The sequence below is a fragment of the Ostrea edulis genome, chromosome 3 (genome assembly GCF_947568905.1).
Source record: "Ostrea edulis chromosome 3, xbOstEdul1.1, whole genome shotgun sequence".
NCBI lineage: Eukaryota > Metazoa > Mollusca > Bivalvia > Ostreida > Ostreidae > Ostrea > Ostrea edulis.
Genome location: NC_079166.1, coordinates 19,367,479 through 19,490,591, shown reverse-complemented (window position 1 = coordinate 19,490,591; position 123,113 = coordinate 19,367,479). Strand labels below are relative to the sequence as shown.

Sequence of the window (123,113 nt, the reverse complement as noted above, 5' to 3'; positions counted from 1 at the left end):
TTTTTTCCCACGGTATTTCAAACTTTAAATCCCCGATATTTTCAACAAGTTTGAGACCTTCAATGATATGGGAAAGGGGATAAAGAACTTTTTGAAAGAAACTGGTCAACACAACTTGCCACAATCAAACAAAATGTTACTTTATCAGTGCAGACACTTTTAAAAAGAGTTGGATATCGTGAATATGTCTGGATCTCAACCTCAGGACGGATATCCAGATGTCAGATCAACTTATTTGCAAATTAAGATTGCAGTGAAAAGAAGAAAAAATAAAGGAACAATAAAGCTCATGCCTTCGATTTGTCTTCACAGAAATAATTGACACTACTAGAAAAAAGGTTTCAATGCGCCCCTCCCCTTCTTCACAAAAGCTTTCCGAGGCCCGTGTTTTGAACACATATTCTCTCATTGAATATAACAAACAAACAAAATATTGGTAAGTAACTGTACGGTATAACACACACTTTACAAAGTTATTATGCAACATATCGATTTTTAGAACCTGCAGGTTTCTATAAACTTATGAACAAATAAGTAAAAAAAAAAAAGAATGTGGTTGTGAACCACTGATGTCCCAGTATGGCCTAACTCCAAGGTCAATAGGTTAAAAATCATTGTTTCGAAAAGGAAAATAAAAAGAAATATCTTGAATCAATGAATGCACATGTGAAATATGAAAGTCCATGCCCAGTCACCATCCATTCAAAAGATATGGCAAATGTTAAAGTTTCTGCGAACAAACACACAATCAGACTGCATGACTGACAGGCCAAAATCTATATCCCCCCCCCCCCCGAATCTCTTATTACGGGGGCATAATATCACATGTACCCAAAGCAACATGCGTCTTTAAGTAATTGAAGATATCTTTAACTATTTGAAGTTGTCATCAATTCACTTCAAGCGCGCGACAATTCAATTAAAGGTCCCTTCAAATAATTAATGATATCTTTAATTCGGAATTATTTCTTGCATTAATTGAATTGGTAATAGCATTAATTATTCTGCTTAATTGGTGCGCCTTATAATTGAAGTGTTGTTTTATTTAAATGAATTGATGTGCGCTACAATTAGATGGAAAATAGCATCACTTGAATTAATGCGCGCAATAATTGAATTGTTAATAGATTTTATAATACATGTATCATCAATTCAATTACCTACTTTTAGGGAGAACAACTATCAAATGCAGATATATCTTCAATTCAACATACCCACTGTTGAATTAACGATCTCTTTAATTGAATTGTTGCTCTCTTTAAAAGAATCGATGCGCACATTAACTCCCAATACAAAATCGTTGTAAATAATCAAAAATCATCAAATCGTTTATATACCGAGCTCCAAATCAAATTTTGCGAGCAATGATTCCACAACATTGATGCGCTCATCGATTGAATTGATGAAAACGATAATTGAATTGATGAGAACAATAATTGAATTGATGAGAGCAATAATTGAATTGATGAGAACAACAATTGGATTGATGAGAACAATAATTGGATTAATGTCCGCATCAAATTAATTATTGTTCCTATATTAATTGAACTAATGCGCGCATGAAAACATTTATTGCTTTATCAATTCAATTGATGAGAGCAATAATTAATTTAATGCGCACGTAATAACTGCAATGATGATATCTTCAAATGATTAAAGATATATCTTTAATTGTTTGAGTTTATATATGTTAATTTGGAGCTCCACCCCTTAAGATATGCATCATCATGTTTTCCACTCTTATTTTTCACAAGAACAAAGCTAGGGGGTTATCGTAGATATAAAGCCTGGATAGATCGCGATTAAGGATAGGGTTGTGTCGTAGTTTAGTGTGAATTATGCTTTATTGTCGTTATGCTTCCCCGAAATTCATTGAATGGGGGGATTCTCTTTCTTCTGCATTTAATAGATATGGACAGCATACATATGAATCTATTTCTAAAATCCTTCCAAACTGCATCGGATGGGATGGGGGTGGGGGTATTATACTGCCTTTTGTTATAGTAGTATTCTGTTGTTGTCGATATATTTCAAATAAAGTAGTCCAACCCAATCAGAGCAGCTTGATTTGAATAACACGGTGTAGTGAGGTCATTTTGAACATTCATGTGTTGCAATATCAAATACTTCTGTCAAGGTGTATTTATGAGTTATTTTGAACATGTCCTTGGTTAAACTCGGCAGTAAAAGAAAACTAGCTGTGACACTCTACTTGGATTGAGTATAGATGCAAGGGGGAGGGGGTGCGCGTATCTTCTGAGGGTCTGAACCATTTGCATAAATTCTTGAATGTACAGTATATGGATAAAATTTGCTATAGAAAATAATATACAAAATCTTGAATAACTTAGATTTTGACTAAAATCATTAGGTAAAGTCGCTATTTTGAATAACAATTCGGAGTCTAAAATTTGCTGTTCGTTTTTCGTCAGGGGTATTTGCCCCTGGGTCTGTCACTTCCCCTTATTCATTTCTTTCTTCATGCTTCCAATGTTTTTATAATCCCATAAGACAAACAGCGTAGACTTCTCCTCTACAACTATGAAACAAGTTCTGGTAAATTACAAGGGGTTTTTCCCCCCAAATGTAGAAATTCTTAATTTTCAGGTACCCATATTCTCACGCACAATAGAAAATTAGACACATCTTTCTATGGTTTCGCCTTCTTGATACAATAAGATTTAAATTTTTAAAAAGTCAGCATTCAATTATATAGACCCATACTAACCGCTCGATGGTATGTAGAATTAATAAAATGGATCTAACTGAATGAAATAGATAGGCACGTAGTACGTTTGACCAGGCCCCAGGGGTGTATAGATCAGTGGCGGATTTAAGGGAGCCCCCCCCCCCCCATAAATTTTCAAATTTAAGGTAAATCGTGGTATTTTGTTTAGAAAAATGTACTAAACGATAAAAGAAGCTATACTTTCTTCCACTACCAGAGAAATAAATGACAATTTTTTTTTTTATATTTTGAATTATACTTTGTTGGGACAATTGAAAATTTTTCGAAAAACCCTTAAAATTTGCTTCATTTGATTAATTTCACCTTATAAAAAATGATAGAAAATATTACAAATGACTAAATAGGAGACATATTTCAAGCCCTATAAAATCTGTAAAATCCAGGAGCTTCGCCCCCATGGCCCCCATGGCCCCACCTGGGCTTTGCCCAGGACCCCCTGCCTCATAAAGTGGCGCCCCATAACTGCAATTCCTGGATCCGCCCTGTAGATCCACTCCTCTCGCCCATCTGGATCCGCGCGCTTGCTTTGAAATGATTTTTCCCAGATCGTACTTGGGAACGCATCTTCCCATTTCACGGTCTCAGTATTTACAGGTCTATTTCTGTTTTAGAGTAGCCTCCCTTTGATAGGTATCTAGAGAGTTTACGGATTTGTTACCATTTATTCTTTCTTTCTTTTCGTTTTTAAAATTTCAACTGTAAACAATTAAAAGAGGTTCATTTTTTGTGATTTTTTTTTTTGGTCTTCTGTTTTTGGACGGAAAAGGTATTTATGATTTTTTTTCTAGATTCGCACCTTGGCTTGATTCCCACCCTCTACGACATGTCCGTATCACATGCTATAGAAATGTTTACCCTCTATCCTTTCAACAGCTGAAAAACAGCTCCTAATTTTCTTAAGCCCTTTAGAGTAAAGTTCAGATCGACCTGATTATTTTTAAAACACTGAATTAAAGTCAATTTAGACTCACAACTTGAACATTCTACCAGTCCGGATTCCTTCAGTTTTTCAATTTTATAACAATTATTTAGTATTTATGCCTCAGGAGCTCTTCAAATTTTAACTATTTTGGTCATTATACCTATTTCTATTTAAAACAAACCATAGTACATTGTAATGACAATTCTAATAATTATATTATAGGAGTTCTTCAATGTACATGTATACAGTAATTCTAGTAATTATATCATTGTTCTAGTTCTTCAATTTATAACAATATTCTAGCAATTGTACCATTGGAGTTCTCCTAATGAACATAAAAGGTTGTTGTTGCCATTTCGCCCCACCCCCACCCGCCCCCTTGGGAGACGTAAAAGATACAAAGTTGGTTACCACCCCCTTTGAATCAACACTATGGACATTTTATACATTTACAGGCACGGGACGGATATTTTCATTTTATGAAGGTCATGGTACACATATTTTTTTTCATCAGAATTTCTTTTCTCGATATTTTTTTTTGGAGGGGGGGGGGGGGTATTTTTGCCTGGCCTGGAGTGGTCCCATCACAAGATATGCGTGTAAACTATATGTACAATATGCATTTGTAAACACGCACGTGCATCCTGCATAAACAGTATATCTAAGTCATGTTGAATTACAACGAAACATTGGTGCCTGGGTCAATGCATTATACAAGGACACTGTACTACACAAGTAAACAATGAAGGAAATTCCACAGGCACCTGAAGTATGAATACTACTACCCCCCCCCCCCCCCTTTATGTAATCATTTAACGCTTTTTGTAAGCTTTAGGGATTGGCTTACAAAAAGCGTGAAACGATTACATAAATCGAAAGAGGGATGAGATAGACAGGAAATTAACACATTTCAGAGAAATCATTGCCAAAAAAATTATCAAAAAAAAGGGGGGGGGGGGATAGTAATATCCATACTTCAGGTGCCCGTGGGAAATTCTAACTTCTCTCCGATCAGCTTAGTTTTACGTACGGTACATATTACAGAATTAATATTTGAAATTCACCCACGGTTTAAAAATAAATGTCTTATCCCACTACTTTATATATAGTATAATCTGTGTGCTGTGTAAAGCTAAATTAAGAGCATAATGCTGTACACGCCTTCGTTCATTGTTATGAAAATCATAAGAATTTATAGAAACATGACGTCACAATGCCTTTGGGGAAACACCTTTTGTGACGCACATTGCTATGAATCCTTTACATAGTATACAAAGCAAGACCAGAATATATTACCAATTTTATGGTGTAGAACGTGCTGGATTTAGTCACCGTATGCATTTAAGTGATTTATATGACAATTAAGTTATCCCCTGTGTCGGCATTGCGTTAAAAGTAAATAGACGTTTTATTGGTTGAACATGGCGGATGATGCCAAAGAACGGGTTGATGATCTGCCCTCATGCCAGCGAGCTGACACTGTCCCTACCACACAGAGACAACCAGACAAAATCTATTTTCAGGATTTACCCGATGCTCTTATTGTCACTAATCTCGATGAGTGTGTTTTCGATGATGTGAATTGCAAGGTAGGCATTGCCCAATTTAATCTTAGATGTGTATGAAGAACATTTTGCTTATAACTATAAGAAAGAAGAGAGAGAGAGAAAAAAACCTCATCTTAATTGTAATTGTGATACGCTTTGTTTTTAGATTTATATAGATTTGTGTTTATTGTCAAATGTCAATGACATCACATTTCTTTGTAAGTGGTCTATATTTAGATCCATTTAGATCTGGGGTGTGTGAGTTTGATGTCGCTCAATCATATGTAGTCTGTCGTTAGAAAGATCAATATAGGCTCCTTATTTCATGTCAGAAATACAAATGAATGGATGCACGAAATAGTAAACAGTCTCTTCGTGCAACTTTTGTAGCCTTGAACTTTGTTATAAACAAGTTTGCAGCTTTAGTAATGGTGCACAGAATTTGCAGAAACCGGTAATTTTATCTGTAACAATAATAGTAGGTGTCTATATACCATTCCACCCTTGTTTTGTTTTTTATTAGGGGTTGGTATGGTTTAGACCCCTACTGTCATTATCACAGACAAAATTACCCGTTCCTGTGCATAGTGTTGATCTTGGCTGTTTATAGCATGTTACAAATTTTTGTGGTTTGAGAAAAAGAAGAATTTTGTTGTCGTCTTATTAGTATCCAAGTCTGTTTTAGAACTCTGGTTTTACACTCGTTATATTTGATGGGATTCTGAAAATAAAAAAAGCCAGTCATTAGAGCTCTATGTCTTGGGTTCGTCAAGGCCATGACATGAATTGGGCTTGAACTATTATGACCTCCCAAATACAAACGGGAATGCTTTAACCACTGAGCTACCATATGACCCAGCTGCACATTGTGTAAAGCAGTCACAGTTGGTTTTAAATGTTGGAAACATGATTAGAAGAATATGATCAACAGTTTATACTTGTCTACAGTCAAAAGTTTAAATGTTAAGAGATATTTTTACGAGTAGTAGGTGTTGAATTACATTGTTGCATGACCATGTTTTTGATTTTTACTCCATGTGCATTAAAATAACCATTAAATTAATGCATCTCAACATATGTATTGTATTGTGAAGGGTACTATAACAATTATTGACTTTTGATGAGGTCTACATGTGACTACACGGACCTGACCAGGTCTATATATAAATTATGAGAACTCCTCAAAAGTCAATAACTGCTATAATATCAAATGATCAGGAATTTGCACAAATTTTCACAGGTATTTTTATTCCCACCAAAAAAAGGGGGGAAAAAAACCCCATGCAAATTATAACACATACCGTATAGTAACGGTATTTCAAAATCTAGCAACTGTAACAGGTGTAATTATAGTAATATGTTTTCTCAATTTTTTTTTTACATTGTAGTTGATAGTGATTTGACTATATATGTGATTAGTAATGTTTGGTAAAGTCATTAACAGCATCACATTTGACTTACCGGTACATGCTTTGAAATGTGCAGTTTGATTGGTCAATGAAAATGTTAGCACATCTATGGTCAAGAAGGAAATCCCGAATAAACCTCCCAAAGGTAATATTAAGGTGAACTCTGAGGTACACACCAGAAAAGATTGCCTGGACGAATCAGAGAACATCGAACTTCCTGATTGTTTCAGTCCTATTGAAGTGATTTGTATGCAGTGTCACTGTTAGGTTATTCTATTTTCCAGGCAGAGTTTGAGTCATTATTCAGAAAATACAACGAGAGGGCATCATTTCTATACCTCAGATCTTTTCGACGTGCAAGAGTAAATTTTTCCACACCAGAAATGGCAGCCACAGCAAGGATTCATCTCCACGAAGTAGAATTTCGTGGAAAGAGAGTCAAGTGTTATTTTGCCCAGGTATGCTCTTTTTTTTTTTTGAAAATTAAAAGCAGGGGTGAATCTATAAAATTTTTAAAGAGGTAGGAGGGGGAGGGGGGTGCAACCCATTTCAGATGATACCTTTTCAACCAAGAGCACATAAAGAAAGGGGGATAGCAGATTTCCAAAATATGACACAAAATATCACTTTCTGTAAAAAATATTCAGCTAAAGGTGTGTGTGTGTGTGTGTGTGTGTGTGTGTGTGTGTGTGTGTGTGTTGCAGTCCTCGCCCCTTTTCAATCCATATTCACCACTGAGTTGCTGAACAGAAATTATTTTGATGTTCGGAATTAAACACTGAATGAGAAAGAGGATATTTTTTTGTGATCCTTTTTTTTTGCAGAGTCTTTGGCATTTGATGTGAATATCATGTATTTTTATAAATGAAATTGATTTCTTTAGAATAGATGAATGCTGTATCACACATTGTTAGTACCAATTTTTAACTTTTTACTTGTATCTCACAGCCCAAAGATGAGGAAGATGAAAACAAAGACCCTCACTTACACCCCCCGCCCCTGGAAAAACAGTTCCTGATCTCCCCACCAGCCTCACCCCCCATAGGATGGGAACAGACACACGAGGCAAATCCAATCATTAACTATGATCTCATCTCTGCTGTAGCAAACCTGGCTCCAGGTAAGGAAGATTTTAAATAATGTTTTAGAGGAAACAGATGTGTTCTAGAAATATAGTTTCTTTTAATAAGGCCAAAAATAAGATATATGTGTGTGTTTTCTTATTTCACTCTCCCAAAAAATTAGGTAGGGTAGGTATGTAAAACATTTTATTTTAATTAAAACATTTTATTTGAAATCTTAGTTTATGATACACTTTTAGTGCAGGTCTATATACCGGTACATTACAAATATTTTTTACACATTTTGAAGATCATTAGTAGTTAAAATGTAAATCAAAAAAACTGCAGGAATGCCCCCCCCAAAATTTTTTTTGGTTTGAAATTTTGGATTTTAATTTTATTTATATATATCATCAATGTTTAGGATGGGCAGCAAAAAGGTAGGTAGGGTCAGGAAACCAGAAACACACATATTTCGGCCAAAAATAGCAGAAGTGTTTTTATGCCCCCAAGATCGAAGATCGGGGGGGCATATTGTTTTTGTCCTGTCTGTCATTCTGTAATTCTGTATTCTGTAATTTTGTCATTCTGTCATTCTGTCTGAAACTTTAACCTTGCTAATAACTTTTGAACAGTAAGTGATAGAGCTTTGATATTTCGCATGAGTATTCCTTGTGACAAGACCTTTCCGTGGGTACCAACATTTTTGACCCCGTGACTTTGACCTTGGAGTTTGACCTACTTTTTGAAAACTTTAACCTTGCTGATAACTTTTGAACAGTAAGTGATAGAGTTTTGATATTTCACATGAGTATTCCTTGTGACAAGACCTTTCCGTGGGTATTGAACCTTTTGACCTTGATATTTGACCTACTTTTAATTTTTTTTTTTTACATTGGTCATAACTTCTAAATGGTAAATATTAGAGTTTTCATATTGTACATGATCATTTCTTTTGACAAGATCTTTCTACTGGTACCAAGATATTTGCCCTTGTGACCTTGGCCATCTTCGGAATTGGCCATTATCGGGGCATTTGTGTTTCACAAACACATCTTGTTTACTTTTATGTGACATTGTGCAGCTGACATTGTTTAAGGATATGTAGGGTCGTAATGGAACACCCCCTCCACTCTCAATGATTGAATTTATTCACTACTATCCCCACTCCCCATTATTGAAAAGTTTTATTCGCTATGACACCTCTCTCCTCTCTTCATTGAATGATTTCATTCACTATGATATTATTCCCGGCTTCTCTGACTTATTGAATGATTTTATTCCCTCTGTCAATAAATATGCTATTGAAAACCTACAGAAAAAACACATGTATTAGAAATGTTCAGAAATAAAACTAAATAATGAATTACAAAATAAATTCTTGTAATTCTTCATAAGTGGAATTAGGAAATAACCTTATTAACCAAAATATCAACTCTTTTCTATTCTTATCATTTAAGCTGATCAATGCTGTGTGCTAATTAATCATGACATAACAGTAGTCGTAAGCCAGTGTAACATGTTATTTTTATGAAATCAGCTGCGCCAACTAACGTCATTAAAGTCCTACTGTATTGCAAAACTGTTGGAGATTAACTCTAATCTTAGTTTGTCTTAGTCAGTGGTAGGAGATTAACTCTAATCCAAGTTTGTTTTAGTCAACGGTACAGGCAACCCTCCTCATGCTAGGTAAACATTCTGCTTGGAGGTTCATATCTATCTGCTGAAAGAAATGAATTTGAGATGTAACTCCATTTTATGCCCCCCCCCCCCCTTTGAAAAAGAGGGGGCATATTGTTTTGGCACCTGTCTGTCAGTTAGCTGCGGAACTGTAGCTTCCTGAAAAAATATTGTGACGGAACAGAGACTGTCGGTCAGTTGGTCTGTCGATTGGTCTGTAGACTAAGTCTTGTCCACTCAATATCCCTTGCTTGACAGATATCAAAGTTCATACACTGGTACATCTTAAGGAGTTGATGACTTCTATTGATTTTGAGGTCACATGGTCAAAGGTCAAGGGTCAATCCACTCTGGACTTAGGAAGATGTTGTCTGCTCCATATCTTGAGAACCCTTTCCTTGACAGACAATGGTACATCATCAGGAGTATATGAACCCTTTTGATTTTTGATTCACATGGTCAAAGATCAAGGGTCAAACTGGACATAAAGTGATATGTTGTCTCCTCAATATTTTGAGAATCAGAACCCTTTGCATGACAGACATGAAAATCTAAGGCTATATGTAAGAACTGCATACAGTTTATCCAATGTAAGCCAATAAAATTGGCTAATTAAAACTTTAAGGATTGTTTACAGTAAGTCAGGAAATAGTCCCGTGGGGATCCGGGTTAGAATATTAAGCTCCTCAGTACCTCTTGCTTGTCGTAAGAGGCGACTAAATGCAATTTAATAGGATGGTTCTTCAAATGAAATCACAAAAACCGAGGTCCCGTGTCACAGCAGGTGTGGCATGATAAAGATCCCTCCTTACTCAATGGCCACAAGCGCCGAGCGTAGGCTCAAATTTTGCAGTCCTTCACCGGCAGTGGTGATGTCTCTATGTGATTGAGTGAAAAATTCTTGAGAGGGACGTTGAACATATACGATCAATCAATCAATGCAATTAACTTGAAATAGAATAGGATTTCTCCTAGATTAAGGGAGGGGGGTGGATGGAAATAAATTATGTAGTTTACATCAATTTGATTTCCTTTGAAGTTGAGCAAGACAGTCTAAATAATAAATAACATTACAAATACTTGGATGAGTTGGGAATAAAAACATTTCTACTCATTCATTATGAAGGAAATTGGGTCAGTTTATGCATTGATGACCATAATGAATGGTTTATGAGAGAAATTAAACTATTCTAACATACTTTATATCATATAAAATGAGTAGTCCTTGTATTTTAATTTGTGAAATAAGTCTGCCTTACTTTTATATAAGAAATTATTATAGTGAAAAAGTGAGACTAAATCAAACTTGTGTGTGTCTTGAAGTTCGCTTTATGTACCCAGAGTCTGGTACATGTTTATCAATAGGCCACAAAGACAACCATCACTACAAAAACAGAAAATTATACAAATAGTCCATTTTGGCTGTAAAATGTTAGATTTACTATTTGTTTTTATATTATTAGCAAGCATAGTGAAAAAAAAACCTACGGTATGTAAGGTAGACATAAACTTTCTTGAGACTTATAGATTGTTTGATTTATAATGTAAAATACAACATCATCATAATTTTAAGGATCGACTTACGTCACAAATCAACAGAATGTCAGCTAATATTGTCCCTTGTGAAGTTAGATCTGTCTTATCTGGACAGATACGTAAATCATGACAAGGTAAAGTGTCTGTCAGTCTATGGTATTGAGGAGTCTCACGGAGGTTTATTCATTTTTATTTCCCAGAAGTCACTTTATGTACACTAAAACTGTAATTATTTCCTCTACTAATGGAGATTAATTTTCAATTTGACATTTCCAGTATTGAAAATTAATTATTTATTCTCCTTCTATTTTTAGTCCCCAGGTGTGTCATACATATCTTTGATTAATCATGGGGATAAGAACAATCCTAAAATGTATTTTTAGCGCACCTGAGCTTTTCTGAACAATAACAGGGCAAAGGTGACTCATGTGAGCGTTGTGGACCATTGTACATACTAGGGACTTGTTTTAGACTTGAATAGTGATTGTACTTACTAGGAACTTGTTTTAGACTTAAATAGTGATTGTAACTTACTAGGAACTTGTTTTAGACTTCAATAATGATTATACATACTAGGAACTTGTTTTAGACTTAGATAGTGATTGTACTTACTAGGAACTTGTTTTAGACTTAAATAGTGATTGTACTTACTAGGAACTTGTTTTAGACTTAAATAGTGATTGTACAGTACATACTAGGAACTTGTTATGCCCCCTTTCAAAGAAGAGGGGCATATTGGTTTGCTCCTGTCGGTTGGTCGGTAGACCATGTGTTGTCCACTCAATATCTTAAGAACCAATTACTTGATCGTAATCATATTTCATATGTGGGTTGGTTATAAGTAGACGAGGACCCCTATTGTTTTTCAGGTCAAAGGTCAAGGGTCAATCTACTATGGACATAGAAAGGCCTTGTCCGCTTAATATCTTGAGAATCCTTTGCTTGACAGACATCAAACTTGGTACACTGGTACATCCCAAGGAGTAGATGACCTCTATTGATTTTGAGGTCACATGGTCAAAGGTCAATGGTTAAAGTGGACATAGTAATATATTGTCTCCTATATTTTAAGAATTCTTTGCTTGATTGACACCAAATCTGGTACACTGGTACAGCATAAGGAGTAGATGACCCCCATTGATTTTTAGGTCACTTGGTCAATCCACTCCTGACATTAAAAGATATTGTCTGCTCAATATTTCAAATTGTTGATACTACTATCAATCAAATTAGGCATGTGTATAACCCTTTTCAATTTTGCACCCAGGGTGGGTGGGGTGGGGGGCATATATTTACAAACATCTCTTGTTTTAGACTTAAATAGTAATTGTTTTAGACTTAAATAGTGATTGTACAGTACATACTAGGAACTTGTTTATTAGAAATGTAGAATCACGGAAATCCACATCGTGAGTTGTTTCGGCACTGGTTACTATCAGTTAGGTAACTGTATTAACCCTTTTAAATTTTGCTTCAAGGGGGGCATATATGTTTTACAAACGTTTCTTGATATTTTATAAGCCCACACATCACACACTTGATATTTTATAAGCCCACGCATCACACACTTGATATTTTATAAGCCCACGCATCACACACTTGATATTTTATAAGCCTGCGCATCACACACTTGATATTTTATAAGCCCACGCATCACACACTTGATATTTTATAAGCCCACGCATCACACACTTGATATTTTATAAGCCCACGCATCACACACTTGATATTTTATAAGCCCATGCATCACACACTTGATATTTTATAAGCCCTGATATATTCACATTTATCCTGTATCTTTTGATTTTGTGGAGGAAATTCATTTCTGTGAAGGAAAACAAAATCTTTCATTCCACATTAACCTTTCTGTTAATGATCTATGAAGATTTGAAATCAATACATTTAATGATTTTACACTTTGTGTGTGTTCTATATAATCAATTTTGATGCACCTTTCAGCTTACTGCCATAAGTATTGTAGAAAGTTAATCATGCATACAATATATAGAAAAAAATTAATTTGAGATATTTTGTAAAATCTTACAGTCTTAACTTTATCAATTTAAGATATCATTTTATCAATACATACATACATGTAATTTGAGAGAGAGAGAGAGAGAGAGAGAGAGAGAGAGAGAGAGAGAGAGAGAGAGAGAGAGAGAGAGAGAGAGATTATGTACAATCCTGTGTCTCATTGCTCCAGAAAGTTGTGAATTGTTTGATATATAAGTGCTTAGTAACCATAGAACTCATTCACTGCAGGAGGTATAAGATTTGAAATTTAGGCAAATGATAATAAATCTATCCCTTTTGATGCGAGATACAGAAATTGACAGATCATGCATTATATTATTTGCTTAATTGGCATTATATAATTTCTTCCAATACACTCTTCACTGAAATTAATGTATTTAAATGTACATTGTTAATACTATATCAATGAAGACTGACGTAAAAGTTAAAATTCTTTTATCTATGTCGTGGTTTGTTGAGTACAGACAGCACCTGCAGCTTACGGACACCTTATTATAAGGGAAAAAGTGGATCTTTGAAAGAACATTTCATTTCATTTTTATTTTGAATGTTTTCCCTTTTATACACCCTGTTCATAAATCAGAGGGTGTTCAAATGTTTTCTTGCACCAAAACAGGATTAGTGTGACGTCTACCTACGTCAGTTTATCTTTCTGGGGGATCCAATCCATAGCTAAAAAAAACCTCCCTGAAGGTGAAAAATAGACAAGACCTTTCTTCTGACGCGTTTCTGGAGGTGTTTTCTGATGTTGGAGATGATTAGTATTGATTGGTGCCAGGGATAAGATCGGACTTTCTGGTTTGACAAACTGCAGTTGATCGTGTTTACATATGACACTGTTTGGGAGAAAATTACACTGCATATGCTACTCAGTACAGAAGTACTCTATCTGGCCTGGTAGGAAAGGGTGGGGCCCTCTTACTATTCTGAAACAGTTGGTCTGGGACTGAGATAGGATTCATTTATTTTTATTTTATGAAACCCAATTGTACAAGTGCATTGTGTTGTCTGTCTTGGTGATTTTATATTAAGAATACAAAAATCAATATTTAACAAGAAACAATGACATCCAGGACTGCAATGAAGGTCACAATTGAGATTGGATGCATGGATACATCAAGGAACTCGAGGGGGAATAAAGTATAATGTCACAATTTTGCACTTGGAATTATACCATTGATGCAAAAATAATATTAGAAATATATTCTTTGTCCCTTTTGTAATGGTTCATAATCTGTCTGGCTTTGCTTAGTAAGTGGAGTCACAGCAACAAGCGGGCCATCTGTAGGTCATATGTTCAACACCTAGGGACTTTTAATTTGGTCAGGATGATGAGGCAAAATATTGAAATGTCTAACACCACTGTGACACCTTAATGATACATGCCAGTGGCTGCTGTATCTTTCATTCCTGACAATTATGTGTGTTAAGTCCTCCTTAATATCACAGGAAAGTTACTCCTCCTTAATATCACAGGAAAATTACTCTTCCTTAATATCACAGGAAAGTTACTCCTCCTTAATTAATATCACAGGAAAGTTACACCTTAATATTATAGGAAAGTTACTCCTCAATATCACAGGAAAGTTACTCCTCCTTAATATCACAGGAAAGTTACTCCTCCTTAATATCACAGGAAAGTTACTCCTCCTTAATATCACAGGAAAGTTACTCCTCCTTAATATCACAGGAAAGTTACTCCTCTTTAATATCACAGGAAAGTTACTCCTCCTTAATATCACAGGAAAGTTACTCCTCCTTAATATCACAGGAAATTTACTCCTCCTTAATTAATATCACAGGAAAGTTACCCCTTAATATTATAGGAAAGTTACTCCTCAATATCACAGGAAAGTTACTCATCCTTAATATCACAGGAAAGTTACTCCTCCTTAATATCACAGGAAATTTACTCCTCCTTAATAAATATCACAGGAAAGTTACTCCTCCTTAATATCACAGGAAAGTTACTCCTCCTTAATATCACAGGAAAGTTACTCCTCTTTAATATCACAGGAAAGTTACTCCTCCTTAATATCACAGGAAAGTTACTCCTCCTTAATATCACAGGAAATTTACTCCTCCTTAATTAATATCACAGGAAAGTTACCCCTTAATATTATAGGAAAGTTACTCCTCAATATCACAGGAAAGTTACTCATCCTTAATATCACAGGAAAGTTACTCCTCCTTAATATCACAGGAAATTTACTCCTCCTTAATAAATATCACAGGAAAGTTACCCCTTAATATTATAGGAAAGTTACTCCTCCTTAATAAATATCACAGGAAAGCTACCCCTTAATATTATAGGAAAGTTACTCCTCAATATCACAGGAAAGTTACTCCTCCTTAATATCACAGGAAAGTTACTCCTCCTTAATATCACAGGAAATTTACTCCTCCTTAATTAATATCACAGGAAAGTTACCCCTTAATATTATAGGAAAGTTACTCTTCCTTAATATCACAGGAAAGCCATTCCTCATTGATATCACAAAATGTTATTCTTCCTTAATATCACAGGAAAGTTATGTCATTTCTTTCTTTTGTAGGCATGTCACATGAGCTTCACCCCCCATCAGACAAACACCCAGCCATAGTTGTCCATATATGTGAAGATCCACCAATCAGACTTGGGGGAGAAAAACCCAAAATCATCCAAACGCGACGACCTGATTCAGACCAGAGAGCAACGTGATGATGCATTTCTTGTGAAAGTCCATCGCTTCACCATCTGTATCTAATTTATTGTCATTATTTCTACATGTATGTTCTTCTACATTTTGCAGCATGATTGATTTTTCATTTTGTTTTTATTAAACTGTATTAAAAAAAAAGAATGGGTTTTATTTTGCATATATTACAGTAAAACACGCTTATAATGAACACGCTTATAACAAAATCACGCTTGTTGCAAAGTGATATCCATTCCCTATGAGAAGAAAATAACAAAAGTTGTATTTGATATAACGAAGTGCAGAAAATTATAGTGAAGTGTTTTTTCGCTGGCCCTGGAGGTTCACTATAACCGTGTTTTACTGTGTAAGGTATTCAACCCATGATGGCCTCAAAATCTGACAATTTCCAAATTACTGAGATAAGATACATTAAAGAATCAATGCATTTTCTTATTTGAGTTTAATATACGGGGGCATGGAATCCAGTCCACTTTGCAAACTGAGTTATCCCCCTTGTTTTTAGATTAGAATTAAAAGTAAGAATAGCAGTGACCTGACCTTTATTAACAAAAGAGCTTTTGTGGATATTTATCTTTACTACATTTTTATTGGTTATGTTACATTTATAGACATCAGTGCAATGGTAAAAATTTGATTAAAGAATATCTGTGATTCTGGTTAATTTTGCTGTAGACAATGTTTTGAGGGTCTAGAAAATCATGAAAAAAAAGTCGGATGTTAAATTGTCTTTTAGTGGTGAAACTAATTTGCAGATTTAAAGTACACAAAAATCTACACAACAGTTTCCAAATTGATGGTATCTACTTTGAAAGAGTCCATCAGTAAATCATTATACACATATTATGTCCAGCTGAATGATACCAGACTTTTGAGTGATCTACTGATTCAGGCTGGATACTGGGTGTACAGACATAAACAGCACTCTGAAATATACATGGCTGTTTACTTGTTAAAAGTCAGTGTCATTGAACACATAACTTAAAGTCAAGAATTCATCATATTGATATTTTTTGTTTTTAGATCTTTTATATGAACTAGATTTAATCATCAAATGAGCTGAATATTGTGTTTCTATCACAGAATAACATTGGGTATGGAATGTTTTATTTCAAGTTTAACAATCAGCTGTGTATCTTGTAGTCTTCAATGGGGATGTGATCCGGGGGCGGTGTGTGTGTCCAGCCTTAATTGTTGACTGCACGGTCACTGGGGGTGGATTGTTACAATGTAATTATGGCCAGTATAATTAAACTAATCATTGTAGAAAGAATAAACGTGGTGAAGACAATCTGTAAAATCTTAAGCTTGAATTTCGTAAACATATTTTTGTAAACAACAGAAGCATGCAAGGAGGAACTCGTCTCGGTTTAAAGGTAAAAAACCCACAAACCAAGTCATAAATACAAGGCTGAATTAGTAGTTCATATTAAAGGGGAGGGGGACTGGGGACATCATAAATATAGGGGTGGGGGTGTCTCATTTGGAACAGTAGTAGCAGAGCATTGTAAAATCACAAATATAGTGGGAAGGGGGGGGAGTGTTCTCATTCAGCACTGTTAAGTGAGTAACGGGGCATCATTTATAGTAAAATCACAATTTTAAAATAAGGGAGAGGGGGTGTCTCGTCACGGTAACCGGGGGCTTCGTCAAAATCACATATGGGGGTAGAGTATGAACTAGTCAGAGTAAGGGGACCTTCATCATTATGGTGGAATCGCATGCATTGTATATACAGGGGTGAAAGGTCATTACATACAAGAGGAAGGGGGACCCATCATGGTAAGATAACAATCTTGTGCAGTGGGATGTTGTACAATCATCATGGTAAAATATACATAGGGGGGTGGGGGTGTCTAATTTTTATTTTAGATTTTATTCTCCACATGAATTGAACTACAATATAGAACATTTAAAGCACACAAACAAAATCTTCTGACCCATATCACGGAAATCTTAAGAGATTATAATTTGTGCTGGTCAACGCCCGGCCATGTGTCCTTTACTCATATGTCAGTCTTTCTCGACAATAACATAACTTTAAATCCAAGCCGCTTATCAGCGTAGGATATTTATAGATCACCTCCACTATGCCCTGGACTAGACTCTATTCAATTTTTTTATGACCACATAATTGGAGATTTGGGGGCATATAGTTTTTGGTTTGTCAATTCGTTTACACATCTGTCTGTTTGTCCATAAAAACTTGATCGTTGGCCATAACTTTTTATTTAGATGGAGATAGGGCTTTCATATTTCACATGTGTATTCCTTGTGACAATTAATTAAGACATTTCCTTTCAGTACCAAATTGTTTGAGCTTGTGATCTTTAATTACCTTGGGGTTTGACCTTCTTTAGAAAAACTTTTACCTAGGCCATACATTTTGAGTGGTTAGTGCTAGGGCTGTCATATTTCTCATGAGTATTCCTTGTGACAAGACCTTTCTTTGGGTATCAAACCTTTTGATTTTGTGACCTTGACCTTGGGGTTTGACCCACTTTTGAAAAACTTTAACTGTAGCCATTATCAACTTTGCATCAGTGTTTCACGAACACTACTTGTATATATTGAATATATCATTTCTATCAAGAATGTGGGCTAAAAATTTCAACCTGATGCAAAAAATTATCACGGTCATCAAGTATGACAGAATAAGGAACAGATTGTCTACAGACTTTGTTGTTGGATTCTTGACTATTTTTTGCTGCTAATTAACCATTTTTTACTGTGTAATGAAGTTTGATCATAATAACAAACTTTTTCGCCAGCCGTAGAGGTTCGCTTAATAGCCATGTTTTGCTGTAGTCCTACCTGGTTTGGGGAGTGCTTTGGAAATGAAATGTCCCGAGTTTGATCTTCGGTGGAAGCTAGCAACTCGAGGTATTTAGAACAGGTGGGGATGATGTCTTTCCCCAGTACCAAGGTCAAAGGATATTCCAGATTTTGGATGCATCAAATATAGTAGACAGAGTGTATAAAATTTTGCCGTGTTTACGTGGGAATTTCTATTACTTGATTAATTAACAAATTGGTCATTAATACACGAAATGGACCAATAAAAAGACGTGTGAGATTTTTTAGTTATTTTTTTAATATTACAGTCATGGACACGTAAATGATGGATTAATTTTCTCACATTTTATCTTCTAACAGTTTAGTGCATGCATTAATTCAGGAGCATTGAGGATATTTAAAAATTGTCAAAATCCTCATTTTTAAAATCATCAAGATCCTCATTCGAACTTAAATGCAAAAATGATAGTATGAAAAAGCATATCTAACAAAGGTTTACACTTGCAGAGTAAACTAAAAAACCCAAGACAGTCTGCAGAAAACCACTTGAAATGAAAACATTCATATTTTGCTTTGCCATGTAATATAAATCATAGAAAATGTACGTAATAATCCATGATGTGGCAGCAGTGCAAGATAGAGAAATCCTACTTGGTTGTCTGATACACCGGAAAACACTGTCTTACACTGAGAACAATAGTTAGAACTCCACTTTTCCTACAATATTCATTTTGTATGGTCAAGGGAGACAACTCCCATCTCAACAACATAAAACTCTCATATTTAATAATTTATTCAATCAAGTTTGTCGTCAGAATAATTTAATAACAGATACTCAGAGAATGTATCACAGAGAGAAACTGATTTACCAATAACACAGAAGCTCTTCATCAACGTATGCACAATACAAGCAGCATTCATCAGACACACCCCTCAGAAAATAAAATTTACAATTCACAAGAAATTTTTGGCAAGCTGACAGTGCTGTATTTAACATTCTCAGCATAAATCATACAAGTATGTACACACAATCTGTGATGTAATAAACAGGAACAAAAGATACTAATTAATAAAATAAATCATTTACAGAGGTATACATGTGTTAAAACATTAGAGCTGGTGGGTTTGACATTTTTTTGCTTATTTCAATTTTTTACAAATCCGTACTTAAACATTGCTAACCTACCGTCACATTAATCTAATATTATGTAAAACCTACCAAAAACTAACCTCAAATGAAATGGAAAATGAAACATTACAAATTTAGTTTGATTAGAATTTTTTTTATAATACATGTATAGTACGTTTGCTTTGACCCTTGTATGCCTTAGTAATTCTCAGAAACCCATGTGAATACAAAATATTCCATCAGATAATTCTTTAAAAATTTGTCATTCTGCAAAATTGCACTAAAACCATTGACTTTTAATATGACCTTCAACTGACTAGATCAATGCAAAATCTGTTAACAGTTCCCATACAAACTGAATGAGAATATCCGGAGAATTCTTTTTCTCCAAAGAATACCTGCACATGCAAAATATCCCAAAATTTAAAGCATATTTTTGTGTCTCTTACTAGGTTTTGTGTTGTGTCAAATAATCAAATGTGAAGGTTTCTTTATGTGAAAAAAGAGGCATGACGAGTGAGAATGAAAGACTCGTTAAGGGCTTCTGGAGTTTAGTGAAAATTCTGGAGTTTATCTTGTGAAAATTCTGGAGTTTATCTTGTGAAAATTCTGGAGTTTATCTAGTGAAAATTCTACACTTTAAGGACATAAACTTTAAGGACATAAAGTCAAAGTATATAGACACATGACACACATGTATCTATAAAAATACTGCTCAATAGTGAGGTGTGAAAAAAAATCACTGTTTTTTAAAAATTTTTAAACCCAACTTTGTAACTTTTTTCGGCCAAAATGGGAGGGGGAAGTGAGGGTGGTTGAAGACCCCATAATCGCAAAAATGACCTTTTCTTGTTAAAAATTGTTCAACCAAAGGGTGAAACAGGTTGTGACCCCCGTAACTTCTCCTCCGATTCCACCATTAATGAACGTTTAAATCCAATTCAACAGAAATGAAATACTATATCATCTGGACGATAAAATATGTTTAAATCAAATCAGATGCTATCAAGCAAGATATATCTAAAAATTAAAGCAGAACAACATCTAAATTACAACCTAGAAATGGTTGTATAATATCATGGAATGGTTTTGATCATGATTAGATTATACACAAAACAGCGGCTGATGCAGGGGGCATTCAAATTATTTTCATTGCATTTCACGCAATAGAAACAGTTTTGAATCATATGGAAGAATATAAATGTAAATTATGAGTTTAAAATCAAATCCCATTATTTTCTGATAGGATCTACATAAATCAAATACAATGATTCCAAAGCAAACACATTTCATCTAGCCCTGCAGGTACTTGCAACATGACATGTACCTGTGAATACATGTAATTACACCATTACAAACACACACATTGGATTATTTAATGCTGGTCTTAAAACTGACAAACAAATGAATATAACAATACAATATATAATGTTTTACACATATTAACGAGTTCAAGAGATACATTATTGGGAAAGGTGACCTCTACCCCACAAAACCCAAAATGTCTTTACTTTGGCCAAAGAATTACAAATGCATGGCAAAACTAGCCAACATCCTGGTAAAAAATTTGCAACTATATTGACTTAGGATTCACAATTAAACACCAACAATCACGTGGGAAAAACAAATTCTTGCACCAAATACAAATTAACATTGATTGAAAATATATCAAGAAAAACCAAATACCTGAAAATAAAGTACCCCCGAGCAAATAAAGAAAACCAAATACCTGAATATACTCCTACCCCACCCATTTGAGTAAACTATTGCTTTGCGGAGGTCTTGATTTGAAAAATGAAATATATATATATAGAGTTGTTTGTTTATACAGCATTTCAAGGAGGATAAAAATTTTTGTCTCTGTATCATAATATTTACATTTCCAATGCTTTTATCTTTGATAGCTTTACCAGTATATGTATCAACACTTTGTCACGAGTTACATCCCTCTGGAGGTTCAGCAAAAGATCAATCGGTGAAAAACCAAGTTTTCCTTCTTTACCCTACCAAATATAACTGAATTTCAGCTAATTACCAAGTTTTCATACAAGTTAATGGGTTGCCCCATTTTGGTGCATTATTGTAGTTGACTGCATTTGATGAAAGATAACAAATGTCAAAGTAAAGATCAGAAAATTACAAAGCCCAACGGAGGGAAATAAGATTTTTTCACCACAATTGGTGGACAAGGGAAGTAACCTGCACAATGTGTTGCTATGTGTATTGAAATGATAGCCATTTTCTCATGAATGTGAATGAAGTGTGTGTACACAATACCATCAAATGAAACACAAGATTACATCAGTTCTATAAGATAAGCATTCACTTATTAATTTCAATAGTTCATGTACTAATTTGTTTATTGTATATCATTGTCTGGTGATGATATTCCAAGGTTTTGGTTGCCGAAAAAAAAAAAAAAAATTGAACAAAGCTATAAAAATATATTTACATTGTACCTCTCACAAGATTCACACCAACATATACCATACTGAAGAATGTCGTAAAATAAACACAGTAATTACACGTACTAATAACTAAAATCGTCAGCAGGCTTTAAAAACGTCAATGCATGTGTACCTGTGTTTGGAGCAATAAAAAACACAATCGGCGTGCCTTCACAGGGACACATATACAGCGTAACTTCAGCTAAACAACAAACTAATCAAATTACATCGATAATGCACATGTACAAATATGGTCAGGCAATCGTCAAACTGGAGTAAATTTTTGGATGTCTTTACTGCTCAACACACACATGTAATAATTGATCCCAGTTGACCCTGGCAACATTTCCTCCATATGATTTTAAACACGGTACATTCATCTGTGCCAATGTCAGAAGGACGTCCGCCCCCGAGATCTGGCACACACACACATATCAAAGTTCTGTGTGGCTAAACTTTGAGTCAGAGCCCCCAAAATGACAATCAGTTGTAAAAGTTATTCACCCCCATCTCTCCATTTTCTGTTAAAATTTCAATACTACTGTCATCGGGCGTATTTCCCGTGGTGCCTGACCCGGAATTCGGTGTGTGGAGTCCGTTTTCTCTCAGATTTAGGTCTAAATGCGGTGACTTTTCCCTCGACGCCACACTGCCATCATCACTTGGCGATGCAATGTCCAGACCTATTATCTCGGCTACGGCACTTGACAAGTTTTTACTGTCCTTCATTTGAAGATATATACCCTCGGCTTTTTTGAGAGTGTCTTCTAGATGAATGGCACCAGTCATATCATTGATGTGCTGGTAAAAACAAAGTTTCTAGGTAAGCATCTTTTTTGGTAAAAATTATTCATATCTGCTGTAACAAGTATGACATGAATATTTAAAATAGTTTTCTTTATATGCGTATTTTTCACACATACAAGCAAGATGCTATATCCTGCGTAATTTTGCTGTGAGGGGACGATGATAGTCCAAATAATGATTGGCAGACACAGAATTTCAAATGTTATTTCATTTTTCAAAATTAGCCAATAAAAGACCAAATCCTGTAAAATTGGGGTTGGGCTTGTTAAATTATTACACATACAACAAGACCATCAGGCCTGTGCTTTTCATCAATGTCATGTTAAAATGATTCAGAATCAGCAGTAAACATGGTGTTAACAATCTAATTAAATTTAGATTCTATGATCTGCTCATCTAATTTTGATTAGATTGTCACACTTAAAATCTTATCAGTAATCTACAGGGGGTAGTAAAGGACATTTTGTTCAAATTTTTAAAAAGAATTATGAGGTCATTTTGTTCAATTTTTAAAAAATAATCAACATGAGTCTAATTGTCTTGAACAAATCATTTCCTGTAAATAATACCAATTTTCTTTTTATATGCATTTACTTTCCTGTTTAAAACAATTATAATCTTCAAATTATGTCCCCTGAATATTTCTGCTTCCTGGACAAAATATTCAATCTGATATATTAGTTGGTTCCCAGTTTAAAGTTTGACGAACAAACAACCATTTAAAATTAGATAAATATCATTGATAATTAATATCAGCTGTGAAAAACTTACCTTGAGTATTTCTGTGAAGCCAAATTTGTTTTCCATCAGGGTTGCCTTTTCTGTGTCTAGCACTGCCAGACAAATTAACAGGTGGAAGTTTTTACAAGGTCTGTCAGTCCATAATACCTGGACAAAGAGTGAGATAATGTATTAGAACATGAGATAATGTATTAGAACATGAATGAGACAGATTAACAGGTGGAAGTTTTTACAAGGTCTGTCAGTCCATAATACCTGGACAAAGAGTGAGATAATGTATTAGAACATGAGATAATGTATTAGAACATGAGATAATGTATTAGAACATGAATGAGACAGATTAACAGGTGGAAGTTTTTACAAGGTCTGTCAGTCCATAATACCTGGACAAAGAGTGAGATAATGTGTAAGAACATGAGATAATGTGTAAGAACATGAGATAATGTATTAGAACATGAGATAATGTATTACAACATGAGATAAAGTATTAGAACATGAGATAATGTATTAGAACATGAGGTAATGTATTACAACATGAGATAAAGTATTAGAACATGAGATAATATATTAGAACATGAATGAGATAATGTATTACATGTACAACATGAGATAATGTATTACAACATGAGATAATGTATTAGAACATGAGATAATGTATTAGAACATGAATGAGATAATGTATTACAACATGAGATAATGTATTAGAACATGTGATAATGTATTAGAACATGAGATAATATATTAGAACAAGAGATAATATATTAGAACATGAGATAATATATTAGAACAAGAGATAATATATTAGAACATGAATGAGATAATGTATTAGAACATGAGATAATATATTAGAACATGAATGAGATAATGTATTAGAACATGAGATAATGTATTAGAACATGAGATAATGTATTAGAACATGAATGAGATAATGTATTAGAACATGAGATAATGTATTAGAACATGAGATAATGTATTAGAACATGAGATAATATATCAGAACAAGGGATAATATATTAGAACATGAGATAATATATTAGAACATGAGATAATGTATTAGAACATGAGATAATGTATTAGAACATGAGATAATGTATTAGAACATGAATGAGATAATGTATTAGAACATGAGATAATGTATTAGAACATGAGATAATATATTAGAACATGAGATAATGTATTAGAACAAGAGATAATATATTAGAACATGAATGAGATAATGTATTAGAACATGAGATAATGTATTAGAACATGAATGAGATAATGTATTAGAACATGAGATAATGTATTAGAACATGAATGAGATAATGTATTAGAACATGAGATAATATATTAGAACATGAGATAATATATTAGAACAAGAGATAATATATTAGAACATGTGATAATGTATTAGAACATGAGATAATATATTAGAACAAGAGATAATAAATTAGAACATGAGATAATATATTAGAACAAGAGATAATATATTAGAACATGAATGAGATAATGTATTAGAACATGAGATAATGTATTAGAACATGAGATAATGTATTAGAACATGAATGAGATAATGTATTAGAACATGAGATAATGTATTAGAACATGAGATAATATATTAGAACATGAGATAATGTATTAGAACATGAGGTAATGTATTACATGTACAACATGAGATAATGTATTAGAACATGAGATAATGTATTAGAACATGAGATAATGTATTAGAACATGAATGAGATAATGTATTAGAACATGAGATAATGTATTAGAACATGAGATAATGTATTAGAACATGAGATAATATATTAGAACAAGAGATAATATATTAGAACATGAATGAGATAATGTATTAGAACATGAGATAATGTATTAGAACATGAATGAGATAATGTATTAGAACATGAGATAATGTATTAGAACATGAGATAATATATTAGAACATGAGATAATATATTAGAACATGAGATAATGTATTACAACATGAGTGAGACAGGTTAACAGGTGTCCTGGAAACACATATTGAATTAGAAAAATCATTGCAGTTTATTCACGTTAAGAAATGAATGATACACACTGGCGTGTGATGTACTACAGGTTTAAACATTAAACAGGATGTGCAAATCGTAACAACACAGATGACACTTATTACAATATCAACAAATTCCTTTCACCAAACAAACCTAAGAAAATAAAAGGTTTCCACTACACTTCCAAATGAGGTCAATTTTTCTTAGGACGAATCTGACCTTCACCCTGACGAGGAATTCAGCATGTGACCCTGACCTTTTTGTTCTACAAACAGGAACACTCTATCTTGCATAGTTCATAGGTTATGACCAAACTAAACCTAGAGTCGTGAAGAAAAGCATGATAAACCATATGCCCCCCACATTGAAGATTTGATCTTGGGGCCCTTAACATTTGTTCTTGGAGCCCCTACATTTGATCTAGGGCTGGACATGACCTTGGGCCTCTGACATTTAATCAAGCCCCCCCCCCCCCTATGAAATATTGGTCCTCTAACAGATGATCTTGGCCCTGATATTTGATCTCTGGCCTCTAACACTTGATCCAGCAGCATACCATTTTATTTAACACAAATGAATCTGCATTCTCTAGAGATTGTCATGTATCACATTTTATAATCATAACTAAACCTAAATTCTAACTCACAAAAATGGCAAACATTCTAACACTCAAAGTGAATATAAATATAACAGATATACATGTATATGTCGGTGTGTTTTACCTCCCAAAGTCTCATCACGTCATTAAAGGAAAATTCTCTCTTGAACAAAATCAGCAGCCATCGAAAACAGAAGTAGAAATTTCCTGAGTCATGACTCTCTGAGAAAAAAAATTAATACTTTAAATACGTTTGTACAGCTACATAAGAAATAAGCTCATCAGACATTTTGCAAAATCTACTTGGTGCAATAAAATTTCGAAAACACAAAATTTAGTTAAAATATAACATAAAACAAACAGAGAAATACTTTTTCTCAAAATTTTGTTACTGAACACACAGATCACAGCATCATAATTCTGAAACATTCTGCATTTCTTCTTGTGACAGGTCACACTCCAATTACCGAGATAACTTCATAAATCTGATGACACTCACAATCTACATACCGAGATAACTACCTAATTCTGATGACACTCACAATCTACATACCGAGATAACTACATAAATCTGATGACATGTCTCACTCTACGTACCAAGATACCTACATAATTCTGGCTACGTACTGAGATAGCTACATAAATCTGATGACACTCACAATCAAAGTACCAAGATAGCTACATAATTCTGGTGACACTTCACACTCTACGTACCGAGATAGCTACATAATTCTGGATCCACAAACTGCATCAGTTTATGTATCTGAGACAACTGGATCTTCATTCCGGCCTGGTCCATTTCGAAGTTATCACACTATAACACAGAAATAATCCTGATTTTTAAATCTGTTAATTATATCAATGATACTTTTCAGTGAATACCCAACCACTTAAAAGATTTAAGCACAGGGTATCTGCTGCTTACTATCGTGATTACGAGCATGGTGAATACCCAACCACTTAAAAGATTTAAGCACAGGGTATCTGCTGCTTACTATCGTGATTACGAGCATGGTGAATACCCATCCACTTAAAAGATTTAAGCACAGGGTATCTGCTGCTTACTATCGTGATTACGAGCATGGCAAAATACAAAGTCCCATTATGAAAAATTTGACCTTGATAAATGACCTTGACTTTTACCAGACTCATAACTTCACCGTGACCTCGCATTTCACAAAAAATGGAGTCTTTATCTACATAAATCTGCATTCCTAGAGACATATGACAAATAACGTGCCTCCAGATCATCGATTTGTATGAGAGTAGATCAGCATGAAGTTTGTGTAAAAAACATGCCAGACATTGTCATACATACAATACAGTAAAACACTATCAAACCGAATTCACGTGTTACGAACACGCTTTTTACGAATTTCATTTTATATGAGGTATACTGGACAGATTAGTGAAATGCTTGGCAGACTAATGGACATTAATAGTCACCAGTTTGTATGGACTAGTAGACTGATGGACATCGATAGTCACCGGTTTGTACGGACTAGTAGACTAATGGACATCGATAGTCACCGGTTTGTATGGACTAGTAGACTAATGGACATCGATAGTCACCAGTTTGTATGGACTAGTAGACTAATGGACATCGATAGTCACCAGTTTGTATGGACTAGTAGACTAATGGACATCGATAGTCACCAGTTTGTATGGACTAGTAAACTAATGGACATCGATAGTCACCAGTTTGTATGGACTAGTAGACTAATGGACATCGATAGTCACCAGTTTGTATGGACTAGTAGACTAATGGACATCGATAGTCACTAGTTTGTATGGACTAGTAGACTAATGGACATCGATAGTCACTAGTTTGTATGGACTAGTAGACTAATGGACATCGATAGTCACTAGTTTGTATGGACTAGTAGACTAATGGACATCGATAGTCACTAGTTTGTATGGACTAGTAGACTAATGGACATCGATAGTCACTAGTTTGTATGGACTAGTAGACTAATGGACATCGATAGTCACTAGTTTGTATGGACTAGTAGACTAATGGACATCAATAGTCACTAGTTTGTATGGACTAGTAGACTAATGGACATCAATAGTCACTAGTTTGTATGGACTAGTAGACTAATGGACATTGATAGTCACTAGTTTGTATGGACTAGTGCCTGAAAAAGTTAATTTCAAACTCTGTATTTGCAATACATGTAAATATTATATATATATAAAGCAACCCCTACAGTAACTCGTGAGTATCAAACAGTACTAACACAAAACTGATACTCACAACTCGCTCCATGAGGCCGGCAAAACACCAGAATGCGTCCACTTCATTTTCCATGACAACCAGCACTGGGGACAAGAGGTCACTCATCCCTTGGACATAACCTGCATAAAATAACAGCAAGGTCAAACATGCCTTCATTACTTACAGTTTTCCAATAGGTATGGTAGCAACACAATGTGAAGCTACTGAGAAAGAGAGAAGGTGTGTGTGTGCATGTGCATACAACATTGTTGTACTAACATACACATAAAAAATATCTATATAGAAAAACCTCCAATACACAACATGAATACTGTAGACTCCTTATTTTACGCGAGTATTTAATATCGTGAAAAGCCTCATGGGCTTCAAATCACGTGATCATGAATTTGTGAGTGGTCTATTATTGATCAAGAGTTTTAAACATATATTTCAGCAATTTAAAAATAAAAGCGGGTAATTTGAATTTCCGTGGTGCTTCTCGTGAAATTATGCGATAATAAATTCCTCATGCATATTTCGGAATTTACAATATATATATTTTTATTTTACAGTGAAGATATTTTCAAAATAAATGGTGTCACATGAGGTCATTTGAATTTCTAGACATACTTCAATGGTTAATTTATTTTCTCATTATCTAATATCTTTTTAAGGAGACTGGATATGTTGCATAAAATCTTTTTAAGGAGGCCGAGTATGTTGCTGTTAATCTTTTTAAGGAGGCCGAGTATGTTGCTGTTAATCTTTTTAAGGAGGCCGAGTATGTTGCTGTTAATCTTTTTAAGGAGGCTGAGTATGTTGCTGTTAATTTTTTTAAGGAAGCTGAGTATGTTGCTGTTAATCTTTTTAAGGAGGCTGAGTATGTTGCTGTTAATCCTTCTCCATCTTACCCAGATCAAAGTTATACATGCAGTAGGTCATCAGACAATCGTTTAACACTTGTAAGTTAGGGTTGCACTCCCCCTCAAAGAACTTGTGGGTCCGGTCTGTCCTCGTCACGTCTTTCTCTACAAATAAAAAAATAATGCATTTTTACCCCAGGATCTGTCATGTTACCCATTTAACTACCCGACTTCCCACTTTCATTCTGCCTGATATACATACCAGGGAGTAGCTTTTATCACTGGCAAAGGCATTCACCTTATTTAGTCATCAAAAAATGTAAAAGTAATATTCTATCATAAAAAACGAAATGCACCATTTTTGTTTTCCTTTGGTTCTACTGTTCAGTAAAATAAATCTCAGTACAAATAATTCATACATCAACTGGTGCTGGTGAAGAAACTAATGAGTCCATGCAATGCAAAAATTGAATACCATCCCAAAATACTGAAACCATCACAGTCATGAGAAAATCACACATCCTCTTAAAATACTGAAATAATCAAAGAATTAATGGGTTTAAACTCACCAATAAGACATTTTCTCTCCCTCAGAAGTGAAAACCTTCTTTCCTGTATGTCAGTGATGGTCTTCCATTGTAACTTCATCCTGAAGTAGTCGTCTCTGTCAAAACAATGAATAACCATTACATCTCTTTATCTTATACAAGATTCACTACGTGAGAAAGTTCATAAGAAGTAGATGAAATGGTGGATGACAGTTTAATTTTCACAACTCATTCCATTTTGTAACTATGTACAGTAAAACACACTTATAGAGAAGTGCTGGGGATGAACAATTTTAATTTGCTATAAACATAATTTGTTATATCCAAGTTCATAATAATTTAAAACTACAGGGTATGAAAATCACTTTACTGTAAGTGTAAATTCATTATAAGTGTGTTTGCTATAATTGTGTTCTACTGTAAGTGTGAATTCATTATAAGTGTGTTCGCTGTAACTATGTTTTACTGTAAGTGTGAATTCATTATGAGTGTGTTCACTGTAACCGTGTTCTACTGTAAATGTGAATTCATTATGAGTGTGTTCACTGTAACCATGTTCTACTGTAAAAGTGAATTCATTATGAGAGTGTTCACTATAACTGTGTTTTACTGTATGTGTGAATTCATTATGAGTGTGTTCACTGTAACCACGTTATACTACACTTTGGAGCTGAATATATTGCAGATTAAGTCTTAGTTATGAAATTTATATCTTTGCACTCTTTTGAAAAATTGCACAGTTGCTAAACTTTATAAGACCAACAACATAAATAGTTTCCTGAGAATTTTCTGATTTCTACTCACACTTTTCGTTTTCTCTCATCAGTTCTGGTTTTGTACGTAGACTGCCAATCATGGTAACCTAGCAGAAATTTCCACACCTCTATCCTAATACTGGGCTCTATACCCTGAAAAAGCGGAGTTAAATGGTAAGTACAAAAATTGATTGCAAAAGTGAGTACAGAAGTTGAGTAGAAAAGTGAGTAAAATGTTGAGTACAAAAGTTGAGTAGAAAAGTGAGTAAAATGTTGAGTACAAAAGTTAAGTACAAAAGTTGAGTACAAAAGTGAGTGATTTGTTTACTACAAAAGTGAGTAAATTGCTGAGCACAAAAGGTGAGTACCAAAGATGAGTGCAACATGGGGATTATGCCCGACTGCTACACAGTCAACAGAACACTGGTATGGGAACTTATAAGCACAAAGCTATTTCATCATGTAGCAAAGTTATCGAAAGATTCAACCAGACTAATGATGAACTATACACCCCCCCCCACCCCCCCAAACTAACTTTTTACATACCCCTCTAAATATGACGTCTTTGAGGTTTTCTATGTTCTTTATCCTTCCATCTGTGTCCATGTGTTTAGACCACTTCTGGGCGGTCAAAGGGCTACTTCTGGTCACCTGTGGTCTACTAGGCAGCTTGGTCTGCAAAACACAGAGACACAATGTTTCACAACCGATAGAATATGCATCAATGAGGAGTTTTTGTATTATTCGAGCGATTCAACTTTCCACAGAAAATTCTACAATTTTGCTTTACATTATTCACTAAAAGTCTTCTATAAGTACACTACAGTACCTTTACTGAAATATGTATAAAAACATCAGGGGGTACTTGGGATAAGATCTTTAATCTAGTCACACTTTATCTATCTGTGTTATTGTTTAGATTGCAGGTAGCACCAAACAAATTGAATGCATTAAGATATTGAACTTATTGATAAAAATCTTCATAATAGATGTTTATTGTATGGAAGTGAATTGAAAGTCATCAGGATAAAATCAGGACTATTGCATAAGGATTTGTATGAAATCATAAAGGTGAATTTACAATGTCTAAAATGCTAGTAAAAAATATGTTATCTACTAGTCAGGGGCTACACATACAAGCTTGATCTCTCAAGATACTGAGCAGACATTTCCAGTTAACCAGTCATTTGATGACCTTTGACCTTGTGACCTGAAAACCAATGGGGTTCATCTCCTCTTTAGGTATACCAACGTACCAAGTTGGATGTCCTGTCATCAAAAAGAGTTCACAAGATATCAGTGGACAATATTTTTTCATGCTCAGAGTAATTTGACCAATGACCTTTGACCTTGTGACATAAATGTCATCTACTCCTTTGGAGTTAGGATGTATTAGTGTGTCAAATTTGATGTCTGCAGGCAACAGGTTCTCATTCAGATATTGAGTGGACAATATATTTCTGTCCAGAGTAAGGTGACCCTTGACCTTGTGTCTTCATAATCAATAAAAGTCATCTACTCTTGGGGAAACCAGTATACAGTAAAACATGGTTATAGTGAACCTCCAGGGCCAGCGAAAAACAGTTCATTATAACCAAACTTTATTATACAGTAAAACATATTTATAGTGAACTTCCAGGGCCAGCGAAAAACAGTTCATCTTAACCAAACTTCATTATTTCAAGAAAATTTTCTTTATTTTCCTCTCAAAGGGGAATAAATATCACTTCGCAGTAAGCTTGAATCTGTGTTTGGTATAAGCATGCATTACTGTAAGTTTCTAAAGATACGAGTAGACAATACTTCATATACTGGCCGCCATACTGACTCACAGACAAGTACACACCAATACAAACCGCCGCCATACTGACTCACAGACAAGTACACACCAATATAAACCACCGCCATACTGACTCACAGACAAGTACACACCAATATAAACCACCGCCATACTGACTCACAGACAAGTACACACCAATATAAACCACCACCATACTGACTCACAGACAAGTACACACCAATATAAACCACCGCCATACTGACTCACAGACAAGTACACACCAATATAAACCGCCGCCATACTGACTCACAGACAAGTACACACCAATATAAACCACCACCATACTGACTCACAGACAAGTACACACCAATATAAACCACCGCCATACTGACTGACAAACAAGTACACACCAATATAAACCACCGCCATACTGACTCACAGACAAGTACACACCAATATAAACCACCGCCATACTGACTCACAGACAAGTACACACCAATATAAACCACCGCCATACTGACTGACAGACAAGTGCACACCAATATAAACCCTTTTCAAGAGGAGGGGGACATGATAATAATTGAAAACAAATTATTTATTGTGAATTAAAATTGACTGTTCCTGAGGTTTTGCTCTGTGTTGTGTTGTATTGTGCTATAAATGACTGCATCAAGTCAAATACTCTCTCACAAAAAGATCATTTTCAACACTTCATTTGTGAGCTACCAGCAAAATTACGAACATTTTGTATACTGTTTTACAAGCACAAGTGCTTGTATGATGGTTACCTTGGTGACAAACTCAAACCCCGCCTCCTGCTGGCTGATCTCCATGCCCGGTATTTCCTCCGCGTGCAGGATTTCCGCCACTTCCTCTTTGGGTCGATGAGCAACTGGTTCCTGCTGAAACATGGTGTCTCTCAGGAAGTTGGTCACTTTGGAGAATCCACCCAGAGTTGTGGTGTAGGGGTCTTTGATGAATTTCTGAAAAGTATTATGATACATTATTGGTAATTCTACAAAGATGTACTGTTTGTGTAGAAGTAGATAATTTCCATAGTTGTCATTTGGATCAGAAGTCATTACTAAGTACCATTGAAATCAGAGTAATTATGTCGAGCATCACATGCAATATACTGTTTTGTAAATTAACATGTAAAGAAAAACACACACACACACAAATGCAACACATCTTCTTGGAAGATACTAAAAATCTTAGCATAATTTCATATTGAAATAACTGGCAATGGTATTTTCAAAGAATGGCGGTTTATTTTCAACATGATACAAATGAGTACTTTTCAACAATACCACTCTTTACATTCATCTGACATGAAGCCTATTCATATTCAAAATATTCAAGGCAATTATCGATATTGACAAATTATGATCATGAAGTTCTAAATTTGAACTCTGAAAATGTTTTAGATGATGTCACTGCAGGGTTTTATCAAGTTTTTAAACAAGAGGGAGGGGGGGATTTCTTCTCAAATTACAAGGTATAAATGACAGATCACCGACCTCTATATTATGATAGTAAAATATGTAAAAAGAGATTTTTGTCATTAGTTCTACACAATCTTTTGCAGGGAAATTCTCCAATTTAGGAGTTTTCTATAATTGAAGGAAACGCTTTACATGTACATGCAGAAATATTCATTCTTAGTCAAAGGGGGAAAGTATCCTTTTACCGGTAGTGAAAAAAACCTTGAGAAATCCCTGCACCAGATTATGCCATAAAAATCATCAAAACAAGATAAAATCACACCATTATATCACATGATATGATGTCTAATACTATATATCAAAAGAAAGTATTAATAGTTATGAATATCAATATATGATTTTAGCAAACACTAAATTTACTGACCCGTTTCAATTTCATCCTTCGTGATTAAGGGTATAACACATAAAATGAATCCAGCGTTATTGTTTTCCTAATCTACTTCAGAGGTATGTTTGCACAATCAGGCGTTTTGTGAGAAAATAATATCAAACAAATCTGACTCAGACATTTTATTTTTAATGAATGAGAATTCATAAACTCCTTGGGAAAATATGTTGGTGTACTTAAAATTTCCCATACACCAGGAAATCTTGACTGGGTACTTAAGGGGGCATGCTGAGAATGGTATTTGTAAATAAACATTACAAAATACAGTCACTGTGCAAAAAGATTTCTCATTCAATATAATTGTGTTATTTGGTTCATGGTACTTAAACAAGTGCACTAGAAAATATCATAAAACTTGAATTGTTTTTCAGTGAAAGGAACAGGATTTGCACTTCGTGTTAATGAAGAAAAGCTTATATATCTATATATATCTATATACATGTATTACTATATATATTATAGTATATATGCATCATTATGCATGATGAAGATATGGAACATTTTGATCCACTATAAAGATGGTGAATGACCTAATGATGAAATGAACATTTTTTTTTTAAATCGCCAACTGAAGTGAATATTTGTTGTTGTCAATTTCACAAACATTTTTTTTTTCACCATAGCATGCCGTATCATACACATTTTCCTTTTATCTGAGTACAATAAATTACATACAGGTGTACGTCTATCCATGCAAATTAGTAACTACATGTGTAAATCAAATCAATGATGCGTGTAACTCATAAACACACAGAACTAACACATTTTAATTTTTTTTAAATTTTCACAGACAACTTTCAAAACCTAGCGGTTTACAATTAGAAGAAATTACAAGTTACATGTAGATATACAAGTTACAAACTGTTATGAAGCTATGAATTTTTGGTTTTAGCTTAATGTTGTTTGCAGTAGATAAGCTGTAAATGTGTGTCTTCTGCGATTTAAACATTTAGCAGACAATATCTTACTATGTCCAGCTTGACATTTATTTCTTATGCTGATAAACAGCACATACACTATAACTAGGCATGACTGTTAATTGCTTTAGCAAAGACAGCTTAGTTCATTAAAAAATTCATAAAGGTACTTAAAAAGATCTTAAAAATACAGTGATTTCACTCTAAAATCAGACTTTCACACGCAAGATGGATACCAGAACTGTCTTAGTCTGAGGATCATGAACATTTGAAATATATATGTACCCAGGCTTCGATTTCTCAACAAAAAAAAATCTTAAACATGAATTTAAGTTTTCTTTTATTCAAGCAGTCAAAACTTGTGAAAAGTCCCAAGTTTCGACTTAAATTTTTCTTCTTTTGAGAAACTCAGGCCAGGTTATCGAATTTCAAGACATCTGAAATGTAAAGACGGAAACCCGATAGGAATCTAATTTCTCGGAGTACCGAAAGTGACAAATCCCGACAACTGCATCTCGCTGCTAGAATATTACTTATGAACTGCATACATGGAAATTCACATCTTGTATCATTTAAACCCCAACACACTGAAACATTATTTCACTCCATAGTAAATCAGACCTACTTCTATCTTGCATGTTTAAAGCTGTATATGTCACATTGATTTAACAATGACCTTGTTTTGAATTCACCCAAAGAACTTTAGGTCGGAAATAAAAAAAATGCGGATGAAAATTGCCCAGTACTTGGCACAAAGATCTATTTCTACACGAGAGAAAACTCCAATATGCAACAGTATGATGGCGGCACATAAGCATTGGAATCTGTCAAGAAAAGCTTACCTGTGTCACAGACTAAAAAACACAAGCATGCACAATACTTTATATAGTCCCATTCCAAAGTTACGTTTAGTACCATGATGCAAAACTGTGACAAAAAAATAATTTATTGAAATCTAAGCTAACACACATTAGTCTACTCATGTTGGTTGTAGTTAACCTTGAAATTTCACCCTCTAATACACAAACTACAAATAATGTATGGTTAACTATTAGTTTAATTAAATTTGCAGAAGAAAGAATATGATAAGTAGATGAAAATGAATTTCTCACCGACACTAAATCCCCCGAGGAATCCGCAAACAGGTGAAGTTCATCGAAAGACTTGGACAACATATCCGGATCATGTTCTTGGACAATAAACAAGCGATTATCATTGGGCGACCTGAAGAATTCAAGTCACTATAATTAGCATCTCTTCAAAAGACATTGTAATTTCAACTTTAAAAAGAAATTGTAAAACAATTCTATACTCTTCATGATCAAAATGCCAGCAACAAAAATGAGAGAAAATCTGTATCAACTGAGATAGGCTAGCGGAAAATAGATCTCCTGTAATTCAAGTATCCATCAGTTGTCTAATCCCTGTGTACTTCATATCAGAAATTATCAAGTGGTACTTGAATGTACCTTTTAATATGGATAAATTTTCCAAAATGTTGCAATAACGCCTTGCTTCCTCCATTATGGAAGTGCAGGGCTGGGTAGGTGGTGCCATCTTTCAATATGAATATAATATAAGCCCATCCATGGTTCGGAGCACTCCTTTTGAAACTCTTTAAGTCCAGTATGTCAAAGCAGACATTGTACTTCTTCCTTAATTCTGCCTTCATATTTACTGGAAAAAAAAATTTGAAAAGTCACTTTCAAAATAAATGTAAATATTTGCATTCTGATCCATGACGTGTGTATACTCTTAAGAATTTCAAACATCGATATCTCGAAGACCTTGGATATGTTAAAGTGAGTTGGACGTTCCAACTACATTTTCTTATGTTTCTTAACCTCAGTATCTTGAACATTTGAAGTTAGAGATAATGAGGTTTGACTGTACAAATGTACATGTATTCATACCTAATAATCATCTTAAAGTTTTCACATACTGATTAAATACTAGTTTTTCTCACATGCATCTGAGTCCTTGTCGGGTTTGTATCCTACAGAGAGGGAGGAGCCAATGACCGCCCACTCCTGGTCAGCTGCATTCTGTCCCTCCAGCATCAACACCTCCTCTGCTTTCCACTCAATAAATATTCCCTCTGACTATTGTATAAAAGTAACGGTTCATAGAAATAAGTAATAAAATCAAACATTCAATTTAAATTCGTTATGAGAAGACTTAATAAAAGAAAACAGTCAACCATTATCTATACCATGATCATTAAATGAAAATTCTTCATATTAAGTAATCATTTACAACATGATGCTAGATCTCTTACCTTTTTGATGAGATACACTTTGCCTGGAATGTGAGCATCTCGGTCTGATGTATTTGAGTTGACATTCACTTGAATATAAACTCCCTCCTTCTCATATAGCACCTGAAGCACAAACAATTTCTGTCTCATTTGATACAAACTAGAGAAAAAGTTCAAACTCTAAATACCTGTAGAATAATTTCTTTGAAACTGAAATAAAATACAAACACACAATATCCAACACTGCTTTAATTTCTTTCAAATATAATCGCTAAAGCAAGAACAATATGTAAAATCAATTACATTCATTTTTTCTCGGCGAAATTGCTTTTACCAGGTTTGGAACTCTTCCCCTATAGCGAGATATTCTTGCTAAAACGTGATTATGCCTCTTTAGCAAGAGAGTAAACATTACCATACACAGGCGTTTTGGCATCTTTATTAAAAATAATGGCAAATCCTGTGCAACGCTAAATAAGTGTGACACATACTCAGCATGACGCGAAATGTTTCTATGAAATTGACAACATAGTTAAGAAATTGCATATCAAAGTTGCTGCGTAAGAGGGAAGCAGTCTGAAATCCAATACACATCGTGAGTGTTTTTGATTTGATTAATATATTTGCAGAAGTATCAGACATTTTAGCACTTTTTCTTCTTTTTATGTGAAACACGAAGAGATGTACTCCACGGGTGTTTTTCTCGGTTGTACAGGATATATTTACTCTCGCTAGAAAGGGATAATCGCGTTTTAGCGAGAATATCTCACTATAGGGGAAGTATTCCCAACCTGTTCACTGGCCATAGACTTTCAGCTATTACCGATTAGGATCAAGATTCGATGGCGTTGTAGATTCTGATACGACAAACATTACAACAAAATTGAAAGAGTTCTGTAAAAATATTTCAAACACCCATATTTTAGCGTGATCGCGTACATTTATAATTTATAAATTTCTTTGTAGCCGAACATGAAATATGGAGCTAGGGTGGCAAACGGGCTACAGACTGATACTTTAGGACACCATTCGTGCTTCTTCTCGAGGAAGTAACAATCCATTAACCTCATCGAAGTCACTAATTAACTAAATCTCTTTACCTGTGATTGTAGTGCCATGTTTTCAAGATTTGTTAAATGTTGTCATTTAGAAATGACGTCAAATCACACGAGTATATTCCTCGCATCCTTGAGAAAAATTGATGAAATATTGCAAATGTACAGATGCATTTCAAATATTTCATACTTAAACGCTTTTTATAATTAACAAGAAGATTGATAAATGTAAATGAAAACAAAACAAGTCTTTGTTTGAACATTATGATATTTTGTTTATATTTTTCAATGATGTAAGGAACGAAAGCGGAAGAAACCCGTGACCCCCATTTTCGTGACGTAACATACAGAAACGCCATTTTTCAGATAGAAGAGGAGAGCTACTGTTATTTTTACGATGATTTCATAATTAATTATAGCAGTATAAGCAAAAGATCACAAGATTATTGAATACTTTTAAGATACATTGTCACCACAGTAATGGCGGATTCGGGAGGCCGTAACTTTTCGTTCAAGTGCGTGCTTCTGGGAGAAGGATGTGTGGGGAAAACTTCATTGGTCCTGCGATATGTCGAAAACAAATTTAATGATAAACACATTACTACGTTACAGGTAACAAACGGAAGTTAAAATAAGGTGTCTCAATACTAAACAGTGATTACTGCATGTCAGTGTATGAAATAAGAAATTGAATTGGAAAGCGAAATTGGGGAATTCGGGTCTTCAGATTTCGTCTTTTAAACAGGTTGGGAACACTTCCCCTATAGCGAGATATTCTCGCTAAAACGCGATTATCCCTCTCTAGCGAGAATAAATATATCCCGTACAACCGAGAAAAACACCCGCGGAGTACATCTTTTCGTGTTTCACATAAAAAGAAGAAAAAGTGCTAAAATGTCTGATACTTCTGCAAATATATGAATCAAAACAAAAACACTCACGGTGTGTATTGGATTTCAGACTGCTTCCCTCTTACGCAGCAACTTTGATATGCAATTTCATGACTATGTTGTCAATTTCATAGAAACAATTCACATCATGTTGAGTGCGTGTCGCACTTATTCAGCGTTGCACGGGATTTGCCATTGTTTTCAATAAAGACGCCAAAACACCTGTTTATGGTAATGTTTATTTCTCGCTAAAGAGGGATAATCGCATTTTAGCAAGAATATCTCGCTATAGGGGAAGTGTTCCCAACCTGTTAAAAGTGTGTGTTGTAGTGTATCAGATAACATGCAATGTGACATCTACTGGTAGTAATAAGGAACATACAGATTTTCAAACTCCACAAATTAGTCAGACAGTTTTAAAGTTTTCCATGTTCTTGTATCAAACAGGTTGGGAACACTTCCCTTATAGCATAGACATATAACAGAGGGTCTGTTATATGTCTATGCCTATAGCTAGGGTAACAGGATGTTTCGCCCCAAAAGATGTTTGTGCCTTGAGACGATTTGCACTACGACGTTTCACCCCTATTTACGGCGCAAAACGTTCCATGCATTTTCCAATTACTTTGAAACTATTTATGGTAATTTCTGTCCACATTCATAATCGAAATAATTTACATGTGTATATCCAGTGGTGGATTTAGCGGAATATATTTAAGGAAATAATGGTTTCTTGTTTAGAAAAAGGTAAATAAATCGATAATCTTGTAATTTATATTTGATGAATTTTTATTTATATTCGATAATCTTGATCAATAAAATGAACAGGATTATTGAATATAAAGCAAAATTTATCGAATATAAATACAAGATTTATCGCATATAAATAAAAATTTTTACATATGAATATCAAGATTATCGAATATCTAAGTTTTCACATATCAGGGCTCAACATTAACTTTTTTTCCTACTTATCCATTCGGACAAGGGACAAAGATATTTACTTGTCCAAACTGCAACTTCACTTGTCCGAAAAATTTTCAGAAAAGATTTAATATTGCCATTGACAACTGTATTTAATTTACTTAAGATATAGTCCATTTTTATACCTGCTTGATTGATTTTTGATCTTATTCACTTGATAAAAACAACAAACGCATAAAATAAAATTTTATCAAGACTTCCTGTCTTGAATCAATGACTTCGTAAGGTCAATGGATGATTAAAAGTAGTATGCAATAAGTGAACACCGATCCCGATCGAGTGTGACTCCGCTAGTTTACATAGCGATTGATATTGGGATCGAAGTTCATTTTTCATGCATTACTTCCGACTTTGAACAGTTACTACCGATAAACTTTTCACCAAATTGCTTGGAGACTTCTTTCCATAAAAAAGCACTTGTCCAATCGGACAAGTGCTTATCAATATTCACTTGTCCGAAAAAAATTTCCACTGGCACCAGATAAGTGGACAAGCGTTAATGTTGAGCCCTGTATATAAACATCAGGGTCATCAAATATAAATCAAGATTTGTATAATATTGTAACGTTTTACACGCCACACTTATATATACAAGCCTTTTTTATCAAAGGAGTAAAATTTGGAAAAAATCTTAACCAAAATAAAAATTATGTTAATTTTATCAAAATAAACACGACTGAAGACGGAATCTCATAATTAAAAGGAATCTCATCATTATATTCTCCGTGGGATTGCCATCTGGAGCATCTCCAAATTAAGATTAATCCCGGCAAACGTAAATTGTAGGTGCAATTAATTTTATATTTGAAGCGGTACCGCCATGGCAGTATTTGTCTGTAATCTTGCTTAGACCACTTACCTAGTTACTGTTTGTTGAGAGCGTTAATCCCTTCCTCGTGTTTTGTTTTATTTTTATAAAACTGCAGACCATTATTAACATATTTTTTAATCAGTATGGATGTTTATAAACATAATCTACAAAATAAAGAAAGCAATAAGTGCACAACAGACAATCATCAATGTACTAAGCTCATTGACATTGTATTTTTGGGAGAATTGTCTAGGGGCGAATCATCATAAAGCGAAACGTCTCATAGCGAATCGTCTTTTGGGGCGGGTCTCAGCATGGAGCGTCCATAGGGGTGAAACGTCCCGCCTTCATAGCAAGGTATTCTCATAAAAATGCGATTATCCCTCTCTACTGAGAGTAATTAAATCCCATACAACCGAGAAACACTCCCATGGAGTACATCTCTTCCTGTTTCAGATGAAAAGAAGAAAGCAAAAAATGTCTTGTGAAGTTACTTCTGTAAATGTATCAATCAAAACAAAAATACTCAAGATGTGTATTGGATTTCAGACTGCTTCCCTCTTACACAGCAACATTGATATGCAATTTTTTAACTGTGTTGTCAAGTTTATAGAGACAATTCGTGTCATGTTGAGTGTGTGTCGCACTTATTCAGCATTGCACAGAATTTGCCATTATTTTCAATAAAGACACCGAAAACACCTGTTTATGGTAATGTTTACTTTCTCATTAAAGAGGGATAATTGCGTTTTAGCGAGAATATCTCACTACAGGGGAAGTATTCCCAACCTGTCGAATTGAAAGTAATGGATTTTTTGCCCAAAAGAAAAGTGTAAATGTGTTGTATTATTTTTAATACCCTTAATATATATAATGGAAGTTAGAAGGGTGCTCCAAAAATTGCCAAATTTGACTCAATTTATCTTTGACGATTAGAATAAAATCGAAAGATGCACGGAAGGGTGAGCTTATGATTTTCGGTCTTGGATATTTTATGGATTTTCAAGTGTCAGCAATGATTAAACATCAAACAAAGTGGCATGTTAACATGTTCAGGAAAACATTCTTTGTATGTAAGAGTCACTGGAACATATATTGTTTTGCTGCTAAATTAAGTATATGTATGTACACTATTAGCCTAGTATTTTGTGATATGGAGTAAATTAAGTACATGTGTATACACTATCAGCCTGGTATTTGTGATATGGAGTAAATTTATGATTCAAATGGTAATATGTAACTAACATGAAATTATGAGATTCATAATCAAGCATTTCATTCAAAGATGAGGCTTCTCATATAATAAACAGAAAGCAGTATGAATTAAAGATATTGCATATATCAAGAACTTGCCTCCTCATGTATTATTGAGATGCCTTATTTTTTGTTTTAGGCATCTTTCCTGACAAAGAAACTGAACATAAATGGAAAGAGGGTCAATCTATCGATATGGGTGAGAACTGTATAGTCATAATTGTATGAGTTTTGCATGTCACAACCTGCAACAGCCCTCCTGAGCTGAAAGTATTATGATTAATTTTACAGTTTTTTATGCCCCCGAGATCGAAGATTGGAGGGGCATATTGTTTTTGTCCTGTCTATCATTCTGTAATCCTGTAATTCTGTCATTCTGTCTGAAACTTTAACCTTGCTAATAACTTTTGAACAGTAAGTGATAGAGCTTTGATATTTCACATGAGTATTCCTTGTTACAAGACCTTTCCGTTGGTATTGAACCTTTTGACTTTGACATATGACCTACTTTTAATTTTTTTTAAAAATTGGTCATAACTTCTAAATGGTAAATATTGGAGCTTTCATATTGTACATGAGCACTTTTGACAAGATCTTTCTACTGGTACCAAGATATTTGCCCTTGTGACCTTGGCCATCTTCGGAATTGGCCATTATCGGGGGCATTTGTATTTAACAAACACATCTTGTTTTTTTTTTTATATATTTAGAGGGTTGTTAGGGGGCAGAAATTTAGTCTCATTCCCAATGGGCAAACATGTTTTTCACAAATTTATGTTTGAAAAGTCCTTAAACTAGGGCTGCAATGGGTACCCGAAATAACCGAAAACCGCGGGTTGTGTTGTTCAGGTCGGGTTCGGTTCCATTTTTCCGTATTTCGGTTCGAGTCTGGTTTTTAAAATAGAATCATTATTAGAAATCTGTTTAAAGGAAACGTCATCAAAATCCTCAAAGATGGCTGTATTTTGATTAATTGTTAAATGATGGCATTTTGGACAAAACTGTAAACAATGACAGTATGTGAGATATGTCAAACGCATTGAAAGTACCCCACAAGATCAACATCGCCAATGACAAAACATTGAAACCATGGAATGGAAACGAGTAGAAGTGACAATGCTGTTTCAGGTACCATGGATGTCAAGTCTAACGTCCCTGAGTAATTATTGTAACAAAATACAATAAAGGTATTTGATTTTAACTGAATATTCGATTTTTAAAATAACTTATATAGACCAGAACAGATCCAAAATACCCGAAGTTAAAAGTTTAGAACCGACCCGACCTGAAAATTTTTGGAACCATGGCAGCCCTACTTTAAACAGTTACACATACTTTAAATCTATATTTGGTAAATATGACCTTGGCAGTTAATGCGGTTTTTGTACCTCATAGAACTTGTTTTTGTTTTGCATATAACGTAATTATTGTCGATTAGAATGGGTAATATACAAATCGTGTGTTTGAAAAATATTGTTTAAAATGTTACTATAGGAAAATAAGAACAAGCAATTGGAAACAAAAGAATGTACTGATAGTTAAGTGAACAAGCTGAGCCAAATATCTATTATCTTGGTGATTTGAGGAAGGAAATGCATGTACATCACAGACATGAAAACTTTGACATCCATTATATATATCTTAGAAAGCACTTCCAATGAAACATGTTTTGGGCCACCGTGGGAGTTGGTATAACAAAAACCCCTCAAAATATAATATTTGATCCTTGCAGGATTATGAGTTGATGGCTATCTTGTATAAGTAAAATATTATATAATAGGATGTAAAGCAACATTCAGAAACAATGAACATTGTGTATAGACATAGAACAATCAAGAACAGAATTTTAATCTGATGAAAAGAAGCCACCATCCAGTGCAATGTTTCAATGTTTAAAGCTTACAGATTCATTGATTGATTGTATATTGTCTTACATTCAGCTGGAGAATATTTCACTCATATGGAGATGTAACCATACTGGTGAAGGGCTGTAAAATACAGGCCTAGATGCTTGGCACTTACAGTCTTTAAGCAGGGAGGGATTGTTATCGTGCCACACCTGCTGTGATACAGGGCCTCGGCTTTTACGGTCTCATCCAAAGGACCGCCCCATTTAGTCGCCTCTTATGACAAGTAACTGAAGTCATCATGCATAGGTCAAAATTTGGGGCACTTCACCTAAATCTTGTGATGTCCCCAACAACATGAGTGAAAAATTCTCGGAAGGAATGTAAAACAACAAACAATCAGAAAAAGACTTTCAGTCACTCAGTGGCATCCTGCAACAGAAAAGCTGAGATATGTTTACGTTTTATGGATGGGAGAGGGTTTATTTTGTTAGGCTTTATGGGTGGGAGATGAATTATTTTGTGTGTGATTGCAGTAATCTATTTATGGGTGGGAGATAATTTATTTTGTGTGTGACTTTGTAGGACACCGCTGGACAGGAGAGGTTCCATGCCCTTGGTCCTATTTACTACAGAGACAGTAATGGTGCAATACTGGTGTATGATATCACAGATGAGGACTCGTTCCAGAAGGTAGGGGTCACACATCTGGGGATTAACTAGGGAGACACATCTGGGGATTACCTAGGGGGACACACATCTGGGGATTACCTAGGGGGACACACATCTGGGGATTACCTAGGGGGACACACATCTGGGGATTACCTAGGGGGACACGCATCTGGGGATTACTTAATTAATTTGGTTCACAGTTTGTTGACTGTAAAGAAATAAATTTCATTTTTGAAAATACATGAGGTTGTGTAGAATTGTGAGGGCTGAAACGCTTCCAAAAGTTCACAACTGCATCACACTCTTGAGGAAATGGCTATCATTGCAATTCGTAAAGATATCAAAGGCAAAAAGATTGAAAAAAATTTAAATATTCACGTTAACTTATTGTGGCAGTGTTTGTATTTTAGTTTCATTGGCAGTGAAACAAGGGCGATGATTTATAGTTTAGTGAAATATGAAATCACATTATTATACACAGAAGTGCCAAATTTTGCTAAGCCAAATAGTGCATTAGCTCTGACTGTGCCAGGTTTTAAATGCACTACAATAAGTACACAAACAGCTGCATTTTTTTCCCTTATCTAAATGGTACTGATAATTGGTACCATTCTCAAGGCCAAATACTGTCAATTTTTCCTAATTTTGAGGTTAAAAATGTCCAGTTTACTCAGTGTTAATTTTAAAACACGTGTCATTTGTTGAGATGAAAAAAAAATCTGAATTTGTTCTATTTTGATGCTGTTTTTCCTAGTTTAATGGGTATCAGTACCATTCCCATATGGTAAGGGGAAAAATCTGCTCAACAGTTTATCAAAAATTTGAAATTAGTTTGTGCCGTCTTCTTGTCTGAACATAGCTGAGATTCTGCATGCTGTATAGGGAATCTACTTTGTCCGTCATTTATATGGAATCTTCGATGTTTGAGAAATATTGTGCTCAGTATTACAGAATCAAATATGTAATGTATGATTATGATGAATGGATGTGTAGCCCTTTTGTATGACTGTGTATCATTTTATTTAGGTTAAGAACTGGGTGAAGGAGCTGAGGAAAATGTTAGGAAATGATATCTGTCTCTGCATAGCAGGAAATAAAATAGATTTAGAAAAAGAACGACATGTGTCGGTCGCAGAAGCCGAAGCGTAAGTATATAACAAAATATTCCTCATAGTCGAGGCGTAAGTATATAACAAAATATTCCTCATAGTCGAGGCGTAAGTATATAACAAAATATTCCTCATAGTCGAGGCATAAGTATATAACAAAATATTCCTCATAGTCGAGGTGTAAGTATAAAACAAAATATTCCTCATAGTCGAGGCATGAATAAATAACAAAATATTCCTCGTAGTCGAGGCATGAATAAATAACAAAATATTCCTCATAGTCGAGGCGTAAGTATATAACAAAATATTCCTCATAGCCGAGGCGTAAGTATATAACAAAATATTCCTCATAGTCGAGGCGTAAGTATATAACAAAATATTCCTCATAGTCGAGGCGTAAGTATATAACAAAATATTCCTCATAGTCGAGGCGTAAGTATATAACAAAATATTTCTCATAGTCGAGGCATGAATAAATAACAAAATATTCCTCATAGTCGAGGCATGAATAAATAACAAAATATTCCTCATAGTCGAGGCATGAATAAATAACAAAATATTCCTCATAGTCGAGGCATGAATAAATAGCAAATGAAATGTTCCTCATAGAGGCATGAATAAATAACAAATGAAATATCCCTCATAGAGGCATGAATAAATAACAAATGAAATATTCCTCACAGAGGCATGAATAAATAACGAATAAGATATTCCTCATAGAGGCATGAATAAATAACAAATGAAATATTCCTCATAGTCGAGGCATGAATAAATAGCAAATGAAATGTTCCTCATAGAGGCATGAATAAATAACAAATGAAATATTCCTCACAGAGTTGTAAATATATATATGGAAGAAATAGTTCCTTGTTTTTTGTTTTTTTTTTGGGGGGGGGGGTAATCCCAAGGTCTAGTAATTACATGTGTATGTTGGAAATTAATATATATATATATATATATATATACACACACACATATGAAGCATCACTATTGTTTCAATCCCTGAATTCATTGTGTTGACCATTGGTAAATAGACAGGTGACTGTCCTTTGTGTATAAGTGTTGGATTTAAAATACCCCACCCTTTGTATTCCTGCTGTCAGTGTTTTGTAATTACATGTAGAGTTTATCATGCAAACAAACGCACTGGGGATGTAGTTCAATTCCTACTTGATACAGGATGTATTCAATCAAAAGCTCAAGGGGCATGCAAGCAAAAACCGATATATAATCAATACTTTAAAAGATAAATGCATCATTATGAAATATTGTAGCACGTTCAGAGCTATTGATGTTTTCATAAGTACCCATGAAGCTTAACTATTTTTCGAACTTAAGGTAGCTCATTACATTTTATTTAATGGCTTGTTAAAATTCCTCTTATGAAGTATGATTTCACCATGGAAAGAGTGATACAAGCTCTCAAGTATTTTATATGAATTTTTTGTGATTTATCCCAAAATGATAAAGGTGTTTTATTTGCAAATAAGATTCTCTAGAATCCAAATTTTACTGTGATTTGATGAATGATATGAATATCTTAGAAAACATGCCTAAACGACTCAGATAAACATTCAAATTTTTTGAATATTTTTGAAAATTAAAAACGTTTAATATTTGCTAATATTTTTTTAATCTACGTATAAAACTTAAAAAAAAAAACATGTCAGTAAATTACATTTGTTTTATTTGTATTTTTCAGCTATGCCACTTCCGTTGGTGCTAGGCATTTTCATACATCTGCAAAACTTGGCAAAGGCATTGAAGAAATGTTTCTAGATTTAAGTAAAGGTAAGCCTAATTATGTCTCTCCTCTTTCAGGGGGAGATATATTGTTTTTGTACTGTCTGTCCATCCGTCTGCCCTTCTGTCTGTCACAAAATCTTGTGAACGCTTCTTGGCTTATCAGATAGACTTGAAACTCTGTACAATACTTCAATGCTATTTGCAGATGAGCATATTGCAGGGACAGGAGGATCCAATTATTGTCCTTAAAGATATAGGATCTCAGGGGTGGAGGGTGTAAAATAGTTTGTGAACACTTCTCCTATGTGGCTTAATTATCAGAGTTCATAATTTCTATGTTCCTGCTCATGCTTTCTCCTCCATACCATGCAGTACATTAAGGGGAGGAGGTTTTATTTGGAGCACTTCCAATAAAAAATAATCTCTAGTTGAAAACTAGTAAAGTGTCAACATGAAAGTGAAAGTAGAAATTTGTCCATACGACATGAATATCCACTGTGATTGTTTAGAAACATGAAGGTCAATGTCATACCTAAGGTCCTTGGAAAAGATGTAGAGTGTAGTGCTCTTTTTGAAAAGATGTCTATAGTGACATTTCATAAAGGCACCGTCGCTATGTCTGTCATAAACTAGCTAAATATTGTATTCAGAAATGTGAAGTAAAAGGTACACAAGAGGTCAAATTATTGAAACTTCAGGCACATTATCACAGCCTGGAAAAAACTCTTCTGTGACACCAGAAGCAAACATTGATGATTGTGTATTAAACCGTGTCAGTTTTAAAAGTAAAAATACAACAACAAAAAAAGGAACTTTCAATGAAAACAATGGGTTTTTTCATGAATTGATAATTTTAGTTACGAATGTTGAATACAAGCTAGTTCTTGAGTGGAATTTATAGAAGGCAGTATGTAAGGAAATGGAAGTTAAAGAAATGGTGGAGATGAGTACAGGTAACCGAAGTTTCTTTGTAAGAGAGGATGAGGGTAAAATAGGTATCCTACCACTAGTAATAAGAGAGGATGAGGGTAAAATAGGTATCCTACCACTAGTAATAAGAGAGGATGAGGGTAAAATAGGTATCCTACCACTAGTAATAAGAGAGGATGAGGGGATGAAGAGATATGGACATTTAGCTGTAAATAGACTAGATTGTCAAAATCTTTTAAAAAAAAGGAAATGATAAAGAAATTATCATCCCCCATATTATGGAAAATTTATGACTTCTAAATGATGTTTTTATCGGATTTTTCTGGCAGCTTATACATGTATTTCGTTCACCTTGGTATTATGTTATTGATAAAATGAGACACTTAATAACAGGGCTGCACTGTACGTTATTTTATTGTGATGAAATAAGACACATAATAATGGGTCTGCACTGTACGTTATTTTATTGTGATGAAATGAGACACGTAATAATGGGCCTGCACTGTATGTTATTTTATTGTGATGAAATGAGACGCATAATAATGGGCCTGTACTGTATGTTATTTTATTGTGATGAAATGAGACGCATAATAATGGGGCTGCACTGTACAGTGAAAACTGTCAAAACGAACACCTGTTTATTCCGTTTGATTGAGAATTCCGAACCTGATATTCATTCTGACTTGTCTGTAATCCCAGTTCTTCACATTGTGAAATCCAACATTCTATTAAATCTAATGCAAAAGGACAGGCTTCATGTGTCCTCCATTATCATTTAAATTTCCAAAGAGACTTAAAATTGTGAGACTTTAGTAAAAACTTATTTCTAGATGATGTTTTAGTGAAATATATAATTATCATGAATGTACAATGTATGTGACTTAAACCTAGTATTTTCACACAACTTGAGCAAATTGAAGTTTTCATTAGAAAATGACACACATGTATGGTTTTGGAATTTTACATACATGTACATTTTGCTTTGCAAAATTTTGAGGACATGCTTGCCTACATGTATATGCCATTTTAAACCAAAGTTGCTGCAAATTTTGATTTACAAGATATGGAAGTTTGAGAGGTAGGCAAGTATGTGCTCTATATTTTCTGAAGCAACATATGATGCAAATGTGTAAAAAAAATTTAAGCCAAAGAGGAGGAAAGCTGGGATTTTCATTAGCTTTGTAACCTTTAGATGTGTCATATTTATTTGAACTGATACTTATTTTGAGACAGGCTTGAGCTGGTGTGACCTTTAGATATGTCTTATATTGAAACAGCCATGACCTTCGCTGGAGGATATAAAACTTTTTTTTAGCACATTTTCATACTCAAATTCAAATTCTGTGCTCTAAATCGTATTCATACTCAAAAGTAGAGGTTACAAAACTTTTATAAAATCATTCTCATACTCAAATGCTCAAGATTTTTCGAGTATGTTTTGGAGCTTGCTCAGAGTTGTACTCAAAACAAATATGGCTGAGTTTGAGTATGAGTACGGTAAAAGTTTTATAACCGTCAGGCCAGGTTTCCTAAATAACAGTCTGAAATCTGTCCATGTTCACTTCTCAAAATGGGACACAAAGGATGTCAGGCGAGATGGGTCCGACCCACTGTTATGTACAAGATTTTAGTGTGACATAGTAACTAACTATATGCACATTTTGTTTGGAGTTGTTTAGACCTTTTTAAAGCTATTTCATTTATTTTGCTTAGGCATGATACAAAAAGCAGGGGAAGATGGTAACCGGAGTCAGAAAGACAGTTCAAACCGGAAAAGTGTTGTCGTTGTTGATGACGAGGTTCCAACGCAGCAGAAGTCAGGATGTTGTTGACGATGTTGCCATAGTGATGCTACTAATTGTTTTGGGAAGCACACAAGTTATTTTTCTCACATAAATCATAATTGTAATTATAGTTTTAAATGCATTAGTGATGCTGTGTTTGTGAAACATGGCAATTAGCAACACAGATATTTTGGGATATTTTTTTGTGTTGTGTTTGTATCAAATCATGTCACGGAACATGGAATGGCAGTAAGGCACATTTTGATGTACATGATCATGGCATTAATTCAGCAGATGAGATGCATAATATGTACCCAGCAATTATGACAATATGCATCTCAATTTGTTTTGATCTTGAAAAATAAAAGAATGACTTGTCTCGTGTTATGGTGCAGTAACACCCCGTCCCCAGCCTGTGTGTTGTGTATCGTGGGATCACCATCAGACACTAAAGACTTACAGAGCATGAAAATCAACTCATTGTCTGGGAAGGAAATTTTTCTCTTAGAAACTGCTAGACTTTTTTGTTAGTGCTCATTTGTTAACGTACTGAAAATTCATTTGTGAACATGCATCGGTATGCAATTTTTGCATGTTTGTTAATATACAAGAATATTTTGAAAAATTATCTGATACAGGTGTATATTTTTTGTCATTGATGCGAGTCATGAACTGTGTGCACATGGGTGGTGTTCTGTAAGTTGTAATGCATTGTTTTTATTTTGAATACAAGTGTCAAATTATTGATGTAAATTCATTTTAAGATTTTATGCCTAAGTAAAATTGAAAGTCAATATTGGTGTCAAGCCTCAAGTCAAAACTGTGATTTTTTTTTCTTCAGGTGATTTATATGTTAAACGTTGTCATAGTCCAGTGAAATTATTACTTTGTACAACTTTCTCTTTTTGAAATTCGAAAAGTATTTTGTGAATTGTAATGACCTACAGTGTACATGTAGTGAAAATAATGTTTTATTTTGTAATGGTGCAAGTCTGTGCTAATGATGAGTGTGGAAATTTCTATCCACAGCTGATCACATCTTTATTTCATGTTTGCTATAAGAGCTTGTAAAGATCAAAGTTACCATTCAAGACTTATATTGTAAAGTGTATGTATCTGACCTTTTCCAAAGATTGTATGTCATCAGATATTGAAGATGGTCATCTTTTGTAGCTTTAGAATGAATCAACGTATTGAATATTTCGACAGTTAGTTATTAACTGGTAAAGTGCTGTGTAATGATCTTCCCCGGCCTTTAATATCATATGATGTTGATACTGTTACATGTATATGTTTTGGACATCATAGACTCTCAGAATATTCGCTGAACATGTATCTTTCTTTAGAAATTGTGAATATCTTGCAAATTGTCCTGAAAAATCATGAACGTGAAATAGAAAAAGTGTAAAGTAGTCTGTTCCTCGAATTCCAAAGGTACCCCCCCCCCCCCCCCCCCCCCCACCACCACCACCACCACACTCCCATCTCCCCACTCTCCATGTTTTAATGGCATACTAGATTATTTGTGAGAATATAATGGAACTAGTCCACAGAATGTGCTAAATGTGGATGATTGATTGATTTTTTTGTTTTAATCTCGTATGGAAGGTACATGGTTTATGGAAAGAATAATTGATACTAGCATGAATGAAATGTAAAGTTGACAGAACATAATAGACTGATGGATATGTAAAGATTTCCAGGAGTAGTGCTACCTCCCCTCCTCTTTGTGATGGGACGTCCAGAATATTTTGAAATGTACAAATGCGTCAAAGTGATTTATTGTAATCGTGCAGTGTAGAATTTACGATAATCTGAGTGTGAAGTGTGTACTGCAGAAAGAATTAGTACAAGGTATGGTCTTATGCAGTTGTAGTACTTTCACAGTTTTATTTATGTCAGTGTAAAAACAAAAATTTGGCCAAGGTATGTTATTAATGTTAATCAGGTTTTGAACAAAACTACACTGTAAACATTCTTGTTATGCTAATTTATATATATATTTTTTCAAATGTAAGTTTTAAAACATTGTCAAAAGAATTCTTTTGTGGAAATGCCATGTTTAAATTCATTAATATACATTTTTAATGATGACAACGCAGTTTGGTCCATTACTAACACAAAATGAAGCAGCAGTACTCAGTACACAGAGTTTTATGGTAAATTCTCTCTCCTATTTTTGAGGATATTGCATCATAAAGTTTACGATTTCATTGCTTTTCTTGGATGAGTGAACTCTGTGATAAGTTGTTATTCCATGTGAAGATATTGAATAAAAATGGAATATTTTATTGGGTGTTTTTTTCCCCATCTTACTGAAGAAAACGTTTATGTGGAACTCAGCATGAAGAAGATTAAGTACATATGATAGAAAATACTTCTCATGAAAGGAAACATTTCCTGTTGCGTGTCATTACAAACTTTGAAGTGAAGTTGGTGTGTATTTTATGTTTGTCCCAGGTATCATCAATTTTATTGTTGCCTTGCAGTTCATTGTGAGAGGGGATGTATGTGGGTAGTGTGTGTGTGTAATACTGAGCTTGTATTTATAGACACTCTACAGGCCAAACTTTTAGTTCGGTTTCTTTCGTGCTTCAGATGTAGCGTAATGGTTATTAAGCAGTGGAAAACCCCTATTGATTTTGGGGGCAAATGGTCACAGTCGATATGGGACTGCATACAAAAAGTGTTTAGATGCTCATTTTAAGGGGGATATGCCCCACTTTGTGGAGCTCTTTTATCTAATGTGAATATTATTCTATTGGCAATGAAAATTGATTGATGAAACCATCTGCTGTTGAAAATCCTATTACAGTGCATGTCTTCACAAGCCTTGCGTAACATTGAATTACTTGTAAACTACAACAATATGATAATTAAACTTTGATAGCTTAAGAGGTGTGACTATTTCGTCTCAACAAAGTAACTGGCAAACTTGCGCAGAAGAAATCCTTGTGTAAAGAAAACTGGCAGAAGTTCATGAAGGAATTCTCGTGTTATGTAAACTGACAGAAGCTCATGTAGAAGGAATTCTCGTGTTATGTAAACTGACAGAAGTTCATGTAGAAGGAAGTCTCGTGTTATGTAAACTGACAGAAGTTCATGTAGAAGAAATTCTCATGTTTTGTAAACTGGCAGAAGTTCATGAAGGAATTCTCGTGTTATGTAAACTGGCAGAAGTTCACGTAGAAGGAATTCTCGTGTTTTGTAAACTGGAAGAAGTTCATGAAGGAATTCTCGTGTTATGTAAACTGGCAGAAGTTCATGTAGAAGGAATTCTCGTGTTTTGTAAACTGGCAGAAGTTCATGTAGAAGAAATTCTTGTTGTGTAAACTGGCAGTAGTTCATGTAGAAGGAGTTCTCGTGCTATGTATACTGGCAGAAGTGCATGTAGAAGGAATTCTCGTGTTATGTAAACTGGCAGAAGTTCATGTAGAAGGAATTCTCGTGTTATGTAAACTGGCAGAAGTTCATGTAGAAGAAATTCTTGTTGTGTAAACTGGGAGTAGTTCATGTAGAAGGAGTTCTCGTGCTATGTATACTGGCAGAAGTGCATGTAGAAGGAATTCTCGTGTTTTGTAATCTGACAGAAGTTCATGAAGGAATTCTCGTGTTATGTAAACTGGCAGAAGTTCATGTAGAAGGAATTCTCGTGTTTTGTAAACTGGCAGAAGTTCATGTAGAAGAAATTCTTGTTGTGTAAACTGGGAGTAGTTCATGTAGAAGGAGTTCTCGTGCTATGTATACTGGCAGAAGTGCATGTAGAAGGAATTCTCGTGTTTTGTAATCTGACAGAAGTTCATGAAGGAATTCTCGTGTTATGTAAACTGGCAGAAGTTCATGTAGAAGGAATTCTCGTGTTTTGTAAACTGGCAGAAGTTCATGTAGAAGAAATTCTTGTTGTGTAAACTGGCAGTAGTTCATGTAGAAGGAATTCTCGTGCTATGTATACTGGCAGAAGTTCATGTAGAAGGAATTCTCATGTTTTGTAAACTGACAGAAGTTCATGAAGGAATTCTCGTGTTATATAAACTGACAGAAGTTCATGAAGGAATTGTCGTGTTTTGTAAACTGGCAGAAGTTCATGTAGAAGGAATTATCGTGTTTTGTAAACTGACAGAAGTTCATGAAGGAATTGTCATGTTTTGTAAAGTGGCAGAAGTTCATGTGGAAGGAATTCTCGTGTTATGTAAACTGGCAGAAGTTCATGAAGGAATTGTCGTGTTTTGTAAACTGGCAGAAATTCATGTAGAAGAAATTCTTGTTGTGTAAACTGACAGAAGTTCATGTAGAAGAAATCCTCGTGTTATGTAAACTGGCAGTAGTTCATGTAGAAGGAATTCTCGTGTTTTGTAAACTGACAGAAGTTCATGTAGAAGGAATTCTCGTGTTATGTAAACTTTCAGAAATTCATGTAGAAGGAATTCTCGTGTTTTGTAAACTGGCAGAAATTCATGTAGAAGGAATTCTCATGTTTTGTAAACTGACAGACGTTCATGAAGGAATTCTCGTGTTATGTAAACTGGCAGAAGTTCATGTGGAAGACATTCTCGTGTTATATGTAAACTGGCAGAGGTTCATGAGGGAATTCTCGTGTTTTGTAAACTGACAGACGTTCATGAAGGAATTCTCGTGTTATGTAAACTGGCAGAAGTTCATGTAGAAGGAATTCTCGTGTTTTGTAAACTGGCAGAAGTTCATGAAGGAATTATCATGTTTTGTAAACTGGCAGAAGTTCATGTGGAAGGAATTCTCGTGTTCTGTAAACTGACAGAAGTCCATGAAGGAATTGTCATGTTTTGTAAACTGTCTGAAGTTCATGTGGAAGGAATTTTTGTGTTATATGTAAACTGGCAGAAGTTAATGAAGGAATTCTCGTGTTATGTAAACTGACAGAAGTTCATGTAGAAGACATTCTTGTTTTGTAAACTGGGAGTAGTTCATTTAGAAGGAATTCTCGTGCTATGTAAACTGACAAGTTCATGTAGAAGGAATTTTCGTTCGTGTTATGTAAACCATTGATAAAAGCTTGTAATATCTGAGGTGTGTAATTATTTGAGTAACTCGTGTAGTCATTGTATTGCAACTTTTAAAATGTGCAATTTTTCATGTTATCACTGCTGAGATTAATAACTGTTCGTTATCTTCTCTTTATGAGATTAATCACTGTTATCTTCTCTTTATGAGATTAATCACTGTTCGTTATCTTCTCTTTATGAGATTAATCACTGTTATCTTCTCTTTATGAGATTAATCACTGTTCGTTATCTTCTCTTTATGGGATGTATGAGATTAATCACTGTTCGTTATCTTCTCTTTTCACTATGCAAGAAAACAGCCAGTCCTGCGACGTAATACTCTTCAAGAAAAATTTTGCCTTTCCTCACACGTAATCAGTATAGTGGCCATGTATTGGTTTCAATGGTGCAGGAAGAAAAACAGAATTGTCTATCGACAGTGCTGATTTTATTTGTTTCTCATTCTCTATACGACAGAAGAAAAAATCTCTTGTTGTGGCCTTCAATTCGACATTTAGATATATCGACGACGTTTTATCTATTACCAATAATTTTCATTCATATGTCGATTCAATATATCCCAGTGAACTCGAAATAAAAGACACCACAGAGTCGTCCACTTCTGTTTCATACTTAGATATTTTATTGAAAGTAGACATTAACGGCAAACTAACTACGTAACTTAATGACAAACGGGATGATTTCAACTTCTCCATCGTCAACTTTCCATATTTATGTAGCAATATTCCTTTATCACCTGCATATGGTGTTTACATCTCTCAACTGATCCGATACGCAAGAGCTTGTTCTGCGTATGGTCAGTTTTTAAATCGAAACAGGCTACTGACAAACAAGTTGATGGTGAAAGGGTTCCAACAATCTCGTTTAAAATCAGAATTTTGCAAATTTTATGGTCGTTATAACGATCTAGTTTGCCAATAGAACCTATCATTGGGTCAAATGCTATCTGACGTGTTTCATACCGATTGTTAGGCCGTTCTTGGCACACTGATTTTGACTACGGATAATTCCGTTTACCTGGTCAAGATATAGGGTTCACGGTGGGTGTGACCGGTCAACAGGGGATGCGTACTCCTCCTAAGCACCTGATCCCACTTCTGTATATTCAGGGGTCCGTGTTTGCCCAACTCTTTATTTTGTATTGCTTATAGGAGTTATGAGATTGATCACTTCGTTATCTTTACCTTTCATCTTTTCTTTGCCATGTTACCCTAAAACGTCCGGCCATGATTCTCAATCTGCACCTACTTGGGCAAGTCAATCAGAAGGTAGATATACTTTGCGTCTGGGAGTTTGCTTATGATACTAGTAGTGTCCAATGACTCGTAGAACTGATTCCGTATTTCAGACGAGGCTTGTAGTGTTGGGGCGTAGTTGCACACAAGGTTCACAGGGCCCTGCATCGATGAGAGGCGCAGCGTAATAATTCTCCCTGTTTCATCTTTTTGGGGCTCAGTCATGCGAAGCTATGTGTGGCGTACTGCAAATCCATCACAACATCATGTTCTCTCATTTTTCGATGCCTTTTTCTTTCCGAATGAAAGCGTAGTGTTCATCCTTCAGGAACCCACTGTCTAGGAGTCGCGTTTCCTGCAGCTGTTGTGTCGATGTTCAATATATGCAGCTCACAATCTAACACCGTTGTCTTCCGAGCGTCTTTAATGACTGGTAGGTCATCTATCAGTCCTGTTCGCTTGGTTATGACATTCAAGTTTGCAATATGAAGAGTTGGGATCTTAGTTTACAATTTTCATGCTTTTTTTTTTGCTTGGTACGTAATTGACGAGATATCAAGGTACCTACTGAAACGGGAAGACCGTGCATGGTGGGTAAACAATTTCCTGACCGCGGGCTGTCCGGCTTGAGGTAGCTGATCACTGGGACTACGATGGTCCCTACCACCTCGAAGACAACCCGCAGTGTCCAACTCTACGTCAGTTGAGCAAGGATTTATAACTCGTAACTGCTGTGTTCCGTGTTGTGATCTTACAACGTGGTGCGATTAGAGTGACAACTCCAGGGCGCAGGAGACATTGTGTTGCCCAGACGACAAGGTCTCTCTTTCTGCCGCACCGACGAATTCCTAAGGAAAGTAGGACATTACATATGGAACCGGGTAGGCAGCAGGAGTTGCCAGAAGGGCGACTGGTAGTCGATTTGACAGATTTTGACATCCTCCCAGAGGTATCCACAAGGTAGTGGAGCCATAATCCAATGGCAGGGACATGGTTGCTGGGTGGTCAGACGACAATGGACCAAGGGTAGGTCATGATCCAAGACTGATTGCGGTTCCTGCAGCTGTTATGTCGATGTTCTGTACATGCAGCTCACGATCGATCTGTCTCTCTCCCTGACTTTCTCTCTGTGCATTTTGTAGGTTTCACCCATTACTGCTGTCCTTAAGCAGGGGGGGGGGGGGGGGGGTATGTAAATTCCCAGAATCAGCTTATATCATCTTATGTTGAAGAGGGTACAATGCGATCTGAAATCATTTCATTTTCCCTATATCTTTCTCTAACGAAACGGTCATGCTTTAAAGTGTTTGTCCACTCTGTTGGTCAAGACTTGTCACCTTCAAAGATACAATGATTAATTCAGTATCCAACATATAATTGTATAGAACTTTAATCATGGTATCTTAAAAAACCCAGACTCCCAGTCTGTTATCTGAAAGGGACTAATTCGCGATTTCCCGAAAATTCAGTTTTTACTCACTTTTAATGATAAAAATCTAACGTTTAATGTGTTTAAAAAGGTTTCAAAAAATTGAATTCGGATGCGTTATATTACAAAATTAACATTTCACTGGTTTGTTTTTAAACATAAAAAGACTCGAGTCTTTGTTGACATAACACATGGTTATAACTAAAATATTGAATTTATTTTTGCGTTCAGGTCAAAATTTTGGCTGTCAACATTAAATGAGTTATATTTTTAATGTTTAACATCATAAATGAAAAAATAAAATATCGCGAACCAGTCCCTTTAAAACATAATGGATGTTTACATGAAGTTTTTGTCACCTGGAAATTTGTTTTACATGTATCAGGATATGGGGCTCACGGCGGGTGTGACCGGTCAACAGGGAATGCTTACTCCTCCTAGGCACCTGACCCCACCTCTGGTGTGTCCAGGGGTCCGTGTTTGTCCAACTATCTATTTTGTACTGCATGTGGGAGTTATGAGATTGGTCACTGTTCGTTATCTTCACCTTGCATGTAGCAGTGTATTTGTCACTGACTAGACATACAAGTATTACTTCCGCTGTATCTGAAAAACAAACATTTGCACGAGAGAGAGAAAGCCGGGTTATCAGTGTATTGTCAACATTGTTATACTAGTCGTGAGCCATATACTTCAATCAGTAAAACGGAGTAATCCGTAGTCACAATCGATGTGCAAGGCATGGCCTAACAACTGGCATGAAACACGTCAGGCAGCATTTGATCCAATGATAGGTGGTGTTAGCAAACTAGATCGTTAAGAAGAACATAAAATCTGCGAAATGCTGACCTTAAACGACACTTTTGAAACCCCTGTAACATTATTTTATTTATCCGTAGCCTGTACCAATTTAATAATTTCTTTAATTGCTAAATCAAAATCCCAGCGATTTTTCAATCTTTTTTATGATAGTCAAAATACATATCAACAGCCATGCTCAATTTGTAATCTTTGATAAGTGAAACTACTTATACATAACAATTTTCAGTATATAATCATTTGATACTTGTTAAATTTCACATTCATTGCTATGTTCAGTCTGTATAATGTTGATTATATTAGAAGTATCAGAAAGGATTTAGAATTTTTGACGCCTTGGAACCGTCGTTGGAAATGCTTGAAAATGACAAACAGAAAGGGAGGTACAGAATTTACATCAATGAAGCACTTGGCGACGAATAATTGGATATTTCATCAGGTAAAATAGACAGAAGAGGGGGTAAATAAATCACATCTGTGAGGCACTAGAGGAGGAACCACTGAATATTTATTCATGCATGTAAAATAAAGAAAATGAAAAAATTAAAATCCATGAAGTACATTGTCATGGTCACGTCGACAAATCATAAAGTGGCTTCTTTGGACGTTAAGTTTTGAATGCAGGGAAAGTCGAGAATAAATCTTTAGATCACGAAATATTCGAGGACTTTGGACACCCCGTACTCCGTAGAGGAGGCGCTTTTTGCAGTTGTTTCAAATCAACAACGCTGCTAAACATTCCCCTCATTCGACCAATATTAATATCAATATTATTACAAGAAGATATGGGCAAAAAATGTAGTTAGATTTACAGATGTTTGTGCAGGCAAAGTTTATTTGGAACGTTCTATATTTATATTACATATATATTGCATGTAGTCGGCAGAGAGATGTGTTTTCTTGGTGCTAGATACATTGGGGAGGGGGGCTTTAGGCTTTAGGCTGAACATTCTGTCATCAGGTCGAATGCTGTCTGGCGTTTCATACCTATTGTTAGGCAATTTTTTACGCACTGATTACTCAATTCCCTTATCAAGATATATAACACACGTTGGGCGTGACCAGTCAGTAGGGAATGCCTACTCCTCCTTGGCATCTTTACTGCTTCATGCAAACACCGTCTCAAAATTGAGTCATTTATTTTCTTAAGTTGAAATTACTGTGAGCAGGGAAAATTAGATCGATGGCGAGGTCTTCTTTACTTATTTGAAAAGCTGTTATCGTTCATACCAAATAACTTGCTCAGTTCGTGAAGAATAAAGAATATTGGATATTTAGATGAACATCAGATTTTATTTATCATATCAGAAGATCTACTATAATTTCATGTCTTTGCTTATTCGTTCACGGGCCAAATCAAAAGCGAGACTATATGAAATTATTCGATTAACCAAATCCGGTAAGTCACGTGACGGTCATTAAGATGCTTTGAAATGTTTCAAGTCATTGAAAACTTCAACATCTATTATGCTATAAGAGTTGTTTTCACGACATTTAATGTTATCAGCGCAAGAGGTTTGAAGACATGAATGTGTAATGCATATTTTTGAAATCATCAGTAAATATGTTATATTCGTCGTATATATAACCTCCCTGGAAATGTCTATGGCATTCATTTATATTGAGCAATCGATCATGAAATAGCAATGAACACAATGAAGTAATTTCAACATTACTGTCGGTTGTGATATTGCGATAACAACGTTTTTTTGTGTGTGACATTTGTGAGATCAACGTCATTGTGTGTTCATTATCACCTGCATATGTTGTTTATATTTCTCAACTGATTCAATACACAAGAGCCTGTTCTGCGTATGATCAGTTTTTGAATCGAGGCAGGCTACTGACAAATAAGTTGACGTTACAGGGGTTTCAACAGTCCCGTCAAAAGTCAGCACTTCTATGGGTCATGTGCTGTCCGACGTGTATCCTACCGATTGTTAGGACATTCCTTGCACACTGATTTGATTACGACTTGCTCCTTTTGCCTGGTGGAGATATACGGCTCATAGCGGGTGTGACAAGTCGACAGGGGATGCTTACTCCTCCTAGGCACCTGATCCCACCTCTGGTGTATCCAGGGGTTCGTGTTCACCCTACTCTCTATTTTGTATTCCTTATAAGAATTATGAGATGGTCACTGTTCGTTGTCTTCAAATTTTCATTGTGATATCAACTTTATTGTTAAGCGTGACATTGTTAACGTCATTTTTGGGTGAGGTATTGTGATGTTAACATTATTGTTATATTGTTTGTGGTATTGTGAAGTCAACATTATATTTGGTTATGGAAATGTTATGTCAATGTTATATTTGGTTAAGACATTGTACTGTCAACATTATTGTTGGATGCGACATTGTATTGTCAACATGATGAGTACAGTGTTTATAGACAGGACATTAATCACGTGATAGCAGTATACAGTATCATATCAGAAATTCAATGTTATAATAGTTCAATGTTGATAAGCATTAAAATTAATGTATATATGATGATATGAAGATAGAATGTAAATTTAAACATCCGAGAGCACAAAGTTAATTAGATTGTTGCTGTAGGTTTAGATTGAGGTACGCTGGAGTACTTTATGTTCGCGAATTTTAAGAAGCGTAAATTACACCAAGTTACATCATATCGTATAACATTGGTCAAAATTAGTTTCATTCTTTATAATTTAATGTAAAAAACAAACCTCGAAGAAGTCTTTATTTATACAAAACATTAAACAAACTTCGAGAAATAGAAATCACCTGCACCGTGCGGGGATTCAACAGACCGAGGAAGCGTCGACAGAAAAGAACCGCCATTTTGGTTCTATGCATAACCGAAGCATGTACTTTATTAATCAAATTTGAAAACGCAAGGTGGTGTTTTCAACGAATCCTGATAATAGAATACATGTACATATGTAGGCCTAATGTTTACTGCACAGCGCAAGATCGACTTTTGAGTCGCTCCGATAGTAAATACCGGAAAGGTTTTAAAAATCCTAAACCTGACATCCCACAAAATACGCCATGCACCAATAAATGCTATATGATTTGCGGTAGTTTGACTTTATAAAAGTTTTAAACTAAACTATAACTTACCATAGCATACAGCATCATCGAGAATTCAATCCGATACAGTAAAATGTTTATTTTGTAAGACATGACGCATTTTATGCTTTGAAAGGCGGATCAAGCAATCACACACGTGAAAATATATTCTATTATTATATACTTTCAATTTCATCTCTTCTCTTTTCTTTAAAAGTTTGCGGGCATATATCACACGATATAATTATGCCTGCAAGCTCGGTCCGTCTACGCGCCAAAAAACTCGGTCGTCATATTTTCCCATACAAAGTCTATAATCTATAATTAGGAAACATTAAAAGTTGCAAGTACTTGATATACTATTATTTCGCGCATTATATTGTTGTATTAGAGTTAGTATCAAGATTTTACCGTTAATGTTTTGTGTAGTTTACAAGTTAAAAACCCCACATACGCCTTGTTTGACATCAAGAAAAAAGTCAAGCAAAGGTATTTTATTGTGCACGTTTTATTTCGTTAATTTTCTATTTCATAGAAGACCTACATCGTAACAGTGCTGCAATATAAATCTAAAAAAAAAAGTAGTGCCATATTGGGTTTCCAAGGGGGGGGGGGGGGGGGGGGGGGGACGTGTCCCCATAGCGAGTTGCATTATATAATATATAAAAAAAAAATTCAGCTTGCTCAGCCAACCGAATTGGCGTGTTACAAATAAAATTAAATTATTGCTTTTTAAATATTTTTGTATAAAAAATGAGGACAGTCAGTAAGTGCATTTGAATAAGATATGCGACGGAATCGGCATGAGAGTAAATAATAATTTGACAAATAAGAAAGAAGAAAGGACGTTACTTTGTTAAATAAATGCGTTAGTGCTTCTTAAAAACATGTCGGCGTGAAGCTTTCCAGTTTATATCATCATGTATTTTCAGAAAAGGCAATTAATCTGTTAAATTTTACATTCTACTTTCATATCTGTCGGAATTCCCAACCATTAAAATAGACGTACTATGTTTATCAAGATTCATGCGCGCATTGTTCAGAACTACAGCGCATTCATGAGAAAATTTCCTATCATTACAAATTGTAAATATATCAAAGACAAAAATTGGAAATGTAGATATCAATGTATGCATTTAATGTTTTTTGCATTTCATTAGAAACAGAAAATTTGAAATCCAACTTGACCTCTGTCTTCTTCTGTCGATAAACGGATAACCCGCTGTCCATGCCTGACAAAATTGTCATCTAATGGCTACAGTGTGATATGAAAAGAATTCCGTGGGATTAATGAAATGATCACAGCGATTTACTAATATCGCATATTTGTTATCGTGCGTGTTTCGTACCATTTTCTAGATCATTTTTACATACTGCATGATTTTGACTACGGATTACTCCGTTTACTTGATCAAGATCTAGGGCTCACGGCGAGTGTGGCCGGTCAACAGGGGCTGTTTACTCCATCTGATTCCGCATATAGCATGCCCAGGGGGTCCGTGTTTGCCTTACTCTTAACTTGGTATTCTTTATAAGATACATACACCATATTACATACAACTCATAGCATTTTTTGAGATTGATCAATATTCACTATCTTCACCTTTTCCCATGATAACACAACATTATCTTATTAATGAATTTCAGATTCATATCATGAAAAATGTGTTTTAAAATACAAATTAAACACAACGTCTAAAACATTCATGCATATTTTATTGAATCATCTTTATGTTTCAGATGAGTCTTATGCTATGCGATATCCCGCAAATGAAGTTCTCCCGTTATCAGGTGAACTGTAAAACGCTCCTTGGCCTTTGTGAGGAGAAACGATCTGTATCCGGTCTCCCCTTTTAACATGCAAAATAACAAAGCCCGTGGAAGCGGCATCATCATATTTCTTTTCAGTATCTGCATATATAGACCCCTTCGCTACTCCATTCTGAACTATTACCGCTGCCGTTTCACCATATTTACCGGACGAACCAGCTACATGGCTGCCTGCTGCGTGTATGGTCCACGAGAATGCAAACACACCAGACGATGGGGCGGTGAATATCCCAGTGCGTCTGTTATATCCTTTTCCGATATTGGTCTCAACGGCATCAAATACAAAAGTTGTTCTCGCTGAAAGAGCCTTAAAACTGTGTGAAAAATAGGCGTAGAAAGCGACTGCAGGTGCCGTTTGTTCCGAGCATTGTAGTGTTCGCAAAGTACCTGTTAAGTATAAAATAACATCTATAATTAGGACTAAAATCAAAATGGAGATGCACAGTCATTTCTTTATTTCTCGTGACTTGAAGAATTCATAATAAGACTATATTTGTTTGCCTAGCCCTTTATTTTGTATTGCTTAGAGGAGTTTTAAGATTGGTCATTGTTCGTTGTCTTCATCTTTCATTTATGGTAATAAAATTTTCAAAATAAACGATAATCTTGTGACATTTATTTGATTGAGAGGCTGATTTTAAAAAATCTTTTATTTAGAAGATAGTTTTTGAGAAGGAACACTGGGTTCTAAAATAGTTTTAACCACAGTATCCGTTCGATTCGCTTGATAGATACGATCATTGTCCGTAATAGTTCAGAGGGTTCAATGCTTGCGTTCAGTATTGCAAGTAACCTTGGGTCAGTACCCAGGGTCTCAATTCCATGGATAATAGGTCAAACTTATACAGGGACAAGGGCAAATTACTGGATGGAATTAAGGCGGGAAATTTCCACAAAGGTTTCGTATAGTTTCATGTTTCAAGGAAGTTGATTAATTTTAAGTCCATACTAGAACTTTTTCTTTCGGATCTTCTTTGAACCTTCATACAAGATAGATATGATAATTTGCTAATGAAAATAGACATTATACCAAACGATTTATGTAAAAACGTATATTTAGGTTACACAAAATTTAAAATTGTTACTCTGATATTTAAATGTTCAGTCGTCAAGAATTTGGCATTTAATAAAATTGTGAAAAAAACGAACAGTTATCAATCTCATAACTCCTAAAAAGAATACAAAATAAAGAGCTCGTAAAACATGGACCCCTGGATATGCTAAAGGTGAGATCAGGTGCCTAGGAGGAGAACACATCCACTGTCGACTGGTCACAACCGTCGTGAGTCCAATATTTTAATTAGGTAAACGGAGTAATTCGTAGTCAAAATTAATATTACCCAACTACATCTGTATCTATTTTGTATTGATTATAGGAGTTGTGAGATTGATTACTGTTCGTTATCTTCACCTTTCATGTAAAGAACGGCCGAAAAGAATTGTATGAAATGTGTCTGACAGCATTTACATAACTTTTTGAAGACCAACATTTCGAGTCACATTCGGTACTGATACAGTTACGAGACGTGACATGTCTATTCTGAATTGAAGACTTTATGTATGCCTTCCTGATACATATAATTTCTAGCGATATAATGATGGTGATCCCTAAATATGGAATATAATTACATACCACTTTTGCCAAAATTTTTACGTTTTGATTTCATTTATCAAAATTTCACCCGCAGCGATCAAATTTGATATTTAATATGGAAATACATGCATCTCAAAAGGACAGAAAAATACTTCAAAGTTTTTGAAATTAAAGCAGACAGCAAAAATGACAGTAAAAAAGACGGCAGATCATTGATGGACTTATTTTGACGTCGAAAATAAAATAACGCGGCACAAGTTTACATTCTTTATAGGAATTATGATATTGATCACCATTAATTACCTACACTTATACAATGACATAGAGATCGTACACTGTACCTGTGGTTTGAGAAATACAAGTACACAGAAGTATAACAACGACTGATGGCGTCAGACTCCACATAGCGTTCGCTATAGCTGGTTGGGTCAGCTGTATTGATGGATGAACTACACGCAGACGGCATTTTATACAGAGGTAGAATTACCACCAAACTTCTTGTACGGTTTGAAGTGACGGTATAATTTCGCTTGTCACAATAAAATGGTAACATATGCTGGATCCATAGTTTCAAGTACATGTAGCTCAGCACACTATGCCGCTTATAGCCTATAAAATGTATCACAGTGAATATGTGAAAGTAAATACAGCTTCAAATCATGTTCAATCTATTTAGATTCATATACACTGCACTTTTAGCTTCATATATTTTGATCAATGAAGTAAGCATCAAAGATTTAAAGGTACACAATACGCAATAAGTATTTTCACACGAGTTTGTATGATGAAAAGGTGAAGATAACAAACAGTGATCGATCTAATAACTTCTATAAGAAATACAAAATTAAGAGTTGGGTAAACACGGACTTCTGAATATACCAGAGGCGGAATCAAACTCCCAGGACGAGCAAGAGTCCTCCGTCAACCGACCACACCCGTAATGAGATCTATATCTTGCTCCAACCCGCAGTCAAAATCAGCGTACAAAGAACGTCGAAAGGATTGGTATGAAACGCGTCAGACAGCATTTGACAAAAAGACAGATTGTATTGGTAGATTAGATCGCTATTGTGACAATAGAATGTGCAAAATACTGATCCCAAACCAGACTGCTGAAATTTCCGCAACACCAACTCACCTGTCAGTAGCCTATCTCAATTTAAAAACTGATCATACGCAGAAGGAGCCCTCGCGCAACGAACGAGTTGAGAGATATAAACACCATATGCAGACGACAAAGATACACTGTTACACAAACATTGGGATCTGACGATGGAGAAACTTAAGTCATCTCGTTTGTCATAAATTAAGTTGATAGTTTGCCGACAATATATATGTTTAATATTCGGGTTAGAATAAATCGTCAGTACCCCTTGCTTGTCGTAAGAAGCGACTGAATGTGGCGATCCTTCGAATTAGACCGCAAAAACCGAGGACCCATGTCACAGCAGGTGTGGCACCATAAAGATCTCTCCCTGCTTAAAGGTCATAAGCGCCGAGCATAGACCTAATTTTGCAGCCCTTCACCGGCAGTGGTGACGTCTCCATATGAGTGAAATATTCTCGAGAGGGACGTTAAACAATATTCAGTCAATCAATTAATCTATGTTCAATAAAATATCTAAATATGAAGCAAATTTGAAAGATTCCGTGGTTTCCGTTATTTCGAGCCCACCGGGAGATACTGAATCCACATATGAATGAAAATGGTTACTGTTAATAGATAAAACGTGGGTATATCTAAATGTCGAGTTGAAGACCACCACAAGATATATTTTCTTCTCAAATAGAAGCTTTTGAATAAATTCTGCCCCGTAAGAATATAAAAAGGTCAGCTTATAAAGGAGCACAATTCGTGCCCATGGAAACTTTAACAAGCTGTTGGAAAACCTGATCAACTATGAAAATATTATCAATGAAGAACTCCAGCATCTTTTAATATCACCTTCAGAGTACGTGTTCGTATAATAAGAGGGGTGTATTGTTTAATGACTGACCGCAAGCTATGCCTTTCTCCATTTGTTGTTAAAGAAGTAACTGTCTATGATGTCAAAAGGTATAGTTTTTAATGTAAGGAGAAGTAGTGTAAAATGTTGACAAGTCGTACGTTCTTTAGAATGTTTAAGTCACCTGAGTAAACTCTGGTGGCCTATTGCAAATTGTCTGCGCCCTGTGTCGTGTTGCGAGTCTTGCGTCGTCCGTTAACAATTGAACATTTTAAACTTCTCTTTGAAGTTCAAATTTGTTATGAAGCATCTTTGGAATAGGAAGGGGGGCATATGTTGTACATTTCAGAACTCCTGCACCTTTGGGACCTTAGAAGCGAGGCACAAACTGCCAAAGATTGACCTATTTTCAAAAATCCTTTCCTCTACAACCACACATTTGTAAGAAAAACTAAATGCATACTGATGTAGAGCAGGAAGACCTCTATTCACTTTGTAAATTTCATGATCCCTGGGGTAGCAATTCAGACTCCAGGATGGGACCAAAATTAGTACATATTATTTATGTGGAGAACATAAAACCATCTTCTTTAATGTCATTGATACTAAATCAAAACTACATAGATATTTAGATATATATGAACAGGTGGCGCTTTATCAAAATGGTAAATTTCATGATCTCAGGAGAAGAGGTTTTATTATTAGGGTGTGGCCAAAATTGTCAGTGATAAAATGCATTAAAAATTGAATATTTTTAACTTCTCCTTGATAATTACCATCACAATTCTTTTCAGATTTGAAATGAAGCATTTTTTAAGACAAGGGGGATATACATTGTAAACTGCAGAACTCCTGCACACCCGGGATTTAGGGACAGGGCATAATCTGCCATAAATTGACCAGTTTTCAAACATCTTCTCTAAAACATCTACATCTTTAAGAAAAAGATGTAGAGCGGGAAGACCTTTATCAAAATTGCAAATTGTAATATATAGTGTATATGTGTAAAACATTTAAACACTATCTTTTTAATGCTATTGATACTAAATTAAAACAAAGTAATTATTTAGAAGGAGTAGGTAGTCGTTTGCAAAAAATGTAAATGTCATGATCTATTTGGCTCCAGGGTGGAACCAAAATTGTTATAATGATTATTGTCTTTATCATTTGAAAGACTGCTGATACAGAATAAAAGTAAACCATATTTAGGAAAAGCGGAGAAGGATGTACCAAAGTTGTGAATTTCGCAACTGCAGAGTTTTGACTTTAGGACAGGTCCAAATTAGTTATATTAATGTAACATATATTATATTATGCAAAGCTTTTCATTATTACCGACACTTTTTGAGGGTATTTAAGTTTTGAGAAGACATCTTGTATTACACTTTTACTAAATATTAGAATTTAGCGTAGATATTCAAAACAGGAGGAATTATTTCTAAATTTCGTAGCCCTTGATCCTAGTGATACGTTTACCTAATACTCAGGTGACCAATAAAACCTGTGGGCCTCTAGTTTATAATCCAAATTTGATTTACACCACTTCTGGCATATGTTTGTACCACAATACGTTTGAAGTTTCTCCTTCACAGCTGTTAATATTTTCGCGAGGAGCAAAGATAGGGACTTGGTAAAACATTTACTAGATCCAGCAATGTATCTATTTTGTTAAGTTTCAGAATCCAATATAGGGACGGTAACTCACATTCACTAGTCCCATTAACTGGGATATTAGATATGTTTAAAACTGAAGCATGGTTTTGAAGAATTTTCTCTTGTGAAAGTGGAGGTGGAGTATTTTCAGGGTTGTAATTGCTCTGAATTTTCTAAAAGAATATATAACAATGAAACTAGTTGTTGGAAAAGAAGTGAAGAAGCAAAATAATGTTTCAGCAAGGGTGAAATTCTATGTTGGGATTTGATTTATTAATTCAATATTTACATGTAAACTCCATGGTATTTGTGTTCATCTCGGGTTGTTCAAAATCGTTTTATGGCTGCAACAGCTTGATTTAGATAACGTCAATAAGTTGCGATATATATTTACACCAATACCAGTTACCATTGCCATTTGGTAAGTTTCTGTCTTACATCAGCAAGCAGCGTGTTTTGGAATGAACAGACTGTTTTTTAAAAATTACTTGGGTTTTGTTTCATTTTATTCACAGAATACCGAAGTACTGATATCTTTATTGAAATTTTACATAAAATTGGAGCATATGCACCTTTGATATAAACATACGTGGTAAAAAACATGAACTTCTGAAAGCAGAATTTCAGCCCGCAGGACAATGGGTGGGGGATTACAAAATTACAAATAGGAGATAGCCTCTTTAAGTCCATGAAAATTCATCCCGTGAGGATCCGGGTTAGAATAGGTCCTCAGTACTCCTTGCTTGTCGTAAAAGGCGGCTAAATGGGGCGGTCCTTCGTATGAGACCGCAAAAACCGAGGTCCCGTGTCACAGCAGGTGTCGCACGATAAAGATCCCTCCCTGCTCGAAAGCCATAGGCGCCGAACATAGGTCGAAATTTTGCAACCCTTCAACGGCAGTGGTGACGTCTCCATATGAGTGAAATATTCTCGAGAGGGTCGTTAAACAATATTCAATCAATCATTTCATGTGTATTGAAAAGAATTCTTAGATACGTGTTTTATGCTAGACACCTGATTCCACCTCAAGTATGTCCAGGGATCCGTATTTGCCCAATTCGTAATTTTATATTACATGTAAGAGTTATGAGATTGACCACTGTTCTTCATCTTCATTTTTCATTCAGATAAATGTGTCTGTAGCAAAAACGGGGTTTTACGTAATAACTTTTAACGTATTATTGATTATATTTTTATTAACTTAAACCACACAATCCGCAAAAATACTAAACTATTAGTACAAGGGTGTCGATGAGGGAATTTCAGAGAAGTTTGATAGGAATATGGTGTTATATTAACGAGTTATCACTGGTTTTCATGGAAGATAACTCTTCCATATTGATAACTCCCGTTATGGACAAGAACCCTAATATGATCTGGGTGATATTTGTATTGATCATCCCCTTTAATACGATTTTGCTGAACATGAGGAACATTTTTTCAACGAATAGTATTTTCATGCCACTGTTCTCCTATCCTTAAATTCCGAATTGCAATGTGACGTTACATGAAGCTACATGACGCTACGTGACGCTATATGACGCTACACGACGCTATTGCTGTTGTCATATAACACAGTTCATATTTTTGTTGTTGTTAAAATGACATGTTTGATGTAAGTATCTCTGTATAGAAATGATGGATCTCTGTTTCGCTATTTTCAGGTGGCATTGTATGTATTGTGACTCGAATGGAACACCTACGCAATTTAAAGGAATACAAAGATTCGTTCTTTACTCTATGTGATCAACTTGAAAAAGACGAGAAATGGAAATAAATCGAATGTTCATCGTGTCCTTTTTGGAATACAGTAGAAGGTGTACAAATTATGTACAAAATTTCCTGATATTGGATTACAAATTGAGTAGCATAATTGAAATACACACCAACATTATTACTAACTTTGCATAATCACACTGGTGGAATATCTTTCTGCACTCATCTTTTAACATATCTGTGTTATTCTAATGTAAAACTTATACGGTACCAATTTTGATGCACCGGATGCGCATTTCGACAAATAATGTCTCTTCAGTGATGCTCAACCGAAATGTTTGAAATCCGAAATAACTATGAAGTTTAGAGCTAAATATAGCCATGCAAAAACAGCGTGCCAAAAAAGTGGAGCCTAATTCGTCCAAGGATAAGAGCTATCTAATCTAATTAATGCAACCTGTATGCACCCAATGGAAATTTCTCAAGAAATGATTAAGTTAATTTATTTTAACATCCTGACATCCTTGTTTGCCCTTGTTTTAATCTTGTTTTTATATATGATTATGAGATTGATCACAGTTCGTTATCTTCACTTGATCATGCAGCAAATCAAGGTGTGGAAGTTTCTAGAAAAAGTCAAGTTGTCTTTTTGACATCTATAGTGAACGGTGAAGATAACGAACAGTGATCAATCTCATAACTCATATAAGCAATACAAATATTTCATAGTGCTATGAAATATTTTTGAACACATCACTGTATCTTATCAGCACAGGGGATGCGAAAATATAAAAGTATTCTCATTCCTAGAGTTTTCTGTGTCGATCTGTTGTAATGAATAGCAATATTGTTTTTCTGAAACGAAGTGTTCAGGTTGATGGGGTCAAATGTATTGTCTAGTGTGACATCATGATGTCAAAACGTTGTATACCATTTTAACACCATTTAAATCAGATGCCTGACATTGTTGAGATTGATAGTTTATGCTAGGAGGAAACTGCGACATCATTGTTCTTGAGGAATATGATATTGTGATTTTAACATTCGTACGTTGGATGTGACATTAATGCTGAACCTGACCTTGTGTAGTCAACGGTATTGTCGAGCGTTATTCGTTTTTATCCTCTTTGATCAGCTTGAAAAAAGAGGAATGGCAAGTACTGAAATGTCCATTGTGTACATGTTGGAATGCAATAGAAGGAATACAAATTATGTGTAAGATTTCTTGATATTTGCTAAATAATCAGACTGTACATTGAAATCATTAAATGGTATTTGAATCATCGTATTGTTGGTATGAGTTTAGGGAGTGATAGGTTACAACAAAAAAGACGATTATCGCATATGTCTGTGTTATTCTAAACTGCCAGAGAATACAAAACAATTTCAAATTTTAGTTTAAAGGAAGAAGGCGTCATGAATATACATGTACATGTAGAATTAGGAAAATGTCTTTCGTGGTGTTGAATAACTCAACCAAGGACGTGGATTGTCGCCAAGTAAGTAAGAAAGTAAGGATAGTAACAAAAAACAATATCAACTTGCTTTAGGGTTAGCGTTGTAAGATAGAGTACTTGATATTACTTTAACTGCATCGAGTAATAAATATCTGGTATAGCTACAGACACAGATGCTAGCTAATCCCATACTCACGCTTTGTTTTATTTGCCACAAATATTGTATGGGTTGTACCCCTTACTGTATTGGATAGCAACTACGTTCACCATTGTGGCATTTAAAATTAATTAAACTCTCTAATTTAAACAGATTATACAATTTGGTTTGACATATTGGCTTGCATCACTGTTGAGATGACCCCCTTTTAATTGCCAACTGTATTTTCACATAAAATTTCGAAATGATTTCTCGTATTATCGGGATGCAATACAAAGGTACTATTTTTTTAAAAATAAACAATATATGAACTCACAAACACACCAAAACTCAATGGGTAATGATATCTACGAAACTGATGTGAAATATAATCATCAAACTGATAAAAAATATATGAATGGCAAGGTAAAGATATATGTCAGTGTTCAGTCTCATAAATCATATATGTAAGACCAAATCCGGTAAAAGCAGGCTACTGACAAACAAGTTGGTGGTTTCGTTTAAAGTCATCATTTTGAAAATTATATGGTCTCATAACGATCTAGTTCGTCAATAGAACCTACCATTAGGTCAAATGCTGTCTGACGTGTTTTATACCGATTGTTACGCCGTTCTTTGCACACTGATTTTGATTACGGATAACTCCGTTTACCTGATCAAGATATAGGGCTCACGCCGGGTGTGATCGGTCGACAGGGGATTCTTACCCCTCCTAGGCACCTGATCCCACCTCTGGTGTGTCCAGGGGTCCGTGTTTGCCCAACTCTCTATTTTGTATTGCTTATAGGTGTTATGAGATTGATCACTGTTCACTGTTCGTTATCTTCACCTTTCATAGTAGCTATAAATGATCAAATTTCTCATATCATCTTTTTCATTTATCCAAGCATTTTCATGGAATGTCCCCTTTACTACATTCAATAACATTACCGTTCACCAATGTTGGCTTTGGGATTCAACTCTTTATTTATCTATTCCTTTTTTTTAAATATATATATTCTTACACTTTTCAAGTTATTTATGCATCTGGGTTGTATCACCGTTCAGATCAACTTCCATCTTTACCTTCCATCAGATTTGGTAGGACCAGACTTCTAAAGTTCTAGATTAATACTTTCATAAAATTTGAAAAAATATCTTTGACGCGAGAGCCAACGTTGTTGTAATCCTAATGATTTCGTTACCTGCTATGTTGACTTTGAAAGGATGTAGAAGATAGCATCGAAGAAGCAGAATTACATGCGAAACATTGTTGCATTCCTCAGAGTGAATGGTATGTGGAGTGTTAAAGGAGAGAAGAAGAGATATGACGTGGAGAAAAGATGATGACAAAAGACGGGGAAAAAGAGGGGGATAAAATGTTTGAATGATTGTTTCATCTGAGGTACATGGAATTGAGAAATCAGGACAATTGTGTTTAATCTGAGATTGTGTATCATGTTACATATACTAGGATATGATGTTGATTTATGATGTACGCCTCATGTTTAATAGTCGTCAATAAAGCATTTGAATTTGGAAAAAGACGTGGGAAAGGACGTTTACAAAAAGACGGGAAAAAGGAGTTACAAAAATGTATGAATGGTGAACTAAACTTCCAGTGAGATTCGATCCTCTACAAACACTGCCCTGTCTGACCAAACATTGTTGATCGATATGACATGAGAATAAAATCTGTCATCTGTAACAATTATTGGTGAGCTGAAGAACAGGCAGTGTTTAAAACAGGTCGTTGTACCCTCGAACATATTCTGTAACAACAGGATAAAGAGTGAAAGCTCGGAAGTAGTAGGAGCAAACCTGGATTGACTTGAGTCGGTATCGGAGCTGACTTTGTACGTTGAATTATTCTAAAAGATGGTCACCCAATCAACAGAAAGTGGCATTCAGTCCTTCACCCCACAATCGGGGAGAGAAAACAGACCACCGGCAATACTCAGTATCGTCCATTCTGTCCACCATTTAATCTACTCCAAAATTAATTTATCGCGGCCTGTTACATGATTTGGGACGCTTTGCTTTTAGTTACCTGTCGTTTGGTTCGCCGATTGTCACACTGACGTTGAAGAGCACTTTATACCAGTGGCTGATAAGCGGGCATCTAGAATACTGTCACCTTGATCGGGGAACAGGGAAGGAAAATTACTTTTAGGTAAGATCTTTCTTTGATGTTGTGGATTCCCTCCGTACTCCTTGATAAAAAACAAATGGCAGACTATATTGCACCAATTTCAGACGCATGTCTGTTGTTGTGGTAATGAATGAACAGACCCATTTCAAAAACCTTCAGTGAGCACATAGAACCGGTTTAACGTAAATTTCAAATCAACGTTAAAAAGTTGGTTGTTTTGAAATTGCGTAGAAATTTTGAGATTACAATGATGTTTAATTTTCAACTGGATTAAATGGATTAAGGTTACTCATGACATGTACAGTAATGTGCTCACAAATTTGATTTCGTACTTAAAGAAGAGGGACTACATCTAGAACGTGATATGAATAGCAAGATGGTTTCATGGGATGATATATTGATGTTTATGTAAACTACATATGACGGTTGAGAAAATGTAAAAGCATGTCCTTAAATTTGTTATGTTTCATCGTATTTCACTACGCCATTTGAGGGTTTTATTATTCTTGAAAACATTACATGCATATCATATAATTTGGATCGCCCTGTAGGTATAAGGTATTTTGGATCACCCTGTATCTCCTGTAGGTTGGAACTACGGATCTATTGATGGCAACTCAGCGGTACAGCCTTCCCAGTGATGACCATGGCGCGGCAAATATACTGGGCAAAGTGTTTCTGGATGGCCTCTCCCAGAACGAACTGAACGAGGCTTACAACGATGTTAGTAAAGATTATGACCAGGTATGTTACACCCCCATGCATCACTGTCTTCCATGTCGCTAATGATAAAAAAAACCCGGGAAACAGTTCATATATCGGCGCGGATCCTATATGTAATTAGCGCATGATTGTCCCTGTTAAGGAGAGGTGATGACGATGATGAAGTATATATGTGTATGTATGTGTGTGCGTGGTAAAAAGCTACAACAAACTAACAAATAAAATGGAATACGAAGTCATAATGATAGAGCAAATTAAGTTAGGTTGCATTGCTCCTCAAATTAAATGCATGGAATTCACTAACCTTAAAGTACAAATGAACTTTACAATGGTATTTAAATTGCATCTCTAAAAACAAAGATATCATAACTTTCAAACTTGCATCGTGATCGACCACTGTTTCTCTAAATTACATAATGTTTTGACAGTTGAGAATCACACAGCAACACGCATTGTTTCATAATTAAGATGAATATCAAGATGTAGAAACTACCCAAGTTACATAAACATAACACAGCAAATTTAACTTGAACGTAAACAACAGTTGCGAATTAATGTTGTCGAAATGTTCAATTTATACGGAATATAGTAATTTTATACGATAAAATGTCTGATGGAATATCTAAAGGAATACGTGTAACCCCAGTATTTCGCTGATGAAGGTCGATATGCTGGGGCATGAACAGTTCGTAGAGACACTTGCTGCTCGCACTTTTCATTTGAAGGACTTTTATATCTTTCTACGCTTATCATTAAAAGTTCAGATGGTGACCCGCTATACCTGAACTTTTGCTAATAAATAGGGCATCTTGTTTTCAAAATATAAAGTGTCGAATGGTAATAAGGTGACTCACGACAAATGACCGTATGGAAAATGCATCGTAACTCTGTCACAGTCAACACATGGATAGTATTGTCAATGAGGAACTCCAGAATGTTTTTTATAAATGAACTTCGGAGTACATGTACGTATAATCAGAGTGGTGTTCAACAAAGTAATTTTTTCAGTAACTGACCAAACGATATGGATATTTCCTTGTTCCATTCCTATTGAAGAATCAACTTTCTATAATTTCAAAAACGTCTAGTCTTTAATTTGTCGTGAGGAGTAGTATACAGGTACCTATCTTGGTAATCTGTTTTATTTAGATACATTTCTATATAGTTGGATAAATTTTTGCTTTATCTATTTTGGTTGATAACTTACGCAAAATGTGTAACAGTACAGCTTTATTAGGTCACCTGAGTCACTCAGGTGACCATTGTTATTGGTCTACGTCCGTCGTCGTCCGTCGTGCGTCGTCCGTTAACAACTTATTCCCAGAAACTACTGGACAAATCTTGACCAAATTTGGTATGTAGCATCTGTAGGTGAAGGAGATCGTAAATTGTAAATTTCATAACCCCCACCTTAAGGGGCCTTAATATTGGAGTAATAACTGAAAAATTTATGTATTTCTTTAAAAAAAACAACCCACGTTTTCTTTCCTCTTGGGCATCTAGCAGAGAAAGTGAGTATATAGTAATGATGAGCAGGGATGAGCAAGGAAGGCCTCTACCAAGATTGGAAATTTTATGATCCCCGGGGTAGAGGTTCTGACCCCAGGGTGGGGCCAAACTTGGTATATAGTGTTTATGTGTAAAACACTTAAATAACATCTTCTTTAGTGCTATTAATACTGAATTGAAACTAAACGGATATTTAAAAAAAGCAGATAGTCCTTTACTAAAATTGTAAATTTGTTGATCCCAGGTGTAGAGGTTTTGGTATCAGGGTGGGGCCAAAATGGTCAGTTATTAAATGTGTGAACAATATATATTTTTAACTTCTTGATAACTACCATTCCAATTCTTTTCAAATTTGGTATGAAGCATTTTTGGAACAAGAGGGACATATATTGTAAATTTCAAGATTTCTGCACCCCTGAGGCCTTAAGGTCGGGACAAAAACTGTCCAAAATTGACCATTTTTCAAAAATTGTCTTCTCTGTAACCGTACATGTGTAAGAAAAACTAAACGCATATTGATGTCGCGCAGGAAGATCTCTACCAAAATTGTAAATTTCATGATGCCCGGGGTTGGGGTTCGGATCTCAGGGTGTGACCAAACTTACTATATAGTATTCATATGCAAAACACTTAAATAACATCTTTTTAGTGTTATTGATATTAAATTGAAACTAAATGGATATCTGGACACAGTAGGTAGTCCTTTGTAAATTGTAAATTTGTTGATCCCTGGAGTAGGGGTTCCGACCCCAGGGTGGAGCCAAACTTAGTATACAGTATTTATGTGTAAGTTTGCTGATACTGTATAAAATCAAAATGCATGCATAGGAATAGCAGAAAAGGATGTACAAAAATGATGAATTTCAAAACCAAGGGTATTGCCTCTAGGATAGGTCGAGAATAATCATATATTTTAATGCTTTAATGTTAATACACCTATTATATCATGTAAAGCCTTTCACCAGTGTATGCACTTTTGAGGACAGTGACGTTTTAAGAACACATCTTCATTTATACTGTTGCTGAACATTAGAATCTAGCTTAGATATTCAGAACATGATTTTTTCTAGATTGCATAACTCTTGGGAGTAATGATACTTTTTTTTTTACTAGTACTCAAGTGACCGATAAGGCCTTTTACAAGATTTCTTTTACAAGAAATAATTGATGATTTTCACTTTCGCTGCTCTTGGCATCTTCGTCTTAATGTGAATGAGTTTGTGGCCTGATCAAATCACCAAATCAAAGAAAGAAAATAACGAATTAGCAAAGCTAAGGTCAAGGATTAATAAAAACGTTCGCATACTGTGTCAGACGACAGTATTTTCATGTCTGGAATTGTCTTGGTTCTCCAGATTTTATTGGGCAGTGGATATAAAGCACCAGAAAGTGCTGCTTGGGCTGTGACCAAACTCTTCCCTGAGGATGAACGGTCTCAGAAGGTAACTCTGGACATCGGTGCTGGGACAGGACTAGTGGCAGACGAGGTATGGGATTTTGCGAGCATTATCTTGGATCCGTAGGAAGTGAGTTTTATTTTGTCATTGGATACTACGGAGAAAACGTTGGGATAAACTGTATCAATACAAAAGTGCTTTTATTGTTTACAAACTTACTGAGATCATAGTATAGAATAATCTAAAATGCATTATTACATATCCATACATCTATATTCTAACTCGGGGAAACTGCTCTGATTTCTTGGCATAGCCATTATGACAAACTTATTCATCGTGAAATTACACGTTTGTGTAGTAAAATTTCATTGTTTTTTGGTCATAAAATTGAGTTGTTAGTTTGTCGTCATCTCTATTTTCCACAAAGTTTCCAAATATGAACAGAAGCCGATGTACATGTAGAAGACATCATGGCGACTTTCATTTCGAATCGATATTTGAATGACAATGAACATTGTCAATAGATAGATAGAACGTTTATGTATCATATATACATGTATTCTATGAATATTTATATGTACATACATGTATATATTTACATATGTATGTTTCGCTCTTCTTTTTATTTAGATATAACATCATATTCTGGGACAAAATCAAATCAATAAATCAAATATCTTGTATGGTAGTATAAGAGAGGAATGGCCACTGGAATTTGTTTTATTAAATCAAGATCAGTGGATCATAAACATCCGGGTGTCACTAAATGATATTAAATGACCGTCCCACTTCATCTAACTGTATCTAACAAATATAGTCTGGTTCCCTTTTCATTGTTTGGGATCTGAAGGTTTCCATTATTTTAGAAATATGAAATGACGACCGAAAGAATTTGCTACAGATTTTCCTGCAGTGCTCGCAACCACTCCCCAATTTAATAATGACATATCATTATTTACCTTTGCATCAACAAACCTTATAAAGATTGTGAAACATGTTTTATATTTGAAATGTATGCGTTTAAAACCATGATTTTTATAACGGGGTCACTAACTGCAATAGCAGAGCCAGGTGATTATACGACTTTTTGATTGGCTACAAATTCACAGCTGTCTTTATACACGATTTTTGATGATCGTAAAAATGCACATCAATCATCAATTATAATCATTGGATGGTTTTTAAATACCTAATCATGATGCCCTCTTGATGATTGTAGATGTATAAGAAAGGGTTTAGAATTTTTGACGCTTTGGAACCGTCACAGGGAATGCTTGACATCGCCAAACAGAAGGGGCGGTACAGAAACTACATCTGTGCAGCACTCGGAGAAGAACCATTGGATATACCATCAGGTAAAATAAATAGAAATTATCAATGATGAAAAACGAAGATAACGAACAGTGAACTATCTCATAAATCCCATAAAAAATACAAAATTAAGAGTAGGGCAAACATGGACCATTGGACACACCAGAGGTGGGGTCAGGTGCTTAGGAATAGCAAACATCCCCTGTTGACCGGTTGCACCGGCCGTGAGCCCTGTATCTTGATCAGTTAAACGGAGTAATGAAAAGTAAAAATAAAGAGCAGTGAACAAACGCATAATGAATATAAATTAAGAGTAGAGGAAACACGTACCATAGTCAGAATTAGTATGTAAAGAATGGACTAACGATTGATATTAAACACGTCAGGCAGCTTTCGACCTAACGACAAGCAGTATTTGTCTGACGTGTTTCATGCCGATCGTTAGGCCGTTCTTGGCACACTGATTTTGACTACGGATAACTCCGTTTACATTATCAGGATAAAGGGCTCACGGCGGGTGTGACCGGTCGACAGGGGATGCTTACTCCTCCTATGCACCTGATCCCACCTCTGGTGTGTCCAGGGGTCCGTGTTTGCCCAACTATCTATTTTGTATTGCTTGTGGGGGTTGTGAGATTGATTACTGTTCCTTATCTTCACCTTTCATTTGCGAATACGATAATTGTAACGACTGTTGAAACCCCTGTAACATCAACTTGTTTGTCAGTAGCTTGGCTTGATTTAACAGACTGTTGTTAAATATTGATAAAGAACCTATGGTATGAACGAGTTACGCAGATCCAGAGGATAGCATATTATGTTTTAATCAGTAATGGAATTAATTCCCGCCTATGAAATGCAAACACTGTTTTAAAATAGAGTAATTGATTTTGTTTTGATTTTGAGAAATATTATCGATGACGGGGTTTTCTTATTTGTTCGAAATGCTGTTAGTTTCTTTGGTTATTTGTTCTAGTACGTATTTTTTTCGGGATTTAAAACGACATTAGAATACCACACAGACAGAGATGATTATAATTTCATTTTCTTTGCAAATTAATTATTTTTATTTTACATACATAGCATCATATGATATCATCACAGTCGTTGGAAGTCACGGGCCAAATCACATCAAAAGCGAGGCTCTATATGAACTTATTCGATTAACCAAATCCGGTGAGTCATTGAAATACTTTCAAATATTTAATTTTGACATCTATTTAAGAAATGAACATCACTTTTGAGCTGTTCATGGTGAGTATGAACAGATTTGGATTTGAGGCAAATTCTGTGAATCGCGCTAGCGATTCACAGAAAATTTGCTTCAAATCCAAATCCGTTCATATTGACCATGAATAGCTCAAAAGTGATGTTCATTTCTTACATTTATATTCATTTACTAAAACACCGTTTGTTTACATTGTTTCTATTTTGTTGCATAAAAACGAACTCCTAGCCTCTGTCACAGTAGTTATTGTGACGTACGTCAACACATAGACATGACGTCACATTTCGTCTCACCCTGCCTTTTATTAACATTGCAAGGTGTATTGTATTTTGGAGGTAGGAGACCGCAAGATTGGGATGATAGTCCATGTAAATTCACAATCTTAATCCAAAGATGTGACTTGCAGGATCTTTGTAACACTTGTTCTATTTCTTTCAAATTATTACGCTCTCTCAGTCGCGTGCTTTAAGCTAGTTCATAATCCGTTCATAGTCAATGTGAACGGATTGTGTCGCGCACTGAAATTGGTTGGTTCATAGAGGAAAATGTGATTTGTGATATAAATATTATGCTATGAAAGGTTGCCATGTATGACATTGCTCGTTATTAACACAAGCATTGTACAAATATAAATGTGTAATCCATATATGTCAAAACATCATCAGTAAATATGTTATATTCTAGTTCTTAGAACTATCTGTGAAAGTAATAACCGCACTTTCTCACCAATGAAAACAATATTATTGAGTGCGATATTGTTATGCCAGTGTTATTATAGAGTGTGATATTGTAAAGTCAACAATATCTTCAAGTGTGGTATTGTTATATCAAAGTTACTGTCGACTGTGACACTTTTGGTATTAATGCTATTGTTAGTTTTGAGATTCTTGCTTCTTATCTTATTTAAGAAATAATGATTGATTTTTCGTGTATGTTGCAGGACAACCTTCGAGGTCAAAAAATGTTGTTTAAAATATAAAAGCCGATGCTTATATAGTGCAAACAACATTTCGAGACCAAGGATTTTATCTTGCAGCATACCCGAAAATGTCAACGTTATGTTTGAGTGTGACTTTTGTAGAGTCCCCGGGTTATGTAATTTACACATTCAAATGTAGCACTACTGATGTTGTCATACAACACTGTTTATTATATGATTGAATAATTCCTAGCTCTCTAATTGGCTGAGATCCAACAATGTAGAAATCATACCACGTTATGTTTACCTGCACGTGACCTTCCAGGTGAACATAAGGAATTATTTTTTCCACATAGGACCAAAAATAGGTCGTTGAAACTTACAATTAAAGCAAAGAACAATATTGAAGGGTTTTTGAATCATTTAATCATATAATAAAACAAGTATTAATATTGCTGTTGTTATTTTTAGGTCAATACGATGATTTAGCCACCTTCGAAGTACAATATTCACCTCGCTCTTCGGGACCTTCGGGCTCGGTGAATATTGTACTCCTCAGGTGTCTACATCATCGTATTGACCTCAAAAAACAGCAATAATTGTATAATATTTGTTCTAGATATGGATAGAAATGATGGATCTCTGTTTCGCTATTTTCAGGTGGTGTTGTATGTATTGTGACTCGAATGGAACACCTACGCAATTTAAAGGAATACAAAGATTCGTTCTTTCCTCTATGTGATCAACTTGAAAAAGACGGGAAATGGAAAAAAATCGCATGTTCATCGTGTCCTTTTTGGAATACAGTAGAAGGAGTACAAATTATGTACAGAATATTTTGATATTTCATACTTAATGAGTAATTTGATTAGACTGCACATCGATATCAATAAGAGATCTGAATCATCATAGTGTTTATAAATCTTCAGAGAGAGCTATATTATAATAAAAAGAACGATGGTCGTACATGTGTTATTCTAAAGTGCCGTGGAGTACAAAGCAATTTAAAACTTAAGTTTAAAGGATTAAGACAAAAAGAATTAGGAAATGTTTTCCGTGAGGTTGAATAAATCAACCAAGGACGTGAATTGTCTAGGCTTTTCTTAACATTCTATTCCCAATTGTTCAAATAAATTTCCAAACTTTCATCAAAATTAATTTGAACTGAATGTTTAGAAATCAATATTGGCACAAGAAATATTAGAACCAAGAACGGTTTACACTAAACAGCATCATTTAGAAATCAAAATCAGAACAAGAAATATTAGAACCAAGAACGGTTTACACTAAACAGCATAATTTAGAAATCAAAATCAGAACAAGAAATATTAGAACCAAGAACGGTTTACATTAAACAACATCATTTAGAAATCAACATCAGAACAAGAAATATTAGAACCAAGAACAGTTTACACTAAACATCATTTAGAAATCAATATCGGAACAAGAAATACATATATTAGAACCAAGAACGGTTTGCACTAAACATCATTTTTCAAGTGGGTGATAAGGTTGTCAGAAAAAATCTGAAAGAAATATTTTTAAAAGCCTCTTATTCTTGTCAGCTTACGACCTTGTTTTCATGATTCAAATCCAAGTAAAATGTTTTCATTTTATTTATTTATTTTATTTATTTTACGTGGACTGCATATATATTAGATGCCATAAAAAGTGAACTGCTAGGAATATATGTTAGCATTGTTTTCGTTTGTTTGGTTGTCAGATAATTTGTATGGGTGTCCTCCCCTGCTACATACTGTCAGATTGTGTAATTTACGTTGTATACCATTTTAACACCATTTAAATCAGATGCCTGACATTAGTACGGAAAAGATATTGAAATCAATCACTTCGTTCATGACCCCAACAGCAGATTTGAGTCTGAATTGGTCAATATACACAAATCTTACCGGACGTTTCCGAATTTATATGACTATGTTAAAGAATACCGCTTGTAAGCTTATGGTGAAGTATTGCTCTGTTTATCATGGGTATGGCATTCAATAAAAACTTTGAAATGACCGGTATCTCAAGCACACTGTCCCGAATCACGTTATGAAAAAGCCAAATTAACAGGTCGTAGCAGTTCAATTTTGGAGCAGATTATTCAATAAAATTAATTTTGTTGAACATCACTCTGGTTCTACGCACAGATACTCTGACTTCGTTATAAAAAGACGCTGAAGTTCCTCATTGACAATATATAAACAGGTGATCAGGTCTTCAAACAGTGTTGGAATTCCTATGGGAACACATTTTGCTCTATTTTTAGCTGACCTCTATTTCTATTTTCTATTGAGGCAGAGTTTATTCCAAAGTTTCTACATGAGAAGAAAAAAAAAATCTTATTGTGGCCTTCAACGCAACATTCTGATATTCGACGTTTTATCCCTCGATAACATTTATATCCATTCACATGTTGATTCGATATATCCCAGTGGACTAGAAATAAAAGATGTCACAGAGTCTTTCATATCTGCGTCATATTTGAATATCTGCTTCATATTTGAATATTTTATTACAGGGGTAGATAAAGAACAGTGAACAATCTCACAAGTCTTATAAGCAATACAAAATAGAGAGATGGGCAAACACGGACCCCTGGATATACCAGAGGTGAGACCAGGTGCCTAGGAAGAGTATACATCCCCTGTCGACCGGTCACAACCGCCGTGAGCCCTATGTCTTGATCAGGTAAACCGAGATATCCGTAGTCAAAATCAGTGTGCCAAGAACGGCCTGACAATCGATATGAAACACGTCAGAGAGCATTTGACCCAATGATAGGTTGTATTGGTAAACTAGATCTTTATAACGACCATAGAATTTGCGAAATGCTGACTCTAAACGAGATTGTTGGAACCCTACACCATCAACTTGTTTGTCAGTAGCCTGCTTCGATTTAAAAACTGACTATACGCAGAACAAGCTCTTGCATATCGAATCAGTTGAGAAATGTAAACACCATATGCAGGTGATAATGGAATATTGCTACATAAATATGGGAAGTTGACGATGGAGAAGCTGAAATTTTTTCGTTGCCGTTAATATCCACTTTCAATAAAATATTTAAATATGAAACATATGTTTCTCAACTGATTCGATACGTGAGAGCATATTCTTCGCATGATAAGTTTCTTAATCGAAGCAGGCTACTAAACAATAAATGGTGTTACAGGGATGTTAGGGGTCTCGATTGTTTAATGTCAGCATTTCGCAAATTCTACGGTTGTTGTAATGATCTAAGGCCACCACTGGGTCGTATACCGTCTGACATGTTAAATACCAATTGTAAGGTCGTTCTCTTTACATACTGATTTTGACTACGGATTACTCCACCATCTGATTTAGGGCGAGTGTGACCTGTCAACAGAGGATGCTTACTCCCCCCTGGACACCTGATCCCCCCTCTGGTATGTCTAGTGTTTGTGTTTCTCTGAATTTTGTATTCTTTATAGGATTTATGAGATTTGTCACTGTTGGTTATCCGGACTTGTTCATCTACAGATATTTCATGTTCTAACTGTTTCCATGGTAAAATCCACTGGTATTTAGCTATTTTATTACATGTTTTATTTTTTTTTCCATTTCATCCTTATTTCTTTTGTATGTTGGTTATGCTCTATTTGATATTTTTCACTCATACAAAGACGTGTAGGGGAAGTAAGTACCACCAGTTTGACCTATGGATGATGCTCAAGGTCGTATTAATAAGAGTTCTTAAAACGCCAGCGCCTACTATGACACGAAATCGCCATTTTTAGATCATATCCGACAGATTCGTCACATTCACTTTTCATGCCGGCGCGGGTTCGAATCCCGCTCGCGCCGGTAAGTGAGAAAGTTTCCCAGTTTACTTTTGGAAGGTCGGTGGCTTCTTCCCAGGTACATTGTATCTGGGATCTCTCTTCCACCAATAAAAAACTGGGCGTCACCATATAACTGAAAAGTTGTTGAGTGTGGCGGAAAACATCAATCAATCATACAGTCAGTACTTATGTTCAACATCTGTGGTTTGATGTGGCGCCGGGACCGAGACTCCAACTAAGAACCATTACGTTGCTATGAGACCCCCTTTAACCACTGGGCCACCGCTACCGGTCTCTTCACAATCAGATGTTAAGGATTTACTACTTCCTGTTGGAAAAAAGTCTACAAAATCCCACTAAATTACAAAACAATTTTATACCAAATCTTAAAGCTCCAACAGGGGAAGTAATGGTTGTCAAGGAAGGTGACATCTTGATGGAGCTATGTCGTCGCAGAGCGCTCATTTAAAAGATAAATGTACTATGATTAATGTATTAAATTGATACAAGAAACTCAGATCTACATAAGAGATACAACATGACTCAGGAAAGTTTGGTTCCTCATTTTTATTTCAGGTATTTCATCTTATTTTCCAGCCTTTGAAACTTGACCATTCATTTCCAATAAGATTGTTTGCAGTGGTTGTACGAATATTCACTCTGTCTCCGTTTTTCAAAATTACCGGTACTGTATTGGAGCAGTTTTCATAACTTGAGCCAGCTTCATTGTCGCAATTCCCTTTTCCTTTTCTTTCGTTGTTAACGAGAAGCTCTGCGTTGAAAATTTTCCCTGGTATCACCACGCTTGCCCACGAGAACACATAAACCCCGTCAGAGGGCGCTGTAAACACGCCAGTCCGAGGACTATATACGTTGTTAGTGTTATATGTCGTGACGTCATATGTGACATTTATAGGTGTGTTTCTTTCGAAGTGTAACGTTTTGCTAAGAAACGCATTGAAAACAATCCCCTGTTCTGTAAATAAAATAGATATTATAATGTAATAGCATAGGAGGTCAAAACTCTAATTTACAAAAATATTCAGGATTTCAATCAAAACTCATATTTTGGGTGAAGTATTTCTGTTGCACTTTTTTTTCAAGTGTAAATATTGTAATTACAGAAACCAACTTTTTTCAAACTTTTTACACATAAGTGGAATTGAATTAAGGATGTACTCTACATCGTCATAATGGCTGACTTCCTTCTAAAACATGGTGGAAAATATAAATATCAGCAATATTTGTCTATTCATTTAAAAATTTCTCGCCTAGCTGAGTAGCTTAGAAGGTTAGCACGTCGACTACAAATAAAAGAGAGAAAAAAAGCACGTTGATTGCTGAACTGTTGATCGCGCGTTGGAATCCAGCAGGGGTTTTTAATTTTTCTCAGATTGCTTTCAAATAAATCTGTATTTTTTTTTTACTAAATAAAGTAAATTTGAATATTTTCAATTTCAAAATATTGTTGTACATGTACATATTCTCCACTTTTCATACATATCAAATTTCCATGATGTAGCATACCTCCTTCAACGTTTCTGACCATTTACAAATACTAGTGTTAGTCGTTAGACCTTTCGGAAAACAATTCCCTGCATTACGTAAGTGCACTTGCTACAAACAAACAAATGGATGCATGGATAGATATATAATTTTTTTCTTATCCTGATTGTAATTAGTACAACTACTAAATTCCTAAAATATTAGCAACTTGTATATATATATTCTATGATGTTAAAAAATTGTGACAGATTCCCCCCTATACAACTCTATATAACTATATATGTACAAAGTTTTCCCCACTGTATTCGACATACTTGAGACATTATGGTCAATACTTAGATTCCATACAGCACAATTTATCTATTTTATTTATATAAACATAAATTTAGCTTCCATTTTCATCATTTTTTGAAAACATAAGTTTGTTTGTAGTAAGTTACCTGAATTTGTACTTTCCGAATTAACGAAGTAAAACCGAATCCTTTTTTATATCCACTCGCATGTCAATTTCGAATACGCAAGTTCCGAGTTACCCAAAAGTTATTTCCCTTTGTCGAACTCTTTCGCATTTTATGACGTATGGTGGGTACACAATGTATACATTATATCGTAGACTGGCATTGTACATAACGATTACGTACGATTAATGTAATAAAAGCGTACCTTTTGTTTATATCAATCACTGGTATGGATATTCTGGCCATATCAAGCATAATTTGTTTGAATAAGATCATCAAATTGGCTATTGAATCATTATTTGTTTCCTCTTCTACATGAGTGACGCTTTTATCAAAGAAAGATGGCAATTGACAATATTTGTTTGAGCCATTTTGTTATCCAATACTCATAAACTCACTAAAGTTGCCTTTTCCCTGAGATAGGATGGTCTCAGAAACTCTGGATATCATCTTTTAAGAAATAATACAACGATAGTAATTAGCAAATGTACCCACTGTCATCATATTTTACGTCATAATTTACGGAAGAGTTCGACAAAGGGAAATAACTCTTGGGGAACTCGGAACTTCCGTATTTAGTCTCTAAGAGTGACGTTACCAGCGATTGTAGAAAGGCCACGGATTTTAATAAATGCAATTAACTGGAGGTCAAATTAAGCTCATATCCGAAAGAAACAAAACTTTTCTCCCTAACGTCAGACACTTTACGACGAAATAGTCACTACCTACGTTTAACGTCATACGCATAATGCGACTGCCGGAATCGGGATTCGAATTCGGACCTCTCGATTGCGAAACGAACGCTTTAGCCTACAGGGATCGGAATACGACTAATTTAGCTGTCACACTGTTAATGTGTAATTACAGCTAAATGACGAGCAAATTAATTAAAAATATGGACAAACCTTCAGCGTTTGAATTGTTTGCATGGAGTAAATCCCTTGTCTCAGTCATAAAATCCGTTGCGTTGACACCGATGATATTTTTCTGCTCCAGTTCTGTGCGAAGTTTTTGATTTTCATTTCCAAGACTCTCAATCGTCTTTTCCATCGCCTCTAGCTTGTCTTCAAATTGCCGTCCCTCCACGAAAACACCGGCTATTCTTTGTTTAATAGCAATCATATCACCGACCAAAGAGTATACCTGCTTCATTAGTGATAGTCTAATTAGGGATTCCTGATTAAGCAGTTGTTTCAGATTGCCAATTTCCTGGTGACTGGACTCGTTGAGGCAAATACTAGGACAGCTCTCCAATTTGGGGTCAGCCAGGGGCGAATGTGCGGAACTCACGTTAATCAGAATCCACGATATCAACGCAAACTGAGAGAATGGCATTTTGATACCCGAAACGTAGCGATGATTTGGGAACAATACAATTGTGTTTGATAATTAAGTTGCGTCGTCAAATACTAAAAAAAGTAGTCCTAAGTGTCACGTCAAACTATTTTTCCGGTACTTGTTAAATTAAAATAAATGAAGAGTCGTTAAGTCTCTTGACCTGTAGTATGTTGGCTATAGACTTCCAGAGCACTTAGATTAAGGATATCCGCACGGTAGATACTAACATAGGATCAGAAATTTCAACTATTTATCAGCTTTCTTGTCTTCAATAATCTGGCTATAGGGTATGTGCAGATTTCAGGTTATTGCTATACGATTACTCAACTGGTTATTAGAATACGAATATATCTAAACAAAGCCGACTATTTTCAAGTGAATAATCAAGTTTTTTTTCCCCCAAACCTCTAATGAACACGTTTTGAGTACTACAAATCTTTTGTGAATTGTTATAAATTTGTTTGTATTGCCTAACATGCAATAACACTTTTAGACCTTTTTTTTTTATCTGCATCAAATATAAGATACACTCAATGACCGATAAAATCTGATAGATTTTATTCATTCTTTATTTGATCTGAATTTTTTTTTATTCTATAATGTATAACACGGAATATGAATCATAACTCTCTTATCTATTAACATGAATATATCAAATGGTAATTTCTCTGTACAGAATTAGCTGCACTTCGATTGATTGATTGATTGTATATTGTTTAACGTTCCGCTTTTGAGAAATTTTCATTCATCTGTAGACGTCACCATTGCCAGTGAACGGTTGCAAGACTATACTCGGCGCTTACGGTCTTTGAGCAGGGAGGAATCTTTATCGTGCCACACCTGCTGTAACACGAGACGTCGGTTTTTGCGGTCTCATTCGAAGGACAGCCCCATTTAGTTGCCTCTTACGGCAAGCAAGGGGTACCGAGGAACTATTCTAAACCGTATCACCACGGGACAGCTGCCCTTGGAAAGGCTGTTGAAGCCCTGTCCGATCAGTGCACGCAAGATTGTGGCAAATGACAAAGATGAGATGAGTTTTTAAGCTGAAGAGACTTGTAGTATGACATCTCCCTGACCTGTTGCTATCCAAAATGTCTTGGGTAATGCTGCAATTACTTGGAAAATGTGTCCCGAAGTCGGAGCCCTTGTTTGTTTATAAATTGTTGTTTCTTTATTAATACCTTGTGTATTTTATCATACCGGTAGAAGGTCAGTCTCTACAGCTTACTAAAACGTGAAACGATTACATGAATCGAAATTGTGTTGGGGTAGAGAGGAAGTCCACACATTTTCGGAGAAATTATCGCCGAAAAAAATCGGAAAGAAGGGGTAGTAGTGTCAATACTTCAGGTGCGTGTGTACTGAAACGCCACAAGTGTATACTTTCTTTTGAATTACATAGTTTGATTTTGTCACCCTACAAGTCCGGGTGGGGGTCAGTTACGGACCTGCAGATAGATAAAGGTGCAAAACAACTCACCCAATTCAATACATGGTGTGATAAGAATTGGTTGGCGTTGTTCTGGGTTTTTCTTGCTTGCAAACATTTGTTTGCTTTTTGTGGGCATTTTGTTTTTGAACGCCAACTTTTGGGTTGTATTATATATATGTTTTTACACTTAGTTTTCTGTTTTTAATTTTTACAATATTTTGTTTTACACCAGGGGAGACCATTAGGCAACTTTCATCAGTAACAATGTATGTCATTCTGGGTGGGTGATCTCCCCTTTTTACATTGTCATGACAATTCACATAAGAATGGTGTCTGTCTTACTGTTGGGGTCAGAGCAGCACGTTCCTGTGATCAACATTAAACGGGTATTGCATAAAATACTATCATTTTTAAAAAGTGAAAAAAATCAAAAACAAACAACTTCCATTAACTCATTTTGGTCGGAGGCAACTAGCAGTATTGAACTGATAATGTTTCATTGTACATAAGACTATTGAATTGCATGTAAGTTCTTACAACATAAAAACATCCTCTCCAGTAAAGCAATTCTATAAAATTCTCACCAGTAAAGCAATTCTATAAAATTCTCTCCAGTAAAGCAATTCTATAAAATTCTCTCCAGTAAAGCAATTCTAAAACATCCTCTCCAGTAAAGCAATTCTGAAACATCCTCTCCCTGAGTGACAAACGTATGCTATGATCATTTTCCAAACTGTGACCGTAGAGTTGGGGATAATTGTTGATTCTCTTTTACTTAACCCTTCCAAGGCTTTGTTTCGTCTTAATCCTTATTGACTTTTAGAAAGAAAATCACCATAATTCATATAATTAGTCAAAACATCTCTCTAGAAAACAAATCTCTCTCGAAAAAAAATCTCTGAAAAAATATTTAAATTAGAAAAGAAATCGTCGAAGAAATATTGAAATGAAAGAAGGTATGAAGTTAAGAAAAGTGATCATACACATTCAGGATACGGACCATATCGTTTTTAATATCCCTACATTGACCACATAGAGATTAAATCTTCGAGGAGAATGACTACTACCAGTGACGAAATTAAAACTAGGAGTCTGTTATACAAATAACTTTTTAAAAAAAATTGTGTGATCTTTTGTACATCGACACAAGACCCCGAATAATGTAAAGACCCCGAATTATCTGAGATAACGCAAACTTCTTCTGCAAGAAGTCCGACAGTCTTTATCTGGAATTTAAAGTAAAATATTGATATCTAGCGTTAATCCCCAGCTAGAGGTTGATATACGCTTCACACGGGATATTGATTTGAAAGGCAACAAAGAAATTAAAAGCGTACTTGAAAATGATCAGTCAATATTAGAACTGATAGGTGGATTGTTATGGAACATTTCAGTTGTGAATTTTCCCCTCTTGTATCAAGTTAAAATCAATAGCAGATTCTCTTCCTCGGAGCATGGTCCGCAAACATATGTAATCACATAAGCTAGGGCTAATGTTTAACTCTCAAATAATCGCAAACATGTCTTCAACAAATATCCCTTGCACGTCACTCCGGAGGCATTTTAAGGGAACTACGATTATTTCATATAATTTATGCAATTGGATTAAATAAAAAACCCTGAGTTGCAGTTTGTGTCACTAAATTCAAATATTACTGCATTCGATCAATTTTTCACTTCTGAAAATGATTATGAAAAAAAAAAACATGTAAAAATCAACCTTTAGAGTGCCTCACGTAGATATCAGAAACATAGTATTGATTTGAAGAACGGTAGGTTCCTTTTCAATATTTCTGATATTAGCTCACTTACAATGACAAGTGCGCGGATAGGTGTGAGGAATCCTTGGTCGTTCATGGTATTGCAAAGTCTCGTGCATTAGTTCCAGTTCCGCCATGACGTCCGTTTTAACAGCGGAAAAGCAGAACGTTCATAGCTTACAGGCTCCGTCCGTCCGGATTCCACACACAACGGGATCTTCTTCGGGAGCTGGAAAACACAATGCTCAGGTTTCTCCCAGTGGGTCTCCGTCAGTGAGGAAAAAAACCTCTACTGCTACCGGGAATAATATCGTCGTGAAACCGATTCCAGTCTTATCTGTGTCGTCGTTTTACGAATTGTCTGCCAACATGCCGAATGGGAAAATGGATCATTTTGATAAGCATCACGGGAGAGTGACCCTTGTGGTCAACATGGCCTCTTGTGATAAAAATACTAAGCATGAATTAACGCAGGTAATTTCATTTTCCAATAATTAATCAAATTTGATTTATACTGGATTAAGGCAAAATAGGCTTATATTTAACAGAATAGTTCTACGCTGGCTAAAAATACAGCATCTGGATACGGTGTAACTATACATAAATACTTATCATTGTCAATAAGTAAAATACTAAATCTTTTGTTTAAAATGATATAATATATGCAAATTTTAAGAAGGATTTTTGTTTTCTCGTATTTAATCTCCTGTGGTACTGTTTTTTAAAAATTGAAATAATGCTTTTTCTTCAGTTGAATGACTTGATGACGGCGTATGGACCAAAAGGTCTGCTAATTATGGCTTTTCCTTGCAATCAATTCGGAAAACTGGAACCTTTAAATAACGCTGAAATCCCTTTATTCTTACAAAATGTGAGACCAGGAGTTAAATTTGAACCGAAGTTTATTATCTATTCCAAAGTTGATATTAACGGAAGTCAAACTCACCCGATATATGAATACCTTAAGGTTAAACAACCATTGCCGCAAGATGACGACGGGCAAATCGCCCGAGAATTAAACGAGATCAGCTGGCAGCCCGTATGTAGAAGTGACGTCAGTTGGAATTATGAGAAGTTTCTGGTTTCACATGACGGACAACCATTAAAGCGATACAGTCATAGGACGTCGGCGGAAATAATCAAGAAAGACATTGAGTCGGCCTTAAGACGTATTCCTAAAGTCACGAGAGAGGCGCTTCAGTTGCATCACTGACAGGAAATTTTATAAAACGCCCACCAACATTTGTTAAAATTCTCATTTAAATATGAGGGCATTAGTTATTGGTTTTTAATACCATTGTTTGCATCAAATTGTTCTAGATTACGTTATTTTAAGATATTAAAAATTAATTCAATGTTGACTTATTGCTCATCCTGAAAATAGTAAACTGTTTGATAGACTTAATGTAAAGTAAAGATATAAAGTTGACTTACGAGAGGTGACTCCCAACGATCACGCAACAACGTAACCAAAGGATGAGCTATTATAAAGAACATACTTCGCCTCCCGGCAACTAATGGTTTAAGTTCAGACTCGGGCAATGTTTTCATACCTTACTGTACAAAGAAAATTAGTCAAAATATACACTGGCTTGATTTCAGAACAATTTAGGAGAGAGAGAGAGAGAGAGAGAGAGAGAGAGAGAGAGAGAGAGATATTTTATTCTGAATTTGTTTTATTTCTCCATTCTATTCAATGAGAACTATTTCATACAAAAGACGCCTGAAATTTAGAATATTTAAAATGATGCTTAATCGATCTGGCCGTTTCGTACTTGTACATACAATTTTATTTGTTGTAAACATCTTGACAATACAGTATGTTAAAACACCCAAAATTATGCTTTTCCTGAACACAACTTTTCAAAATCCCTACTGATAATTGTGCTTTAGGGTATCAAAATGTATCACTTTTGACGAGTCTTGAGAATTAGTTTTAGCTGCCTAGATGATGGAATGTTCTAATGTCCAGCCTCGTCCATTACTCTCAGATAACGGTTACGTAACGGTTACCAGGCTGCGGTTACGTAACGGTTACCAGGCTGTGGTTATGCAACGGTATTCAGGCTGCGGTTACGTAACAGTTAGCAGACTACAGTTACGTAACGGTTAGCAGATGCGGTTATGTGACGATTACCAGGCTAAGGTAAAGTAACGGTTAGCAGACTGTGGTTATGTAACGGTTAACAGACTGCGGTTACGAAACGGTTACCAGGATACGGTTATGTAACGGTTACCAGGCTGTGGTTACGTGACGGTTAGCAGATGCGGTTATGTAACGGTTACCAGGCTGTGGTTACGTAACGGTTAGCAGGCTGCGGTTAAGTAACGGTTAGCAGACTGTGGTTATGTAACGGTTAGCAGACTGCGGTTACGAAACGGTTACCAGGCTGCGGTTATGTAACGGTTACCAGGCTGTGGTTACGTAACGGTTAGCAGGCTGCGGTTACATAACGGTTAGCAGGCTATGGTTATGTAACGGTTACCAGGCTGCGGTTACGTAACGGTTACCAGGCTGCGGTTATGTAACGGTTAGCAGACTGCGGCTATGTAACGGTTACCATACTGCGGTTATGTATCGGTTAACAGGCTGCGGTTGTGTAACGGTTAACAGGCTGCGGTTATGTAACGGTTAACAGGCTGCGGTTATGTAACGGTTAACAGGCTGCAGTTAAGTAACGATTAGCAGATGCGGTTATGTAACGGTTAACAGGCTGCGGTTACGTAACGGTTAGCAGGCTGTGGTTACGTAACGGTTACCAGGCTGCGGTTACGTAACGGTTACCAGACTGCGGTTACGTAACGGTTACCAGGCTGCGGTTAAGTAACGGTTAACAGGCTGCGGTTACGTAACGGTTACCAGACTGCGGTTACGTAACGGTTAACAGGCTGCGGTTAAGTAACGATTAGCAGATGCGGTTATGTATCGGTAAGCAGGCTGACTAACATGCCTACTTCAACAAAGAAAGTTTTTGGAATCTGTGCATAAGTTTCTGGTTCGCATGGAGCTTTGATCTTCGGTAGTATTTTTGTACACAAGGGCAGTAGCAAACTATTTCAGGAATTGTTTTATATCAAACTTGTGAGACGGAGATACAAGAATACATTGATATAAAACCTCAACCGTACGCCGAAAAAAACTGTGCCGTATACCGAAGGTTTTATACATGTAAAGGCGGATCTGTAGCTCTCTGGTCTATCCCTCTATCTTCCACCAATTAGGTTCAGGGGATAGTGGGTTCGATTCTTACCCCGTTCTGTATTCGCCTGGAATGGAAATAAGATGTTTACTTAAACACACCTTTAAAATATTTGTTAAAAGACAGTCGCGTAATGAAGATCGAACACGGAGAAAGATCATTAGAAAAATCTTTATTCAGTACCAAGGTGGTGATATTCTGAAATTTTATATAATAATGCTCACGTAGTATTGGTGTATTTTTATAAAGAACAATTTGGCATTGTTTAGAATCCAAACCTGTAACACAAAGATTAGAAATGTCAGCATTTGTACATGTATATACCTTCAGGAATTTTAAAAGAAAATACTAATATGCAATAACAGCCAATGAACTTTGACACTTTCATAAATCATGAATGTGGGTCATAATACAACACGTCCACAATAATTGACAATTAGATGTAAAAATCATAGGCAAACGGAGCCATGGAAGTTCTCCCTAGTAATTAAACTCCTTAAATTACAATCTGTCGTGTTTCAAAAAATGTAATATGGAACATTTGATTCACGTGTTAGATATTGTCTAAATATTTCTATCTTCCTTAATGATAAGTACCAGGGTCAGCGAAGCGACTTAGTCATCACTTTGACGGCGACGGACGTCGTTCTCATCGCGTCTTGTTGTCTGAATCACTTTGGTAATCATGCGCGTGTCAAAGGTCAAGTAGAAATAAACCTCGAGTGTTTCAGCGTTAGCTTTTGTAAGTAGTGAAATCATATGTCATTATTATAAATAGCTCAACACCTGATAAACGACATGATTTTTCTCTCTCAAGGAAATGTATGGAGAGAAACATGGCAGAATTCTGCTTTTGTTAGAAATATTTCGTCAAGAGGCAAAGTGACCTGGAAAGAATACATCACAACTTTACAACTTGAAATTATTGCTTAACACATCAAAGAAATTATGATGTTATGTTTTAGACAATCCTCCAGTAATTAGTGGTGTTATTAATCACGAGGCAATTAGCCTTTTAATGGCCCCCGTACAAACTGTGGTCTACAGTGTTGACGAGGGTTTCGATCATCTAACATCAAATTATGCAGATGTTAACACCTTATGCTGCTGCATGAAATCCACAGACTATTTATTACGCAGATTTTGAATATAACACTGAATTAAGATATTCCTTACGGTAAGTAGAAATGAATATTGTATTTTTCTGCAACTCCGTGAATGGTTTCAACGGTTTGAATTAAAATTATTGAGTTTGAAAAACCGCATTAAAAGAATAATACCAATCTCAAACTTATTTGATATTATTGATCGCCCAACCGCTAAATGTAATTCAATCTTCATTTTTCCTTAAATGAAATTTAATTTTCATTTTAATGAAATACAGGCAGATTAATTCATTGTTTAAATTGAAAAAAAAATCTATATAAATATAAAAGACATGCAGAAATGCGAATACCAAATCATTTATGATTCTAATTTCATGTTTGAAACAAAATTGTAAATTGTAATTTCAAATTATGCAATTTCAAAGAATCAAATGAGACATCTTTGGCATAACTTGTGAAATTATTTCAGCCATTAAGGACCATAGTATTAATTATATATCCTATAGTTAGATCCTTAATGAACTAAGGTCAATCCGACAAACAGTATATATGCCATTACTCGTCTCTAAATCCAGAATATCAAATCTATTTAGACACTGGAACTTAAACAGAGAAAGAAAAAAATTAAGTAAATCACATGTGTATGTTGCGTAAAATTTTATTTTTATGTTATAAATTAGCGGTGTAATTTAATTTTATTTTGTAAATTAAAGACTTAATCAAGACGCCATTCCTGACAAAAATAGGTACAGAATCAGACATGTTATTTTTAAATCAATGCAGAATAATACTTGCAAGTATGATACTGATAATACTATAAAACTATAAATGTGATACGTATGGAAAGTCATTGCTCTTGCTTAAATACAAAGTAATCAAGCACACCTCATTGCAAAAATAGATAGGTAAATAGAATATAGGTAAAAACTGGGATCCAGTATGGCATTGCCCTTGCTGAAATACAAAGTAATCAAGCACGTCTCAAGGCCAAAAAAATAAAATAAAAAATAAAAATACTGTGATAAATAAAAATTGGGATCTAATATGTCACGTGCCGTCCTCTGTAGATAGACAGTGCTTGTTTTTCAATGCTCATTAAAAAAAAAAACAAAAAAAAAAACAAAAAAACAAAAATCCTTTAAAACCTTTTCAAAGAAAAGAACTACTCATCCCAACTTCCCAAAAACCATAAAACTGTATTGTTTTCAAACCACATTTTAAAGATACATGTATAGGGAAAGACAACCTGCTTTGAAGCTGACAATTTTGATTCGTTTTTATTTTTTAAAGAATTGCTTTCACCATAAAAAAAAATGAAAAAGCAAATATATGGTGCAGAACACATGAAAACAATTTTGTTTGGCTTTTATGATGCAAAAACGGAGCGAAATGTATCAACGCTTACTCTGTCCTTCTGTTTTATTCAGTACTGCGCCCACTAATTAACACACACTGTTGATGGCAGGTAAATAAGTACTTCTAAGCATCACAGACCTTTATTCGACATTAAATATTGTTGGAATAACTAATGAGCTTTAGATTACACTCTGTAATTAACAGGGTTATTTATCAGTGTGTAAAAACGTAAATCAAATTTAAGTATGTACTGCAACCGTTCAGATTTGTCGATTTTTCCTTTTTTGAAATAAACCTCAAATTATGCAGATTTCTTGAAGATGGTATAAATGCCTTGAGAAATGATAACTTCAATCAGAGAACCTGCTACTGATGGGTGCGCTGTTGAGTGTTAATTTGTAATGCTTGGATGATAGGATTTTAAAACATTTTTCTTGTAGACAGACTTTCAGACAGAATGTGGTATATCTTCCATTTGAGCGTGATTTTTACCATTCTCCTTTGTGGCGTGTCAGCAGCACCAAAGAAGAAAGTTGTACCAAAGGGAGACATTTGTTTGGATAAATGTGATTCTAGGAAATTGCTTTGCTACAATGACTGCAAATTTCCAGTTGCCAAAAACAGGACTATCTTGTTCAATTGTTTTCGTCGCTGCAAAAGAAATCACAAGCGCTGCACCCTGGAATGCGTCGACGAAGGAGGTACGGTATCTAAGGCAAAAAATAAAAATGGTGGCGGTACCGAAATTGAGGCTGAACGTAAAAATAAAACAAGATCTGATCGAAAACAGAAAACCCGGAAAAACAAAAGTAAAAAGCGGCGAAAGGAAAAGAACAGAGAAGAACCAGAAAATAACACAGAAATCAAATACACTGAACCTTGGTGGATGGGAGAAAATAGTGCCCTGGGTTGGCTTTTAGACCTGATGGAGTTGTGATCGTGCTGATGTGGTGCCTGTCTTGTCTTATGTGTTGACAAATTTCATTTTGTATCCATAGTGTTAATGATCAGGGTGTCAAAATATCGTTTTATGCATGCCTTCACTATTATAGCAGTTTTAGAATAAAATTTGAAAATATTTGGTCTTCATGATATTTCTTCACCATATCCCTTCAAAATTAATTTTAATAGAAAACACGATTTTTGAAAGCAATAATGAAATAATGTGCTGTATTGTTGACGTTTTGTGAGCCGCTGACGTACGCACTATATTCTCGGTATGCATGTATGTTTATCTATATCTGCCTACAATATCTGCAAAGCTTTTGTGTCTTATATCGATTTTATACAATATTGTCGAGCGTTATTTAGGTCTTTCTAAAATTATCTAGGTCTTCTTAAAACTACGGAATTTCAAATTCATTGTAGTGCACCGTGTAAACAAATGTTAACATCGTAAAGAAAGATGCCCTAATGACATCACGTGATCACCTGTCATGTCAATTTCAAGCTCGTGTGAATAAGTGGTGTGTTCTTGTCTTACACAAAACAACCTTAAGGTATTAGATGCACTGTTTTGATAAATAGATCGTTTGAATCATGTAGAAATGAAACAAGAAGTTACGATCTCTCATTATATAAAAAACGTATAGAAGTATACACTTTGACATTTCTAACAAAAGACATCAGAGATGGAGAAGTAAAGATAACGAATAGTGATCAATTTCTTAAATCTATAAAGAATACAAAATTAAGAGAAGGGCAAGCACGGATTCCTGGACACACCAGAGATGGGATCAGGAACCTAGGAGGAGAAAGCTTACCCTGTTGACCGGTTACACCCGCCGTGAGTTTTCTATCTTGATAAGGAAAACGGAGTACTGCGTAGTCAAAATCAGTACGTAATGAATAGCCACGTGAACCACGTCAGACAGTATTTGACTCCGTGATAGATGCATGTATAATGATACTGTCTATACACTTTAAATACATATGGTTAATTTTACATATTTACTTCCAGCTTTTTTTATGGGCCCGTATTACGGAACCGAATATGCTCTACCCCAAACACAATTTTATCCGGGACAGGAACTCGAGCTGGAAGGACTGTTTCCATTTAACTGAGGCTGCAATAGAGACACAGCGACTTCAGCAATAGCATTTTTATTTTTATTTCTGATGGACTTTGTCAACATGTATGACGTAATCCGAAAGGTGCTTTAAGTAATAAACATGAAGCAGAGATCGTGTTTTTGTGTAATACTTGTAATTAAGAAATGATTTTCAGTTTTTGAAATTATGAGGGGCATGAATTACGATGTTTCATGGCGACAATCTTAATGAAGCGCTTTAGTCGGCGTGAGGCGTTGCAGTTCATACGCTCATGCATTCTCAAAAAATTCATTTCTTTTCTTTACATTCTACTTTCATTTCGTTTATTTACATTCTAATAATCAATTATTTCAAATGGTAAAAATATTAAGGCAAAAACATGGGAAATATAGATTTTGTTAAATGAATGGGTGGAGAATAAAAACAAAAGCCTGTATTATTTCCTGCATTTTGTCTTTCCATATTGATCAGCAAACGTCCACGTGGTAGACCACGTTACCCATTCACATAACACTGCCGATCAGAAAGATAAAACTCGGGTAGAATTGGTAAGAACATCGTCTCCATTCGGAGTATTTGGGCGAGGTTCGCGACGATGCGGTGAGAGGCGATTGAGTAAGACCATTACCCTCTCCAAACAACCATCAGAAGTAACCTTATGTACGAAAGCCTGTCATGATCATTTCAAACAAAAGAAAATGTTTTCAAAGGTGCAGTATTGCGAGTCAAAGGCGTAAAAACGCAAAATAAAGGTGCTCAAAGGAAAAGGCGCAATAACGCGGATCTATAAGGCGTAATGACACGAGAAAAGTATTAACTCCTTGCTCCACCCGATTCTACGTGCCTGCTTCATAGAAATAAGAGAAAATGATAGGAATATCCTAGCTTCTCTTAAGGATACCCCGCCAACCTTTCAGTGGCGATTCCAGAAATCCCCCCCCCCTTTTTTTTTTTTTTTTTTTTTTTTTTTTTTTTTTACAAATAAATCGTCAAGTGTAAATATGTAACAAACAATTCCAAATGACGGACAAAGAAGTCACGATTATCTGAATAGACCTGTAGATGTAGTAAATCGTTGTACAATAAAATATCTAAGAATAAGAATATCTGTAAGATAGGTGGGACAGGGCAGGGCCACGGAAAAAGAATGTGTTTATCTTTAAAAGTATTCGAACACAACAACCTTCGATGAGGTGGAAGGACCAGTCACCAATTTTACAACAACATAAATCTTGCTACTAAAAAAAACATTCTGTGTCTGTCCTATACTCTGAGTGTAACGATGTCCCGAGTAAGAATAAAGTTCCAACTCAGTATGTATAGTAATACTATTCAGAAATACAGTGTGTATACTTAGAGTATTGAGAAATACAGTGTATACACTTAAAGTATTCAGAAATGCAGCATGTACAGTGTATACTTATATTTTCACTCATTCAGAAATAATATTGAAAGATTATTACAGTGTTTTAAAATCTCTATCTTAAAGGTAAGAATTTTTGTGAAAAGGGTCGCAGACTATTTAGATTTAGATAGAAGAGAACGGTAGTGAATACATTTTCATTGCATAATCCCTAGATATGCAACTGACGATTATTTTAGGAGGGTATCGTTCGATGTAATTTCAAGTTAATTACCGAGTGTTAATTCTTAGTATGTAGAAGACATAATATAACATTGGGTCAAATGCTGTCTGACGTGTTTCATACCGATTGTTAAGCCGTTCTTGGCACACTGATTTGACTGCGGATAACTCCGTTTACCTAATCAGGATATGGGGCTCACGGCGGGTGTGACCGGTCAACAGGGGATGCTTACTCCTCCTAGGCACCTGATCCCACCTCTGGTGTGTCCAGGGGTCTGTGTTTGCCCAACTATCTATTTTGTATTGCTTGTAGGAGTTATGAGATTGATCACTGTTCGTTATCTTCACCTTGCATGTATGGGATACGCAATACAAATGTATAAACTACCGTTTTCTTATCTGATGATACAGCTAGAAAGTATCTCTTATCTTAGTCTGCGGTCCTTTACAGAAACAGATGCCCATGACGTCGTCTGCGCCTCAGTTGACAATGGTTTTCCCGAGGTGAAAATTTTCAATGTTACCATCAACTATTTCTATAATGAGTACATATTATGTAAAATGAGATAAAAACAAAGAAAGTTACATATTCAACACTATCACATAATATTCAACTTACACTGTTTATGTACTCATAATTCATATTATTACGCCTTTCTTTAGTGTATTATTACGCCATTCTATAGTGTATTATTACGCCTTTCTTCAGTGTATTATTACGCCCTCTTTAGTGTATTACTGCGCCTTTCTTTAGTGTATTATTGCGCCTTTCTTTAGTGTATTATTACGTCATTCTTTAGTGTATTATTACGCCTTTCTTTAGTGTATTACTGCGCCTTTCTTTAGTGTATTATTGTGCCTTTCTTTAGTGTATTATTACGCCATTCTTTAGTGTATTATTACGTCTTCTTTAGTGTATTACTGCGCCTTTCTTTAGTGTATTATTACGCCTTTCTTTAGTGTATTATTACGCCTTTCTTTAGTGTATTATTACACCATTCTCTAGTGTATTATTACGCCTTCTTTAGTGTATTATTACGCCTTTCTTTAGTGTATTATTACGCCATTCTTTAGTGTATTACTGCGCCTTTCTTTAGTGTATTATTGTGCCTTTCTTTAGTGTATTATTACGCCATTCTTTAGTGTATTATTACGCATTCTTTAGTGTATTACTGCGCCTTTCTTTTGCGTTAACGTCTTCGATTTGCGTTTTAATGCCTTTTTGTCGCGTTATGAAGGCTTTAATTTGCATTATGCCTTTACATGTATTTTACGCTATTATATATATGACTTTTATTCACGTTATTACGTCCCTGTTTTGCGTTTTTACGCCTTCCTTTGGCGTTATAACGCCTTTGATTTGCCTTAGTACGCTTTTAGAAAAATACTTTTTTGGTCTATTGAGTAATAGGATTTTGTACTGAAGTCCTTAGACAGTATCAAGAGAAAATTTTGAAAGTCTGTTTTGAAATTCCAGTAATACAGATGTTTGGAAAGGTTTTTATTATTTTTTTGTGTGTGCACATACTGGTACATCAGATATACATTAATATTATATCCAGAGAAAAAAAAAAGAAAAAAAAAAGAAACAAAGCATATAAGCTGAAAGTATGTGGGATTTGAGAGAAAGAAAGAAAGAAAGAGAGAGAGAGAGAGAGAGAGAGAGAGAGAGAGAGAGAGAGAGAGAGAGAGAGCTCAAAGAAGTTAAGAAAACAGAAGGTTCTATCGTTTCCACTGGGCATCAAACTTTTCCTTTTTACCATTTTTATTCGAAATAAATTTTTGAGTTTCATAAAAAAAAATTCATTTGTGATATTACAGCACTCACACTCAAGGACTTCTCAGTGCATCTTGCTGTGTACACATAGTGTGTTTGGGAGGTTTTAGTGTTGTTATTTTCTTCTCTAAGGTCAGTGAACTGGGAAGTGATGTCTGTCCATGATGAAGTTACATGACATGAAGGGTCATGTTTACAGCTCGCTCTCTGACAAACACAATGTATCAATATTTCATTTTATGATAAAGAGAATCGTGTTTACTAAGGGTCGTGTTTATACAGCTTGCTCTCTGACAAACACAATGTATCAATAGTTCATTTTTTTTTTAGATAAAGAGAATCATGTTTCCTAGGGATGACTCTGATGTTCTTCAGATTTACACGTAATGCAAATAGTAAAAATGTCTGTTTTCATAACAATGTTTTCAAGATGATTTAAAAATCACGTTCATCATAGACAGCACACTACCGTTACTAATTCCACGGCGTTCGCAAACTTCACATGTATTGTTGTAAACGTTTAGAATCAGTTTTACGATTAGGACATGTAGGAGTTACGGCTGGCGGTCAACAGGGGGCGATCGCTCGTCTTATGTATCTGATCCCACCTCTGGTGTTTCCAGGGCTCTATGTAAACTAGCCTTTCTCTTGATTTTGTAACTTTTATGGGATTTATGACACTTCTCATTGTTCGTTATCTCCTCTTGTTCATTAACTATCTTAACAAAGTTATATATTGGGTGACAGGTACAATTCACTTTCATCTTAGAAATTGTGTTTACTTTATCCTTGAAAACATGGATACACATGACAAGTATTAGAGAAAAGCAATGCACATCACGCATTCCCAGCTACAGAACTGCTGCCCCGAGCTTAATGAATCACATGATAGTACTATGATATACATCTGCTGGTCTTGTGACAAAAAACTCAAAGAATTTCGATTTTGAACCGTATTTGACACAACCAGTTGTGTTATTTATGCTGACCACAAAGATCAAAATCTACGCATTAATCTTGTTATCCCCCACTTTCAGGACAGCTAAGATCACCGTCTATTTTTATTCACACGGAGATTTCCTCAGACAGAAAATCATACTTTTCGAAAGTCTTTCAAGGACAAGGTGACAAAACCCATTTTTCAAACTTTGTTGATTTGTGAGGCAATCATGAAAATATAATTTGACGTTTGTTGCCTTTTGGGGGAGACAGAAAATCTTTCTTATACATTGAAAATATATGATTTTCTTTTTTAAAAATGCATAAGTCATGGAAAAGAGAAAACATTTTATTATATATCAAGATACAAGAAATATGTCAAAAGTCAGGTATAGATATAAATTTATTAATTTGTTTTAAAAATGAGGTCACTAATGGACAACCATGCACATGCCTTCACTGTTTTTATATGGAAGAACCAGTGCTTCAAGACATGCAAGAAATGTACCACAGCTTCAAAGAAAGACAACTCGCGTTGTTCTCATACTTTGTCTTCAAATAGGAAAATCAATTTTTCGAATTTGGAGCGTTCTAGGTGTATCCATGTTAGTTTACGCAATATCTAGTGTTAACTATCAATGACTGCAAGAGTAAATTAAAACTAATATTCTCAGAATTTTATAATTTACTAATCGCCTACCCATCAGATTTACATGTCACTTAAACATAATGTATCATATAATAAACATGATGTATCATATACTAAACATGATGTATCATATAATAAACATGATGTATCATATAATAAACATAACATGCTATAGAATAAACATAACACGTCATTTGATAAATATATCATATCATAAACATGGCATATCATGTAATGTGGATTTCTAAAAACAATCCTATAGAACTTTTAAGTTAATTTGAAATTACAAAAAATTTCCCAAAACAAAAACATTAAAAACAACAAATGACTTTTCGACACTTTACATAACAATTCCTCACAATAAATCAAAGACTAGGCTTTCTGACATCATACATGTACATAGCGCCTCTTCAATGAAAATGGAAAAAGGAAATATCCATATCTTATGATCAATCATCCAAAACCTTACTTTGTTAAATACCACTCTGATTCTACACACAAGTACTATGAAGTTGATATCAATCAGATGCTGGAGTTCCCCATTGACAATATTTTCGTAGTCTTTGGTAAAAACCAAGTGTTCCAACAATCGGTTGGAATTCTCATGGGCACGAATTGTGCTACTTTATTGGCTGACCTGTTTTTATATTCTAACGGAGCAGAATTTATTCAAAACACTCTACACTAGGAGAAAAGATATCTTGCTATGGCAATCAATATGGTTTAGATATATCGACGACGTTTTAACAATGATTGTTTTCATTTATATGTATCCAAGTGAACTCGAAATAAAGGACATATTGAACATAGGTGTCCAGGGCAAGCTATCAACTCAATCGACAAACAGTATTACGTCAGCTTCTCCAAATAAAAGACACCACAGAGTTGTCCACTTCTGCTTCATACTTAGATATTTTATTGAAAATAGATATTAACGGCAAATTAACAACTCAATTTAATGACAAACGTGATGATTTCAGCTTCTCCATCAACACCTTCCCATATTTATGTAGAAATATTCCATTATCACCTATGTATGTTGTTTATGTATTTCATTTGATTCTATATGCAAAAGCTTATTCTGCGTATGATAAGTTTTTCACCGAGGTAGGCTACTGACAAATGAGTTGATGTGATGAAGATGTTTCAACCACCTCGTTTGAAACAAGCTTTTCGTAAATTTTATGGTCGTTATAACAATCTAATTTAGTACTACAATCTATCATTAGGTCAAATGCTGTCTGACGCGTTTCATATCAATTGTTAGACCATTCAACTGATTTGACCACGGATTACTGTGTTCACTATACCTGACTGAGACACACGGCTCACGGCGGGTGTGATCGGTGAACTGGGGCTACTTACTCCTCCTAGACACCTGATCCCACCTCTGGTGTCTTCACCATAGATAACGCAGATATTGTCAATGAGGAACTACAGCATCTATTTTATTTTAATTTCATAATACTTATGCGTAGAATCAGAGTGGTGTTGAACAAAGCAATTTTTTGAATGACTTATCACATGATATGAATATTTCCGTGTTTCGTTTTAATTGAAAAAGCAGCTGTCTATGATTTCAAATACCTAACTTTTAATTTATCGTGAGGAAGTATTGAAATGTCATATGTTTATCATCAAAGTATTACATTTATACACCACTATCATAATCATACATACTCCCCATAATTCAAAATGCAGCATAATGTTAAACACGCCATTCTTTACTATGTTTTTCAGACATTTTAAAAAATAATGTATTTAAATCGCATATTCGTACGCCTTAAACTTATTTCAGATAAAAGGTTTTATTTAGTTGTCAGTACATCCCCCGTCTGATGAGTGCATAATGCTAAAAAGTAGATACCTTTTGTGATAAAACAATTAGTATAAAATGCATCAGCACCTCTGTCCATTTAATGCTTTTAAAATAATTATAAAATGTACTTCAGTTCGTCAAGTGTTTCAAATGTGTCTTGAGGTAGTGATCTATCATAAAAGTCCTTTTAATACTTTTCAAAAGATCCGTGCATTTGATATGTACGCCAATTTATCATTACAACCTCTTTATCTATTTTGTAAAACCAAGAGTATCCACACATGTACATACATTTCTCATAAGAGCAAAAATATATCTTTGCCCAAAGGCGGATCCAGCATTAGTATGTGGATTAGATCGTTATAACGACCTTAGAATTTATAAAATGCTGGCTTTAAAGGCGACTGTAAAACTGCTGTAGCATCAACGTATCCGTCAGTAGCTTGCCTCGTTTTTACAATTATAGTACGAAAACATGGCTCTTTTCCGAAAGTTATCGGAAATTCCATTCTGCATTTTAGCTGTTACAATCGCGACAGAGAAAAGCCCTTGATGTTACTGTAAGTCATGAAGTTAGACGGTTCTGGGAACAAAACAATGACGGCCAGATGTGTCATGCACTAGGAACAAACGACTACAGTGTAGGAGAGAAACTCCAGTAGATATAGGACCAGTAGTCAAGAACTCTAGTATAGATCTAGATGAGCATTACAGCTCACTCATTTCACTCACGAATCTTTAATTTAAAGACATTCTCAATAGAGGACTCAAATATAGATTATCATTCGACAGAAATACATCTTTTTGCTGATACAACGCTTGCCTTACCTATCATATGAAAAGGTGAAAATAGCGAAAAGTGATCAAACTCATAATTCCTAAAAATACAAAATTAAGAGTTAGACAAACACAAAGTCATAAACATCCCAGAGGTAGGATCAGGTGCCTAGGAGGAATAAACATTCCCTGTCGACCGTGAACCCTATATCCTGATCAGGTAAACGGAGTAAGCCGTAGTCAAAATCAGTTTCTAAGAACAGATGTATTGGTTACTGTTATGATATTGACATTAAACCGAGGCAGGCTACTGCCAAACAAGTTGATGATGCATGGATCTTCAAAAGTCTCGTTTAAAGTAAGCATTTCGTAATTTTATGCTCGTTATAACGATTTAGTTTGCCAATACAACCTGTCATTGGGTCAAATGCTGTCTGACGTTGATCATACCTATTGTCAGACCGTTCTAGGCACACTGATTCTGACTACGGATTACTCCATTTATCTGATCAAAATATAGGGCTCACGACGGGTTTCATCGGTCAATAGGGGTGCTTACACGTACTTCTCTAGGCACCTGATCCCACCCTTTGTATATCCAGGGGTCCGTTTGTGCCCAACTTTCTGTTTTGTATTCCATATAGGAGTCATGATAGTGATCACGTTCGTTATCATTACCTTTTCATATGAGAACAGAAAACAAATGCAATCACCAATAGGAGATGTAAGACGCAGAATCTATTTTGTTATTTTTTTATTTTTTTGGCAATGCCATAATCAAACAACAACGATTTTAATACATTATGAATACACAGAGTTTTATCTTTGACTAACAACTACATAATAAATGGACGCTAATAACAATATCACCGAGCCAAAAAGATTAGCCACCAGCAATACTAAGCTACATCATCAAAAAATTGTTTTAAATGGCACGTGAAGCTGGTTATTGGCAGTGTTATTATTACAGACAGGGTCAACGGACACCGTCATGCATTCAACCCTCTCCGCCTCACATTCGACAGCACAGGCCTTCATTTCTGTTGGGTTGTTCGGATAGTCCACTCGGCACTCGTGTTCACAAGGCAGCCATTCTGACAAACAATTCATGAGGCACATAGGGGGCGTCTTTGCTGGGACGACAGCAGTGTACACTAAACACAGGCACAAAGAGGCAGCAAGGATTACTGGTACGTGCTTCTCCTGAAATACAGAGTAAAATAAACAGATACAGAGAAAAGGTTCTCAGAATCGTGCGTGCTCAGATACAGAGGCAAAAGTACGCCGAAACCTAGCGTGCCCAGATACAGAGACGTAAAGAAACGTAGTGTACTCACATACAGAGACAAAAGTACGCAGAAACGTAGCGTGCTCATATATAGAGAAAAAAGTACGCAGAAAACAATCGTGCTCAGATACAGAGAAAAAAGTACGTAGAAAACTAGCCTGCTCAGATACAGAGACAAAAGTTAGCAGAAAACAAGCATGCTCAGATACAGAGACAAAAGTACTCAGAAAACAATCGTGAACACAATAAGAAAACATGCGCGCTCAGATAAAGAGAGAAAATATTCCGAAAACAAGCGTGCTCAGATACAGAGAGAAAATACTCCGAAAACAAGCGTGCTCAGATATAGAGAAAGATGCACTCAGAAAACTAAGATGCTAAAAATGAGAAAATGTACTCAGAAGAAAATGCTCAGGTCATTTTTTGTTATGTTATCAACTGCAAGGTTACATTTGGAATCCTAAACTCCCAGGCCATAATGTGTATCATTTCACACATTGATTTTATCAAATAATATCGATTTGAAAGGGTGTATTTTGTAAACTAATAGATTTATTTTTAGTGCAGTCAATTTTCATTAACCAGAAAGTATATCGGCAATCAAAATATTTCACATCTTAGTAAGATTTCTTAAGAAATCTAAATTTCATTTAAAAACAATATCTTATTTCGCTAGAGTAATACAATTTATTCAGATTTTAATTAGACTAAGGTAAAGAATAATTTTCATTTTTACTTATGTTTTAACTTCGTTTATATTTAATAGTAAAAAAGAAAAAGAAAAAAAAGAAGAAATGGACAGTTAAATTCTTGACTTTCATATAAATATTTTATAAATAAAGAAAATATAGTAAGTATGTTAGACATTCTTTAAAGTTGTTTTTCTCTGATTTGAGAAAACAGTGAATACTTACCATCTTGTCTGATGTCCAATTGCAACAATCAAAGTGCTGCGGTATCTCGACATTTTTATACAGAATCATCCATTTACATAAACCCCGTCCGGCGGATAGTATTATAATTAGGTTCAACTGCCGTGCTGCATGACACATATGTCATGCAAAACAAAGATCCATCACTAATTAAAACTAGTACGCCATAAATATAATTTAATTTTGATAATGAACGACATACACTTTCAGGAATACCAATCGCGTTCATTGCAGACTCTATCAGTAAGTTAATATTCTGGTAACGAAGTACCATACTGGAATCTTTCCAATAAAAAAGCAGCTTGAAATTGGTTTGCTGCTTGTATTGTAAGAGTGTAAGTAAATCAAAAACTTTGAATGAATAGAACTGAAATAGAAAGAACGTGCAGGCGATTTTACATTAATTCGTATATTTTCTGCAATGAACATTTCAAGATGGAGAAAATGAACACTAAAACACTGACAGAGCATATGATGCACTCATGCTAATTAAAAATATTTGAATAATTTTCCATGCAATTTCATGTAAGTGCATTATTAATTGAATTTCTAAAGGAAGAGACTATAAACTAGCAAAATGATTAATAAAAGTTAAACTACCGAATACAACGGCGTACGCCAAAAATTCTAATTTGATTTTTAGACGCGACATTCGCTTTAGAAAGTAAATGTCGATTTGTGTTTTAGGTATAATTCTCTACGAATGCGAATTCCATGATTATTTTTGTGGGTTCATTCTGAGCATTCAAGACTGTGTATTTTGTCATAGATAGTTTGAATTCAAAATGTCAATCTGTGGATGATTTCACATGTACTATATATCTTATGTAACAATTACCTTTATATCTATTTACTCACAAAATTGTTAAACCTACCAAGCCACAGACCCTGAGGATAGACCTCCAAAGGTAGGTAAAATTCTTCTAATTTTTATAATGATCACGACGAGTATTTGAAATTAGAAAACACCTTATGCAATTTTTAAAAAAACAAACCACCACATTTATTTTTCCATAGGAAAATCAGCATTATAGAATTGTATATACATATGCATAATTGATAATAATTTACAAATATAAATTTAGTATATCGAGAGAGGTAGAATAATTCTGTTGAAATATGTATGCTTCGTGTTTAATGATTTATTGATACCAATATACGACTTGCTGACCTACCTTGAGAATTAATCATTTTTAATGGGAACATAGATTAGAATGATGAATTAAACAATCTGTATTCATGTGAATCTATCAATATATGCGTGAACTTTATAACGAATGGCACATTTGAAAGATAGCATATCCACTAAGAATGGTTAGAGTCTTTTATCGTAGAATGTTAAATTCACTGCTTGGTTAAGAAACTCGTATTTTCCGCAAACATTTTAAACATTCATGCGCGAACCCAGAGGTCGGTTTTTCAAAATATTCAGTTCAATCAAACTCTGATCAAATAATGCTACTGTATTATATTGTAAAACTTATACGGTACCAATTTTGATGCACCAGATACGGTTTTCGACAAATAATGTCTCTTCAGTGATGCTCAACCGAAATGTTTGAAATCCGAAATAACTATGAAGTTGTATAGCTAAATATAGCCAAAAACAGCGTGCCAAAAAAGTGGAGCCAAATTCGTCCAAGGATAAGAGCTATGCATGAGGGAGATTTTGAATTTCTAAATTTTATAACAGCAATTAAATATACATCCGTATTATATGGTATGAGTTGTGAGTGTCTTATAGTGAAGAAAATGTGAAGATAATGAACCGTGGTCAATCTCATAATTCCTCTAAAGAATATCATACTAGGAGTAGAACAAACACGCACCTCTAGACACATCAGAGGTGGAATCGGGTGTCTAAGAGGTGTAAGCATCCCCTATTGACCGGCCACACCCGCCATAAGCCATATGCTTTGATTAGATAAGCGGAGTAATCTGATGCACTACATTATCTGTTTATCGGGAGGCTATCATGTGTCCTTCTTGTGTTGTAATGTGTTGATTTGTTATCGTGTAAATGAATTAGAGTATTTGTCTCATAAATGATAATAATTACATGTATACAATGACATCAAAGTCTGACATAGCGAGTTTGTGCAAGCTCCCGTATCATTGGTTGATAGAGGTGAAGGTTAAGGACACAGACAGGGAGGCTATCACGAGACTGATGTCACGAAATGTGTCGAATAATCATTGAATTTTGTTACTGATAATCCACGCCCTGTCATTAGCGTAGCTGCATGTTTTATAATAAGTTTTTATAATGAGTGAATTCCGAAACCCAGATGATTTTGTATTCACTCAAGAACTTACTGGAAAAGACCCCAAACGTGAAATATTTTGTTTCAAAACACCAGTATTGGGTAATCTTAAGGCTAAGGTAATATCCAATTACATGTACTAGTATTACAATGACAAGGTCAATTATTCTTATTCTGTCGAGACAAATAACAGAAATTCCTACACTAAATATGGTTCCTCGCTTCTGCATATTTCTAAGCAGTTATCAAATGTTACATTGAAACATGCATACTTATATCTTTCGCTTGGTAGCATTGCATTTTAAATTCCACAGACACAGCCACGATTTGCTTAGATTTATCCTCTTCTACATACAGGGAAGTTTTTAGCTGAAAAAGAATACGTGTTTCATAACAATTATTAAGCCGTCATTTTAATCATGAAATAGTCCGCTTATCTGATCAGGATATTGGGCTCAGAGCGTGTATGGCAGGTCAACATGGGTGCTTATTCCTCCTAAACACCTGATCCCACCTTTCAAAGTCGTATATATATGGTCGTTGTAACGATATAGTTCGTCAATACAACCTATCATTGGGTCAAATTCTGACTCCATTTACCTGATTAGGATATAGGGCTCACGACGGGTGTGACCGGTCCACAGGGGATGCTTACTCCTCCTAGGCACCTGATCCCACTTCTGGTGTGTCCCGGGGTTCGTGTGTGCCCAACTATCTATTCTGTATTGCTTATAGGAGTTATGAGATAGATCACTGTTCGTTATCTTCACCTTTATATATATATATATATATATATATAGGTGTGACCGGTCAACAGCGGATGCTTACTCCTCCTAGGCACATCTGATGTTTCCAGGGCCCGTGTTTGTCCCACTGTTAATTTTGTATTCTTTATAGAAGTTATTTCAATCAGAACATTGAAGGTGATACAAGATAAATGATTTAAATAATTTAAAGCAGTATTCCACTTAATAACTGGATACTCCTTAATAAAGGGAAACTTTTTAATAGTATATATCATAGCTAACAACACCCGATCCTTATCTTCTTCTGGCCATCTAATGCGCATTTATGAATGGTAGTTTTATGTAGCATTTTTTGTTAGACTTACACTGTACGTAGTTTTATCAATTGCCACGGGTATAAAATTTTGTGGATTTCTTTCGTTGATACGGATGTAATTTCTTCCTTCCTGAGAAATGTTTATAAATCTTTAGTCGCTTGATTTCGTGGTTCGATACTACTATGAAAACAACACCAACTGGTGTTCAACAAATCCGATGAAACCAAAGCATGTGCCGTGATGATCTTAAATAGAAATAATGTTTTGGAAATTGCTTCTGTTTCACATAAAGTCAGGTCAAGAGTATCTCAAACTACCATGCATATAAATCACAAAGTACGACAAGGCGCACATAGAGTTATTTTTGGTATATAAAGACGACATCTGCATGGCTAAAATTAGACTATTAAACGTCGTGTCATATAAACTCAGTCACAAAGAGGTATGCGATTGTTTTACTCGTATTTAGTTCCTTGAAATAAAGATTCAGAACCAATCTTCATTCGTAACCAGATAATCAATGTTTTGTTTATTTTAAAAATGAACTCGAAATGACAAATTTCGTGATTTCTTCATTTTGTTAAATCATGGATATTTATTCAAATCGATATTAAGGCACTCTAAACCTTTTAAATACTTATATTTTACTACATTTTGAAGCTTTTAGGAATCAGTAGATGACTTTATTAAACACATGAAGCTATTTTGTTTGTTTTGTACTTGATAAGCAAACATGAAAATCTGAATATTACGAACAGTGATCAATCTCACACATGTAAGTCCAAAAAAAGGACACAAAATAAAGAGTAGGACAAAATCAGATCTTCTCTAACCGTTACATCTGATTTTAATTAGATTGACCCCTGGACACACCTTGAACCCTATATCTAGAACAGGTAAACAGAGTTATCGGTAGTCAAAATCTGTGTAAAGAACGGACTAACAATTGGTATGAAACCGGCATAATGATAGGTTGTATTTGCCAATATCATTATAACGACCATAGAATTTACGAAATGCTGGCTTCAATTAAGACTGTTGGAACTCTTGTAATATCAAGGTATTTGTCAGTAGCATGGCTCGATTTAAAAACTGATCACACGCAGAATACAGATAATAATTCTTCTTAATTGAGCATCACTCTCTGTGATATCACGATCGGTAATGTTTGATATTTATTCACTACTTAACAATAGAATTTATAGTAACTGTGGATTCAAATTTATGTATATATTTACATTAGCAGTATTGCACCACGAAATTAAGTTTTAGAACATTGAATATATCACTGTTTCGCCAGATGAAAGGTTTTTAGAAATTGATATTAACGATTTTTTCGTATATTAGAATTTATCTGCCAGACACGCATCACGCACATGCTGTTTCATGTTTTGCCGAAATATGAATGAAATTTCATATCGTTTAAACAAATTTCTTTGAATGTTTTGGTTATTATAAGAATATTTTGCATTTTTTCTGCAGTTTAACTAAAGCCACCCTCTTCTATTTCACTGCTACCAACGCAGCAGGGTATGGCTTCTGTCAGACTGTTTCTGCTGCACATTCATTGTAAATTACTTGTATACATTTAATTCAACATTGTTTAACACATTCATTGTGAATTTCTCATTCACAATTATCATCTTTTCATAATAAAACCTTTTTTAAAACTTGTAATTGTAAACTTGTAATGTGAAGCGCTTTATAGATCTTAAATTGACTAGGGCGATATACAAATGTTTGTAATGCATTGTATATTGTGTTACAGACTCATTGTTAGTAATTTATGCATAGTAATTATGTATCAATATTTTACACATTCATTGTGAGTTATCATTCATCAACTGTAAGTTTCTCATGTACAATTATTATTTTGCAATGCTTCAATTTTTGTCATACTATTGAAACACATTTTCAGTCGCAAATATTTCATGAATATAGGATCACCTTTTCGTGGGGTAGAATTTTCGTACCCCAAAACCCCGATGTTAATGGTACTTTCTTTCTGTTTGTGAGGACGTAGATTTCACTTTCTGTTCGTGGGGGACTTACTGTCTGTGGAAACTTACTGTCAGTCTACTTTCTGTTCGTGGGATTTACTTCCTGTTCGTATGCACGTAAAATATCATATACTAGTATAGCAATGCATTTACTGCTGTAAATACGTTGGGATCTGTAATGAGTATTGCAAATGCCGTTCCAACACTTACCACGACACGGGATATCCATTTTTGGGGCAATATCCAAAAGAACCGTGGATTTCATTTCTTCAGCCGGGAAATTGGCGAAGAAACAGACATGATCGATTTTGTACGTCTCCGGTTTGACGCGGCGACGAATAAGTCACTTCTTCGGTTTGACGCGCCGAATAAGTCACTGCTTAGGTTTGATGCGACGAATAAGTCACTTCTTATGTTTGACGCGACGAATAAGTCATTTCTTACGTTTGACGCGACGAATAAGTCACTTCTTACGTTTGACGCGACGAATAAGTCACTTCTTACGTTTGACGCGACGAATAAGTCACTTCTTAGTTTGACGCGACGAATAAGTCATGTCTTAGGTTTGACGCGACGAATAAATCACGTCTTAGGTTTGACGCAACGCAGGATGCGTCCGAGGTTTGACACCGCGCCGAATTCGAGAATCAAACCCTGGTCCCTCTGCTCCAATACGAGCGCGCCACCACGACCGATCGACTTGTAGCATGATAATAAGGTATTGATTCAATATCATGACTATATGCAATGTGTGTGTGTTTAAAGATGCAAATATTATTGCAGTGCAAAACTATAATATTTTCCTTTCCAATGTTATTATGTTCCCCAAACAAAGTTTGGGAACATATTGTTTTTACTCTGTTTCTTATTATTATTATTATTATGTTCCCCAAACAAAGTTTGGGAACATATTGTTTTTACTCTGTTTCTTATTAAGGTCTTCCGTTTCCAACGGAAGACCTTCTAGTGATTCTACTGTTTTTTCTTATTAGGGTCTTCCGTCTTCAGCGGAAGACCCTTCTATTATTCTATTGTTGATTTTTCACTTTTCTTATTATTAGGGTCTTCCGTCTTCAGCGGAAGACCCTTCTATTATTCTATTGTTGATTTTTCACTTTTCTTCTTCTTCTTATTATTATTATTCTTTTTTTTTCTCCTTACCGATTTTTGTGCAGAAGATTTCTCGGAGATGGCTGGATCAATTTGCTTCAAATTTTCAGGATTGATGCGTTGCCATTTGAAGTTTGTACCGCCGTTTCAATTTTTGAAAAATCACTTCCGGTTGGAAGTTATCCCCCTTTTATCAATTTTCAGATGACCATTTTGTCCAGACAAAAACTCAAAAACGATAAAAGCTAGAGTGCTGAAATTTTCAGTGATGTTAGACGACATGTTGTAGTTGTGCACCTGGGTTTTCAAAATTTCAGGAAGTGCCTAGTATGGAAGCTCGGTAGGGGTCGAAAATGGAGTTTAAAAAAGTGTCTCATTTTTCTCCACGTTTTAAATCATAACTTTTTACTCGTAAATATTTTGCTTAGACATATATAACAAAAGTTGTACAATTGAGATCTTTCGTGTCATATCAAGAAATGGGCCCATAGGCCTCATGGCTCGCCTGAACCATTGAGTTTCTGTTACAATGATTAACTTTTTTCTCAAGAAACTTTTGATAAGACATGTAGAATAAAAGTTGTTCAGGTTTGCAAGATCTATCTAATGATATCAAAAAAATAGGCCTCAGGGCGTCATGGCTCGCCTGAACAGTCGAATTTGTATCACAATTAATAACATTAATAACTTTTTTCTCGAGAAACTTTTGACAAAACTTGTTGAACAAAAGTTGTTCAGTTTCGCAAGGGTTAACTAACGATGTTAATAAATAGGCCTGCGGGTCTCATGGCTCACCTGAACAGTTCAATGGGTTATTGTTGCAATCTATAACATTTTTGTCAAGAAACTTTTAATAAGACATCTTGAACAAAAGTTGTTCAGTTTTGCAAGATCTTTCGAACAACATCATGAAAAAGGCCAACGGGCCTCATGGCTCGCCTGAACAGTTTCATCAGTGTCACAATTGCTAACTTTTTTCTCGAGAATCTTTTGATAAGACATGTAGAACAAAAGTTGTTCAGTTTTGCAAAATCTTTCAAACGATACCAAGAAAAAGGCCCACGGGCCTTACGACTCGCCTTAACAGTGATAAATGTCGCATAATGTTATACTCGTAAATATTTTGTTTAGACATATATAACAAAAGTTGTACAGTTTATTGAGATCTTTCGTGCCGTATCAAGAAATGGGCCCATGGGCCTCATGGCTTGCCTGAACCATTGAGTTTCTGTTACAATGATTAACTTTTTTCTCACGAAACTTTTGATAAGACATGTAGAATAAAAGTTGTTCAGTTTTGCAAGATCTATCTAATGATATCAAAAAATAGGCCTCAGGGCGTCATGACTCGCCTGAACAGTCGAATTTGTATAACAATAACATTAATAACTTTTTTCTCGAGAAACTTTTGACAAGACATGTTGAACAAAAGTTGTTCAGTTTCGCAAGGGTTAACTAACGATGTTAATAAATAGGCCTGCGGGTCTCATGGCTCACCTGAACAGTTCAATGGGTTATTGTTGCAATCTATAACATTTTTGTCAAGAAACTTTTAATAAGACATCTTGAACAAAAGTTGTTCAGTTTTGCAAGATCTTTCGAACAACATCATGAAAAAGGCCAACGGGCCTCATGGCTCGCCTGAACAGTTTCATCAGTGTCACAATTACTAACTTTTTTCTCGAGAATCTTTTGATAAGACATGTAGAACAAAAGTTGTTCAGTTTTGCAAAATCTTTCAAACGATACCAAGAAAAAGGCCCACGGGCCTTATGACTCGCCTTAACAGTGATAAATGTCGCATAATGTTATACTCGTAAATATTTTGTTTAGACATATATAACAAAAGTTGTACAGTTTATTGAGATCTTTCGTGCCGTATCAAGAAATGGGCCCATGGGCCTCATGGCTTGCCTGAACCATTGAGTTTCTGTTACAATGATTAACTTTTTTCTCACGAAACTTTTGATAAGACATGTAGAATAAAAGTTGTTCAGTTTTGCAAGATCTATCTAATGATATCAAAAAATAGGCCTCAGGGCGTCATGACTCGCCTGAACAGTCGAATTTGTATAACAATAACATTAATAACTTTTTTCTCGAGAAACTTTTGACAAGACATGTTGAACAAAAGTTGTTCAGTTTCGCAAGGGTTAACTAACGATGTTAATAAATAGGCCTGCGGGTCTCATGGCTCACCTGAACAGTTCAATGGGTTATTGTTGCAATCTATAACATTTTTGTCAAGAAACTTTTAATAAGACATCTTGAACAAAAGTTGTTCAGTTTTGCAAGATCTTTCGAACAACATCATGAAAAAGGCCAACGTGCCTCATGGCTCGCCTGAACAGTTTCATCAGTGTCACAATTACTAACTTTTTTCTCGAGAATCTTTTGATAAGACATGTAGAACAAAAGTTGTTCAGTTTTGCAAAATCTTTCAAACGATACCAAGAAAAAGGCCCACGGGCCTTATGACTCGCCTTAACAGTGATAAATGTCGCATAATGTTATACTCGTAAATATTTTGTTTAGACATATATAACAAAAGTTGTACAGTTTATTGAGATCTTTCGTGCCGTATCAAGAAATGGGCCCATGGGCCTCATGGATCGCCTGAACCATTGAGTTTCTGTTACAATGATTAACTTTTTCCTCACGAAACTCTGATAAAACATGTAGAATAAAAGTTGTTCAGTTTTGCAAGATCTATCTAATGATATCAAAAAATAGGCCTGCAGGCGTCATGGCTCGCCTGAACAGTCGAATTTGTATCACAATTAATAACATTAATAACTTTTTTCTCGAGAAACTTTTGATAAGATATGTAGAACAAAAATTGTTCAGATTCGCAAGCGTTACTAACGATGTTAAGAATAAGGCCTGCGGGTCTCATGGCTCACCTGAACAGTTGGGTTATTGTTGTAATATATAACATTTTAGTCAAGAAACTTTTAATGAGACATCTAGAGCAAAAGTTGTTCAGTTTTGCAAGATGTTTCGAACAACATCATGAAAAAGGCGAACGGGCCTCATGGCTCGCCTGAACAGTTTGATTAGTGTCACAATCAATAGCTTTTTTCTGGAGAAACTTTTGATAAAACATGTAGACCAAAAGTTGTTCAGGTTTGCAAGATCTTTCAAACGATATCAAGAAAAAGGCCCACGGGCCTTATGACTCGCCTTAACAGTCTGATAAATGTCGCAATCAATAACTTTTTTCTGAAGAAAATTTCCATAGGACATGTAGAACAAAATTTGTTCAGTTTTGCGAGATATATCTAGAATGATATAAAAAAAATAGGCCTCCGGGCGGCATGACTCGCCTGATCAGTCGAATCTGTATCACAGTAAATAACACTATTAACTTTTTTCTCGAAAAAAAGCTGACCCCTTTAATTAGTTGCCGAGAGGTAGAGAGAGTCTTTAATTCATAACATTTAAATGATCAATATTTGTAAAACATTACCAAAGCTAAATTGTACGTCTAGACAATATATTTGTATCATTATTTATGAACGAAAATGTCAGTCAAATTCTTATCTAATCACATCTAAATTTGGACGGAAGACCCACTCGTTGCTCGCAACGAGATCGAATCTAGTTATTATTATTATTATTCTTTTTTTTCTCCTTACCGATTTTTGTGCAGAAGATTTCTCGGAGATGGTTGGGTCGATTTGCTTCAAATTTTCAGGATTGATGCGTTGCCATTTGAAGTTTGTACCGCCGTTTCAATTTTTGAAAAATCACTTCCGGTTGGAAGTTATCCCCCTTTTATCGATTTTCAGATGACCATTTTGTCCAGACAAAAACTCAAAAACGATAAAAGCTAGAGTGCTGAAATTTTCAGTGATGTTAGACGACATGTTGTAGTTGTGCACCTGGGTTTTCAAAATTTCCGGAAGTGCCTAGTATGGAAGCTCGGTAGAGGTCGAAAATGGAGTTTAAAAAAGTGTCCAATTTTTTTCCACGTTTTAAATCAGAACTTTTTACTCGTAAATATTTTGTTTAGATATATATAACAAAAGTTGTACAGTTTATTGAGATCTTTCGTGTCATATCAAGAAATAGGCCCATGGGCCTCATGGCTCGCCTGAACCATTGAATTTCTGTTACAATGATTAACCTTTTTCTCACGAAACTTTTGGTAAGACATGTAGAATAAAAGTTGTTCAGTTTTGCAAGATCTATTTAATGATATCTTTAAAAAGGCTTCCGGGCGTCATGGCTCGCCTGAAAAGTCGAATTTGTATCGCAATTAATAACATTGATAACTTTTTTCTCGAGAAACTTTTGACAAGACATGTAGAACAAAAGTTGTTCAGTTTCGCAAGCGTTAACTAACGATGTTAAGAAATAGGCCTGCGGGTCTCATGGCTCACCTGAACAGTTGGGTTATTGTTGCAATCTATAACATTTTAGTCAAGAAACTTTTAATGAGACATCTACAACAAAAGTTGTTCAGTTTTGCAAGATGTTTCAAACAACATCATGAAAAAGGCGAACGGGCCTCATGGCTCGCCTGAACAGTTTGATTAGTGTCACAATCAATAGCTTTTTTCTGGAGAAACTTTTGATAAAACATGTAGACCAAAAGTTGTTCAGGTTTGCAAGATCTTTATAACGATATCAAGAAAAAGGCCAACGGGCCTCATGGCTCGCCTGAACAGTTTGATCAGTGTCACAATTACTAACTTTTTTCTCAAGAATCTTTTGATAAGACATGTAAAATAAAAGTTGTTCAGTTTTGCAAGATCTTTGAAACGATGTCAATAAAAAGGCCAACGGGCCTTATGGCTCGCCTTAACAGTGATAAATGTCGCATAACTTTATTCTCGTAAATATTTTGTTTAGACATATATAACAAAAGTTGTACAGTTTGTTGAGATCTTACGTATCGTATCAAGAAATGGGCCAATGAACCATTGAATTTCTGTTACAATGATTAACTTTTTCTTCACGAAACTTTGATAAAACATGTAGAATAAAAGTTGTTCAGTTTTGCAAGATCTATCTAATGATATCAAAAAATAGGCCTGTCGGCGTCATGGCTCGCCTGAACAGTCGAATTTGTATCACAATTAATATCATTAATAACTTTTTTCTCGAGAAACTTTTGATAAGAAATGTAGAACAACAGTTGTTCAGATTCGCAAGCATTAACTAACAATGTTAAGAATAAGGCCTGCGGGTCTCATGGCTCACCTGAACAGTTGGGTTATTGTTGCAATCTATAACATTTTAGTCAAGAAACTTTTAATGAGACATCTAGAGTAAAAGTTGTTCAGTTTTGCAAGATGTTTCAAACAACATCATGAAAAAGGCGAACGGGCCTCATGGCTCGCCTGAACAGTTTGATTAGTGTCACAATCAATAGCTTTTTTCTGGAGAAACTTTTGATAAAACATGTAGACCAAAAGTTGTCCAGGTTTGCAAGATCTTTCAAACGATATCAAGAAAAAGGCCCACGGGCCTTATGACTCGCCTTAACAGTCTGATAAATGTCGCAATCAATAACTTTTTTCTGAAGAAAATTTCCATAGGACATGTAGAACAAAATTTGTTCAGTTTTGCGAGGTATATCTAGAATGATATCAAAAAATAGGCCTCAGGGCAACATGACTCGCCTGATCAGTCGAATATGTATCGCAGTAAATAACATTATTAACTTTTTTCTCGAAAAAAAGCTGACCCCTTTAATTAGTTGCCGAGAGGGAGAGAGAGTCTTTAATTTATAACATTTAAATGATCAATAATTGTAAAACATTACCGAAGCTAAATTATACGTCTAGACAATATATTTGTATCATTATTTATGAACGAAAATGTCAGTCAAATTCTTATCTTATCACATCTAAAATTGGACGGAAGACCCACTCGTTGCTCGCAACGAGATCGCATCTAGTTATTATGTTCCCCAAACAAAGTTTGGGAACATATTGTTTTTACTCTGTTTCTTATTATTATGTTCCCCAAACAAAGTTTGGGAACATATTGTTTTTACTCTGTTTCTTATTATTATTATTATTATTATTATTATTCTTTTTCTCCGGTACTTTTTTGTCCGGTAGTGTTCTCAGGAACTACAAAAGGGATCGATATGAAACTTTCCAGGATGATAGTATAGCGTTTGTAGATGTGCATAGTGATAGTCATTTTGTTTGCACGTGCATGCACGCGCGCGCACGTGCATTGCAATTTTGGTACAAAAAATGGAAAATCAGAATATTGAAGGAAGCGATATAAAACCTAAATAGGATGATAGTATATCATTTGTACATATGAAAAATAATAGTTATTTTGCCAGCACGCGCACGCATGCGCGTGCACGTGCATTACAAAATTTGTACGCTAACTTTGGAATCAGTCTAACTTTTTTGTTGTTCATTGAAATGGCTTGAAATTCATATCATAAGTAGATATTGAGACCCTTAACTGATTTACATGGTCAAAATTACCAATTTGCACGCGCATGCACGTGCGCTTCATTTTGATTGGATAATGCTAAAACGTATGTAACTATCTTATTTATGAAGCGAATGAGATGATATTCACAGCATATGTAGACAATATGTGTATCTATATGTTGGTGTAACAAAAAATGCCAACGCACACGCGCATGCGCGTACAACTTTTTTTAAATGTTCAATTTTTAAAGGACAATAACGTTTTTGTTTTTCATCAAATTCTATTCATATTAGGGGTTTAGATGTATCTTGGTACTCCTTACAAATTGCTGTGGTTAGAATTACTGCTCAGCACATGCATGCACGTGTGCTGATTTCTGATTGGACGATTTTAAAATCGCTATAACTTCCTTATATTTGGTGGAAACGTTATGAAATTCATACTGTGGGTATATGATACAAATGCCTGTTGAACGACATCAACAGAAATTCGGAATCATACATGCGTGCGCGTGTATGCACGTGCAACGCTTTCTTTCATTTCTTGGTACTGAAATGACCATATTGAACGTACTACATGTAATTAAAGGCTAAAATAAAATGATTTTTTTCCTATAGATTCACATGGACATCACTTTTTAATTGGGGGAGGTTTGGGGAACATCTGTAACGGTCCCCGTTACAATTAGAACTTGTTATTATTATTATTATTATTCTTTTTCTCCGGTACTTTTTTGTCCGGTAGTGTTCTCAGAAACTACAAAAGGGATCGATATGAAACTTTCCAGGATGATAGTATAGCGTTTGTAGATGTGCATAGTGATAGTCATTTTGTTTGCACGTGCATGCACGCGCGCGCACGTGCATTGCAA

General features: G+C 35.2%; 9 protein-coding genes and 1 long non-coding RNA gene across 12 annotated transcripts; 5 read left to right on the top strand and 5 right to left on the bottom strand.

The window, feature by feature from the left end:
* The first annotated feature begins 4,434 nt into the window (after nt 1-4,434).
* On the top strand, nt 4,435-16,928 carry LOC125673885 (calcipressin-2-like). Its single transcript, XM_048910813.2, has 4 exons — nt 4,435-5,260; nt 6,912-7,085; nt 7,576-7,747; nt 15,494-16,928. The coding sequence occupies exons 1-4, from the start codon at nt 5,093-5,095 to the stop codon at nt 15,637-15,639; spliced, it is 660 nt and encodes a 219-aa protein (XP_048766770.1). The 5' UTR covers nt 4,435-5,092; the 3' UTR covers nt 15,640-16,928.
* Nucleotides 10,680-10,998, bottom strand: LOC130052530 (uncharacterized). Its single transcript, XR_008800875.1, has 2 exons — nt 10,953-10,998; nt 10,680-10,752 (listed from the first exon to the last, which is right to left on the bottom strand). It is a non-coding gene; the product is annotated as an uncharacterized LOC130052530 (long non-coding RNA).
* Nucleotides 16,929-19,210: 2,282 nt separating the features above from the next.
* LOC125673874 (TBC1 domain family member 15-like) lies at nt 19,211-38,585 on the bottom strand. 2 transcript variants are annotated; one of them, XM_048910796.2, is made up of 15 exons: nt 38,496-38,585; nt 37,417-37,518; nt 37,105-37,240; nt 36,608-36,815; nt 36,251-36,362; nt 33,117-33,311; nt 31,095-31,223; nt 30,598-30,701; nt 29,815-29,909; nt 29,294-29,410; nt 28,422-28,522; nt 26,879-26,978; nt 26,289-26,386; nt 23,588-23,704; nt 19,211-22,810 (listed from the first exon to the last, which is right to left on the bottom strand). In XM_048910796.2, exons 1-15 carry the CDS (start codon nt 38,511-38,513, stop codon nt 22,493-22,495), a joined length of 1,950 nt encoding a protein of 649 aa, XP_048766753.1. In that variant the 5' UTR covers nt 38,514-38,585; the 3' UTR covers nt 19,211-22,492. The 2 variants fall into 2 exon arrangements, with proteins under 2 accessions (XP_048766753.1, XP_048766754.1); XM_048910797.2 differs by lacking the exons at nt 19,211-22,810; nt 23,588-23,704 and adding an exon at nt 23,764-23,940.
* Nucleotides 38,586-38,761: 176 nt separating this feature from the next.
* On the top strand, nt 38,762-52,766 carry LOC125673886 (ras-related protein Rab-21-like). Of its 2 annotated transcripts, XM_048910814.2 has the most exons (6): nt 38,762-39,062; nt 42,529-42,588; nt 44,822-44,929; nt 45,935-46,053; nt 47,720-47,808; nt 50,407-52,766. In XM_048910814.2, the coding sequence occupies exons 1-6, from the start codon at nt 38,931-38,933 to the stop codon at nt 50,523-50,525; spliced, it is 627 nt and encodes a 208-aa protein (XP_048766771.1). In that variant the 5' UTR covers nt 38,762-38,930; the 3' UTR covers nt 50,526-52,766. The 2 variants fall into 2 exon arrangements, with proteins under 2 accessions (XP_048766771.1, XP_056013668.1); XM_056157693.1 differs by lacking the exon at nt 50,407-52,766 and having other exon boundaries at nt 38,774-39,062; nt 47,720-48,683.
* Nucleotides 52,767-63,733: 10,967 nt separating this feature from the next.
* On the bottom strand, nt 63,734-65,895 carry LOC125673889 (collagen alpha-1(X) chain-like). The gene is made up of 2 exons (XM_048910818.2): nt 65,803-65,895; nt 63,734-64,254 (listed from the first exon to the last, which is right to left on the bottom strand). The coding sequence occupies exons 1-2, from the start codon at nt 65,864-65,866 to the stop codon at nt 63,785-63,787; spliced, it is 534 nt and encodes a 177-aa protein (XP_048766775.2). The 5' UTR covers nt 65,867-65,895; the 3' UTR covers nt 63,734-63,784.
* An 8,512-nt stretch (nt 65,896-74,407) lies between these two features.
* Nucleotides 74,408-82,574, top strand: LOC125673884 (methyltransferase-like protein 27). The gene is made up of 6 exons (XM_048910812.2): nt 74,408-74,542; nt 75,110-75,265; nt 78,109-78,240; nt 79,370-79,505; nt 80,545-80,637; nt 82,269-82,574. The coding sequence occupies exons 2-6, from the start codon at nt 75,131-75,133 to the stop codon at nt 82,448-82,450; spliced, it is 678 nt and encodes a 225-aa protein (XP_048766769.2). The 5' UTR covers nt 74,408-74,542; nt 75,110-75,130; the 3' UTR covers nt 82,451-82,574.
* A 3,395-nt stretch (nt 82,575-85,969) lies between these two features.
* LOC125673880 (uncharacterized) lies at nt 85,970-88,809 on the bottom strand. The gene is made up of 2 exons (XM_048910807.2): nt 88,287-88,809; nt 85,970-86,393 (listed from the first exon to the last, which is right to left on the bottom strand). Exons 1-2 carry the CDS (start codon nt 88,714-88,716, stop codon nt 85,999-86,001), a joined length of 825 nt encoding a protein of 274 aa, XP_048766764.2. The 5' UTR covers nt 88,717-88,809; the 3' UTR covers nt 85,970-85,998.
* A 3,119-nt stretch (nt 88,810-91,928) lies between these two features.
* LOC125673882 (glutathione peroxidase 2-like) lies at nt 91,929-93,269 on the top strand. Its single transcript, XM_048910810.2, has 2 exons — nt 91,929-92,388; nt 92,666-93,269. Exons 1-2 carry the CDS (start codon nt 92,050-92,052, stop codon nt 93,125-93,127), a joined length of 801 nt encoding a protein of 266 aa, XP_048766767.1. The 5' UTR covers nt 91,929-92,049; the 3' UTR covers nt 93,128-93,269.
* A 4,659-nt stretch (nt 93,270-97,928) lies between these two features.
* Nucleotides 97,929-98,654, top strand: LOC125673890 (uncharacterized). The gene has a single exon (XM_048910819.2). The coding sequence runs from the start codon at nt 98,034-98,036 to the stop codon at nt 98,511-98,513; it is 480 nt and encodes a 159-aa protein (XP_048766776.2). The 5' UTR covers nt 97,929-98,033; the 3' UTR covers nt 98,514-98,654.
* A 9,258-nt stretch (nt 98,655-107,912) lies between these two features.
* On the bottom strand, nt 107,913-109,475 carry LOC125673898 (uncharacterized). The gene is made up of 2 exons (XM_048910828.2): nt 109,377-109,475; nt 107,913-108,377 (listed from the first exon to the last, which is right to left on the bottom strand). Exons 1-2 carry the CDS (start codon nt 109,443-109,445, stop codon nt 108,087-108,089), a joined length of 360 nt encoding a protein of 119 aa, XP_048766785.1. The 5' UTR covers nt 109,446-109,475; the 3' UTR covers nt 107,913-108,086.
* Nucleotides 109,476-123,113: the final 13,638 nt, after the last annotated feature.

Bases quoted from the DNA above. Each gene is read 5' to 3' on its own strand.
- LOC125673885 (XM_048910813.2), top strand. From the start codon at position 5,093: ATGGCGGATGATGCCAAAGAACGGGTTGATGATCTGCCCTCATGCCAG. The intron at 5,261-6,911 runs GTAGGCATTGCC...TCTATTTTCCAG, and splicing joins TCGATGATGTGAATTGCAAG to GCAGAGTTTGAGTCATTATT. The intron at 7,748-15,493 runs GTAAGGAAGATT...TTTCTTTTGTAG, and splicing joins TGTAGCAAACCTGGCTCCAG to GCATGTCACATGAGCTTCAC.
- LOC125673874 (XM_048910796.2), bottom strand. The intron at 37,241-37,416 runs GTAAGAGATCTA...TTTATACAATAG, and splicing joins AAGTGTATCTCATCAAAAAG to TCAGAGGGAATATTTATTGA. The intron at 36,816-37,104 runs GTGAGAAAAACT...TTTTTTTTCCAG, and splicing joins CGACAAGGACTCAGATGCAT to TAAATATGAAGGCAGAATTA.
- LOC125673886 (XM_056157693.1), top strand. From the start codon at position 38,931: ATGGCGGATTCGGGAGGCCGTAACTTTTCGTTCAAGTGCGTGCTTCTG. The intron at 39,063-42,528 runs GTAACAAACGGA...TTTTTGTTTTAG, and splicing joins AACACATTACTACGTTACAG to GCATCTTTCCTGACAAAGAA. The intron at 44,930-45,934 runs GTAGGGGTCACA...CATTTTATTTAG, and splicing joins ATGAGGACTCGTTCCAGAAG to GTTAAGAACTGGGTGAAGGA.
- LOC125673889 (XM_048910818.2), bottom strand. From the start codon at position 65,866: ATGTGGAGTCTGACGCCATCAGTCGTTGTTATACTTCTGTGTACTTGT. The intron at 64,255-65,802 runs GTACAGTGTACG...TATACTTAACAG, and splicing joins TTGTATTTCTCAAACCACAG to GTACTTTGCGAACACTACAA.
- LOC125673884 (XM_048910812.2), top strand. From the start codon at position 75,131: ATGGCAACTCAGCGGTACAGCCTTCCCAGTGATGACCATGGCGCGGCA. The intron at 79,506-80,544 runs GTAAAATAAATA...TTACATACATAG, and splicing joins ACCATTGGATATACCATCAG to CATCATATGATATCATCACA. The intron at 80,638-82,268 runs GTGAGTCATTGA...CGCTATTTTCAG, and splicing joins TATTCGATTAACCAAATCCG to GTGGTGTTGTATGTATTGTG.
- LOC125673880 (XM_048910807.2), bottom strand. From the start codon at position 88,716: ATGCCATTCTCTCAGTTTGCGTTGATATCGTGGATTCTGATTAACGTG. The intron at 86,394-88,286 runs GTTTGTCCATAT...TTTTATTTACAG, and splicing joins AAACAATTCAAACGCTGAAG to AACAGGGGATTGTTTTCAAT.
- LOC125673882 (XM_048910810.2), top strand. From the start codon at position 92,050: ATGACGTCCGTTTTAACAGCGGAAAAGCAGAACGTTCATAGCTTACAG. The intron at 92,389-92,665 runs GTAATTTCATTT...CTTTTTCTTCAG, and splicing joins CTAAGCATGAATTAACGCAG to TTGAATGACTTGATGACGGC.
- LOC125673890 (XM_048910819.2), top strand. From the start codon at position 98,034: ATGTGGTATATCTTCCATTTGAGCGTGATTTTTACCATTCTCCTTTGT.
- LOC125673898 (XM_048910828.2), bottom strand. From the start codon at position 109,445: ATGATTCTGTATAAAAATGTCGAGATACCGCAGCACTTTGATTGTTGC. The intron at 108,378-109,376 runs GTAAGTATTCAC...TCTGTATTTCAG, and splicing joins ATTGGACATCAGACAAGATG to GAGAAGCACGTACCAGTAAT.